The following is a 143,731-nucleotide window of genomic DNA, read 5'->3' on the forward strand; positions in this document are numbered from 1 at the left end:
TCTGAGGCAAGCAAATCCGCCTATAAGCGAAGGACCCACCAAGGCAGAGGAGGAACTTTGTCACAATTTAAAAGGATACATTTTACAGAACAATGGCTATACTCTTTCACGGTGAACAATACTATTCACATTAAAGGTCACATTTTGCATCTTATATTGAGTGTCTGTGGCTTTGGTGTTAGAGATCACACACGCAGTGCCGGGCAACAGAATTCAGCTTGCAGGTGGCCATGGTAAGCCATAGTCTTTTGGCTTCTGCAACCTTCATAACAGCAGCGCTCTCCTCTCCCATACCAAGCAAAGCCTGTTGAGTTGGCCATTTAGTGCTGCGGTTTTCCTGTTAACGTGCAGCAGCAGAAACCAAACTAACCCACCAGCATCCAGTTCTCTGGGATGATTGCTTTACCCCTCCCCCCACCGTGTGGTTGGTGTCAGGGAAGATCCCTGCTAGCCAAACGCGAACAGCTCAGCGCCAATGCCCCTCATCTCCCACCGCGTGGCTAACTGCAGGGAGGATTTCTTTTCAGCCACAGGCAAACAGCCCAGTAGAAACGGCCACCTCTGAATGTCTCCTTAATTAAATTCCCCTATTTCAAGCAGGTTACCATGAATGATATCACTCTCCTGAGGATAACACAGAGAGATAAAGAACGGATGTTGCTTGAATGCCAGCAAACACTGGGACCATATGCTGCCAGGCTTTGTCATGCAATGATACCAGATTACTTGCTACTAGTATGGCATGGTAAAGTGTCCTACCCTGGAGGACGGAATAAGGCTGCTCTCCCCAGAAACCTTCTGCAAAGGCTTTTAGAGTACCTCCAGGGGAGCTTCATGGAAATGTCCCTGGAGAATTTCCGCTCCATCCCCAGACATGTTAACAGACTTTTCCAGTAGCTGTACTGGCCATGAATGCATCCCAAGTCCTCAGGGCTGATTAATTATTAAAAAACGCTTGCTTTTATAAAATGTATTATATTTTAAAAGGTACACTCACCAGTGGTCCCTTCTCTGGCTTCGTTGGATTGGGAGGGTATTTCAGTCAGGGTGATAAAAAGATCCTGGCTGTCGGGGAGAATGGTGTGCTGTGTGCTCTCCTCAAGCTCGTCCTCCTCATCTTCCCCGTCCACAAAATCCTCAGGCATGGCAGAGAGTAACCCACCTTCGGAGTCCATGGACAGGGGTGGGGTAGTGGTTGCAGCTCCCCCAGAATTGCATGCAGCTCAGCATAGAAGCGGCATGTCTGGGGCTCTGTCCCGGAGCATCCGTTTGATTCTTTGGTTTTCTGATACACTTGTCTGAGCTCCTTAAGTTTCACGTGGCACTGTGTTGTGTCCCTGCTGCAGCCTCTATCCCTCATGGCCTCTGAGATTTTTTGAAATGTTTTGGCATTTAGTCTTGTGGAACGTAGTTCTGATAGCATGGATTCCTCTCCCCATACAGCGATCAGATCCAGTACCTCCCGTTCAGTCCATGCTGGAGCTCTTTTTTTGATTCTGGGACTGCATGGTTACCTGTGCTGATGAGCTTGCCTGGCCAAACAGGAAATGAGATTCAAAAGTTCCCGGGGCTTTCCCTGTACACCTGGCCAGTCCATCCGAGTTCAGAGTGCTGTCCAGAGCGGTCACAATGGTGCACTGTGGGATAGCTCCCAGAGGCCAATACCTTCGAATTGCGTCCACATTAACCCTAATTCGAAAGGGCAATGTCAATGTCAGCGCTAATCCCCTTGTTGGAAAGGAGTACAGAAATCGGTTTTAAGAGCCCTTTATATTGAAAAAAGTGGCTTCGTTGTGTGGATGGGTGCAGGGTTAATTCGATTTAACGCTGCTAAATCAGACATAAACTCGTACTGTAGATCAGCCCTGAGGAGCATGAAGTAACACAACAGAGTATGCAAGAAGCAGAGATTTGGGAATCCATGCCCGGGGGTGCAAAGGGAGGCCAGTGTTTTGGGAACTTGCCTATTCCCTTGTATTAAAAAAGCCAGACATTTCAATATTACCTTTCCTTTTGGGATTTCTAAGGAGGCATTACAGCATAACTGGCACTGACAAAATACGAATTGTTAATACCAACATCATGTCTGTCCTCCTTTATGGAGCAGAGTCACAGAAATCTACCACAGAAATTAATAAGATCAATTCATTCCAAAGTAAATGAAAGAGCCTAAGAGTCCATTGGAAAGAGGTTTTGCAACATCAGAAATTCTAAGTAGAGCAAACCAATCTAAACCATCAAATATAATAAGACAACAACAATGAACATTGTTAGGACGTAAGGATACCACCAATGCAACTGACACAGAAAGTGATAATATGGACAAGCCTTGGAGATAGGAGGAGAGCAACCTAAAGAAACATTACACAGAACAGTAGAGAAAGGAGCTAAATCCATCAACATGACACTCAGAAGCCTGAACACACAAGACCAGAATAAATTATGGAAACTGGTGGACGCCCTACACACCTGAGGGGGTGGGAAGATAAAGATAATGACGATTCCAGCCCTGCTGTGCTAGACATCCACTTTTATTATACAGCACCCAATCGCACCCTCCGCCCTTCATCATTCATTCTAATAGCAGCTGCTGAGTTCCCCTGCCCATTAAAACACCCACACAAGAGTTAATCTGTATGTGCAGTCATCACAAGGCATTGCTCTCAGGTGGCTGCCCAGGGTCATGGAGGCTGCCACCATTAATAACAGGGGGAGTGATCTACAGGCATTCTGCTTCCCCGCGGAGGTGTGTCAGAGACAAGCTCACCTCTGTTCTTTTGTCTGTGCATCTCCACTCTATGGGACAATAGGGAGGGGGAGATGCTCAGTAACTCGCTGAAATGCTCATGAAAACCCCTTCAAAGGTTGCCTGAAAGGTGATCTGCAAAGAAAAATGAGTTGAGCTGATTTTTGATTACTTCTTTATGGCTGATCTAAGAAGAGGCTGAAAGAGGCGTATTAAAAAATAATCATCCTTGAGCACTAGAAATTCACATCCTATTTAAGTGGAGAATTAGCAAAAGGGTGATATCAGAAGAGGCAAGAGAGAGGAAGCTGAGCAATTCAAAGGGGAAGGGATTTCTATCTGGACTGTTTGTTTTCACTAATATCCATCTAACTTCAATGCCTACGTAAGCTTTTTGAATGAAGAAAGCCTTTGTTAAAGACTTGACGCCCACATACACAAGTGCACAAGCCCCATTTAAAAAACTCCATTGCAGGTCACCTTTAATATTGGAACAGGAGAAAAGAATGTATCCCACAACTGTACTATGGGGAGCAGCATGGACCAAGAGCTCAGCCAGAGAGGACACAGGAATTGCCAGAGCAGACCCAAAGGCCATCGAGCCCAGTATCTGCTCTCTGACTGTAGCCACCACCAGAGCTATTGGAGGAAGAGGCACAAAATCCCAGAGTGGGCACTTCTGGAATAATTTCCCTGTAACAACATGTTGCCTCATCCAGCATCAGATCCTGCCTCAGCCTCTGTTTCTCTCCTTGCCCAGGAAACCAAACCTCCATAACTGGCACTATTGTAGCCTTTTATTCTATTTAATGTTAATCGTATCTAAGTGGGTTCGGCTCTGGCGGCTACAGTCCCAAGTTCAACAGAGTTACCTCTGTTTGTTCTAAATTTAGAGTTCATAGGACACAGGAAACCATAGGCAAATAACACATACAATTACAAGAGCATCTGGGATCTTTTAGTAATTTTATTAAAGTTACCAACAAAGCTATAAGTGTCACAGCATATACAATTCCTATAGATACATACGGTGAACTAGTTATACCTACAGACATACTCACATCCTCCTAGATGGTGTTAGAGTCCGTTGGCCCTCTCATGGATTGACCATCAATATGGGAGTGGTTGCTGCTGGAGTTTCCCATAGGAAGCCCAATTTCCCTGCTCTGGGCACCCCTTTTTATACTGTGAGTCTTTCTATACCTACATTCTGCACATGTACATGAAAGTGTCAACCCTTGCTTTCTTATTGGTTTTGTCCCCTGGAAACACAAGGGACCCCAAATTCTATAGGCTGGGTAGGTTCTTGTCAACATTGATGTACCACCTTTGTCTTAGGTTAGGGCACATGTTAGAGACAATATTGTTGTTACAGGATTTTATGATTGAATTTTAATCTTTCCTGCTATACTTTTGCAATATTACTGGTTAGTACCTCTTTCCCACCATCTTTTCGGTTATTTCTCAGTCATTGTCTTGAGACGTCATTTCTTGTCTCTAAGGCCTAAAATACCTCCAGCTAGAGTCCTGCAGGCCTTGGCCTACAGGCTTTTGCATTTCAGCTTGTCTTAGTCATGTCTACTACATAGTTCCTCTAAACACTGATTAATCTTATACTTCTATAATCCTACAAATAAACTCTAATTAACATACAGCGAATATATGTAACATAACATTGATTAATCATAACATCACATGATAAATGGATACTAAACTAAAATCATTGGCTACACTATTGAAGTGCTCTCTCCTTCCGAGATGTGGTTTATTAGCCCAAAGTTAGCATCGCCTCGCCTTCTCTGGCTCAGCAGTCCTGCTTAAGGGTTTTGCCCCCTGCAGGTAGCTCCAGGCAGGCCTTTCCCTCAGGCTGCTAGTGATAACTTCTTCCCTGTTCCTCCCTGACCCCAGAGCTCCTGCAGATGCCTCCCTGAAGATTTCTCTCTCCTCTTTATCCTCATATCAGGACATTAGGCCTCAGCACATGCTCTCCACACTTCTCTGATCTCACTGCCAGACCCACTCTGGGGCTCCCCATGCTTGTCTTAGTCTCTGGTGTCTCGCTCCACTCTCTGGGGGACCAGGTTCCCAGGAAGCCCCAGTTCAAGGCTCCCATCACATGAAGTCTGGCTGCCTGACCTAATCCCATCACCTAGATGGCAGAAAACTAGATACAAGTGGGACTGACTCCAAATCCTCCTAAAGTACAGCCCACACTGTGACACTGCCCGGTGGGGAAGTTTCTTCTCAACCCCCATCAGGCAGTGGTTGGTTTTAAAGCCTGAAGTATCAAGGTTATTTTTATTATTTTAAAATGTATGTAAGTGTTAAATCCTATTATAACTCTGGATGTTCTCATCACCCTCGTACATCTCCAGCCCTTTTCTTGACTCCTGCTAATCTCTTGGCCTCAACAATATCTTGTGGCAATGAGTTCCACAGGCTAATTGTGGGTTCTGTGACCATAACATTTCCTTCCATCAGTTTTAAATGTGCTGCTTAGAGTATTAAGTGGGCATCTCTTGGACTTTTATAAATAAAAGGGAATAAAAAATATAATTTCATCTTCATTGTGTGGTTTTTCTGTACAGTGAGATCAAATGGAATATGGAGGGAACGTAGGCGTGGTTTGGCAGCTGTAGTATCTGAACAAATCAAGTGACAAAGGCAATGAGTAAAGTGCATATCAGAAGTTTATTCCTCTGCACAAACAAGTGTAAAGTGACTGTAAGTCAAAAACACAAAAGAAAACTATTTCCATACATATAGAAGCCAAACCTGGTTCTCCTTCCAGGGTCACCACCCCTCAGTTCTTTCCCCTCTCTGAACACTGACAAATTTCTTCCCAGGAGCACAGGGGAACTGCTAGACCCTTCAGGAGGAGGGGAGCAAAATCTAGCTAGGGAACAATCCTTGGTTGTACCGGACTAGTGTGCGATAAACAAATGGGAAAACAAAAGGGGGCATTCCTACAGGTGTCCCTAGTGCGGTGGTGCCTAGGCCAGGGGTGTGTGGAAGTGACAGGGAGATGACACTGCTTACCTTCAGGGCACAGCTAAAAACATCTCAGTTGTTATCCATCAAGAGCAGCTACAAACCCCATTGCCACCCCCTCCCCAAACCCCTCTTCAGGGGGCTATGTCCTCCAGTTATCTAGTCCCAAATACTCCTGCTATGGAGAGAGAGGGGGCGCTGAATCCCACGGGAGAACAGACCTGCTCTGCTGCAGGCGATGGGTTATCTGTAAGGCCCTACCAAATTCACAGCCATAAAAAACGCGTCACAGACCATGAAATCTGGTCTCCCCCCGTGAAATCTGGTCTTTTGTGTGCTTTTACCCAATACTATACAGATTTCACAGGGGAGACCAGTGTTTCTCAAATTGGGGGTCCTGCCCAAAAGGGAGTTGCATGGGGGGTCATAAGGTTATTTTATGGGGGTTGCAGTATTGCCACCCTTACTTCTGTGCTGCCTTCAGAGCTAGGCAGCCGGAGAGCAGCAGCTGTTGGCTGGGCATCCAGCTCTGAAAGCAGCCCCCACCCAGCAGCAGCGCAGAAGTAAGGGTGGCGATACCACACCAGGCCATCCTTATTTCTGCGCTGCTGCTGCTGGCGGCTCTGCCTTCACAGAGCTGGGCTCCTGGCCAGCAGCCGCCACTTTCCAGCTGCCCAGCTCTGAAGGCAGCGCCGCCAGCAGCAACGCAGAAGTAAGGGTAGCAGCACCACAACCCCCCGACAACTCCTTTTTGGGTCAGGACCCCTAAAATTACAACACCATGACGTTTCAAATTTAAATAATGGAAATAATGAAATTTATGATTTTTAAAATCCTATGACCATGAAATTGACCAAAATGGACCATGAATTTGGTAGGGCCCTAGTTATCTGTAGGCAGGAACCCCTGCATCCTTGTTTGGAAGCCTGTCCTCGGCCTATCCTCACTTTCCCACTGGCACACACAGCTGTTCCCTAGTCTTGTTCCTGCTCTCCTATCATCAAGACTCAGGGGAGGGGAATGGGGAGCAGCTGCGATGGCCAAAGGCAGTTGCTTCTTCTTACCAGACTCATATGCGACATCTCCACTTCAGCCAGCCCATTAGCTCACAGCTTCTGGTCAGAGCCACCAGCTCTAGGCATAAACAGACTAAGCAATTGCTCAGGGCCCAAAGCAGCTCAAGGGGGCTCCCTATTCCCTTTTTATTATGTGTTGGGGGGCACAAATATTCCTGCTTAGGGCCCCCAATGGGCTAGTACTATCTCTGCTGGTGGATGCTACAGTGGGCTCTCCTATCCTGAGTACAGGAAGACCTAAATAGCTTTCCCATCTTGCAATCCCTGTAATTTTGTAACCTACAAACATGCTAGAGAGAGAAGGGGAAACCATGGGCATCTATAAAATGGACCCCTCACTTCGTATCCAAATGCTCAGTGAGGGTTGGGCCTGTCTCTTTAGCATGGTGGCAAGATGGAACTTTACACAAACTTTCTGCCTAAATACCCAGCGTCTCTAACAACTGGTGAATTTTACAATGAAGCTAGGCTCCAGGCAGAAGTCACAGGGACTGGCCCTCTGAGGGGTCAGGCACCAGCCTCCTACAACAAACTCCACTGAGGAGAATAAGCTAACTCAGATCCACCTAGGGCTGGTTAATGAGATGATTAGCTGGGTGTCATTAATTTTTGAAGGGGGCACTCCTAACCCTTGCAGGCCTCGGTGTCTGGGTAGTAATTAACTACCACACAGCTACTCATCTCATAACCATCCCCAGGCAGATCGGGGTTGGCTTATTCTCCTTAGCAGAGCTTGTCACAGGAAGGCTGGTGCCTGGCCCTTCAGAGAGCCCCCCCCGTGACAGCAAGCTTCCCTGCTTTCGGCAAGTGGTCATGAGAGGGGTAACTGGCTTCCCCAGAGTGGTTATGGGATGGAGCCATGAACCACTCCACCCCACTTCCTGTTCTAGTTGCAGGAATTTTTTTTCCCTGCTCTGGTGTGAGGTAGTGAAATAACAGCAGTAAGTTCCCAGCTGCAGTCCCGGGAGGAGACTCACTTTAGTTGCACTGAATCCCACCTCGTGCTAAAAATGCACCTCTTGTATTCTGTCCTGCGACACACCTAGGTCTCTCCTGCATAGATGCTGGCAGTAGAGCAATGGTGCAGGCGGGCACTGTGTAGACTTCTTCCTGGCCCCAGGTACAGCTCAGCTGATGCATGTACCTCAGTCCTGATTCACACCTCCTGTCTATTACAGCCCTCAGTCTTGGCGGCAGATTTCCTTGCTGCTCCACTCCTGGTCCTTGCCTTAGTACAGGTGGACAATGGTGGGGTCATGGTGTGACGTGCACTGATGTCAGCAAAACGCTAGGCTGAGAGCCATCTGAGACTCCTCTAACTTGGTTCTGAATACAGATTTGACTCCAGGTTGCTAGGAGTGAAAGTCCTAATCCAATGCACAACCCCCACCCTCCCTGTTCTCATCTCTTACTCTCACATTAGTACATTGCTCCATATTAGGTCTCCAGCTAGGTCAGATCAAGTCACCATTAATCCCAGTTTCAGATACTCCCTCTTCCTGAGACCCTCGCGTGCCAAACTGGAGCTCCCAACACAGTCACTCCCTGAGAACATGCCCACTCTCCTCTGGGTAATTCTCTGACAGCCAGTGGTATTAGAGCAACCCCTTGCTTTTCTAAGGGTCTGTCTTCATGAGGGAGTTAACTCTAGCTTTTCACAGCTGTTGCCCCAACCTCATTCCTGTCCACACACAAAACACTGGCTGTTATCTGAGTTTAATGGTGCTTCCCACCGGGGCTAATTAACTCATTGTGGGTCTATAAACTAAAGCCCAGGTCAGGCTTTCACTTTGCAGTGTGGACCAAACCATTTGATTATTAATAGTCCTCCAGCACCTTCCCCTAGTTCCTCCTGTGTGCCCAGAAGGAGAGAAAAGTTCTCCCCAAATGTTCTGGGAAAGCATCACACAGCAGCTCAGGTTACTGCCACACAGAAAGCCATGAGCTCTGGCCCTTGAAGTCCTAACAACACACATGGGAGAGTGCAGTACCACTGAGGACACTAACTCAGGTAAGGCCTCACAGCATGGCTGCTCACACCCAGCCTAGGCTAATATTGGGGGCTCTGACCCTGGTGCAAATCACCTGAGCTGCACCAGGGCTCATTAACGAAGGGCCCTTTGGGAAGTTCCCCTCAGCCCTGCTGGTGGCTGCTGGGCTGGTGAGTGAAGTCTGGTTGCCACTGCCTCCAGTCCTGTTGCTTCTGCCTCAGAGCCCCAGTGGAATGTGCACTACAAGCTCTGGGCCTGGGACACAGTGGCCCAGCTGGATTGGGGTGAATGTGAATGGAGCTGGCATGAGGATACATTTATTTTGTTTTGATTTTGTTCCATCTATTCCAATGATGGAGCTGCCTCTCATTGTGTTAGGTTCCCCCACTCTCTCTGTCCCAGCAGACCATTGGGATGAGGTACCAGAAAGCTCTAGAACCACATACCAATGGGACATGCAGGAGCTCTAGTCTCTCATTGCAAAGGGGTCTACATCATCGTGCCTGGCCACACTGGGCTTGAGACCATGTGTAGAAAGCGAGTTTGGGTTTGGTTTTGGTTTTGGTTTAAGTGCTGTTCCAGCCAAACTGTTTTCAGACCCAGTTTGGTTGGCTGGTCGAAACAGGGCTGTTCTGTGCTCTGCTATGAGCTCACTTCTCTGCCTGAACCTAACCCAGTTTTGCTGATCCCAAACTTTAGATCAGTCTCCCTTAATCTCGGATCAGAATTCAAAGGAAGGAGCATGTCTGCTGACTTGGAGACAGCTCACAGCCTGGGCTAGGTGTTCATAGCTTAGGCCAGGTCTACACTTAACACATATAAAAAGAAAAGGAGTACCTGTGGCACCTTAGAGACTAACCAATTTATTTGAGCATAAGCTTTCGTGAGCTACAGCATCCGATGAAGTGAGCTATAGCTCACAAAAGCTTATGCTCAAATAAATTGGTTAGTCTCTGAGGTGCCACAAGTACTCCTTTTCTTTTTTGCGAATACAGACTAACACGGCTGTTACTCTGAAACTTAACACATATGTTAACATAGCTGAGCCACTCAGCGGTGTGAAAAATCCAGACCCCCTGAGCACCATAGTTATGCCGGCCTAACTTCTGGTAAAGATGGAAGAATGCTTCTGTCAACCTAGCTACTGTTGCCTGGGGAGGTTCCTACAGCAATAGAAAACCCTCTTCTGCTGCAGTAGTCTGCGGCACGGCTACAGCGCTGTAGCCAGGCCGCTGTAGTGCAGTCATGGCCCTAGTCCTTGGAGGTCACTGGGGGCGTGTGGAGGGGGGTGGGTTTGTGAATTCAATGGTGGTGACCCCACTCCCACCCCCTTAGCTTCAGCAGTATGCAGTGGGCGTGCTGGGGGAGTGGAGTGCTTCCTTGTCACTAGGGTGACCAGATGCCCCGATTTTATAGGGACAGTCCCGATATTTGGGACTTTTTCTTATATAGGTACCGATTATCCCCCACCCCCGTCCCGATTTTTCACATTTGCCATCTGGTTACCCTACTTGTCACATGCCCTTGGTGTAGGGAAGAGTCCATGCACTGCTCAGGTGGCTGAGGCCATCCTACCCTAAACCAAGCCATGAAAGGGATGGCTAACCATGTGGCCCCAGTGCCAGCAGGGGAGAGCTGTGCAGGTGAGTGACTGATGCTTCCCAGGGGATTTTAGGCTATTCTGTAACTATCAAACCCTCTGGAGAAGCTCTAACTGGGTTAATGTGACTCCTCATGCACTACTTCTCTTCTCCCCATTGCCTCCAGCTGGGCTGGGTCAGCCCACATGAGGGGCCGACCTTCCCAGCTGAGCAAAGAGTCCTCAGGGGAACTTCACATTGCTCATCGACTCCACTCCAGCAGCCACAACTCCTGCCAGAGCGGAGACTGACCCAAAAAGCTGGTGTGTGAATCTAAAGTCAGCCCTGGCTCCACTACGAGCCAGCTCTGCACTCTCCCTCAGAACCATCTCTCCCACATACAGTGTCTGAACTAAACAGTCAGTAGCTGGGCCTTGCTTTGCTCTTCTGGCTTCCCAGGAAACCTCTCCTTCCCTCTCACATTCCTCCAGACTTACCACAGGCCCACATCGACCTTTCAGCCCCTCAAACTGCCCCCTGCTGCTTGGAGCCAGCTGGGATCATCTACCTGCGTGAAGGGCTCCAGGAAGCTGAAAATCGCAGCGGGGAACCCTGCTGGCTTCTCAAACACAGCCCTGGCTGCTGGAAGAGCATGTGCACTCCATGGCTGTCCTGAGCAGGGCGAGCAGAGGGCTGTGAGTTTGAGCAGATGCCCACATCCCCTTCCCGTCCCAGTGTCCCCTAAAGCACCTGCTGCTCCCCTGCAGAGGCAGGCCTGGGGAACGTTGTCTCATTTCTCAATTCACTGGGGTAGGGGGCAACCCTGGGTTTCAGTCATGTCTCTGCCACTCACTTCCCATGTGAGCCTGGGTGGGACCCTTCTGCGCGCAGTGCCTTGTTGTCTGCAGTGATGGGATGGCACCTGCCTTAGTGGGGCACTGAAAGGGTTAACAGGGTCTTGTTTCTAAAGCCCACTGGAGTGCTACCCACCCCTTACCATGACAGTCTGCCCCTCCCATTCCCCTGGCCCCAGAAACTGGGTTTCATTGCCGTGCAGCTGTGGGCAGAAGCAGGCTGGAGACTATTGCCCTATCTCTTCTTTCCTCCTGAGTCCTCTGGCTCTAGCCACAGCTGGGAAAGCTCATAGTGATGCTGCCAGGCTGAAAACAAAGGGGGATGGGGGGCCAGGAACGGAGTTCCCCCCCAACCCCCTCCCCCTTTCTGCCTTTTGCTTCACATGCCCCAATTTATTGAGCTCACTTTAAAGAAACTATCTCGGTTGGACACCCAGTCGCACCCGTGGGGGAAGGGATGCGGGGGGGGGGGGGGGCGGGGAGGGGGACAGGTCCTGGTTCACTGGTGCCCAGAGCCTGGCCTCCACACATGCGCCTGCATCCCAGTTTTGGCTGCTGAGAACCTGGGTCTAGCTACCTGGAACCCGGAGGAGGAGGCTGGGCGTGGGGGAGTCCCTTGGCCCATCTGCCTGAGCTCTGGGGAGCTTTCATACAGCTTTGGGGTCTGGCTGGGACTGGCCTGGAAAGGGGCAGGGGTGGACGGTGCGGAGGAGGTCATGTCCGTCCTCCACACTGGCTCGTCCAGCGTGGTGGCAGAGCGGGGTGTGAGGACTGTGGGTGCCAGGCTGCTCAAAGTGGGCATGGGAGCAGGTGTGGAAAACCGCCGGATCTCATAGGTCCTGGCTGTTTTCACAGGCGCCTGCTTGGCTGGGGTGAAAGACAAGCTGGATTGCTGGGCTGGCTGGGGCAGAGGGTTTTGTGTGTCAGCACTCGGGGGCTCCCCAAAACAGAACATGGCTGACTTTAGCTGGTAGGGTTGGTGGCGCATGAAATCAATGGCCTTGATCCCCGATTTCTGGCTGGGTGCCTTTTTCACTTTGCTCTCTGCTTTGCTAGCCTGAGACTTGCTTGCTGCCAGGGGGTAGAAGGGGGAATGCAAGGGGTTGTAAGCTATTGGGGGTGGGGCACGGATGTTGGAAGAATACTTCCAGGATGATGGTAGAGAAGGGGTGGGTGAGGGTGCCCTGGGCTTGGAGCCTGGCCTCGGTGCTGCCTCCACCACAAACTTGTCCATGCGGCTCTGTCGCTTGGCAAAAAGCTCTGCCCCTTTGCCCTTCAGCTGTGGCATGTCATGGGCACCGTTTACTAGTCCAACAGAGGCACCTTGCTGCTGAGGCTTAGGAGCCACTGGAGGAGGGGCCTTGAACTTGCGGCCTGAGGACTGCATGAAGTTGCAGGCCTCAGCTCCTAGGCTGAGGAAGTCCTCCTCAGGCCCAGACTCAAAGCCCGCCGCTGGGTGGTCGCCTTTGGGTTTCTCATCCAGGTTCTGCACCAGAGACAGAAGCTCAGGGTTGGGTGAATTCTTCTTCTTCTCTTCTATGGTATTGAACATGGGCTTTTTGCTGCCCCGCCGGCGAGCTTCCTGCAAGATGCCAGTTCGGGGGGCTGGCACTGCAATCCGCTGCTCCCTGGATGTTAAGGGCTCAGAAGCAGGTTGTGGAGTAGCCGGGGAGACAATAGGATACGGCTGGCTTGGTAGCAGAGAGCCGCTCACCACGCTGGGTTGCTGTGGTGCTGGGCTGATATACAAGGAGGAAGAAGCTGTCCCTCGTGGTTGAGGTGTTGCTGCAGCCCCCGCTGGCTTAGAGGGAGTGGTTAGAACAATGGAAGCCGTGGAGGTCATGGCTGGGTTTGTGGGTGTCTTAGTCTCAGGAGCACTTCCGCCTGCGGCTGGCTGTGGTACCCCTGGTGGTGTTGGCCTGCCTGGCGCTGGAATATACAGAGACGTTGAGGAGCTTGCTGGACCATTGTGAGCCATCACTGGTGCAGTGGGAGGTGGCACAGGAGTTACTGGTGAGAAAGGTGGAGCAGTGGTGCTCTGCTCCCCCAGACTGCCACCACTTTTCTTGGGAGCCAAAGGCCTGAAGATGACGGAGGAAGTCACAGGACGCTGCCCCGAAAAGCCAGGAGTGAAGGGCCGTGCGGATCTGTTGAAGAGGCCCTCTGTGCCTGGAGACGACTGGGCACCTCCTCCAATGCTGCCCGGTGGAGACTGGACCTGAGCAGAGGTAGATGACGGCAGCTTGCTGGATAACTGCACTGCTTCCACATGGATACTCAGTGGGGCCGTGTTGGCCTTCTGTGGAGTAGGCACTTCCCCGTTCACCATGCTCTGCTTTGGCACGACACCTGGTGGTGGCTGATGGCTCTCTGGCTTCTCAGCTGGAGCTTTCTCCACCGTATACTGACCAGCCCTCTCCCTCTGCTGCTCAAATAACCGTGCTCCTCTGCCGGAGGCTTCACTCAGACCCTGCTGCGTCTGCCCCAGCTGCTGCTCAGATTCCAGCTTAGGCTTTTCAATGTCCAGGTAAGTGTTGTCCCAGTCCGAGTGGTTGGTTAAGCTTCGGGCATCTGAGAAGCCTTCCTCATCAAACTCTGACTCGCTGGTTGGGAAGACACCATCCTCCTCCTCGTAACAGCGGTCCTCGTCAACACTCCCAAAGCTGACCAGGGTGTACTTCTTAGCCCTCTGCCTGCGCTTCTTGAACATCAGCACGCCCTTGGAGTGGGGGTTTGGCGCATCTGTCAGCAGGGACGCAATCGTCCTGCATTTGGTTTTGGCTTCTTTTACATTCTTCTCCTGTGTGCTCTCACTGCGGTGCAGCTCTGCAAAGGACAAAAGGAGGCAAGTTCAGGGCTCCGTAGAGGACTGGGCTTACAAAGCTTTGGCAACAACTGGACTGAGTGTTTCTGGTGTCCATACAATGAGAGTCACTCCCACCTCACCCTGACGAGAAAGTTAGGAAAAAATGACTTGAACATAATGAAAATGGCAGCCCTCTCTTTTTCCATGCACACACTGTGGGACGGGCTTCCCCACCTACTGCCAGGGACCCTCATCTTTCGGACAGCCAGCCTGTGGCAGGGGTCAGAGATGGCTCAGTCCCTGCTACCTGCTCAGACCCAGAGCTTTCTCTCAGCAGAGATGGCCAACGGTCTGACTGAATTTCCTGGGGGGTTGTGTTGTGGATATGTGTCTGCAGAAAATTGTTCCTGGTACTCATCAGGACATTTCACACTGAGTCTAAATCCCCCACTTTGAAATTTGCACTGGGGTGGAACAGCCTGTGATCACCCCTGGGAAGCCCTGCTGGGAGGGCTGGTCAGAGACATGTCCCTCCCTTTTCAGAGCCCTTCTTCCTGGGGGAAGCGGGAATAAGCAGTCCCAGTGCTCCCCAGAATGCAGCAACCACTAGGGTGAGCAGGCCCCGCCCAGCTGTGCAGGGGCAGGAAAGCATCTTGCTCCCACCTCCCTAGCCCCTCGTGGGATGCTTGTGAACTGGGCTGGATAGTGTCAGTGCTGAGTGCTGTGGGCACATTCACTGCCCCCTGGAAGGTGTGATAAGGACAGCACAAAACCTGCAGCCGTGAGAGCAATGTTTCATGCTCTTTCATAACCTCTTGCCTGTGCCCAGCCAGGACAGAGTCACTGTGCACAAGAGCAGGAATCCAGGCTGCCTGCCCTTCAGAACTGATCAGCCAGGCCAGAAAGAATCCTTTTGCACAGGCTCTCCCATGGCCTTCGCTGCTGGAAAAGCCAACACCTGTTGCGGCCTTGGCTGAAAAACACAGGCTAATCATTTTCCACCGCCTCTGCCAGCCTGCTGACCAGCAAACCCCATGGGATGGGACAGTGTGTTCTCTGGCCCAGTGTGCAAGGTGAGGGGGGAGGTTTGAAAGAGTCAAGGGTGAACCCAAGGGCAGCTGTGAGAAGAGAGTTCACAGGCACGACTAGAGATTCGGACTCTGAAACCAACAGAAACCTGAAAGAAAAAATAATTCCCAAGTGATTTCTCATTCCTTTTTCTTGTTCCTGACCCTTTTCACTGGGGGAAAAGACCTTTCCCTGCTTCTTGTCTGCCCTGCATCCCTTTAACAGCAGCCTCTGCACTTTGAGCAGCACAGGAGACATGACAAAGATGCTCTCAGTAAGCTTCCACTCGCTCGTCAATAAACGGCATAGCGCTTTCCCCGTCCTTCGAGCCCCAGCATTCCTGCGGCAGAGACACAACACGCAGCCCTGCTAAGGCGACCCCCACTTGATCTAGTGGGGGGGTGGGAATAGGAGAAAGCACCAATGTACTGCTGAGGAATGCTGCTAGTTCTCCCCAGGACCTGAGCTGTGCAGCCTCACAGATCTCACCTTGGGCCACTTTACCGCAGGGCATTGTTGCAACAGGGAAGAACAGTTGTGGCCAAGTTAGCCCACAATGGGGTGGGCAGCAGCAGCCACAGAGCTTACCTAACCATGATACCAATGAATCCTCTTGGGCCCTCTGAATCTCCCCTGGGGCCGTAGTTTCCCTCTCCCACTTCAAGCAGCCCATCTGCAAAGGTCACAAAGCTGTAGCATGTGTCATTTGGTCCCTGCGGCTCCAGGTCACCCCATTCAGGAATATCATCCACTCCCACCCCAGGCTTTTAAAACAGGCTCTAGAATGTCAGAGGGGTTGTGATGCTAGGAAGCTTTCAATAAATCCAATGAAAGACCCTTCACCAGGTTTCCCTGGAGCCATTTCATAACAAACATCATGGCTCCAGGTTAGCTAAAGCAAGGCAGCTCCGGACAGAGATCCAACAAGGAAAAGGTCAGCTACTTCTCACTCCGTACACAAGAGCCAGCCCTCTCCCCTTGCACCTAGAGGGCTGGAAATAATGAACAAAAATGCCAGTATGCTAATGGGAAAAGAACGGGTGGCCCTTTTGCACTGGCATGTGCTGAGCTAGGAACCCCTCCCCACACTCTTACAGAGTGGGTCAGTTCAGCATCATTGAACCAAGACTCATAGTTCACATCCTTTCACTGCAACTTGGTGCTCCCCTGGCGTTGCCCTTCTGGATTCAGCTGTGGGGGAGCAGGGTCACAGGGCTACAGCCATAACTCAGTTTTTTCTCAGGAAATGAGTCCATCTCAAGCGCACATTAGGGGAGAGCAGTGAGATTTCCCTCACAGAGCAGACCCCACTGACTAGTCTCACTCACGCACCCCTCAGAGGAACCCTGCCTGGCTCAAGTTCTGGTTCCAAACTTGTTGGGGTGAAAAGCAGTGCCCTAGAGATGAATCCAGCCTCATTGTCCAGAAACATTTGCCTTGGGGGCTGTGAGGGGGGAGATTTCTGGCATTGGCAAGCCGTGGCTAAGGAGCAGTGCCTTCACATGCTAAGGTCTGTGCAGGCACAGGTGGCAGCAGAGCATCGGGAAGGATCTTAGCTCTGGAGTTTGGGACTTGCAGACCCCTACTAGAGGAGGCTTAAAGGCAGCCGGAGTGCTATTCCACCAGCACTGGGCCCTGGCCTCAGTAACAATACCCAGATGCAGCTCCCTACCAGTCACAAGTTTGCCCCCAGCATCTCGCATCGTTCCAAAATTCCAGCCTCCTCAGTGTTCATTCGAACTAGACTCCCTGTGCTTTGAGGTTCCCTGGCCCTTTACAGACAATTGCTAAGTCTCTTCCTGACACTCTGGCTTCCTGCCCATCCCCCAGTTCCTACTCCCCAGCTCACGAATAGAAAGCACTTTATTCCTTGCACTTTAATTCCCCCCCCCCCCCCCCCCCCCCCGCCCCGGCACAATGTTCAAAGTATTCAAGTCACAAAGGCCAACAGCAATCTGAGACAAATGAGAGAGGGAAATGCTCCTCTGGTGACGCGTTAAAGTTTGGCTAGGAGAGCAGAGGAAGGAAGGAAGTCTGTACCTGCATAGGGCTGATCCAAGCTCTTGAAAGCAGCGTCCAGGCCTGGAGACTTGGGCATGTCACAAAGTCCATTTAACTCACAGCTCTCCATAGAGAGAGAGAGGCAGAGTGGCTCCCGGCTGGAGCAGAACCAAAACTCTCAAGCGCCAAGCCCTTTGCTATCAGCTCCACAAGCCTTTTAAAGCCTCTCTTTTGTCTCTTAGGCATCTCTACCAAAAGCCGTGAGGTCATGTTCTCTATTTTTATCCTCTGTGCTTCATCACTGGGCAGTGTGATGGACATTGTCACCTGTCACTTAAACACTTTCCCCCTCCTCTCTCCTCCCGCTGTAGCCTGGGTTTAAAAATAAGAAAATATGCTGGCTACCAGCAATCTTTGTGCAGTGCAAGCGTCAGACAACAAACAGTTTTTCCAGCCCCTCGTTGTAAAGCGTTTAGAGCAAAAGTACTTGTTTCTTTCCATACCCTTGTGTTGCTGATGTCTCCTGTCCCACTGTGGGGAGCAGGAGAAATGCACACAAAAGGAGGGGGTCCATTCAGCACAAACACTTAGGGACCACGCAGTTCTCAGATCAAGACAAGGAGGAAGAGATATGTGGAGGAGAGATTCTCTCTTCCTGTGTGTGTCACTTTTATTCTATGTTCTAGGAGACCCAATCCAGGACAGGGACTCAGGGCTGCATTGACAGAGGTGTGTTAGGGTTACTGAGTGCCGGTACATTCATGGTTGAGTTGAGTATGGGAGACCCACAACTGGACTGCAGAGGATGTTACCTACAGGGCTAAGGTTTGTTGGCACATCCATATGAAGGGCTGAGGAATGGTATTAGAAGATGGGCACTGGATGCAAAGACTGGGGTGTATTGACAGAGCTGTGTGGATGCCCAGCACCAGAGAGAGGAGGGAGGAGGCAAGACAGAATTGTGTTTGAATGATGTGAGGACCTGGGGATGAGTAGTGGTGGTGGGCAGGGAGTGATTTGCAAGGCAGAGCTGGAGTTTGTTTTCAAACCTATGTGGTGGAGGCTTGCACAGCATCTCTCTACACTGTGTCTAGCTGGGTTTGTACCAACAGCTCCTCTTGTCTGTGAGCAATAAAGTCACTCTCAGTTAAACCCCACAACTTTTTAAAAGTGGCCTTGTCAGGTGATCCTCCCTTCATAGTAGCCAGAGATTTAGAAACACAGAGCCCCGGAATCAGGCAACTCCTCTCCAAGGTTAGCATATTTAGAGTAGAGGCTGGCCAGTGAAAGTCTGACATTGCCCGTGAAATCGAATAGTCACTGCCTTACTACAGTGAATGGGAGCTCGGCAGGTAATATCCCAGAAGAACAGATCTGCTCTTGCACACATGGGCTCTCAGAGCGTGATAAAACAAAAGAGTTTAGTCATCTTTCATTATGAATATTTATACATTCAAGAATAAAATACCTGAGGGAAAAGTCCTATAGAATCTAGTAGAACATGAAAAAAGAAAAGGAGTACTTGTGGCACCTTAGAGACTAACAAATTTATTTGAGCATAAGCTTTCGTGAGCTACAAGCATACAAGCGAAAGCTTATGCTCAAATAAATTTGTTAGTCTCTAAGGTGCCACAAGTACTCCTTTTCTTTTTGCGAATACAGACTAACACGGCTGCTACTCTGAAACCTAGTAGAACATGGTAAAATTATTTTAAACCAACCTATGGCTGTCTATAGCAGGGATATCACTCTATCACATTCAGCACAAACACTTAGGGACCACGCAGTTCTCAGATCAAGACAAGGAGGAAGAGATATGTGGAGGAGAGATTCTCTCTTCCTGTGTGTGTCACTTTTATTCTATGTTCTAGGAGACCCAATCCAGGACAGGGACTCAGGGCTGCATTGACAGAGATGTGTTAGGGTTACTGGGTTAGGGTTACTTAGGGTTAGGGTTTAAAAATTCTACAGGAAGGATATAATTCCATTAAATTCTATAGGTTTTGAGGGTAATTTCTATAGAAACCTTTTAGTTAATTTCTATAGAATGCTGATTTGTCCCTATTACATTCTGTAGAAATAATCCATAAGGGGTAACTTATGCAATTAGGCACTGATCCTAGAAAAACTCATGCACAGGCTTATCTTTACTAACATGAAATGAGTGGAACTACTTAACTGTAGTAAAGTTAAGCATATGCAGAAATTATTGCAGGATCGGGACTTAAGACAAGAACAAAAACAAGTGGACACACAAAATAGCTGAGCCACTCACATATCTAATACTGCGGGCTCATTTGTTTGCTACAGACCAATTAGACTTAGTGGGAGCTTTTATTAATAAAGACCCAAGTCCTAAAAAGCTCTATGAAGCAATCTCCATAAAAGAAGGCATGTAACTGCTAAGATCAGAAATGAGAATCTATGCCTATGTGATTAAATAATTGTGGAATGTTGCTCTTTCATATGGTGTCACCTGGAATTCTATTTTTCCAGCTATTTCTGTTCCAGAAGGTCATTTTTCCATAGCTGATGTTGCAGATAACTCACTTGGTCAGTCATTAGAGATTATGGAAACTTCATGTTCTTTAGATTTGAGGTCCTTTCAAAATAAGATCTTGAATAGGTTCCACTGGACTCCAAGGCATTTCCCTATTCAAAGCCAGCTTATCAACACACACAACTAGTGTTGGAGTTGCAAACAATAAGTTTATAAATAATGAATATTTTATTTTCTTTTAATTAATGGCATAACTCTTGGGACAAAAAAAGCTCTTTCCTCAATCCTAGGCATTGGAATACAACCATCACTCTGAAAGGTGGTTTACTGATGTAAGCTCCCATTCAGCAAAGAATTTAAACACATGCTTAACTTTATGCTTGTGCTTAGGTCCATCCCTATTCAGGAAAGTACTTACTCCTACTGAAGTCATCCTTAAGCATATATTTAAAATTCAGTCTATACTTAAGTATTTTGCTGAATCAGGTCCTTAATATTGTCAGTGGCCAAGATTTTCAAAAGTGACTAGAGATTCTGGGAGCCCAACTTGAGACACCACCTTAAAGGGCCTTGATTTTCAGGGACAAGGTGCTCAGCCCTTTCAGCAAATCAGGCTTCTTTCAAGTATAGCCCAAGTTATTACTTACTCTGGAAACTCTTGGCTATGAAGACTTAAGACATGGCTGACCTTCTACTGCGCCAATAGTTAAGAGTTCTTCCAAGGAGAGAGGGAGCGGAGGCATCTCCACTTTTTGCAAAGTCATGTGAGCCTTACTGTTTCCTCCTGGAGCCCTGAACAATCTGAGGGAGAGGCTGTTCCCTCAGGCAAGTTCCCTTCCATCAGAAAGTGCTCATCTGGATGGGTTGGATGGCAAAATGTTCCCCAGGCAGATGGACTCGGGAAAACTGCATGTGTAGTCAGTGTTGCCTTCCCAACACCTCATGCTAAGTGTCCCCTACGTAGCCTTCTGGGACAAGGCTACAACTGGGGAAACTTTCTTCTTGCAAGGTTCATAACTGCTTTGGCTCACTGGAGCAGCACAAAGCAGCCAGGGCATACCAGTGAGTCTGGCTTTTGCATTTTTTGTGATAGCACTCCATCACTGACTTATATTCTCATTGTTTGTGGTGTTGTTAGAGCCATGCTGGCCCCAGGATATTAGAGAGATAATGTGGGTGAGGGTAGTGATCAATGGCTCGATGTCTAGTTGGGAGCCGGTATCAAGCGGAGTGCCCCAGGGGTCGGTCCTGGGGCCGGTTTTGTTCAACATCTTCATTGATGATCTGGACGATGGGATGGATTGCATCCTCAGCAAGTTTGCAGATGACACTTTGCTGGGGGGAGAGGTAGATACTCTGGAAGGTAGGGATAAGGTCCAGAGTGACCTAGACAAATTGGAGGATTGGGCCAAAAGAAATCTGATGAGGTTCAACAAGGACAAGTGCAGAGTCCTGCACTTAGGAAGGAAGAATTCCATGCACGGCTAGAGACTAGGGACCGAGTGACTAAGCAGCAGTTCTGCAGAAAAGGACCTGGGGATTACAGTGGATAGAAGCTGGATATGAATCAACAGTGTGCCCTTGTTGCCAAGAAGGCTAATGGCATATTGGGCTGCATTAGTAGGAACATTACCAGCAGATCGAGGGAAGTGATTATTCCCCTCTATTTGGCACTGGTGAGGCCACATCTGGAGTATTGTGTCAAGTTTTGGGCCCCGCACTACAGAAAGGATGTGGACAAATTGGAGAGAGTCCAGCAGAGGGCAACGAAAATGATTAGGGGGCTGGGGCACATGACTTACGAGGAGAGGCTGAGGGAACTGGGTTTATTTAGTCTGCAGAAGAGAAGAGTGAGGGGGGATTTGATAGCAGCCTACAACTACCTGAAGGGGGGTTCCAAAGAGGATGGAGCTTGGCTGTTCTCAGTGGTGGCAGATGACAGAACAGGGAGCAATGGTCTCAAGTTGCAGTGGGGGAGGTCTAGGTTGGATATTAGGAAACACTATTTCACTAGGAGGGTGGTGAAGCACTGGAATGGGTTACCTAGGGAGGTGGTGGAATCTCCATCCTTAGAGGTTTTTAAGGCCCGGCTTGACAAAGCCGTGGCTGGGATGATTTAGTTGGGGTTGGTCCTGCTTTGAGCAGGGGGTTGGACTAGATCAGGGGTGGCCAACCTGTGGCTCTGGAGCCACATGCGGCTCTTCAGAAGTTAATGTGCGGTTCCTTGTATGGGCACCGACTCCGGGGCTGGAGCTACCGGCGCCAACTTTCCAATGTGCCAGGGGGTGCTCACTGCTCAACCCCTGGCTCTGCCACATGTCCTGCCCCCACTCCACCCCTTCCTGCCACCTCCCCTGAGCCTGCCATGCCCTTGCTCCCACCCCACCCTACCCCAGAACCTCCTGCACCCCATGAAACTGCTGATTGGGAGGTGTGGGGAGGGAGGAGGAGGCACTGATTGGCAGGACTGCCAGTGGGTGGGTGGGAAGCGCTGGGAATGCGGGTGGGCGGAGCTGATCAAGGGCTGCTGATATATTACTGTGGCTCTTTGGCAATGTACATTGGTAAATTTTGGCTCCTTCTCAGGCTCAGGTTGGCCACCCCTGGACTAGATGACCTCCTGAGGCCTCTTCTAACCCTAATCTTATATGATTCTATGAATAGCTCTCATTGGGCCAACTTCTGTTGGTGAAAGAGACAAGCTTTCAAGACACAAAGCTGAAGGTCTGAAGAAGAGCTCCATGTAGCTCAAAAGCTTGTCTCTTTCACCAACAGAAATTGGTCCAGTAAAAGATATTACCTCACCCACCTTGTCTCTCTCATATTCTGGGTGTCATTCACTGTAACCCTCAGTACTTACTCTGTGGTACTATAGCCAGCTATACTCACTGTCTGTATCTGTGCATTTGATTAGTCCTGAATCTCTTTGCATTTGTCTTTGTCATTTGATTGACTTCAGCCCATTTCTCCCATCTATCAAGCTCCTACTACATTTAAATAGCCCATCCTCTGGAGAACCAACTGTGCAACTTCTTCCCTTCTATATATCAGCTGCATATTGCTAAATGCACCATAATCTCCACTCTATCCTCCAAGCCATTCATTAAAATGAGTGTTAGTGTTATTGACTGTCCTTATTTGTTAACCACAATGAGCTCAGGACTGCAAAAGAAACAAATAAAACTAGCCCCTGCCCTGAGGAGATTGAAATGTCCACACTAGAGTTGGAGGTGTAATTTCCAGCATGGGTAGACATACCTGCGCTGGCTCTGATCGAGCTACTGTGCTAAAAATAGCAGCATAGCTGCCATTGCGCAGGCAGCATGAGGAGCCAGCCTCCCCAAGTATGATCCCTTCTGAAACCCTAGGTGCTTACTCAGGGTGGCTTGCCTGTCATGCTGCCTGCGTAGACATGGCTAACCTGCTACTTTTAGCTCGCTAGCTAGATCAGAGCTAGCATGGGTATGTCTATGTGAGTTGTAAATTACACCTCCAGCTCCACCATAGACAGACCCACATAGGGCAAGACATGCTGGGAGAAGAGGGGAAGTGCTGACTTTAAGTTCTGTTTGTTTGTTTCAAATCCTCCTCTCTTCTGCAGTCACATAACATGGAGGTGGAGAGGGCATGCGATTGACATAGATTAGTGTTTGCTGGCCACAAGGGAGACAAGGCAGAAGTAGCACTATTGGACCCAGAATGGACACTGGCAGAACTCCAGTCAAAATCTCCTCCCAGTGAGACATCATGAACCATTAATAACTATTCTCTCTATTCTATTCTTAGTCAATTGTGTAGCATTCTACAGTGGTTCCACCTAATACACATGGCTTTCGTTGCCTTATGGGAATGTCATGGGGAACCATATCAAGTATCTTCCTGAAGTCAGTGTGTACTGTGTGCACTGTATTTCCTTCAGTGACTAAGCCTGTTATCTTGTCACATGGCTGTCTGACCTCTTTGGTTGTGATTAATCTATGTTGTTTATTATTTATCACCTAATTTTCTGCTGGTGATTTCAAACTGACTGCCTCAGTGACTTTGTTAGAGCTAAACATACTGCTCTGTAGTTCTCTGTGTCTCCGTGCCTCTTTCTTAGATATCGGCGCTATGTTTGCTCTCTTCCTAAGAGACCTCTCCTGTCCTCCAGGAGCACTCAGAAATAATGTCTGACACATCTTCCCCTAGTTCCTCAGGTTAAACCTTGAGGGTGAATGTGACCAAGCCCTGCTCTTTTCAATATACTCAGTGTAACAAGTTATCTGTAATCTGCTCGCTCCGATCCTGTCTTGTGAATGCTCCCATTCCTTGCTCATTAAGGGCCAGATCCTGAGCTGATGTAAGTCAGCGTAACTCCATCGACTTCCATGGAGCTATGCCGATTACACTAGGGGAGGACCGGGCCTTTCTTGTTCTCCTGTTACTATTATCAGTTTTAATGGAGACTAAAGCGAAGTAGCTGTCAGCATATCAGCTTTCTCTTTGCCATCTGTTAGCTGCTCCCCTTCCCTGTTGAGCAGCAGCCCTCCCCTCCCCCATCATCCTCATACTTCCAGTGGATTTATATAAACCTTCTGCTGGTTCCTGTTTATGGCCTTTCTTAACAGCACCTCAGTTTGGACCCTCTCTTTGACTTTGTTCCTATGCCTCCTTATTATCTCCCTATAAGTTTCCCTTTCAGCCCTGATGAGACAACATGAGTCACTGATTGCGATTCCTATTTTCCATTTGTAGTGGGATTGCTTTCAACTGGGCCTTGGAGACCCTGGAGCCAAGAAACTATTCACTGCGAGGAGAAGGACTCAGAGGTGTATGTATGTGTTTATTTTAAGGTAATTATTGTTCCTGTCAACTTAAGACTTGAGCACATTACATACCTAAAAATAGACCATGGAATGTTGCCAGTAACTGGCAACAAGTCAATTTAATCACACTCATCTCCACCCTTCAACCATCAGCTAACCACATCGCCCCTTTGATACGTGTCCCAGTCAGGGACTCGCTAAATTAATTACATTCACTTGGCAATAATGCCCTGGAAACCACCACAGCTGCGTGCTGCAAGGACCATGGGGTTGATCCTGAAGCAGTGAAATCAGTGAAAGTTCTCCCACTGACTTCAGTAAGTATAAGATCAGGCAGTATATGAGTAACTGAGTTCCAGAGACAGAGTCCCTCCACTGACTGGGTCCTACCTCCACACCAGGATTTCAACCCAGGGGACTAGGCAGCAGGAACCCCTTGCCCAATCATAAATAGCACAATGGAGCATAGGAAGAAAAATGGTTCTGAAGGGGTTGGATCTCCAATAGCTTGAGTTGCACATGGAAGAGAATGGGAAGCTATTGCAAAGCACAGAGCTCTGCTATGATGAGATTACCTCAGTGGTCACTGTGGAGCAGGTGGCGGTATCCTGCACTGGGTGAAGTTTCTGAGTAATCTTTAAGGGTGATCCTAATAAGAGTGCATTATAGTACACCAGCCTGGAGGTGACAAAGGCATGGAGAACTCTAGCAATGCCTACACCAAGTGATGATGAAAAAAGGCACTTCAGGCCATCATTAAAACCTGGGAGTTTGGGAGTAGTGGTGAATCCAATAAGATCATAGAATCATAGAATATCAGTGTTGGAAGGGACCTCAGGAGGTCATCTAGTCCAACCCCCTGCCTAGAGTCTGAACCACTAAGATGAAGGGTGAGCAGATCCTCTCAGTAAAGTGATCAAACACATCCCCCAACAACTCAAGAGGCTCACAGTACTTTCACCTCCATAAGAGCATCACCTTAAGTCAGCTCACTCACATCCAGATCCCTATCTTAGGTGATGATGGAAAACATGTGGGATATGTGTCAGATGCAGAGCACAATATCATCAACATACTGACAGTGTGGCAGGCCAAATCACCTTGTACCGCCTCATAAGAGCTGCACATACATGTTGAAAAAAAAAGAATGCCAAGAAGGAAACGTAGGATCTCATAGGTCAGAGCCCCAGAGCCAGATAAGCAATTGCCCGGAACAACTTCTGAGATTGCTCAGAAAAGAATGAACAGAGCTAGTGTAGTGACCCCTTCCACTCCTGCCAGGTCTTCCAGGATTCAGAGAGTCAACAAAGCCTCATGAGCAAAGTCTGCAAAGCAGCTAATGAAATCAGCCTGGACACATAACCTCTGCCCAGGGTCAGAAAGAGATCATCAGCCACAGACATACATGCACTCTCTATGCCGTCCTCAAGCCTAGACTCTGACTGATAGAAATCCACACATAGCTGTAGTCATCTCACTAACATCTTCCCAATAGCCTCCTTCCAAAACATGGAGAGCCAAGACAAGGTGAAAACTGATGGCTAGGATTAAATTATGGTTTCTTACCCACAGCTTGCTTACAAGTGGTAAGTAGGGATTATGACTTGCCAAAGGGAACAGGAACAATCCCCCTGGGAGCCTGGGCCCTAGTGAGGTTGAGCACCTCCACCATGATTAAATCTCTTAGTAGTGGCCATCTGCACACTGACCAACATGGGCCAAAGGTCACTGCTCATCACTGACCCACATGGCAGGGAACAGACCTCAGCTGAGATCCACAGGACAGGGATTGGAACCACAGCTGGTTAATGCCTTCCACCCCCAAACTGCGCCCATTGGTCTTTCAGAACCCCAGTGAGTAGCAGCACTTCTCAGTCTTATTAGTGACCATATAAATATGGTCATCTAAGAGTCACAGCTGCCAAAGCTGGGGGTCAAGTAGCAAAGCACAGACCGTGGTGCAAAAGATTCAGAGTTCAAAGTGCTGGTCAGATGGTCAATATTCATCATGACCCCCACTGCCTACACTCCAGCGGCAGTCAGATAGCACCTTTACTAGGCTCACCCTCACTGCAGAGAGGTGAGGCAGAAATTACCATCCAGACGGAATTTTACACACTCTCCACTGTATAAGGTATTTATTTGTAAGCATCGCCTTACCCTGACTGGTGTGGCCTATATATCTGAACGATGGCTTAAAATAAAAGGTTTCAGAGTAGCAGCCGTGTTAGTCTGTATCCACAAAAAGAAAAGGAGTACTTGTGGCACCTTAGAGACTAACAAATTTATTTGAGCATAATAAGGTGCCGCAAGTACTCCTTTTCTTTTTAAAATAAAAGGGTTTCCTTTTCCAGTGCAGGATGCTGTAATTCTGGTGCATCCACTTAGGCAGCTGGGTCCATGTCAAGCAGAGGAGGAAATTCTCCCCACCCCCACCCCCTGCCTTCCTCTGCACCATATATAGAAAGACTCGAGTTCCAGGGGCTAAAAACAGTCCAGCAGATACTTTAAATTGAGATATTTTGAAGCACTTCTGCACTGACTTAAATTCCTACCACAAGATAACAAGCTGGGACCAGAGCTCTGAACTGGTTTATCTGTCTTCTGCCTGGGGTTGGCACCTCTGTGAGGAAGGGTGCGAAAGTTTGAACCTGTTCCACATCTGAGTCCATCTATACTGTTGCTGAAAATAAAACAAACTGTTCTGATGAGATGACTGAGAGGAAACAAACCTGGTAAAAGATGGATTTCAGAACAGAATAGAATGGTGCAGAGGTTACCTACGGTCTGGGGACACCATATGTACCTACCATTAGAGCTGGGTGAATAACAATTTTTTCAGTTTGCTAGCAATTCTGAAAAAATAGAAAAAATATTAATTTCAGCTTAAATTGAAAACGGTTTTCAAATTTTTCAGCGCATCAGAAAGTTGATTGTTTTCCATTTTCAGCATTTTTAATGATTTAACTAAATTTTTTTAAAGGGAAATTTCAAAACAAAAAGTCATTTTCAATCAAAAAATTGTCAGAAACATTTATTTAGAAAATATCCATGTTTTGGGGTTTTTTTTCCAGATTCTTTTTCTCTACAGTGAACAATTTGGCAAAATGACACATACTTGAAACATTTTGGTGTCACTGAATCTGCATTTTTTGTCAAAATATCTTTAGTTGAAAAATTTCACCCAGTTCTGCCTATCAGACAGCTTTGGAGAGCCATGTAACCTTCTAGATTGCTAGTGCCAGCAGCTGAAATCCTGTTCTCCTTCTCTGCTCCTTATAGACCTCCCTTGCTTCTTAGTTCCACTTGATCCGCTGACTCTGCTACCACTGCAATGCATTCATTGCCCAACCTTCCTCTCCCTATTGACTTCTCACCACATAACAGGCCTGTGTGACATTGCACTCCATATGTTTTATGGAAATATGTTTGTAAGTGTGAATATAATGTAACTGGAATATGCTTCATGCAAAAGTCTCTTGTAAGGTATCATTACAAAGCTTACAATCTACTAAGTGTGTTCATCCCATTTGTTTGCATGTATTATTTCTATGTCTGGGGTTAGGAGAATAAGCTATACACTTGTATTACTGATGTAAACATATTAAGTGGAAGCCATTAAGGGTGCTGCAGAATCAATGAACTGTGAATGGGTCTGTTTACCTGCAAGCCTTCCTGTGTACCTGTCTTCCAGCTACTAGGTAATGAAGAATCGCACCTGGAGCTGCAGCTAGCAAGAGATGTCAAGAGTAACAAGAAGGGTTTCTTCAGGTATGTTGGCAACAAGAAGAAAGCCAAGGAAAGTGTGGGCCCCTTACTGAATGAGGGAGGCAACCTAGTGACAGAGGATGTGGAAAAAGCTAATGTACTCAATGCTTTTTTTGCCTCTGTTTTCACTAACAAGGTCAGCTCCCAGACTGCTGCGCTGGGCATCACAAAATGGGGAAGAGATGGCCAGCCCTCTGTAGAGATAGAGGTGGTTAGGGACTATTTAGAAAAGCTGGACGTGCACAAGTCCATGGGGCCGGACGAATTGCATCCGAGAGTGCTGAAGGAATTGGCGGCTGTGATTGCAGAGCCCTTGGCCATTATCTTTGAAAACTCGTGGCGAACGGGGGAAGTCCCGGATGACTGGAAAAAGGCTAATGTAGTGCCCATCTTTAAAAAAGGGAAGAAGGAGGATCCTGGGAACTACAGGCCAGTCAGCCTCACCTCAGTCCCTGGAAAAATCATGGAGCAGGTCCTCAAAGAATCAATCCTGAAGCACTTAGAGGAGAGGAAAGTGATCAGGAACAGTCAGCATGGATTCACCAAGGAAAGGTCATGCCTGACTAATCTAATCGCCTTTTATGATGAGATTACTGGTTCTGTGGATGAAGGGAAAGCAGTGGATGTATTGTTTCTTGACTTTAGCAAAGCTTTTGACACGGTCTCCCACAGCATTCTTGTCAGCAAGTTAAGGAAGTATGGGCTGGATGAATGCACTATAAGGTGGGTAGAAAGCTGGCTAGATTGTCGGGCTCAACGGGTAGTGATCAATGGCTCCATGTCTAGTTGGCAGCCGGTGTCAAGTGGAGTGCCCCAGGGGTCGGTCCTGGGGCCGGTTTTGTTCAATATCTTCATAAATGATCTGGAGGATGGTGTGGATTGCACTCTCAGCAAATTTGCGGATGATACTAAACTGGGAGGAGTGGTAGATACGCTGGAAGGGAGGGATAGGATACAGAAGGACCTAGACAAATTGGAGGATTGGGCCAAAAGAAATCTGATGAGGTTCAATAAGGATAAGTGCAGGGTCCTGCACTTAGGACGGAAGAACCCAATGCACCGCTACAGACTAGGGACCGAATGGCTAGGCAGCAGTTCTGCGGAAAAGGACCTAGGGGTGACAGTGGACGAGAAGCTGGATATGAGTCAGCAGTGTGCCCTTGTTGCCAAGAAGGCCAATGGCATTTTGGGATGTATAAGTAGGGGCATAGCGAGCAGATCGAGGGACGTGATCGTTCCCCTCTATTCGACACTGGTGAGGCCTCATCTGGAGTACTGTGTCCAGTTTTGGGCCCCACACTACAAGAAGGATGTGGATAAATTGGAAAGAGTCCAGCGAAGGGCAACAAAAATGATTAGGGGTCTAGAGCACATGACTTATGAAGAGAGGCTGAGGGAGCTGGGATTGTTTAGTCTGCAGAAGAGAAGAATGAGGGGGGATTTGATAGCTGCTTTCAACTACCTGAAAGGGGGTTCCAAAGAGGATGGCTCTAGACTGTTCTCAATGGTAGCAGATGACAGAACGAGGAGTAATGGTCTCAAGTTGCAATGGGGGAGGTTTAGATTGGATATTAGGAAAAACTTTTTCACTAAGAGGGTGGTGAAACACTGGAATGCGTTACCTAGGGAGGTGGTAGAATCTCCTTCCTTACAGGTTTTTAAGGTCAGGCTTGACAAAGCCCTGGCTGGGATGATTTAACTGGGACTTGGTCCTGCTTTGAGCAGGGGGTTGGACTAGATGACCTTCTGGGGTCCCTTCCAACCCTGATATTCTATGATTCTATTCTATGATTCTATGAATGAGGTTTTACAGTGACATGTGACCATGTCACATTGTAGTGGGGTGGCTGCCCCACTGCTGGAGAACAGGGGTTAAAAGCAGCCAAGCTAGGGTGATTGGGGAAGCAGCCACAGCTCTGGCCAGCTCAATCAGGGCCCATCTGGCCCTTTTACGAGGGCTGGGGGCAGGAGCTGGAGGAGTCCCACCCTAGCCCTGGAGTGGGAAGGGCTAGCTGCCTGGGAGCAAGGTACCTGAAGCGAAGCAGTGCTGGGGAAGGGCAAAGGGAGCTGGGGAGCTCCAGCCTGGTAAACCCCCAGGCTGCAGGCCTTGTTTGAGGCCCAAAAAGGTACTGGGGCTACAGAGGGGCAACCCAGGGAGAGGCAAAGGCAGTCTGCCCCAGTGAGTGGGGGCTAGATGATGACTGGCAGTAGCCACTGAGGCAAGGTGGGCTTAGAGGATTGGGGGTTCCCCTGGAGGGGAGACCTAGAGAGTGGGGGTACTGCTGGGGCAGAATCCCAAGGTAAAGGGGCACAGGGGTCTGGGAGGAACACGGGGCCAGCGGCAGGCAAGACACTGGCCTGCAGCGGTGCTCCATATGCTGGAAAAGAGCTAATTCCCAGATGACTAGCAGGAGGTGCCATGCCAGTGAGTCTCGATCTTGCTTTGCTACACACCTGATACTGGAATCCATCTTAAACCTGGTGCTTTTCCATTTAGAAGGAGGGGTGGGGACCCAGAGAGACAAAAGATTCCTGCCTTGGGCCAAAGCTCTAAAAGGGGGTAGAACAGAACAAAGGGGGCTGCAGTCATGAGAGAGCCCCTAGTTACCACCTGAGCTGGAACTAACAAGGACTGTACCAGGGAAAAGGATTTGGCCCAGACTAAGAAGGAGTCTAGTCTGTGAAAGAAGCTTATTGGAACATCTGAGGGTGAGATTTACCTGTATTCAGTTTCTTAAATGTATTAGGCTTAGACTTGCATGTTTTGTTTTATTTTGCTTGGTAACTTACTTTGTTCTGTCTGTTATTACTTGAAACCACTTAAATCCTACTTTTGTTTATTAATTAACCCAAAGTAAGTGATTAATACCTGGGGGAGCAAACAGCTGTGCAGATCTCTCTCAGTGTTATAGAGGGAAGACAATTTATGAGTTTACCCTCTATAAGCTTTATACAGAGTAAAATGGATTTCTTTGGGGTTTGGATCCCATTGGGAGCTGGGTGTCTGGCTGCTGGAGACAGGAGTACTTGCTGAGCTTTTTTCAGTTAAGGCTGCAGCTTTGGGGGCGTGGTTCAGACCCTGGGTCTGTGTTGCAGAAGGCTAGTGTGTCTGGCTCAACAAGGCAGGGTTCTGGAATCCCAAGCTGACAAAGTAAATGGGCTCAGAGGTAGTTTCAGCACATCAGGTGACAGTCCCAAGGGGGTCTCTGTGACCAAACCGTCACAGCTTGATTCTCCACTGCCCTACAGCTAGATGTCAAGTCCTCCACCGATGTTAATGGGTGAAACTCCATTTGCTCCTTCTGCTGTGGTTTACACCTGTGCTGAGTGAGTGTAGAACAATACCACCTCTGAAAATGGTTGTACATTTTTACATCCACTTTGCACAGGTGTAAAAGTAACCACAAGGTGCACGGCAACAGTGAATCAGACCAATGAACGTATACGTTGGATAAATATCAACTAGATGGAAATTACAAGAGTCTGGATTAGAAACTGGATGACAAGCAGAGAGCAAAGATTACTCATTTAAGACCTCCAAGTGGGGCATCACATGGGTGAGCATTGGATCTCTATTTAATAGTGCCCTCAATGGTCTAGAGGAAGGTTTTAAATTCAACAGTTATCAAATTTGCTAACCCTACCAAAATTGGAGGGGTAGTAAACATGGGGGTTGGAGTGGTGAATTGACCTGTAAAGTGACCTGGAGTGGTTTGCATGCAATGAGATGAGTGGAGTGGCCAAGGCTGTAAAGGGTTATGCATGCTCCGGGGAAAGGAAATAAACAGCACATCTACAAATCTGAATCTGTGAAAGCCCAGGACAGACAGGAGATAGCAACCTTAATATAAGCCCTTCACAGTACAACACTCTTACAGAAAATGCCAGTGTTATTCTTCCACTTGTGGATAAGGATTCTTCTAGTCCCCTGTTCTTGGACAGGGGTTTCACCTGTTCATCTAGGAAATCCATGGTATGCCCACATCTTGAATACCGTGTGTAGATGTGGTCACCCCATCTCAAAAAAGATATATTGGAAAAGAGCAACAAAAAGGATTAGGGGTATGGAATGGCTTCCGTGTGAGGAGAGATTAATAAGATTGGGACTTCTCAGCTTGGAAAAAAGACAGCTAAGGGGAGATATGATTCCGGTCTATAAAATCATAACTGGTGTAGAGAAAGTAGATAAGGAAATATTGTTTACTATTTCTCATAACACAAGAACTAGGGGTCACCAAATGAAACTAATAGGCAGCAGGTTTAAAACAAATAAAGGGAAGTATTTCTTTACACAATGCATAGTCAACCTGTGGAACTCCTTGCCAGAGGATGTTGTGAAGGCCAAGACCATAACAGGGTTCAAAAGAGAACTAGATAAATTCATGGAGGATAGATCCATCAATGGCATTAGCCAGGATGGGCAGGAATGGTGTCCCTAACCTCTGTTTCCTAGAAGCTGGGAATGAGCAACAGGGGATGGATCACTTGATGATTACCCATTCTGTTCATTCCCTCTGGGGCACCTGGCATTGGCCACTGTCGGTAGACAGGATACTTTGGTCTGACCCAGTAGGGCCATTCTTATGTTCTTATGAACGTAACGGGGTCACTCTAAATAGCCCTGTTGCAACTATATCTGGAATTCTGTGCATCATTGGGTGTATCTGCAGTTTAAGAATGAGATGGAAAAATTAGGGAGAATACAAAGAAGGGCAACAAAACTGCTACAGCTTCAAAGGAGAGACAAGAGCTGGAGAAGTAGACTCGAAAAGAGAAGATTCAGAAGGACCTTCATCTCAGTGGAAAAAGGGGATTGGTTATTCACACACTGAAGGTGGCAGGGAAGGGATCCGTGGCCTGAGGCTAACAATGGAAGCACTTTGGGAAGGTAGGTAGAGCTCTTCCCTGTAAGAGCAAGTGAGCAGTGGAGCAGACTCCCCCGGAGGTGGCAGCGGCTCATGACCGCCAAGATTCAAGGGCAGGTTAGATGTAGTGTTAGTGGGAATGAGGCAGGGTGATATTCTGCAAAAATCAGGGATTTGATTGGATGATCTAAATGGTCTTTAATGGTCTCATGGCCTATAAATCCAGCACTGTGCTCCCATTACTGACCCACTGAGTCATCCATTCCCCGCGCAGAATCAAGTCCACTTTTTAAAAGCAGCTGGTTTTGAACCACAATCTTGATTCACCCTTCTGGCTCATGAAACTCTAGAGGGCACCCTCACCATCTCTGTGGGCATGGATCAGGGAGATCCTTCATCAGGAAAGGGCAGGTGGTGTTTGCTCAAGAGGAACTACAGGGCTTCTCAATGGGATGGCAGCTTTAAATTGTGCATAGGCTCCACCAGAGCCAGCAGAGGCTGTGCTGAATCCAGGCCCAAGCACTATAGTAACACCCCTTTCCAAACCAGCACCACATCCCTAGTGCCCCTCCAGCTGGGCTCCCATGGCAGCCAACATATCCCAGACTTCAGTCAAAGCCATGAAGTGCAGAATGGGTGTATTTAGGTGCAGGTGTTTCTCTAGCTCTCTTCGCCATAGCATGGGAATGTCTTTGCTCCTCTTACCACTCCCTCCCACCCCCCCCACCCCCCCCGTTTCTTTTCTGTTGTTCCTTGGTTTGTCACTGACCAGACCATTGTGCTATGGCCTGACCAGGGCAGAAAGGTTTGTCTCCACCCTCGCACGCAGCAGAGAGTTGCAGCCTAGTAAAAGGCCATGTGAACCGCCATGGAGTGCCATCAGCCTGCGAATCGCTACTGGGGACTCTTCCACCAGGGCTCTTGCTGAGAGAAGTCTCGCCCAAAAGGGAGTATACCAGGAAAGGAAAGTACTAGCTCAGCCCACAATGATGCTAGGAACCCCCCGTCTAGCTAGCAACATCCGTATGTCACCTCCGGCCATGGGAGATTATTCTGCCATCAGAAATGCTTTGACTGAAATATGTGGCTTTCCTGGGAGCCTTCTGTGCTGACTCGGTCCTTGGAAATAAGCCCTGATGTAAAGCAATTGCTCATCCAGTTCTAGGACTATCAGGTGGCAGAGAGCAGCTGGACATGCCTTTCTCAGCATTCACCTCATACTTGTACATTATTCAAAGGGGAAAAAATAGCTTCAGCCTGGGGGAGATGGAAATTGCTCTTTTTGCTGCTGTCCTAAGCGGGGGTGAATTCTAAACAGGCTGTGGGACAAACAGAACCAGCCAAGGCCTGGCCTTGCATCATCAGTACTGCCAAGCTGGGTCTGATTTAAGATAGCACCTGTGGGACTGAGTCTGCCTTGCGACATGGGGCAGAGCAATAGCTCAGTGCCCTGCCATGAGGAAGGAGCTTAGCTTTGGAAGCAGTCTCCAAAGCTCCTTTGGGCAAGGAGAGAGAGTGGTATCCTCTCCGAGAAAGGGAGGAAAACGGCTGTAGCAGTGGCCTTACAACACTGACTCACAGATTCATAGGTCAGAAAGGATCATCGTGAATATCTAATCTGACCTCCTGCATGTCACAGGCCACAGAACCTCACCCACCCACTCCTGTAACAAACCCCATACCTGTGGCTGAGTTACTGAAATCCTCCAATCACAATTTAAAGACATCCAGTTAGAGAATCCACCATTCACTCTAGTTCAGGGGTGGGCACACAATGGCCTGCAGGCCACATCCGGTCAGCCAGCCGATTTAATCTGGGGCTTGCCCCGTTCCTGCTCTCCAGCCGAGGAGCGGGCTTGTGGGCTGCTCCGCACACGCGTGCCGTGGCTCCACGTGGCTCCCAGAAGCAACAGCAGCATGTCCCTTCTCCGGCTCCTATGTGTAGGGGCAGCCAGGGGGCTCCGCGTCGGAGCCAGAGGGGGGACCTGCTGCTGCTGCTTCCGGGAGCTGCTTAAGGGAAGTGCTGCCTGGAGCCTGCACCTCTGAGCCCCTCCCACGTCCCAGCCCTGATCCCCTCCTGCAATCCAAACTCCTCAATCCCAGCCCAGAGCACCCTCCTGCACCCCAAACCCCTCAGCCCCAGCCCCACCCCAGAGCCTGCACCCCCAGCTAGAGCTCTCACCCCCCTCCTGCACTCCAGCCCCAATTTCGTGAGCATTCATGGCCCGCCATACAATTTCCGTACCCAGATGTGGCCCTCAGGCCAAAAAGTTTGCCCACCCCTGCTCTAGTTCAAACCAGCAAGTGAACCAGGCCCCACGCTGCAGAGGAAGGCAAAAAACTCTAGGGTATCTGCTAGGAGAAAATTCCTTCCCAACCTTAAATATGGCGATCACTTAGACCCTGAGCATGTGGGCAAGACCACCAGCCAGGCACCTGGGAAAGAATTTCTGTGTAGTAACTCAGAGCCTTCCCCTTCTCGTGTCCTATCTCCAGCCATTGGAAATATTTGCTAATAGCAGGAGGCAAGTCTAGTGGTTAGAGCAGGGGACTGGGAGTTGGGACTCCTGGGTTTTATTCCCAATTTGCTGTGTGACCACAGGCAAGTCTTTTAACTTCTCTGTGCATCAGTCCCCCCATTTGTAATATGGCACACTGCCATAGTGTGCCCACCCTTGAACTAGAGACAGTGGTGGATTCTCCAACTTGACATCTTTAAATTGTGATTGGAGGATTTCAGATAATATGAATGACCTACCTCACAGTGGGGCTGTAATCTGAATTGATTGTTTGTACAGCTGTTTATGGTCCTTGGATGACAGATACTATTGTACAAAATATTGATAGAGCTGCATAGGTCACAACTCTAAAGAAAGGATGGCTCTTGTCCTGTCATCATGTAAGGCATTAAAATACTGCCTGGGTAGCAGGAGGCAGGTAAGATGCCCAAGACTAAGGGAGGTGGGACCCAGCTTTCTCCTTCCCCATAACATCTTGCTACAAGTTCTTGAGGGGAAATGATAGGCAGGGAAAGCTGGCTAAGAATTTAATACAAGGAGTAATGGTCTTAAGCTAACCATGAATAAAGGCAGGTTTATATTCGATATAAGGAAAAATACCCTCGTGGTAAGAGCAATTAGCAGAGCAGCAATCAAAGGAGATCACAGAGGTGTTACCTATGGAAATGTTCAAAAACATTAAAGGAGGATGGAATAGCTGGCTCAAGAGGATTACATTTGGTTACTTCCAAGATCTCTTCCAGCCCTGATTTCCATGAACCCTAACAACTGCTCAGTTAAATCTACAAAGCAGGTGGAGGCTGAGTGGAAAGACACAGAATTATAGAACCACAGAAGTAAGAGATTCAATGGTCCCTGTTAGGTCACTTCGGGTATATCTACACTGCATTGTAAACTCAGCTCTGTGGGACTCAGGCTTGGGGACGTCAAAGCCTGTGTTTGAGCATCCACACTGCATTGTAAACCTGGGATTACAATTGCTGGACCTGGGTTTCCACAGCCGTGCTAATGTGTCCACACTGCACTGCACAGACCTTCTGGCTAGGGTCTGCAGCTTGAGCTGTGTCCACACCGTAAACCAACAGGGCTTGGGTCCAAGTCACAGTAGAACTCCGGCTCTGACCCAGCAGGGTCCTCGATCCCGGTTCCTGAGTGCTAGGTGACTTGATTCACACTGATTTGTGTGTGGACAGAAGGGGACTTGGGCTCAAATATGAGTCAGAGTCAGGCTTTAGTGTGCCGTGTAGACATACTCCTCTAGTCCATCACCCAGAGGCCAGTGTAGGATTGTTCCCTAGAGCGTATTCTCTGGTGTTTTGTCCCAGTTTAAATATCTTAAGTGAGGGGGCTCCCACCACAGGGCATTGTCAGAGTTGACTGAGATTTTTTCCCCCCTCGCTTCGCCTCACTGGCATGCCCATGCATGAAAAGCAATCTCCTCTACTGGAGCTAGCCAGCTAGCGCCACATGCAGACACACCCATGCCTGCTGATGCAAACAAGGCTGCAGCAAAATCACCTTCCAAAGGGGGAGGAAAGTGGACAGGCCCCCTTGATTTTGACAGGGTGGGAGGACCAGCCCTAAGGAGATGTAAGCCATTGGTAACAATATTTTGGGATGGCTCTGAGTGGAGACTGTCTCCATTTTCTGTTCTCAGACTGTCTCACAGCAATTCTCCTTCACTATGAGGGCTGGGTGTGACCCCTTTGGAGTCCATCCATATTGCTCCTTTGCTTGGACACAGCGGTGGCTATAGAGTGAATGGGGTTGCTTTGTCCCCAGGTGCTGTCCCCAGCCTAGACAGTGAGAGACCAGGCTTAGGACTCTCACCCGAGTCACTTTTCTGGAGCGCAGGTGTTACCAGCACACTCTCGAACCCAGACAGTTCCAGTACCTGCCATCTCCCTCCTGTTCTCAACAGAAATCAGGGTGGGGATGAGTGGAGTCCTGCCACTTTTTGTGCTTGAATTCTAGACTCCCAACATATTCCCTGAGCGCCTGCCAGAAGAGACCCTGAATGATCTAAGCCACCAGCTCAGATCCCTGCAGGGCTGGCCTGGCCCTGCCTCCATCCACGCAAGAGAAGCTGGGTGAAGGCCCTTTCAGCCTGGGAAGGGGAGCTAGCACAGGCAGGTTGCAGCGGGGGTGTAGATAGGTGTGTCTGGGGGCACTTACTGGCTTGTTTGGCTTTCTCTGCGTAGGTGGTGGTTAAATCTTCATCGACTGGGTGTTCTACTGGCCCCACCATGGGGATGAGGTGGCGCTCAGCTCGGATGGTCTTGGTGGCATGGGGCAGGAGCATGGCCTCTGGGGAGAGCTCCCTGCTGTCTGCTGGGGGTGGCTGCAGCAGCACCTCACTCTCCGAGAAAGAGGTGTCCGTGCGGCTGCCAGGCTGCTGCACGATGTCTTTCTTGGCCACGCCACTCATGTTCTCTCCGGCCTGTGCTGCTGCCTCCGGGGTGCTGTCATAGCCACTCAGCTCGGACAGGGACACCTCATCCTGTGGCTCGCCTGGCTTGTTGTTGGAGCCCCCAGGTGGAGAACGAGGGCTCTTCTTGCGGGCCCGCCGGTGCTTCTCCTGGGCAATGTTGTCGGCGTCGCTGTCCGTCTCACCGTAGTACGCCTCGCTGTCGGGGGGCGAGGTCAGACTCTCCAGCTGCTGCTGCCGCCTGCGCTGCGGCTCTGGTGGGGTGGTAGCCGGGGGACCAGCTGGCTCTGGGCTGACTGGGGAGGGTGGGGAGAGCACTCGCAGCTGCCCAGGGGAAAGTGAGTGCAGGGGCCGTGTGCCAGATCGGTCTCTGCCGGCCGCCCTGTGAAGAAAACGAGGAGTGACTCAGTGAATTTCAGTCTGTGGAGGAATTCCTAGGATGCAGGGTGTTTGGCCCTCAGCATAGGGGAGGGACAGGGTCCGTAAGTGTCTCGCCTATCCGGATGATACAGGCCAAATTCAAACCCACCATTTGCAGGTGCGACTCGGATGGCTACATCAGGGCCAATTCATCACTGACATTTCTCTGCTTCCTAGCTTGGCTGTGCTGGAAAGGGTGTTGGCTATACCTGCGACACAGGAATAGCAAGTTGCACCCCGTCTTCCCCTCCCCCAGACCTTGGGAGCTGCTATGCTTCTCAAAAGGCATATTGTCTCTGTTAGGATATAGATATTCAGGCCTGTCTGCAAAGGCCTGTACTTTAAGAATTTAGGTGTATTCTTATCACTTGGCTAGTTCTAGAGGTATAAAAGAAAGAATCAAAATCACTGTCTGCCGGTGTAAGGTCCTTCTCTTACTGTGACAGTCTGAGGCCCTGTGCTTAGGCTAAGGCCTTTGGCTAAGCAGCAGAGGCAGCCATAAGCTGGGAAGCGACAGGTCAGATCCTCACATTCCAAACTAGTCACATTGAAATCAGGTGCTATTGGGCTGTTAGGCATTATCAGGACAGGATTGTATTCCTATCTCCCCCAGAGAAAGGGAAGTGCCTAGAAGATGTTAAAGGAAACTTAGTTTGATAGCATCCTGTCTGGCAAGAACTCACTTATCAATACTGGGATGTGAAATCCTCACTTCTGTATTGTTTTGTCATTATAGTTCCCACTTTGCTATTGTTTGTCTGTATAATCTCTGTCTGGTTCTGTGATTGTTCCTGTCTGCTGTATAATTAATTTTGCTGGGTGTAAATTAATTAAGGTGGTGGGATATAATTGGTTACATAATCGTGTTACAATATGTTAGGATTGGTTAGTTAAATTTCAGGAAAATGATTGGTTAAGGTATAGCAAAGCAGAACTCAAGTTTTACTATATAGCCTGCAGTCAATCAGGAAGGGTGTGGGTGGGGGAGATGGGAACAGGGAATGGGGGTGAGGAAATTGGAATCATGTTTTGCTAAGGGCAGGAATGGGAACAAGGACACAGGTGTAAGGCTCTGTGGTGTCAGAGCTGGGAAGGAGGACACTAAGGAAGGAAACTGGAATCCTGCTTGCTGGAAGTTCACCCCAATAAACATCAGATTGTTTGCACCTTTGGACTTCGGGTATTGTTGCTCTCTGTTCATGCGAGAAGGACCAGGGAAGGAAGCGGGTGAAGGAATAAGCCCCCTAACAGTCTCCAGGCCCCACAGCTGGGGAAAGGCACCTTCTCCTCCTGTGACCATCCCAGTTTGGCTGGTGAGAGCTGTAACTGAGCCCTGTACTCTGGTGTCTAACTGTATATCCCATGGGCTCAGTCCTGAGGGTTCTGGCCATGCAAAAATCAGTGGTACTTTTACTTGCGAAAGACTGAGTCAGGACTCCATGATTTGGCCCCTTGGGTTCTCACTGGGGCCGAATTCTGCCGTTCTTATTACCCAGAACCTGCTGTGCCAGAACTCCCACTAGGCTGTGTCTACACTTACAGCGGCACGCACAGTACAGGCACTACACATGTAGCTACACCCTGCAGCAGAAGCCAGGCTGTATCCACACTTGCTGCTATGGTGCATAGCTACATGGCGCAGTGCAAGGCTCTGGCAGCAGGGAGGTAGCAGGATGCTACACTGCTAAAAATAGCAGCGATGTGGGAGGCCCAGCTTGGGCAAGTGGAGAGCCACGTAGGGTACATCTCCAGGGTTCAGGCGTGTAGGGCATTCTACTCACATAAACCGTGCCTCACTGTCTCCGCTGCTGTGTATACCTGTGCTAGCTCGGTGTGCAGTGTCCGTACACTACACGCCACTGTACGTGCAGCTGCGCCTTCAGTCAGGTACGCCCTGAGTCAGGACTTGGCACTTTGGCACGTGGTCTGGGAAAAGGTGGTTCAGAAGCAGTTATGCTTCATCTTTCAAACCAATAAACGCTTGAGAAAGAAAAGCTCATATGGCGGCAAGGGAAACTTTCACTGTGAGCCCTAAGAGAGGCGGGGGCTGGGTGTATGCTTGTACTGCAAGTGGTCAGAGCAGGCAGGTCTCTTTTAAATGTAAGGGTTCATGAAGGATAATTTGTTGCTTGGCTGTATAGTAAAAAAAAAAAAAAAATTGGAATGACAGGCACCTACATCCTTGTTTTCAAAAGGGTTTGGAGTACTTAGGAGCCAAAATCCCATTGAAAGTCAATTGGATTTAGGCTCCTAAGTGCCTAAATCCCTTTGAAGATGAGTCTTAGGCTTCTCAGTCAATTAACTGTTGCAATGCTGAGCGCAGCAACACCTACATACCATTAAAAATCTGGGTCTTAGGTGCTTTTGAGAATTGTGCCACTTGGCTTCCTCTCAATGACCGCGAAGGGGATAAAATGTGAGAGCAGTGGGCAAGGGGGCTGTGACAGTGTTCCATTTGGGCTATTGGGAAGGGAAGAAGTGGTAGCACCAAGTATCATTGTTATACAGTCTAATTAGATCAGAGCAGTAGCACCATAGAGCTAACCAGCCTGGTTTACTCCAGGAACTCTGGCGCTCTCAGGGCCTGCAGCACCCCCATGATGCACTCTAGTGCCATCTGGCTAACTCACAAGGTAATTCCCATTGCCACAACTGCTTACCTTTGGGGGTTACCATGCGTGCAAATCACGCAAGAGAGAGCTCTGAATGAAAATGTGAACTGCTGAGGGTGCAGGGCAGTCTTGGAATTTGGTTCTGTTGGAAATGGTCTAGTTCGAGGCTTCTCAAACATTGCAACGGTGTGGGCCACATGCACATCTTGACTAAGGGATGTCTCATTCACACACTCCTTCCCACTGCTGGTTATTAGGATGACCTCCGCTCTCACTCATAGCTGTGCGGGCCACCATCCCCTCCCTCACATGGCCTCCCAGACCAACTCTTTCAGCATCCCTGAATCCCTAAAATAAAAAGATGTCTGTCTCACTCCCTTCCTTCCCCCTGCTGCTTTTTTTGAAAATAACCGAGCATTACTCCTTGCTGTGGGAATCCGAGCTAGGAACAGTACCCTGGAGTCCTGGCTGTTAGGCCCCATCTCTCACTCGCACTCACTGGAATCAGCACGCTGACTCTCCCATTGGGAAGGAAACGAAGGCTGTGCTGCATGGGAACATGCATCTCTGCTCCTTGAGCCATATTTAACAGGCAGCAGCATTTGGCAAGCCCCATTGAAGAGTAAGGCCAGCTAGTTATGTTATCCCAAAGCCATCTAATGCTGCCCTCTGGACAGCTGATTCACACCCCCAGCGGGGAGACTGCCTGTGTCACTTTGCTAATTCAAAGTGTGTTGATTTTTGTCCCAGTGGAATTTGTCCCAGCACCTGCTGCCTGCAGGCGGTCACCAGTGTGGTGACATAAGGCCAGTGCTATTCTAGACACCTTCCGCAGGCCTCTCTTGTCACACTTAAGCACTGATAAGAGCCCAGAACCACAGGTGACCACAGCAGAATGTCTCAGTGCCCTGGCTCGCTCCCGCTAGACCAGGAGTAGGCAAACTTTTTGGCCTGAGGGCCACATCTGGGTGGGAAAATTGTATGCAGGGCCATGAATGTAGGGCGGGGGCAGGAGGTTGGGGTGCGGGAAGGGGGTGTGGTGTGCAGGAAGGGGCTCAGGGCAAAGGGTTGGGGTGCAGGAGGGGGCTCAGGGCAGGGTATTGGAGGGCAGGAGATGTGCAGCAGGAGGTTAGGGGGCTCAGGGCAGGGGTTTGGGGTACAGGAGGGGTTTGGGTTGGGTGCTCTGGCCCAGCGCTGCTTACCTCGAGCAGCTCCGGGGTGGCAGTGGGGCTAAGGCAGGCTCCCTCCCTGCCCTGGCCCCACACTGCTCCCAGAAGTTGCCAGCATGTCTGGCAGTTGGTCCTGGGGGAGGGGTGGGGCAGGTGGCTCTGCTGCACACTGCCCTCACCTGTGGGTACCACCCCCAAAGTTCCCATTGGCCATGGTTCCCCACTCCCGGCCAATGGGAGCTGTGGGGGGGCGGTGCCTGCAGGCGAGGGCAGCACACAGAGCCCTCCCCTAGGGGTTGTAGGGATGTGGTGCTGGCCACTTGCAGGAGGGGCACGGGGCCAGGGCAGGCAGGGAGCCTGCCTTAGCCCCGCTGCGTCATGGGGCTGGCAATCCCCCGGGCTGGATTGAAAGCCCTGACAGGCTAGATCCGGCCCGTGAACCATAGTTTGCCCTCCCCTGCACTAGATGGAGACCTGGTACTGATTCCTTGTGGGTGGGGTCATCCTGCCCTTTTCTTCCCTGCGTGAGCACAGCCACCCTCAGGCCCCACTCTGCAGAGACCATCAGCCAGTGTGTTTCTTTATCGCTGTGGAAGGGACATTCACTAGTGCTTTGTCCAGTCTTGGGTACAATAGGGGTGAATTCTGCACTCTCATGGAGAGGGAGGAGATGGGACTTCCCAGGGCTTTTCTATCTCTAACCTACAGGATTTACTCCTGACCTGGACTGGACCCTAATCCAGCAAACCCTAAAGCACTTGTTTAACTTCTCAGGAATAGTCCCACTGAAGCCTACTCATGTGCTTGAAGTTAGTCCCCTGCTTCAGTGCTTTGCTGGATCAGGACATTAGCCAGCTGGACCTCTTGCAGGCCAGAGGGGGGAACATGTCTGGATGTATGCTTCTGACTTATTTATGCCCCTGTTTCCATCCCATTATTGGCCTTACTATGGAATGCTGTCATTAATGCACCATGCCATGTTTCCTTTAATGTAATTGGCCCCTGTGTAATCAAACCCAGTTGTACAGAATACTCGTTTATCCAAAGTAAAGCAATGTCACTAATGTTACTTATGACTGTGATGAACTGTCTGGTGTGAAACACTGCCTGCTGCAGAATGGAATCTTAATTGCTCATCTATGAGTCATATTCCCTACATTGCTAACATTGATTCCCTTAGCTAAAGCAATAGGAGCAGGAGGACCTGAGTTCTGTTCCCCACTATTGCCATGCAGTCTAATGGGCCGTGGAGTACGGCACAGAGACAACCAGGAAGCCCTAAGAGGCCATACACTTGTTGAATGCAAAGTCCTCCAGAGGTCTGTTTTTTTGACTTGTTTCCATGCCCCAGTGTACTAGGACAAGGCTGCCCTGCCTTGTGTTAGCTAAAGTGATACCCGCATCCAGCTGCATGACAGCTGCTGTGCAGAATGAAGCTGCGCTGCAGGGGGTCTGTATCCCTGCAGTTCGCTCCCTGCCTGGAGCCCGCACTTGGCTGTTACCGTTTCACACAGATGTGGAGCGTGTCGCTGGAGGAGTCGATGATGTGCATGGCGCTGGCGTGGGAAAGGCCGGTGCATGGCTTCCCGTTGATGGACACCAGTTCGTCGTTTTCCCACAGGCCCCCCCGGCAGGCTTTGCTTCTCTTGCGGATCTGGAAGAGGGAAAGCAGAGGGAGGCGGGGAGGGAGGGAAGGAAGTAGACTGTCTAACTCAATTGACTTTCAGCAACTGACTTATTCATTGCTCTGCAAACTGTCCCCAGATAAGCCACATGAGGGCAGGGGGTGCTGCTCACTCAGAGCAAAGCACCAGGGGCGACTAGGAGGGCCATGGAGTCCAATCCTGGCTGACCCGTAAGACCTCAGTCAATCCTCATGAATCTCAGTGCCCGTGAAGGGGTCCTTCCGATCTGCTAGGCGCAGAGCTGAGCTCTTCAGTAGCCAGATTCCAGTCTCTTAGTGTGAATTAACACCTGGACGCTCCTCTCCCTGCCTCTCATTCCCCACCCCTCCCCCTGGTTTCAAAGGGTGTCTGTGCTTGCAGGGAGGGAGCAGGGGCACTTTCACAATTAACCGTTAATCCGGCTGTGTCTCAGCTTCCCTGGCTGGGGTGGCTGAAGCCATCTCTCTGGTGGTCTTGCAAATAGAATGTGCACTGTGCATAAGTGGCTTTTCCCTTTCTCACCTCTAGACCCTTGGGATAGGGCCAGAATAAATGATACCTGCGTTGTAGGGAAGTGTTTTTCAAATGTGGCTGCATGCGGCCACCAGAGGCCTTTCTTGCTGCCACAGCCTCCTGGGTAGTGATGGTGGGGGAGAAAGCAGTGGCCCTCCCACAGAGCTGCCAGCAGGGGCTGGGCCCTGCCCTCCTTTGCAGACACAAATGCCAGAGGAGCAGGCCGCTGGTGTGAGTTCCCGACCTTCCCAGGGGTGGTGGGGCTCGGGCTTCCAGGTTCAGCCCTGGGGTGGCAGGTGCCAGGCTCCAGATGCAGGGCTTCAGGCACCATCCACCAGCCAGGGGGTTTTGGGCTCCAGCCCCAGGCTCGCCCCCCCATTCTCCTGGCCCCCACTGCTTCCCTACCCACCTCTCCATCCATGGCTTTCCGAGGATGCGTAAGTCTGCTGTGAAAAGCGATATTTGTATGTGTGTTAATATCACTTTTCACTGTCTCCCAGCTAGCTAGTAAGTCTGCTGTGAAAAGTGATATATACATAATCAGTTTTCACAGCAGCAGCCATACTAGCTAGCAAATCTTTAAAAAAAAAAAAAAAAAAGCAGCCAAAAAAGCAAAAGAAACAACAAAATAGACACGAATGTGCAAAGCACCTTATTTTGTTTCTATTTTGTTTAGGTCCAGTAAAGAATAGAGACAACTGTATGTTATTTTTATTACTGAGTCTGCAGAAAAACCCTACATAAATAAATTACAATGATTTGGACATGTATATGTGCATATTTATTTGTTTTTCCTAAAGTTAATTAAGTATTTAAGGGAAAAATTGTCAGAGCGGCCACCAGCAAGAGTTGGTGGCCTCACTCTGACGCCACCAAAAAATTTCTTGTGAGAACCCCTGCGAGGGGCACTTGTAATGCAGACTGGACAGGCACGGAGCAACGAATAGTAATTAGCATGGATTGGATGGTGGGTCACAACATCTTCAGAGAGCTCCATTCCTAGCCAGGGATGCCTGTGTCATGATGCTTGGGTGGCGAAGGAGAGTCTCCCAGAAGTGTCCCTGAAATCTCTGCACCATAAGAAACCCTGTTCTCTGCCCATTATGCCCCTGTGCCAAATGCCCCAAGGGAAATGTCCATGTGGTAGGACCAAACATAGTGGTGGTACCGTGGTGGGGTAAGTTACACATTACTTCTTGTCAACTGTTGAGAATAGCCCACTTCCACCTTAACTGAATTGGCTCATTAGCACTGACCCCACACTTGGTAAGGCAACTCCCATCTTTTCATATGCTGTGTATTTATACCTCCCTACTGTATGTTCCACTCCATGCATCTGATGAAGTGGGTTTTAGCCCACGAAAGCTTATGCCTAAATAAATTTGTTAGTCTCTATGGTGACACAAGGACTCCTAATTGTTTTTATTGGGGGCCTGGTTTTCACTTCCTTTTCACTAGCATGACTCAGGAGTAACTCCCCTGCAGCCAAATGCTGAGAGAAGAGAACCAGGCCCTAGGAGCCAGCTGTTTAGCAAGCAGGTGTTGCTAGCAGGTGTCACCTGCATTGAGGTGGCATTCAGTGGTTATGCAAAATAAGTGAAGCTCTCATCGACCTAGGATCCTGTGGGACCAAATACAGCCCCTGGGGCAAGGGGACATAGCTCGCATTGAAATCAGTGGGAGCTGCTCCTGCTTCTGCCAGGTTTGAATTGCCCCCAGCAGTGTTAGGGCTGGTACAGGCATGAATTAAAGTAGAAAGGGGAATGGCCTTCTGTGCTTCTGCTGGAGGCATTTCCTGCTCCACGCCCCAGCTTCTGCCTCCTCAGCATGTAATTTACACCCGTTGTGCCAGTCACGGAGGGCCCCACGTGCTTCCAGGAGAAGGCTCCAACGCCACCTAGCGTTGGGCTCTGAGGGCCACGTCTGGGCTAGTTACGTTACTTTATCACTTACATCCACTGAGACCTGCCTTGGGCCAAATGCTGCCTTGTTATGCTAATGCAAATCTGGAGTAACCCCTTAGCGGGCACTGGAGCTACTCTGGATCTCCACTGATGTAACTGAGGCTGGTGTCTGGTTCCAAGGTTGCAGCAGAATGACAGCAGGGATGAATCTGGCTGCCTAAGGCTCTCTTACACCCAGTGGATAGTTTACCATCTTTTACATCACTTCTGAATTTGACCCAGAGGCTTCCCTCCCTTGGGAGCTGCTGTGTCACAGAGTGAAAGGTTTCTCCTGTGGCTTTGGTGGCGTTCCTTCCTGTGTCGCTCCTACCTCTAGCAAGCCTTCTCCAACGCTGTAACTATTACTAGGTAGCATGTTGCTTGTGGATTAGTGGGCAGCGTCAGTTACAAAGTCACAGGGGCCTGTGGCTATGTGTCATGGCCCCTCAGCCCAGAGGATGAGTGAGAGGCTGTAAGTCGCTCTACACGCCATCTGGCAAGTGGGGCTGGGCAGACAAGCGCTACACCTTACTCCAGATGCTGAGTACAAGCCTTGGACAGGGCCAGCTCTGGGGAGTGGAAGTCCGAGTCCTGATCATCGAGCACGTGCTTTCCCTGTGCCACTGGATGTTGCATTATTTAGATTATCACCTCTTCATTTAACACTATGAAGCTTCACTTGCATTGTAGACTGAAAAAGTGGCTCATTCTTTAAAGGCAGGGATGTAAGGTTAAATGGAAACTGCCGGGTAGTTCGGCCCGAAGTTAAAAACATAAAGGGACTGATTCTCATTTACAGTAGGGCCCAATTACACTACAGTGGCAGTGGAAAGCGGCCCTACAGTTGTAGTAAATTACAATAATACCCATTTTAAAAAGAAAAGGAGTACTTGTGGCACCTTAGAGACTAACCAATTTATCTGAGCATAAGCTTTCGTGAGCTACAGCTCACTTCATCGGATGCAGTAGCTGTAGCTCATGAAAGCTTATGCTCAGATAAATTGGTTAGTCTCTAAGGTGCCACAAGTACTCCTTTTCTTTTTGCGAATACAGACTAATACGGCTGTTACTCTGAAACCCATTTTAAAGCTACTTTATGCTGCCAGAGTGGTGTAAAGGGGCCTTAGTGTAAATGAGAATCAGGCCCTGAAAGCTTTTACAAAACCTATCTCTCATAGGCATTTTTCCATAAAATCAAAACAAAAAACCCAAATGAAAACAGCTTTATTTGTGTCTGAATTGGTCCATTCCCCCAAGCAAACAAAACACATACACAGCTGTTCCAAGAGGGTCCAAACCACTATTACCAGTAGGCTTAAGAGGAGCATTCTGGTCTGGTAGCACTGGAGACCCACATTGCACGCACTTAGCACAGGTGTGAATGATAAAACAAGATGCAGGGCAGTGGGGACTCAGGCCAGTGATTTTTAACCTAATAGCCAACAGCTGAATTTTCAAATATTTCCCATGAATTTCTCTGGGTCCTGCAGTGGCGGGAAGCAAGAAATGAAGTCCATGCAGAGCATTTTATACCAGATCTAGTGCACCTTTGTGGTGTGGGGAACCCCACAGTGAGCCACAGGCCTGAGACATTTAATGTCACCCCCATCTCCACTGAAAAGATGCATTCTCCCACCTCTCCCAGTGTGTCGTTGCTCATCAGCCAGACTCCCTAAGATTGGCGGTAGCCACACTCCTTAGGAAATGTGATGGGGTTGCACAAGGTGCTCAGTTCCCATTTTGGGGGAGGCAGTTGTAGGGGCCCAGAGAAGGGGCTTCCACTGGAGGGCCTGGGGACTGGCTGATATGCAGACTCAGACCATCTGCAGGTCTAGTGGGTGCATTCCAAGGACTCCTGTCTGCCAGTCAGAGTTGGAGTGGGCCTGTGGTCGAGGGGGCACCAACCACCCACAGCAGCACCCCTGCAGCTGTCCCATCAGCAAAGCAGAGGGGTAGGAGGGGCAGCAGCTTTAGCGTGGGTTCCTGGCTTTAGCTGCACCACGGAAATCATGAACCAAGAGCACCAGACCTGAGCAGCCAGGTCACAATGCCCAGAACGGGGAGCTGGGCCCAGCCCCACAGGATGGGAGCCACTGTGGTGTGGTGAGTGCTGAGCAGCTCTCCAACCCCACCAGAGCCTCCCCTCCACACTGGGCAGGGATATTGGCTGGGGTGGAGGTGCTGCTGTGGGTGGTCTGTGCCCCCCTCACCACAGGGACCCATTCAGTCGGGAGGCTGCGTCCACCCCAGGCTGGGAATGAGAAAATGATTTGTGCTGTGAGTTGTTTGTCTTTATTTTGCCACAGCCTCTTCGTCTCAGCCCTGTGCTTTGCCTGCAGGCTTAAACTAGGGGCTGGATCATCCAAGCTGTCACATCCATCAGTCCAGCCTCCAATCTCTCCTCACCTTGGCTCTTCACCTCCTCATCCACCGCAGCCATGAAGAGATGAGGGGATGAGAACGTGAGGGCCCAAAATAAACCCTGTCTGGAGAGAGAACAAGTCCTCTGCTCTTATCAGAGGCCCGCCCCATGCCCCCTCCTGCTTCCAGGGGCACCTGTTAGCCAGCCAGATGAAGAGACAATAAAAAAACTCCACACCTCCCAGCTGAGACACAAGATACATCAGAGACCAGACACAGATGCAAGAAAGTCCCATGGACATTTAAGAACATAAGAATAGCCATACTGGGTCAGACCAAAGGTCCATCCAGTCCAGTATCCTGTCTACCGACAGTGGCCAATGCCAGGTGCCCCAGAAGGAGTGAACCTGTTGGTAATGATCAAGTGATCTCTCTCCTGCCATCCATCTTCACCCTCTGACAAACGGAGGCTAGGGACACCATTCTTTACCCATCCTGGCTAATAGCCATTAATGGACTTAACCTCCATGAATTTATCCCGTTCTCCTTTAAACCCTGTTATAGTCCTAGCCTTCACAACCTCCTCAGGCAAGGAGTTCCACAGGCTGACTCTGTGCTGAGTGAAGAAGAACTTCCTTTTATTTGTTTTAAACCTCCTACCCATTAATTTCATTTGGTGGCCCCTAGTTCTTATATTATGGGAACAAGTAAATAACTTTTCCTTATTTACTTTCTCCATACTACTCATGATTTTATAGACCTCTATCATATCCCCCCTTAGTCTCCTCTTTTCCAAGCTGAAAAGTCCTAGCCTCTTTAATCTCTCCTCATATGGGACCTGTTCCAAACCCCTAATCATTTTAGTTGCCCTTTTCTGAACCTTTTCTAATGCCAGCATATCTTTTTTGAGAGGAGGGGACCACATCTGTACACAGTATTCAAGATGTGGGCGTACCATGGATTTATATAAAGGCAATAAGATATTCTCCGTCTTATTCTCTATCCCTTTTTTGACTGCTGCTGCACACTGCATGGATGTCTTCAGAGAACTATCCAGGATGACTCCAAGATCTTTCTCCTGATTAGTTGTAGCTAAATTAGCCCCCATCATATTGTATGTATAGTTGGGGTTATTTTTTCCAATGTGCATTACTTTACATTTATCCACATTAAATTTCATTTGCCATTTTGTTGCCCAAACACTTAGTTTTGTGAGATCTTTTTGACGTTCTTCACAGTCTGCTTTGGTCTTAACTATCTTGAGCAGTTTAGTATCATCTGCAAACTTTGCCACCTCACTGTTTACCCCTTTCTCCAGATCATTTATGAATATGTTGAATAGGATTGGTCCTAGGACTGACCCTTGGGGAACACCATTAGTTACCACTCTCCATACTGAAAATTTACCATTTATTCCTACCCTTTGTCCCCTGTCTTTTAAACAGTTCTCAATCCATGAACGGATCTTCCCTCTTATTGCATGACAACTTAATTTACATAAGAGCCTTTGGTGAGGGATCTTGTCAAAGGTTTTCTGGAAATCTAAGTACATTATGTCCACTGGATCCCCCTTGTCCACATGTTTTGTTGAGCCCCTCAAAGAACTCTAATAGATTAGTAAGACATGATCTCCCTTTACAGAAACCATGTTGACTTTTGTGCAACAATTTATGTTCTTCTATGTGTCTGACAATTTTATTCTTTCCTATTGTTTAAACTAATTTGCCCGGTACTGACATTAGACTTACCGGTCTGTAACTGCCAGGATCACCTCTAGAGCCCTTCTTAAATATTGGCGTTACATTAGCTATCTTCCAGTCATTGGGTACAGTAGCTGATTTAAAGGACAGGTTACAAACCATAGTTTATAGTTCCTCAATTTCACATTTGAGTTCTTTCAGAACTCTTGGGTGAATGCCATCTGGTCCCGGTGACTTGTTACTGTTCAGTTTCTCAATTAATTCCAAAACCTCCTCTAGTGACACTTCAATCTGTGACAATTCCTAAGATTTGTCACCTACAAAAGACGGCGCAGGTTTGGGAATCTCCCTAACATCCTCAGCAGTGAAGGCTGAAGCAAAGAATTCATTTAGTTTCTCTGCGATGACTTTATCGTCTTTAAGTGCTCCTTTTGTATCTTGATCGTCCAGGGGCCCCATTGTTTAGCAGGCTTCCTGCTTCTGATGTACTTAAAAACATTTTGTTATTACCTTTTGAGTTTTTGGCTAGCTATTCTCAAACTCCTTTTTGGCTTTTCTTATTACATTTTTACATTTAATTTGGCAGTGTTTATGCTCCTTTCTATTTACCTCACTAGGATTTGACTTCCAATTTTTAAAAGATGCCTTCTTATCTCTCACTGCTTCTTTTACATGGTTGTTTAAGCCATGGTGGCTCTTCTTTAGTTCTTTTACTGTGTTTTTTAATTTGGGGTATACATTTAAGTTAAGCCTCTATTATGGTGTCTTTGAAAAGCGTCCATGCAGCTTGCAGGGATTTCACTCTAGTCACTGTACCTTTTAATTTCTGTTTAACTAACCTCCTCATTTTTGCATAGTTCCCCTTTCTGAAATTAAATGCCACAGTGTTGGGCTTTTGAGGTGTTCTTCCCACCACAGGAATGTTAAATGTTGTTATATTATGGTCACTATTTCCAAGCGGTCCTGTTATAGTTACCTCTTGGACCAGATCCTGCGTTCCACTCAGGACTAGATCGAGAGTTGCCTCTCCCTTTGTGGGTTCCTGTACCAGCTGCTCCAAGAAGCAGTCATGTAAAGTATCGAGAAATTTTGTCTCTGCATTTCGTCCTGAGGTGACATGTACCCAGTCAATATGGGGATAATTGAAATCCCCCACTATTATTGAGTTCTTTATTTTGATAGCCTCTCTAATCTCCCTTAGCATTTCATTGTCACTATCACTGTCCTGGTCAGGTGGTCAATAATAGATCCCTACTGTTATATTCTTATTAGAGCATGGAATTACATAGAGATTCTATGGAAAATGTGGATTCATTTAAGATTTTTATTTCATTTGATTCTACATTTTCTTTCACATATAGTGCCACTCACCTCCCCTTCCCCACACGACCTGTTCTGTCCTTCCGATATATTTTGTACCCCGGAATGATTGTGTCCCATTGATTGTCCTCACTCCACCATGTTTCTGTGATGCCTATTATATCAATATCCTCCTTTAACACGAGGCACTCTAGTTCACCCATCTTATTATTTAGACTTCTAGCATGTATACAAGCACTTTAAAAACTTGTCACTGTTTATTTGTCTGTCCTTTTCTGATGTGTCAGATTCTTTATGTGCATGTTTCTCGTCTGATCTGGCCCATACTTTATCCTCTTCCATCCTCTCCTCCTGACTAAAACCTAGAGAATCTCTATCTCTCTCTATCACTCTCATTAGAGAAATGCCACCCATTGCTCGGCACCAGGTGGGGGATAGCCCTCAGATTGAGTTGTTTCCGATGTTGGAGAGAGAGCATAGAGGTAAGCTTTGACAGCAGCATCAAAGAGGTCACTCTTCCCATCCCATTGTGCTCCTACAGGCCCGTTTGTGCCAGTTGGATGCAGAGATGGGGTGGAGACAGGCAGAACCAGTGAATTGATCTGTTGGCCTATTTAGGGTCCTACAAGGCCCTCACTCACTGTGCTGGCCAGGGTGGGTGAGCATGGATTCGGGTGCATTTCATGCTCTCAGTTTAGTCAGGTTTGGACTTGGGGGAGGCAGGACGGACAGCGAGATCTGCAACGAGCAGGCTGAGGGCCATGATTCAATAACAGGCTTCAGCTGTGCTTGGGAGGGACTTTCCACTCAGCCACCAGCACAGGATCCTGGAGACTATGGCCTGGGCTGCACACAGGCATGCACCAGAAAAACAGAAGAGACAGGTATTTCAGTGCTAGCCCGTGAAGGCCAGAAAGGGGGCTCCAGCGCCTTCCCATCCTCCCTCTTCCCTGGAAAAAGGAGCCAACTCCCAGCACAGGTGGAGAAATACAGAGCCAAAAAATAGGATGAAAGGCTTCCCAGCTGTCAGCACTCCTGGGTCCCAATCACCTCTCAGAGCAGAGCTAGGAACAGTGTATTCACAGAGCAGCTGGATTCTTCTGGGAGTTCTGTGAGAGTGCAGCCCAGGGCTGAAGACAGCAGAGGCTATTATGTGGAGAGGAGGAAATATGCACATGCTGCAGAAAGGATGGGGCTATTTGGCAGCCATGCCAGTGTGGTGCACTATGCCATTGACATCCATCTCTGGACAGGGAATGGCACAAACATGCTGACCACAGACTGGCCAAGTGACAGCCTGCGCGTCTCGCTCAGTGGGAGGTCAGTAGACGTCACAGGCCAGGCATGCGGGACAGGCTGCCATGCAGGCTGCAGGACGTACTCATCTTGTCAAAATAACACCCCCTGCTGGCCAGCCAGGAACCGCAACACCAGTAACTGGGAAGGAGTGTTTGCCTATGGTCCTGACTAGGAGAGAAAGGTGTTGGACAGCAGCTGGAAATGGGAAATGATGGGAAAAGTGGAATTTTAAAGGAACCTGAGGGAAATCCTCTCTGAACCCTCCACTGGCATTGTGGTGTGGGAGCCCCTTGCAACCTCTTTCTTGTCAATTTCAGAAGCCACTTTGGTGAGCTCTGAGGAGGGGGCCCAGGGATCATGGCCTCAATGCTGAGGACCCCTTTGTGTGCGGGCTTCTTTGGGGTGCCACTATGCTTGGCACCATGGTTCCTCCTTTTGGAGAAAAACAAACCCCGAACAATCTTCCCCTCCCACCAGTTCTCTGAGCATCATGTATCTTCCTGGCCTGCTGTTCTGCCCGCCCTGTTCACCTCACATTTTCGTTAGAACTGGGATCACCATCCAAAGGGCTAATTCAGCCCCCTCTGGCACCAGCAGCTAGCACTGTGACGACCAAAACCAGACGACACCTGGAGGTCCCCAGAGGGGAGCAGTTTTTCATTCCTCTCAGAGTCTCCATTTGGAGAACTCATTCGCTTCTGTGGGATGACACACATGCTTACATTGAGGCATGTTTATGGCCCTTCCTAAATCAGGGCCTTGTTCATTTATGCAAATGAAAATATAAGAAATTCAAACATGACTAAAACAGGGATGTGTTTGATTCCCCTCCTCCCCCTCATATGACTGTATTCCTCATAGATTGCAAACTCTTTGGGGAGCAAACTTGTGTGTTTGTGCAGCACCTAGCACAAAGAGAGGGGGCTGACACAGATTGGAACTTCTGGGTGCCCCTGTGATATAAATGTTTATTTTTATCACTATCTCCATTAGGTGCCTGTGAAACTAGGAAGTGGAGATTTAAATTTGATCTTTGAACCCACTGACTCAAATGGAAGTTGGTTACATTTCTGAGTGGTTTTTATAGCTCATGGTTTTCCTGCTGTTTACACTGATTGTTTTTCTGTTTTATTTTCAATAGCGTGGATTAATGCTGATATGAGGGTGAAATTCCCATTTAAATCAATGTCACTGGCAGAATTTGGACTGATATTTCTAATCTAAATCAATGCTAATTAATGATAATGCCTTCTCTTGAAAAAAATCTTATACACAGTACTCACACCCTAACTGTATCCCCACCACTCTCTGTCTTAAGTACTTAGAGACCTTCATCACCACAGGATCTGAGTGACTCATCGTCTGTGATACAGTTATCCTCACAATACCACGGTGAGGCAGGGCAGTGCCATTCTCCCCATATTGCAGTGGGGGAACTGAGGCACAGAGGGACTAAATGACTTGGCCATGGTCACACAGAAAGTCTGTGGCAGAGCACGTCTCTAGAGCCTTAGACTAGCACTCTAACCACTGGACCATTCTCCTTCCACTATCTCCCCAGCTTCCATTTTTCCAGTCTACACATACATGTTCCTTTCCTACTTGCTCATCAGTAGGGCTATGATTTTGTCCCAGAGGTCAAGGAAATAATGAATTTCAATAAAGTCTGTGAACTCTTGGAAATGGCTGTAAAAACACACTTGATTAGGCCCCCAAACTGAGTAGCATTGTTACCTAGCGCAAGGGTATAGTGAAAACCACATTGTTTAGTGACCTTTTTTTGGTGACTTATCTTTTTTTCCTCTCACACCTCTGCCATGAAAGATATGAAAAATTTCCAAGCCAAAAATCACAATCTTACTCATGGGCCATCCCTCCAAATCTTTTGCTCTCTGAGGGCTCATTTGTCCATGGAGTTAAGGTAAATTAACTAAAGCTGTGAAGTTAATGCACATAAACTAAAGTGTGTTAAACCCAGTGTGGACACTCTCACACAGAAGCTCAAGTATTAGTTCCTGTACCTTGATCGTAGAACGGCACGAACTAAGGCCACTTCTGAATGAGTGCATCCATCCAGGGGTTTACTGTGCTTTAGCATATGTGCATTAATCTCACAGCTTTAGTTAATTTGTCTTCACTTTCCTAAATATCCCCATGTAGATAAGCCCTTAGTTGCTGCTCTCTGTGCTCCCTCTAGTTGTGATCATTAGCATGAAAGGTAAAAGTGACCTCCCTTCTACCACAGCCCTAGGAATAAAAGAAAAGGAAGACTTGTGGCACCTTAGAGACTAACAAATTTATTTGAGCATAAGCTTTCATGAGCCACAGCTCACTTCATCGGATGCATGCAGTAGAAAATACAGTGGGGAGATTTTATATACACAGAGAACATGAAACAAGGGGTGTTACCATATACACTGTAACGAGAGTGATCAGGTAAGGTGAGCTATGGGGGGGGGGGGGACCTTTTGTAGTGATAATCAAGGTGGGCCATTTGTAGCAGTTGACAAGAATGTGTGAGGAACAGTGGGGGGGGGGAATAAACATGGGGAAATAGTTTTACTTTGTGTAATGCCACATTCACTCCCAGTCTTTATTCAAGCCTAAGTTAATTGTGTCCAGTTTACAAATTAATTGCAATTCAGCAGTCTCTCCTTGGAGTCTATTTCTGAAGTTTTTTTGTTGAAGAATTGCAACTTTTAAGTCTGTAATTGAGTGACCAGAGAGATTGAAATGTTCTCCGACTGGTTTATGAATGTTATAATTCTTGACCTTTGATTTGTGTCCATTTATTCTTTTACGTAGAGACTGTCCAGTTTGGCCAATGTATATGGCAGAGGGGCATTGCTGGCACATGATGGCATATATCACATTGGTAGATGTGCAGGTGAACGAGCCTCTGAGAGTGTGGCTGATGTGATTAGGCCCTATGATGGTGTCCCCTGAAGAGATGTGGACACAATTGGCAACGGGCTTTGTTGCAAGGATAGGTTCCTGGGTTAGTGGTTCTGTTGTGTGGGTGGCTGGTGAGTATTTGCTTCAGGTTGGGGGGCTGTGTGCTAGCAATGACTGGCCTGTCTCCCAAGATCTGTGAGAGTGATGGGTCATCCTTCAGGATAGGCTGTAGATCCTTGATGATGCGTTGGAGAGGTTTTAGTTGGGGGCTGAAGGTGATGGCTAGTGGCGTTCTGTTATTTTCTTTCTTGGGCCTGTCCTGTAGTGGGTGACTTTTGGGTACTCTTCTGGCTCTGTCAATCTGTTTCTTCACTTCAGCAGGTGGGTATTGTAGTTGTAAGAACGCTTGATAGAGATCTTATAGGTGTTTGTCTCTGCCTGAGGGGTTGGAGCAAATGCAGTTGTATCTTAGACTTGGCTGTAGACGATGGATCGTGTGGTGTGGTCTGGATGAAAGCTGGAGGCATGTAAGTAAGCATAGCGGTCAGTAGGTTTCCAGTATAGGGTGGTGTTTATGTGACCATCGCTTATTAGCATCATAGTGTCCAGGAAGTGGATCTCTTGCGTGGACTGGTCCAGGCTGAGGTTAATGGTGGGATGGAAATTGTTGAAATCATGGTGGAATTCCTTGAGGGCTTCTTTTCCATGGGTCCAGATGATGAAGATGTCATCAATGTAGCGCAAGTAGAGTAGGGGCATTAGGGGACCAGAGCTAAGGAAGCGTTGTTCTAAGTCAGCCATAAAAATGTTGGCATACTGTGCGGCCATGCAGGTACCCATAGCAGTGCCACTGATTTGAAGGTATATATTGTCCCCAAATGTGAAATAGTTATGGGTGAGGACAAAGTCACAAAGTTCAGCCACCAGGTTTGCCGTGACATTATCGGGGATACTGTTCCTGACGGCTTGTAGTCCATCTTTGTGTGGAATGTTGGTGTAGAGGGCTTCTACATCCATAGTGGATAGGATGGTTTTTTCAGGAAGATCACCGATGCATTGTAGTTTCCTCAGGAAGTCAGTGGTGTCTCAAAGACAGCTGGGAGTGCTGGTAGTTTAGGGCCTGAGGAGGGAGTCTACATAGCCAGACAATCCTGCTGTCAGGGTGCCAATGCCTGAGATGATGGGGCGTCTAGGATTTCCGGGTTTATGGATTTTGGGTAGCAGATAGAATACCCCTGGTTGGGATTCTAGGGATGTGTCTGTGCGGATTTGTTCTTGTGCTTTTTCAGGGAGTTTCTTGAGCAGATGATGTAGTTTCTTTTGGTAACCTTCAGTGGGATCAGAGGGTAATGGCTTGTAGAATGTGGTGTTGGAGAGCTGCTGAGCAGCCTCTTGTTCATATTCCGACCTATTCAAGATGACAACAGCACCTCCTTTGTCGGCCTTTTTGATTATGATGTCAGAGTTGTTTGATTACGATGTCAGAGTTGTTTCTTGAATAAAGACTGGGAGTGGATGTGTCATTACACAAAGTAAAACTATTTCCCCATGTTTATTCCCCCCTCCCTACCCCCCACTGTTCCTCAGACGTTCTTGTCAACTGCTGGAAATGGCCCACCTTGATTATCACAACAAAAGATGTTCCCCCGACCCCCTGCTGGTAATAGCTCACCTCACCCGATCACTCTCGTTACAGTGTGTATGGTAACATCCATTGTTTCATGTTCTCTGTGTATATAAAATCTCCCCACTTTATTTTCTACTGCATGCATCCGATGAAGTGAGCTGTAGCTCACGAAAGCTTATGCTCAAATAAATTTGTTAGTCTCTAAGGTGCCACAAGTCCTCCTTTTCTTTTTGCGGATACAGACTAATACGGCTGCTACTCTGAAAACAGCCCTAGGAATATACCCCATCTTTTCTTTCTTTCATTACGCTGCCCGTTCCTCTAATTTATCACATTTCATCAGCAGGAGGGTGGGAAAGGAAAGCAGTTAAGAAGAAAGAGAAAGTAAGGGATGAAAGAAAAATTGGTGAAGGCAGCAAGTGAGGAAGACAGGAGGGGAGAAGTGATTGAGCAGAGAAGGAGAGCATGGAGGTAGGGCAGGGAGGAGAATCAGGAGAATTTTCCTTTTACAGGCCCATGGAGATGAAAGGACCAAGTGACTGCTGGATGTGTCACTGTGGATTTCGGCAGGGCTTTGGGAACAGAATGCAAGTGGGGGGTAGGAGGGAGTCAGATGTGGATTGGCAGCATCTGTCCTTCAGTGTGAACTATATTTAGATAGCGGTATGTGTGGGGTGACACAAGCTGGAGCACTAATAATGGAGATGTCCTGATTAAAACGCAGCAGTTTCGTGTCTAAACTGATCACGGCCAAGGGCCCTTCTCGAAGCCTTTCACCCAAGCTCCCTGCAACACTGCACCTCCAATCCAACACTGCACAGCCCTGGTTAAAAAGAGCTTGTGCCTAAGCCGTGGGTGGAGGAGAGCTGGAAAGCTAATTAAGCCATTAGGCAGAGCCTACAAAGAGGTACAGGAAGTTAGTAAGAGGGAGAGAGTAGGGTTGTTAACTTTGTAATATTTAAAAACCAGACACTCCAGCATAGGGTGACCATATTTCCCAAAGGGAAAAGAGGACACTGCGTGGGGCTAGCCTGAGCCTCCCTGCCACCCTCTCCCCGTGCAGGGCTGGCCTGAACCACTCGCCCGAGCCCTTTTCCTGGCCCAAGCCACACGTCTGAGCCTTCCCCCCCCACCTCCTCGCGTAGGGCTGGCATTGCTGCTTGCTCGAGCCCTGCCTGCCCCCCGCACGAGGCTGGCATCACTGGTCCTCATCCTCCTGCACATTCCTCCACACCCCACTTTTTTGACAAAAGTGGCCATTTGTCCCAATTGCTCTTATCAACTGACCAAGTTAGCAAAAACAAATAAGACAAATGCCCACTTTTGCCCCCCCCCTCAAAAAAAATCAGGACAGGGCTTAAAAAAGGGACTGTCCCAGCCAAAACTGGATGTACGGTCACCCTACTCCATCAGGAGTGTTGGAATCTACCTGGCCCTGCCCCTGCCTCCCAAAGCCCTGCCCTGCCTCTTCCTCCAAGGCTCCACCCTGCCTCACCTCTTCCCCAAAGCCCCGCCCCCATTTGCTTCTCTTCACCCCGGCCCCCATTGCTTGCCACTTTCCCCCTCTACTCCCACCCATGCCTGGGTTGGAAGGGACTCACCTGTGGAGCTGGGCTGGGAGCTGGGGGCTAGCGTGGTTCATAACCTGGCGCCTCCCCCTACCCCGTGTTGACTGGACGTTGGGTGTCTGGCATAGGCACTGACTCCATGGGTGCTCCAGGGTTGGAGCACCCACGGAAAAAAATTAGCGGGTGCTTAGCACCCACAGGTAGCCAGTTCTCTCTCTCCCGCCCAGCACCTCCTGCCCGCCAGTAGCCCCACCGATCAATTCCTCCCACTCCCTCCCAGCGCCTCCTGCCTGCCGTGATCAGCTGTTTTGCAGTGTGCAGGAGGCACTGGGGTGGGGGGAGGAGGAGGAGCGGGGATGAGGCATGCCGGAAGGGGCAGAGCAAAGGCGGGGAGAGATGGGGTGGGGCTTCGGGGAAGGAGTGGAGTGGGGGTGGGACCTGGGGCTGAGCGGGGGTTGAGCACTCCCAGGAAAAAGAGGAAGCCAGTGGTTGTGGTGTCTGGTCAGTAGATCTGGACACTTTCCAGTTGAAAACTGGGCATCTGGCAACCTCAGGACCTAAGACTGTAAGAATACGGCTGTATATTGTACAAGGGTGATGTGAACCGACATTATAAATAAACTGCACTGGATGTTTTACCAGCACAAGGGTCTCTAAGCAGTTTGTGGACTTGAGCAGAGGCAGGAGCGAGTGGGTCCTGCCACAAGGTGGTTGTGTTAAATTTCAGTGAACATACGTTGGTTTAAATTGAAGTATTCCCCTACAGCACTGGAAACACAAAAAGCCTTGTGTTAGAGCAGGCGAACCAGGGAGTGAAACTGACCAGCCTGCTTTCAGTAGCCAAGATGAGGGATAGCAAAAAATAAAACAAGGCGCATCAATGGTGAAAAGTGAACTACATTTGTAAAGTTATTTCCAAGTTAGTAATGGAAGGTCTTATTAGCGACATGAGCAAGGGAATTTTTGTGATATACAGGGCCTGACTCTGATCTCACATACACCCCTGATTTCTACTGGTTGGCAGCACGGTAGGAGAATCAGTCCCATTGTTTTTATTTAGTCTGACAGTCCATTCAAACAGAAAGCAGCAGGCATAGGCCACTCTGAGAAGACAGTATGGATGGCTGATATTACCAGAATCTCTGGTCTTCTAAGCCAAAAGCTCAGCTCAAGCCTGGAAGCTGAAAACAGATCTGTACACGGAGCTAACCTCAGAGGATCGAAAGAAAGCTCTGAAGATAAAGGTTTTCGATTACTTCACTGGGGAGAGAAGATGAGAACTGAGTGAGATACAGCAACGTTGCCAAGCAAGAATGCCATTTACACTAGAATAGCTACTGAAGGCATTAGATAAGTACTTGACCCGAAACAGAACGAAGCAGCAAGATATCAGGTTTTTATATGAAGGCTGGAGTCAAATGCATATGTCAGCAAGCTGAGAGCCCCAGCTTTTGCAATACAAACGATTCATTGAGCAGAAACCAGATCATGTGTGGCATTCCCAAGATCCACTTGCAGGCCAGATTCTGCTCCCATTGACATCAGTGGAGGCGGGATCAAACCCTCAGAGGACTATTGCTCAGAGAAGCAGATCTAGCCCCAGATAAATGCCTCTTCATAGGGAGCAGGACTTTGCTGCTGTGGAAAGAGAAGGTGAGGGAAACTTGAACCTGAGATGGACAGAGCACAGTGAGAACAGGAATATGAGAGATCTAGAATGCCATGAGAAGGGGTGGGGAAAATGCCCAATCGATGGGCAAGCAGTGTGGGACACAGAACCACTCTGAGTCAGTGCCACATTTACAGCAAGAAGACGAAGGCTGGAGGAACTCAATGGCTCGAGGGACTGGTAGCAGTTTCATATAACAGACTTTCACCTGTCAGTTGCTGGTTGGAATGCAGCTCTGGGGTCTGATTGCGCCTTGTGTTACTACAGTTTTTATGCCAGTGTAACTGCACTGAACACATTGGAGTTACCGTGGTGTAAAAGTGGAGTAATAAGGCCCATGACAAGAGGGGCCAAAAGTTGTTGGCCTTTGATTGGTGACCTACATGGAAAGTGTCTGGTGGTTTCAGCCCAGGGCCTGAGGACTGCAGAAACAGGCACCAGAATTGTCATTTATGATTCTTCTTTCTGGCAGCAGAGGGGCCAAAGCCGGAATGGTCGTTAAGCTTAAATTACTCTCTGGGTGATTCCTCCGGGGGCAGAGTGATAAAGCATTGTGAGACACATCACATTGCCACATGCCACACGTATTCTGGGGATAAACTGGTAACCTCAGTCTCCAGAGCTGTCAATATGTAATGTTTTGCCAGCACTAAATTAACACAACATGTTATAAATAGCACAGGCTGGTGCAGTGCAGGGAAAGGCAGAAGAGCACAGGGTGGATTACACCAAACACAATAAAATCATGCCTGTGTGCCCAAAGCCAGCCCAGGGACCCAGACAATACCTGCACTTCCCAAGAATGCCATGAGAATGCTTCGCTGTTCAACTACTAGCTTGGTGCCCCAGTTTTTAATATAACACCAGGAACGACAAGGAGAGGAAAAACTAGTCTGCAGAAATGGCACCAAGTGCTGGTGCCACATAGTAAAAGCATTCTGCAGCAAATAGGTAAATGCAAGCTTAAAATCACAATCCTTGCAAACAAAATTGCTTTCAGCTGGCATCCACCAGCAACACAGGCAGCGGCACGGATCACAGTTTACCACCACAATACTTTTAGTCTGAGAGACAATGAGGGCCGAGAACAAAACATCTCTACCAATCATACTCGTAGAATATGAAGATGTGATCCCAGGAGATGAACACAGGTGTGGTAAAATCACCTTGCAAATTGAGGAACCCATCAAAAACTCTTTCCCAGATGTGGGCGATAAGGCAAAGGCAACATCCATCTCTAGTACTCAGGATGGCTCCTGGTACACAGAGCTGGCAGGAACCTTCAGGTGCCTCATGACCTTTTGGCTGGCAGCATTAGGTATGGATTCATGGAGGAAATCAAATCAGCCTTTGGGGGCTTCAACTACAATTGCTGACAGCTATCCACTAAAGGGACTTCTGGGCCTCCTAGGGGATAGTAGCATCTACCTGGCTGTGAGTGGACAGGCTATAAGGGATGGAGCCATTGGAGACTGCTTCAGCACAAAGCTGGGATAGTTCTTAGACAGTGGGCAAAAAACTAAGAAGTAACAGTCAGCATGGATTCTACAGGGAGGGGAATGGGATTCAAAACGGAAGAGTTTGAGAAAGAGACCTGGAAGTGGAATTATCCCTGAGGGCAAATTGTGAGGAGCTAACTAGGTGAATTAGTGGGAGTTACTGAGCAGCTGTATCATGACACTGAATACATATTTATATGATTTAAGAACTGGTCCTGATTTCACAGCAAAACTAACACAAAGAGCATGGAACAGTCTCTCTCCGATTTTGCATATCCTTGTCCAGCCATCCCTCTAATCTTTTTATTCCATTTTGAGATGGTGTGTCCATGTGTGTGCTCTTTCCTTGCCATTAATCCTGAGCACTGGTGATGCCCAGGGAATCGAGAGCTGGACCATCAGTTGAGGTAAATTGGTTATGCAGATTTGCACCAGCTGTGGATCTGGTTCTCCGTGTACAGTTCACCTTCTGCCCTGAGCCTGACAATCCTAACTCTTCACCTCATCTGGGAGGAACGGAGCTATTCCAGGAGTCTCCTGCAAAGCCATTCTGTTCCTAAAGCTCAGCAGCAGGGCTGATCCTACCCGGTGTTACCCTCATGCTGGGTGCCTAGCTTGTGGTGCTCTCAAGCTCAAGATGCCTGTGTGACCACACACCCTGCGTGGCTGTCTGAGCTTTCTGTAGATACACCATGAACTGAGTTCCACAAGCCTGCTTCCTAAATACCTTCTGAGTGGTGGCCACAGCACCTGCCTAACTGCTGAAAAGCCATAAAACAAGTTCAGGAGCACTCTGAAAGCTGGTAAGGGCAACTGGGCCCTTTCCACTGTGCAGCCTGGATGTATTGGGCACGTCGAGGCCAGAGCTTCTGGCCTCTATCTATTATACTGCCAGCAACATTGTTTCTGTGCCACAGTGTGTTAGGGCAGCTCCCACTGGCCGCGGTTCGCCACTCCAGGCCAATGGGAGCTGCGGGAAGGGCAGCCAGCATGTCCTTTGGCCCCCGCCGCCTCCCGCAGCCCCCATTGGCCTGGAGCGGCAAACTGCGGCCAGTGGGAGCCGCGATCTGCCGAACCTGCGGACGCGGCAGGTAAACAAACCAGTCCGGCCCGACAGAGGCTTTCCCTGAACAAGCGGCGGACCGGCTTTGAGAACCACTGTGTTAGGGCATCCATCTGTTTAGCTCATTAATAAAATCGGTTGCCTCTTTAGCTTGACTTTTGGTGCAGCTTTCCCAGCTGTATGTTAAAACATTTACCCTTTTCTACTGTGGGTTTCCCAGGCATTATTGAATTCCAACATGTTTCCTTTAACTCGCTCTTCATTCCTGCCACGTTTGAGAGTTGTGATGCTGCCCTTCCTCCACGTCAGGGCCATACCTTACGTATGGCTTTACCATACAGGCATTGCAGCTGATTGCCTATGTGGAGCAAAATAGTCACTAAGTGTCTCTGTGCTTGGCTGTGAGCTGCTAGGCGCAGATATCTGCCAGTTAACCTATGGTACGAGTCAACCCTAAAGCTGGCCCTGTCACAATTTAATATTGGTGCTTCAGACCGGCTGATAGTACTAGGGTCACTGGATCCTGGGCACAGTTGAGTAGAGGGAGCCATGTGCATCTCCCTGATCCTGAGACCAGCCTGGTTGCCCCTTGGTATAGTTTAGAGCAGTTTCAGGGCTGCTTTAAATTACATCAGACTGCCTATGGTCCCCAGGGACTGATTGCCAGAGTGCAGCTCACTCTGAACATGTCCCTTAAACCAGCTGTGGAAGATGGGGTGGCATAGAAGCCAGCTATGCCAGTTCTGCATCAGCTAGGCCCAGCATGGGGAGCCAGCTGCTCTCTCCCCCTTTGTGCTGCCTGGAGTGGGGCTCACAACTGAGCCCTTCATGTAGCCACGAGGTTTAAAACACCTACTCAAGCTATGTATTCTCCTTGTAAGATGACTTGGTCTCTGTATGGAGAAGCAGCTTCAAATCCCACTTGTAACCTGTTTCTTTATTCAGTTGAGGCAAACTCAGTGACTGCATGTTGGAAAGAACAGTTTACAACATGTGTACCCACTGATGAGTTCTAAATTAGTTGCAGCTTTAAAGAAAGTTCTTGGCATCACCGAGAACAGCTCAACAAAAATATTGGCTCAAGGTACAGCAATGGTAGAACAAACAAACAAACAATAAAAAAAAAAAAAAGATTGTATGATGTATTAGGAAAGGGACAGAGAATAATAAGAAAAGTATTCTAATGCCATTAATACATGTCTGATACAGCCTGCGTTCAGTTTTCTACATCTTGTCTCAAGTCACAGTAGATATGAAAAAAGTCCAGGGAACAGCAATAAAAATGATTAAACATATCAAGGGCTTCCACATGCAGAGGACATTAAAAAAAACTAGGATGTTTACTTGACAAAGCAGAAGATTAAGAGGAACTATGAGAATGGTGCTTCTATGATATAAAATAATGAGTAGTGCAGTGCAAGTCAGCCAGGCACACCAATTTACCTTGCCTTATAAAGCAAGAGCAAAGGGCTACTCAAGTTAAACAGGAACTGGCGACAAGGAAATACTACTGTGACAGGTTGAGGTCACAGAGACCCCCTTGGAACTGCCACCTGAGGTGCTGACACTACCTCTGAACGCATTTTCCTGGCCAGCTTGGGACTTCAGTACCCTGTCTTGTTGAGCCAGACATGCTAGCCTGCTGCAACACAGACCCAGGTCTGAACCACGTCCCGCAAAAGCTGCAGATTAACTGAAAACAGAATAAGAAGTGCTCCTGTCTCTAGCACCCAGACACCCAGCTCCCCTTGGGATCCAAACCCCCAATAAATCCATTTTACTCTGTTTAAAGCTTATACAAGGTAAACTCATAAATTGTCTTCCCTCTATAACATGGATAGAGATATGCACAGCTGTTTGCTCCTCCAGGTATTACTTACTCTGGGTTAATTAATAAACAAAAGTGATTATATTAAATATAAAAAGAAGGATTTAAGTGGCTCCAAGTAATAACAGGCGGAACAAAGTAAGTTACCAAGCAAAAGAAAACAACCACACACAAGTCTATACAGTAGGAAACTAAATGCATTGTAATCTCACCCTCAGTGATGTTCCAATAAGCTTCTTTCACAGACTAGACTCCTTTCTAGGCCCAATCCTTTCCCCTGGTACAGTCCTTGTTCCAGCTCAGGTGGTAGCAAGGGGATTTCTCATGACCACAGCCCCCTTTGTTCTGTTCCACCCCCTTTTATAGCTTTGGCACAAGGTGGGAATCTTTTGTCTTTCTGGGTCTCCACTCCTCCTTCTAAATGGAAAAACACCAGGTTTAAGATGGATTCCAGTATCAGGTGACATGGTCACATGTCCTGTGAGACCCCCAAGCCTTCATTTTTTCTGGCCTGACTCACAGGAAGGTTTGCAAGTAAACAGAGCCATCTACAATCAATTGTCCTGGTTAATGGGAACCATCAAGATTCGAAACCACCATTAATGGCCCACACTTTGCATAATTAGAATAGGACCTCAGAGTTATATTTCATATTTCTAGTTTCAGATACAAGAATGGTACATTCATACAAATAGGATGAACGCACTCAGCAGATTATAAGCGACATAATGATACCTTACAAGAGACCTTTTCCATGAAGCATATTCCAGTTACATTATATTCACACTTATTAGCGTATTTTTATAAAATCATATGGAGTGCAACGTCACACCGTCCTCCTGAACTTACTGCCAGAGATGTGGACACTCTCCAGGGTGGAGGCAGTATACCTAAATTCCTCTTTGGGCTCCCCTCTGGGGCAGACACTCCTGTGTCCCCCAAAAGGGAAGGTGACTCTGATCCAACTGTGGGCTCACAGCTACTAGCTTTGACAGACCCTTTAATGGCCAGCAAAATCCCGCCCCCACTTTCACTCAGGTTGGGCATACTTCCAGCTACAGAGTCCTTGCGGTCTGTTCCTACTGCAGCTGTTCCCAGGACCCCAACTTCCACCTCCAGGATACAGATCTCTGTGCACCTCCATGACAGCCTGTTCATGCGTCTGGGTCTCAATTTGTGCTTTTCTCTGGGCCTCAGTTGCTTTGTCTTTTAAGTCCTGGGTTTGCTGGTGGGCAGCCTTTTCTTTTTCCAGGGCAGCGTTTTCCCGGGCAAATTGCGCATCAATTTCCATTTGTCTTCCCTTGAGACTGTCACTTGATGGGCTGGGACCCCCTCAGAACCCCCTCCTGCCAGAACAGGCACCCCTCCACTCCTGTCTTGCTGAGTTAGACACTCCAGTCAGCTTCAGCACAGACCCAGAGGTTGGGCTACACCCCACTGTAGTTCACTGAAACTGAGATCCATTTAGCTTAGGGGCTTCTTAGTTAACAGAGACTTTCCCAGTGGCCCGTGTTCAGCCTTTCTGGGCAATCTGCAACCTGTGCAGTTCTAGCACCTTCTGATCTTCACTCTTACTTATTTTGCTTACTTTTTTGTCCCTATTTCCCTTACTCAAAATAAGCAAACTGAAAATAACAAACCGGTAACCTGTCTCCAGCCAGCACACTTAAAACTCACTTAAAATCACTACCAGCATTTCAAAGCAATCAGCTGTGCACAGACCCTGCTCGCTGTGCCACTGTGACAGGTTGGGTCACAGAGACCCAGTGCTAAGACTACCTCTGAGCCCATTTTCCTGGCCAGTTTGGGACTTCAGTACCCTGTCTTGTTGAGCCAGACACACTAGCCTGCTGCAAACACAGACCCAGATCTGAACCATGTCCCCCAAAAGCTGCAGACTTAACTGAAAACAGTGTAAGAAGTGCTCCTGTCTCTAGCACCCAGACACCCAGCTCCCAATGGGATCCAAACCCCCAATAAATCCGTTTTACTCTGTATAAAGCTTATACAGGGTAAACTCATAAATTATCCGCCCTCTATAACACTGATAGAGAGATATGCACAGCTGTTTGCTCCCCCATGTATTAATTACTTACTCTGGGTTAATTAATAAACAAAAGTGATTTTATTAAGTATAACAAGTAGGATTTAAGTGGTTCCAAGTAATAACGGACAGAACACTGCTATGGGTACCCCCGTGGCCCCACAGTATGCCAACATTTTTATGGCTGACTTAGAACAACGCTTCCTCAGCTCTTGTCCCCTAATGCCCCTACTTTACTTGCGCTACATTGATGACATCTTCATCATCTGGACCCATGGGAAAGAGGCCCTTGAGGAATTCCACCATTTCAACAATTTCCATCCCAACATCAACCTCAGCCTGGACCAGTCCACATGTGAGATCCACTTCCTGGACACTACAGTGCAAATAAGCGATGGTCACATAAACACCACCCTATACCGGAAACCTACTGACCGCTATACTTATCTACATGCTTCCAGCTTTCATCCAGACAATATCACACGATCCATTATCTACAGCCAAGCTCTAAGATACAACTGCATTTGCTCCAATCCCTCAGACAGAGAGAAACAGGATCTCTATCAAGTGTTCTTAAAACTACAATACCCACCTGGTGCAGTGAAGAAACAGATTGACAGAGTCAGAAGGGTACCCAGAAGTCACCTACTACAGGACAGACCCAACAAAGAAAGTAATGGAACGCCACTAGCCGTCACCTTCAGTCCCCAACTAAAACCTCTCCAGCGCATCATCAAGAATCTACAACCTATCCTGAAGGACGATCCCTCACTCTCATAGATCTTGGGACACAGGCCAGTCCTTGCGACACAGGCCAGTCCTTGCTTACAGACAGCCCCCCAACCTGAAGCAAATACTCACCAGCAACTACACACCACAACAAAAACACTAACCCAGGAACCTATCCCTACAACAAACCCCATTGCCAACTCTGTCCACATATCTATTCAGGGGACACCATCATAGGACCTAACCACATCAGCCACACCATCAGGGGCTCATGCACCTGCACATCTACCAATGTGATATATGCCATCGTGTGCCAGCAATGCCCCTCTGCCATGTACACAAAAGAATAAATGGACACAAATCAGAGGTCAAGAATTATAACATTCAAAAACCAGAAGGAGGACATTTCAGTCTCCCTAGACACTCAATAACAGATTTAAAAGTGGCAATTCTTCAACAAAAACCTTCAAAAACAGACTCCAACGAGAAACTTTAGAACTGGAATTAATTTGCAAACTGGATACCATCAAATTAGGCCTGAATAAAGACTGGGAGTGGATGGGTCACTACAAAAACTAAAAATTAATTTCCCCATGCTGATTTCCCCCTACTGTTACTCATACCTTCTTGTCAACTGTTTGAAATGGGCCACCCTGATTACCACTACAAAAGTGATTTTTCCTCCTGTTGATAATAGTGTAAGCAGAGTCAGGATGACGCTGACATCTGGTGGTGAGTTGTGGCGGGTTGTGGAAAAGAACTTCAGGGGCTGATCTCATTTGCATAGGCACACCCACCCAGCCTAGATGGTCACTTTGGCTGCTGTGGGATCCCCAGTTTCTCTGTTATTGGGGCAGGAAGAATAAAGTGTTATTATCCTAATTATGTGAATCAATATGTATTATTATCCTAATTATGTGAATCAATTATGTGGACAGTGGAACTGTACTTGGCTTTTAGTTATGATGGAGGGACTCACCATCAACTAAGTAGCATTCGCTAGGCAAGGGACATGGGTTCCAAAACTCAGTGACTAGAGAGAGGTTGGGGATAAGCCTTTATACTTTGTGGTATGGGTCCCTTCTGAGGGCCCTAAATGCTAACTGCATCGCCTTTCTCCACTGTGTAATAGTAGAGCTAATTTTGATTCTACTAGGAGTCTGGTTATAGATTGCAGAGCTGAATTCACTTTGGGCTAATGGTACACCAGCACTGGGGCTTCTCTACTATGAGCTGAAATCACTGAGCACTGTGTTAAGTAGTAGGGGGCCTGAAGATATATTGGTGAGCAGCTTGCTTGATGGCTACTGGGGAGGAGCAGCTGGTGGAGAGGAGCGGCTGGTGGTGAAAGCTGTAGTAGAAACTCATGGAGAGGTGGGGCAGTCAGCTGTCAGAGCATGTAAGGCGCCCCTTTACTCCTCCCCCCCATTTCCACATAGACTGGTGGGGGCGGGGGGTTTAAAACTCTGCAGATGAACTTTTGAACTCTGGACTCACCAAGGACAGAGACTGAGACTTTTGGGTTGCTGGACTTTGGGGTTGTTGGACTTTTGGGACTTTGGGTGACTTTTGGGTTGCTGGACTCAAGAACCAAAGGGAAAGGACACGACTCACTTTGCTTAGGGTGGGTTTTTGTTCATGGGTTGTGTTATGAATCCTGTTGGTGGTGTTTCCCCAACATAAGGCCACATTGTTTCTCTCTGTTATTAAAAGGCTTTTGCTACACTCAGACTCTGTGCTTGAGAGGGGAAGTATTGCCTGTTAGAGGCGCCCGGGGGGGGAGTGGGTGATATATATTTGTCCCAGGTCACTGGATGGGGGCTCGAGCCGGTTTTGCATTGTGTTATTGGAACGGAACTGCTAGATACTGAACCTGGCCCTTGTTGCTGCCAACTCTGACGGGCAGAAGGGTTACAATAGCCTACTTCCACTTGAATTGAATTGTCTCGTTAGAACTGACCCCCCACTTGGAAAGGCATCTTTTCATGTACTGTGTATATATATTCTGCCTACTGTATTTTCCACTCCATGCATCTGATGAAGTGAGTTTTAGCCCACGAAGACTTATGCCCAAATAAATTTGTTAGTCTCTAAGGTGCCAAAAGTACTCCTTGTTGTTTTTTTTTAAACAGAAAAAAGAAAGTTATCAAGCAAAATAACATAAAACACCCAAGTCTAAGCCTAATACAGTAGGAAACTGAATACAGACAAAATCTCACCCTCAGAGATGTTTCAGTAAGCTTCTTTCACAGATTAGACTCCTTTCTAGTCTGGGCCCAATCCTTTCCCCTGGTACAGTCCTTTTTCCAGCTCAGGTGGTAGCTAGGGGATTTATCATGACTGCCACCTCCTTTGTTTTGTTCCACCCCCTTATATACCTTTGGCATAAGGTGGGAATCTTTTGTCTTTCTGGGTCCCCACCCCTCCTTCTAAATGGAAAAGCAGCAGGTTTAAGATGGATTCCAGTACCAGGTGATATGGTCACATGTCCTGTGAGACCCCCCCCAAGCCTTCATTTTTTCTGGCCTGACTCACAGGAAGGCTTCCAAGAAAACAGCGCCATCTACAGTCAATTGTCCTGGTTAATGGGAGCCATCAAGATTCCAAACCACTGTTAATCGCCCACACTTTGCATAATTACAGTAGGACCTCAGAATATTTGATATTTCTAGTTTCAGATACAAGAATGATACATTTGTACAAATAGGATGAATACGCTCAGTAGATTATAAGCTTTGTAATAAGAAAAGTAGTACTTGTGGCATCTTAGAGACTAACACATTTATTTTAGCATAAGCTTTCGTGAGCTACAGCTGTTAGTCTCTAAGGTGCCACAAGTACTCCTTTTCTTTTTGCGGATACAGACTAACACGGCTGCTACTCTGAAACTTTGTAATGATACCTTACAAGAGACTTTTTGCATGAAGCATATTCCAGTTACATTATATTCACACTTATTAGCATATTTTCATAAAATCATATGGAGTGCAACATCACAACTACTTATGCAATGTTTAATTAATGTGTGGAACCTCTTGCTGCATGATATTAATGGGACAAATACTATAACTAAATAAGGTTTTAGTCAGACAAGTAAAGAATTAGATGTTCATAATAATCAGTTGTTTATAGTTAGGGTATAGTTAAAAGGACTATCAATTCTCATACCTCAGGGCATAAGCTGATCACCAACTGAGATGAGAGAGTTTTTCTCCATAGTACGCTATTAGATAATTAGATGCACTATGGCCATTTTAAACCTTCCTATAAAGCATCCAACATTGGCCACTGCAAGAAACTGGATATAAGATTGAACTGACAATCAGCCTGACCCGGTATGGCAATTCCTATGTGCCTGTGTAACCTCCATTCATTTATCATGCTTGGCTCATTTCCACTTATTAGGCCCAGATTTGTCTCTGACCTAGTTGCCACTTCATTACAAAGTGTGTTGGTATATAGAAGCAATCTGATACTATCTCCATGGGTATGAATCCTGCTGTAGGGTTCCTACAATGGTTTTCCTAATCAGTATCTGATCACTGAAATCCCCTATGATCTGGACTTTTTTGTAGGCCTCCCCCTTTATCTGCACAAACATTTCCTAGTATCTACAGCACAGTCATATCCATAACATCTATAGCACCATCTCAAAGTTCTTGTTTTATTCCTGCTTTATCCTTCCTTTCCCCATCCAAACAGTCTCTGCTGTGTGAGCCACAACGCTAATCATATTTTTTGTATGCTAATACAATGTTTTTCTGCTTTCATCTTGGCACCCCACTTTCTCAGAGACCTCCTTTCTTTGTCAGCTCTGAGTTCACTGACAATTCCTTCCTATCTATCTGTGTTTCTGTGCCACACTCATCACTGCACTATCTGAATGCCATACCATCCAACCTGGGGAGGCCTGACTTCAATGACAGCTCTCTTCCTGACTGCATGTGACAGGCCCAGCTGCATTGATAGTCCCTTCCCAAGTGCCATGCAATTTGGCAACAGAAATAACCCCAGACTCTGCATAGTTTATGGGGATGCCAAAAATCCTATTCTCACAGAACCTCTGGATAGCTAGGCCTACGGGTGTTGGCTTTGTTTCTCCACAGCACACTGAGTTTGTGAGGAAGTTCTCTCTTTGGTGATCATCATCTTTCCCTATTTTAGAGACCTGTGCCTGGGGACCAAGCTAAGCTATTCTATGCCATTTGGCTGAACTTATACAGAACGTGCCCTTCTTCAATGCTCTTCCACAGGGACAGGCTTCCTAAGAAACCAGAAGCTGCTGGTTATAGCACCTTCCTGCCCTTGCTGCTGGTGACACCGCCATGGCATCCTCAAATATCCTTGGGTCAAGGCTAAGGCAGCAGTTGTGAATTAATAAAGCAGAGGGATTTTTTTTTCTAGCTGTCATTCTTCAACACTGCTCAATGATAACTCTGAACAGAGAAAAGAGAACTGCAGATCAGAAAAAATGCAATTCAAGGTTTGTCTTGATTCCTGTTTTATCCTCCCCCCTCCTACCCTCAGTTTCTTGGAACCTGAACCAATAGCTGCTGCTCACATTCAGCTTAGAAAGCAACTATACAGCTTTTGCCAATACAGGAGACCCCCAGTAATTTGCACTGATGGCTGTGAGACCCATTGTGATGGTAGAATTCTGCAGTTCAGTGGACAAATATAGCTAAAGAAAAAGCGTGAACACTGCATCACAAAATGGCTTTTGTTCCTTTCATTTGATCATTGTCAAATAGTTGTAATGATTTTCACACTTCATAATGTGCTGCTGGATGTATTATACAAGTCATGAAGCCTCAGTAATATGAGCTCTCACTCCTGCACTGTTGCTCCTGTTATATCTTTGCTTACAAGTGAGGAGAATTGTGCAGATTATAAAGTGTCCGGATTATCAAGGTTCTGCTGTAGAGAGCAGTGATGGGCATCAGTGGAAGAAAGGAGATCCTTGCCTGCCAGTTGCCTGTCTATTTCCAGCTCAGTAACACCCTCACCCTTCCCTGGGCACTGCCAGACCATCCCACCCAAGATCTCCTTTCAGATCCACAATGTTAATAGAGCATTCCTTAATGACAGTGGGAGATGCCTGACTCTCCTAGCATATCTGGGATCAACTGCATAGCCTTGCTCTGGACAATTAACATCCTCCAGTCCTACCTTTGACACCTGAAGGGGTCTTTTCTGCTCAGAGCCCCCCTGCAGCCTGAAGCCCCAGGGGGCCCCTCCAGATAGCGTGACCAGCACCTCCTCTTCAGCTCCCATGACTTCAGCACTTTTGGTTTCTTTCCTTCTCTGATAACCTCTTCCACTCTTCAAAGCAAAACCTCAGCTCTTACGGGGTGGTGGCTCCCCCTTCCATCTCCACAAATGGAATCCACCGCCTCTGGAGTCCCCCGAAAAGCCCTCTCCTCACTTTCTCCCTCAAGCTCAGACACACGAGAGGAAAGTTCAGACCGATAAGCTCAGCCCTCCCTGCTCTTCTGCACTCTCAGCTGCTGTGCTGCCTATGATTAGGTATTTGATTCTGCTTTTGGTAAGGGGCCAGAGTTGTCCCTCACATGTGTCACGTCAATCTCACCCTCTCTGCCCCTCCACATGTACCATGGATCTCTCACCGTTGTGTGGCTGAAAATAGCTCACCTCCTGTCTGTCTCTAGAGCTTTGTCTCACGCCCTTAAAGCTGGAAGGATTTCATTTAAGCATTTCAGTTAAAATGAATATATCTACCTCTCACTCCCACAAGAACTCCTGGGTTCACACAGCACTCAGGAGTCATTAAAATGACAGCTGGAGGAAGAGATATGACACTAGATCAATTTCCTCACAGCAGGCTCAGTTGTAGCGCCTGGCTCAGGGAATTTGAATAAGATCACTTTTGGAGAAACACTTTCTCCTTATATCTGTGAACCCTGGCAGGATCTCCTCTTACTGTACATTCCCCAACAGCCAGAGCGTTCTCCCCACAGCCAGCCACGCCTACTACTCCTGCTCTTAAATGGTATGACTACACTACATATAATTGTCCGCATATATGGGGTTCTAATTCTCCTCTCTGTGGCTTCTGGGGAATACCCTAGAGGTGGGGGGGGGGGGGGGTGGGTTCCTGATTGGCATGGAGCTGACAGAATGGCTCTGTGACACCTTTCCTTGCAGCCTCCATTGTGGGGATATGACACCCATGGCTGGCCCATGAGAGCTGACTTGGGCTGTTGAATTGCAGTGCAGGTGTTAGGGCTTGGCCTCCCCCCTTGCAAGGTCCTAGAGTCCAGGCTGCAGAGCCCAAACAGTTACACTGCAACTAAACAGCCCTTTAGCCTGAGCCCTGTGAGCCCGTCAGCTGGCATGGGCCAGCTGTGAGTTTTTAATTGCAGTGTAGATCTATGCCCAGAGTCCCAATCATAAATAAGAACAACGCTGAGGCTACTCTGACTTCCACCGGGGACCAAATGGGTTCCCAGACAGCTCCGGAATAAGCCTACAAGGGAGGCTAGGGGCTTCTGAAAACACAGGAAATGCAGAGTCTGTATGGCGTTTTTTTCAGAATACAGAGGTTTCTGAGCACACAACAGTTAGCAGCCCAATGGGGATGTTTTCTCTAAAGGGATTACTGAACCATTGATGTGGCTACAAGCACTTATGGAGTCTGATTTGGCAAGGTGTGAGCACCCTCAACTCCTAATTGGGATTTTTCTCCCATTCTTATAAAAGCTACCTCTTAATCTCATATCTACTTGCCAGAGCCTTCTGTTGCCGTTTTCCAGTCTCTCCCTTTCCTATACTTTACAGCTACACATAGCTATGAGAATGCAGGGGACCTGTGGCCACTCTGAAAGGGACATCACTAGGATATTAAAAAGTGTGTGTGGAGGACAGCATGTTGCCTCCGTTTCTCCTTCCCCTCCCCACAAGTGTTTGCACCCATAAATCAGAATAAGGAGCCAAGTGCAGATGGGATCTTTGTTTTAACACGTGCTGAAATCCTCCCTCTGGCCATAGGTTTCAGGTGGAGTGAAGAGTGCTGATATTTGGATTGACCGATGGAGTCGAGTAGGCTGAAAATGTGCATGTGTGTAGCTTTCCCAAACTGCCAGCAGTATTAGAGAGATATGAAGAATGGGGAAGGAATGAAACGAAGGACATGCCTGAGAGTGCCTGGGAAAACAAACAAGGAGAAATACAATCTATGTCTCTCTCTAGTACCATGTGAATCTCCCCCAGTCCTCCAGCAGGAACTTCTTAATTCTGCAAGATCCTTGGGGCAGAGACCTTGTCTCATCTGTATTCTGGACAGTACTGAGCACATTGTTAGCTCTCAATATATAATAAATAGTAACTGTTTTACAGTTCTGTATGATGGCATTTTGACATGATAGCTTCATATTGCATCACAGCGTGATGAGATTTTGCTAAAACTATCACTTTGTGTCACCTTTTGCTGTGATTTTGCCGTACTGTGTTGCTGTGTGCTGCAACAATGCCAAACTGTGCTGCCATGTAATGACTCTTGTTTGCAATGCAATTACATTTTGATGTGAAATTGGCACAGTGTGTTTTTGTATGATATTTTAACGTGCCACCCACACATTATACTGCCAAAAAATCAGCACACCCTTTTGTTGTTTTGGTGCAATGCCATGTTGTGTTGTGATCATATAATGGGATACACAACAGTTCTTTGGTAAGGTGTATCAGTGCAACAAAAACTTTCATATAATTGAGGCCATAAAAATGAATGCCATGACCATTTTCATGATCATCACAGCCACCTGAGATCATGGCTGCTGTCACTTCATTGGGTGAGCGGCTCCCAGCTGCCCCTGGCCCCATTCAGCTAGCAGCTTATGGCCACCATGACCCCACTGGGACTTGTGTGGCCCATAGGATAAGAGGCTGGTAACTCCGTTGGGCTTGTTGTCCATTGTATGACTGACTGGTGGTGACGCACTGGGCTGTGGCCTATTAACCAGCTGGTGACCCCACCGAGTTAGTTCATGGCCAATTCAGTGAGAGGGTGGTGACCCCACCAGGCTTCTGACCCACTGGGCGAATGAGGCCATTGGCTCTGGGGCTGGTGAACTCATTGAGCTTGTGGTGCAATGGATGAGTAGCTTGCAACTGGATGTGTGACTAATGACATGGTTCTTGTGGCAAATTGATTGAGTGACTGGTGACCCCAGTCAGCTTATGTGGCCCATTTGGTGAGTGACCCCATTGGCCATGTGGCTGGTGACCACAATGGGTGAATGACTACCACTGGGCAAGTGACCCCATTGGCTGTGTGGCTGGTGACCCCATAGGTGCGGTCCAATGAGTGAGCAGCTTGTAGCACCCATGGGTCCCGCCCCAGGAATGGCTGTGTTTGGCTCCATTTCCCTATGACGTTATTGACATGGGCGTTCCCCCAGGAGGCAGTAGACGCAGAGGCGTGTAAACCGTGTGACGTCAATGTCAGGGAGAGGGATCCGGAAGCCGCCCGGCCTCTCCCGGCCTCATGGCGCCTGCGCAACATCCGGGTCCTGCGAGGTTGGGCGTCGCGGCCGCCGTGGGTTGGCCGCGAGTGAGGACGTGGCAGAGAGCAGGTCGGGGAGGGGGCACTTCCGGTGGGAGCGGCAGGCCCGGGAACCGGAAGCGGGGCCTGGCGGCGGAGCGCAGCCGGGGCAGCAGCGCCGGGAGGGACGAGCGAGGAGCACCCGTGTGAGTGGGGCGGGCTCGGGGCAGAGCTCGGCACGGGGTGGGGGGGCCATGCCCGTGGGGCCAGCTGGGGGCAACTGGCCCTTCACCCTATGGGGAGCGGGCTGTCTGGGGGGGGGGGCGCTGGGGCCTCGCTCCCTGCGCCTGGGCGGCCCCCATGAGCGCCTGGCGGGGCTGTGCCGACGGCTGACAGGCGCCGCGCCCCGGCAGTGGCTCACGTCGGGCCCCGCTTGCCAAGCCGCTTCCGTCGCTCCTCGTCCTTCCTTGAGCTCGCACCGGCTGGTCGGCCCCGGGCCGCTCGGCCCCAGGCCCCGCTGGTGCTACATAAAGGGGCGCCGCCCGCTCCCCGATCGGATGCGGGGGCCGGTCCCGGTCCCATCAGTTCGGGCTGCTGCCTTGTTGTTACATGCTCACTGTCAAATGTCTCACCGGCCGCAAAGGCAAGAGCTCAGGCGGAAACACTTAATCGCCTGTAATCCTCACGTCTCTTGCTGCAGCACTTTGCATTTGCACCGTTCAGCTGCCGGGCCTTTTAGGGTTGTGAGGGGCAATTGACCCACGCAGGGACCTGACAATTCTTAAGTGTCTGATACCCAGTAGACTCCACTGTACTGTATAGTAGACACCACTAGCTGTCCGGATCTGGGAATAGGATTTATTTGTTGTTTGTTTTTTAGGCTCATTTTGGGAAAGCAGGGAGAAAAGGGCTAATACAAGTGTGAACGAAAACTAACATGGTCTCTAAGGAGGAGATTCTGTCGAATGAAGAGAATCATCTTCTTAAATGGGGCTTGGAATCTGGTTGCATTGTGTTGCTAAGATGCACTTGTCTTTCACTTCCTTGAAACTGGTTTCTGGGTCAGGGAAGTGGTTGCTGTGACTTGGTTTTGTCATGGGATGTTTCAGCATTAAGGATGCTTTGTAAATATTTTTCAGCATCGGCACAGAAAAATTCTTACAAGTTTTCGCAAGTGTGGACAACTCCAGAAATCTTGTCTCCACTAGGAAAATTTTGCAAAAACATATCCCATTCTTGCTAACACCAGTCAGGAGTCCAGTTTCCCTGGTGATAACCACATTGGAAGCCCTAATGTAGATGGGCTTCTTGTTGCTGCTGCTGTTTTAAACTTGCTCAGAGTATAAGCAATTGACATAGTGCTTGAAATATTGGTGGTTCATCTACACCTGAGCTTTCAAAGTCACAAGACAAAAAGTATTTTTACCTGGAAAGGAGATTCTGTCCAGATCTACTGTTTTTGTTGTCGTCCAGGAGAGGATCTATTAGTTGAGCTCTAGTTTATGGGCACCCTAAAAAATGATGTGAGCTCTCCCAAGGATGTTCTGGTAGGTCTTCACTGCTCAGTAATACAAAATTGTCCCATGTAGATCAGTCGTTCTCAAACTTTTGTACTTGTGACCCCTTTCACATAGCAAGCCTCTGAGTGTGCCCCCCCCCCTTATAACTTAAAAACACTTTCTTGTATATTTAACACCATTATAAATGCTGGAGGCAAAGCAGGGCTTGGGGAGGAAGCTGACAGCTCATGACCCCCCCATGTAAAAACCTTGTGACCCACAGTTTGAGAACCCCTGATGTAGATAGTCAAATCCCAAGCTCCCAGAGTCTGTTTTCTTCAGGGGGAAGCGGTAGGTATTTTGGTTGAAGGATTGAGAGAGACCTCATACTAGGTAGGAACTCTGAATCACTGCTTTGGGAGGGGACTTTCCTTCATTCGTCCATACACATTGGTGGCATAAGGGAAAACATGTCCTTTCTTACTAACTGTTCTGAAAATGCAAATGCACACATTCCTATCTGTACATCTTATTTTGTTTTGGGATGGAAAGGAAGGAGCAGATTTATGTATTGACATGTCTGTTTAGAATTCATTGTAGCTGCAAGGACCTGTTTGTTGCTATGGCCAGAGTACTAGGATGGAATTGACTTGGAAGGGCGGTTGCCATTGGGTGGTGGAGCTGGAATGGACCGCCGATTGCTTTTCACCATGTATGCGTTGTGTTCTGGGCACTAGTGGTAAGAAGGTGTCTGAAGGATTATTTTATTTCTTTCATGACCTCTGTGACATTAGTACTACTTTGTTATTTCCTGACTGAAGGACTGTTTTCTTTCTGTAGCATTCTTGTTGTTGGAAGGAAAGTCAGTAATCCTAGAGTTGGTTGATGGTAACTGAGAAAGGGTGGGGTTCAAAGAATGACCAAAGTTGTCAACCTCAAAACCTCCACAGAAAAGACAAGGAAAGAACTCAGTGTCTAGCTCCTTTAGAAATGAGTTTATATGTTGAGAATTTATTTTTAAGGCTGATATCCTTATTGCTGAGCAAGACTCAGAATAGTGACAGTCCCTGTTCTGAAGAACTCACTGTCTAAAAGGCCACATGGAGAAGATGTGAATCACTGGGAAGCCTAGAAGAATGATTAATTTGAAGTTTCCCATCTTGCAAAAGGTGATCATTTATTGTGTGTTTTATGGTAGTACTCAAAAAAAATGGTTGGTGTTGTGCCAAAATATAGGAAGGCATAGTCTGGGCGGGGGGGCCGGGGGAGATACAACATACAAGCAGAATATTTAGAGGTATGGCTAGTATAATTTTAGTAAGTTGCGTATTTTGATTTTACATTTCTGTATCCATAACTACCCTTCAACATGTCCTCTCTTCCTGATCCTACCCTCATCTACAAATCTTAAACCGTATTACAACTTTTTATCAACTGCACTAAAGTGTGCAAAGTTCAGGGAACCAAGTCCAGATAATTTCCTGGGCTGTAAGATGTGAGAATGACCTGTGAAGTAGTTACATATATAGTCAAGTCGCTGTGGAACCTTTTTGAGAAATAGTTGGGGTTCCATGCATGTCTCTTGAGCCCTGCATTCCATAAATTAAGGGTGTAAGTAGACCCCATTAGCTGTCCTTTAGTTCTCCTCCCTCCTCTGTCTTGATCAATCACAGAGCCATCCTCTTCCTTTTTCTGTTGCATTAAACAAAAATCTAATTGTAAATAGCAAAAATAGCTGTGTGGTTAAAGTTAGGTTTAGGCTGAGAAGTTAGTTTTATTTGAATGTTTCAACAATTTTTGTCACATTACTGCAATTTGTAGGTGGTCTTGGGTCTTGCCCAAGTTGATGGATCAATTGACCAAACCAGGGTTGGAGATGGCTTCACTTGCCATGTGATGATCCCTGCTTTAGAAGGGCATGAATATGCCTTTTATGCCTCAGGGAAGAGCTCTTGGCTAAAGTCTATAATGTCTGCAAGGCCTTCTCAAAAACTGCATAAAAAGATGGCAAAACTCTGCTCCAGAACCTAATGCATCAAGAATCTGGGGTACCTTGTCCCCCGCAAAAGTGTCAACATGAGTAGGGTACTTTCTACACCTTCCTTGGATCTGCAGTGTAAAGTCCCAGGTTGAAAGGGGTTGTGTCCTCTTATAAAGATGCCTCTAAAGGAACAGGTAACAAGTTCCATTGATTTAGGGTCAGAATCTTTGGATGGAGAAAACACCATCTATGATTCCAGCAATTCCAATAAGCTGCCCAATAAGAAAAAGAGATACTGCCACAAAGATGCAGCTGGTTGCTTGGATGGATCTGGGCTGGTCAAATCTGTCTGACCAGACATATACAGGAGCCGACCCCCTCTCAAGGCTCTAGTGGAGGGCATTGTCAACTGACCTGGAACCTTCCTGGCTGTTAAGCCTAGAATTTCAGGATCTGTCGGATCTCTTCTTTCAAGATTTTCTCCAGAAAAGTTTTCTTTTCTGCAGATGAGCAATTGGCACCATGGAAACATCAGTTCTGAAGCAAACTTATGCTGTTATCAAATCTGTGAATTTCACTGTTTCTGTGGGATAAAGATTGGTGCCATGGATTTCTGTGATCTGAGGAGAATCAGTTCCTTAACTCTGTCACCTCTGTTCCTCAAGTGTGGTTTAGTGCAGGCATGCATGAGCATTTTTGGATCCTCTGGTGCCACCTTAGACTTTAAATCATACCCAGATGGAGAACATTCTAGTCATGGTCTGCCTTGGGATATTTGGACCTTATTGTCCTACACCTGCTTTAGCAATTTTTACAGCTAGAGGTGAATATAAGACACACACATCGTTTCCTCCAAAGAAAGTGAAGGCTCTTACATGGACCGCTTGATGTTTTCCTGGATCAGTAGTTATATGATGTGCAGTCAGATACTTACTGAGGAGCTAGTAGGATAGTCCTAGGAAGTGCCCATTCTACCTCATCCCTTGAAGAAGCTCTCAGCCGCTTCATTTTCTCCTCTAATTGACGCCAAGATTTTCCAGAACATAGCTCTGGAAGCATACAGACTGTAGCTCTGGCAATTACACTAATGGCTTTGACCAGGAAGTCCCATATTTATTTGACAACTTGGCGCTGAAGGAGAAAGTAGTTCTGTCTGTCAGAGGACTTGCTTAAACTGGCCAGAGAAGTCTGAAATCCTTCTGCCATTGCTGCTTCAGTTTCTAGGAAGCTTGATTCTATATATTGGGTCCTGAGAGAGGTATCTAAATAGTTTTTTCTAGATTTCTAGCCCAAGCCTGCCTGATATCTTGATCGCAAGTGTTATATCTAATGCCTGAGTAAGTGTCAACCCAGCCCTGAAAACAAGGGGTCAAATTTGATATGGTTGACCAGAAGGCATAATCCTCTGTAGTCCTGATTCCTATGCAGTCCGAGAATCCTTTCTGACCTTTTTGAAGGAGGCAAACATTTCACAGTGTGTTTTTTTTTTTTCAGCGACAAGTACTGCGGCACCAAAGCAGCATGCCTGAGAATGTTCAAGAGACCCTCTGAATCAATCTCTGAAGATCCAGATCCTCACTCTTCTTCCTTTTGGAGAACACTGTGGTCCCCGTTTTTCAGACATTGGAAGCAATTTCTTTGGACCGCTGGGTCTTGAAGATTGAGTGGGAATACTCCCTTCAGTTCAAGGCCAGGCCAAAATGCAGTCTTGGCTTCCCTTTCCCTTTTCAGGGATCCCTCTCACAAGAAACTGCTGGAAGTAGAGGTCTTGTCCCTGTTGAAAATGGGAGCTATAGAAGTGGTGCCAGAGCCTTACTGAAGGAAGGGCTTTTATTCCTGCTATTTCCTTTCCCTTCATCCCTTTCAGAAAGGTGATCAAGACTGGTGAGACCAAGTCTGTTTTCAGTTCTGAAAGGGAACTGACAATAGTATTGTCTCCTCTGGACCAATACATAAACTTTTCAATAACCAGTTTAAGGGACTCGTTGATGAAAACCGTTTCATACAGTTTACTATGTAGATTTTTCTTAGACGAGAACTTAAACTGAATTTCAGTCTGCTCTGTACAGATGTTAAAGAATCCATGATCAATTGTAACAGAGAGGGATTTGACCACCAAGTCACTCTACATTTCTCCTTCATCTGCTGTTACACAGCAACATGATTGTATATTGTGCACTCTGGTTGTCTTCTGCCCCTGAATCCTATAGCCTTTACCAGTTCAATGCTGTATAAACTATAGGTTTGGGATGGAAGAAACTAATGTGCACAAACTTATTATAGTGGACTCTGCTTAATTGGGGCATTTATTGGGATGTCTTACAAGTAACTGAAGTAGCCTAGTGACTGTCAGTAATGACCACTGTTTAGATGTGACAGTGTTAGCACGTTAGCATCAAAGCTACGTAATGGAATTCTGTGTAGCTAGTAGCGAGTAGTAAAGTGATGTTTAGCCATGTTTAAGTGTTTTTGATACAGAAGTTGCTAGTGCAGATTTCCAATGTACAAAAAACAAGTGCAGTTTTTTCCCTAAAAAAACCTTATAGGCTGCCTTCAAACACGAAAAATAATAAAAAAGCACATGCTAATTTTTTGCCTTTGTGGATTATCTTTTTAGGGGGAGGTAAAGATTTATATAATGTTAAAGTGAGAACTGAGTTTCTTCGATGGAAGGTGCATGAGAATAGTACTATTTATACTTCATATACAAACCAAATGCTTTCCAACTCCTATGCCAACTTCCTATTTAAATTGCTACCTAGTGTTTTCATCATATCAGGCATTAAAATGGGGATGTTCATTCTCAGTGGTGGACTCCCAGCAGCCACAAATACATAAAATCTAGTACAGCATTGTGATCAGGCTAACTATACTGTGCACATGGCTTGACTGCAGATGTAATGTCCAGTTCTCCTTTGGATATGGTCTGTATGGATCTTTAAGAATTTGTATCTATACAGATGCTCTACTCAAAGAACTACAGTTACTTCTCAGGAAATATTTTTGCATGTGGCATCTAAGCTCTCCCCAGTCACTTGGCTTCCTGGTTGAGTTTAGGGACCCTGGATTTAACATGTCAGCAAGCTGTGATAGCTTTCAGGCCTTGTCTTCACTAGGATAATAGGTATTTAAACACATTACCCTACGATTTTGATATATGTTAGCTAATCAAAACAGTTGCAGTTACAACATGTTAGCTGATTGAGGTAATCCCTACGTTCCCCGTTAGAGTTTACCTCAACCAGCTAACATGTTAAAATTACATCTGCCTCATCTGTCTAGATTTTTAACATGTTAGCTAAAACGTGTTTAAAATATCTCTTTTCTTAGTGTAGCCGTGACCACAGATATAGTACTCCCTCACACAGATAGGGCATGGGATGGCAAGGATATGAGGGACAGAGCTAAAGCTCTTTGGTATACCTAAATCTGCTTTCCACGGTTTTTATGTAAGTGTGATCTTATCTTTGAATTTTCTGGCTTTCAGGCACTTGTATTTTTTTCACAACAGCACACTGCTAAGTCATGGTAACCTTAACTGTAAGGCTGTAAACAAGGTCCTGTAGCAAATATGGTATATCTAAGCAGGTAACACAACCAGTATATTAATGTAAAATAACAGTGGGGATGCTCTGCTGTCTGTTTGTGAACCAAGCACGAAATTGGGGATTAGGTCCTTCTTTGAGCAGGGGGTTGGACTAGATGACCTCCTGAGGTCCCTTCCAACCCTGATATTCTGTGGTCCACCAGCTCTCTCTGGAGCAAGCTCTCACCAGCATGTCTGGCTCTGATTTGTGTGTTGTGTCTGTCACCAGAGTATTGAAGTGCTGCCTACTTTGTATTTGTATTAAGAGAAAGTTAGTGGATTTTTAATGCACATGAAAGCGAGGAATGAAGGGTCCCTCCATTCTGCAAGCTTCCTCTCACAATTCCATCATAGCATCATGCTCTTATTCCGGTCATTCTCTGCCCTTCCTGTTCTGGCCTTCATGTAACTTTGTTCATGCACCTCTACTAACTTGAGATTGGTTCAGCTTCAGTCTCAGGTCTCCTTTGAGCATTTGTCATTTTAAATGTTATTTTCTTATTTAATTATGGAGATAATTAGGATTTAAATTACTGTCCAGTTTATTTTAAAATGTCATCTTGACCCTATTCTGGATTCTGAATCCTTTGTACTCTGAGGTAATTAGTGTACATCCGTTTGTGTCAAGGAAGCAAGACCTAACCGACTGAGCACAGGGCTAGGAGCCAGGAACTCTTGAGTACTGATTCCATTTCTGCTATTGATTAGTTAATCCTGGGATGACACCTGTATTCCTTTAGTTTCTCTATCTGAAATGGGATACCTGTCTCTTCTTGTCGGTGATGTGAGGCTTAATAATTCTACAGTGCTACAGAAGTGCTAAGTATTGTTTTGAGGCATTTTGAAGCAGGTTGTGGGTTGATGGTGCTTATGTCCATTTTGAAGCATTTTCTTTATGTAGATAATAATTCTCTTCTCCCAGTAATTCCAAAGGCAATTTCTGGAAGGCAAGCTGGGTGGATTTGATTTAAATCAAATTGATTTAAATCATGATTTAAATCACTAGTCAGGAAGACTCAATTTAATCATGGATTTCTACATAAAAGTGCATTCTTATTGGTTGTTATAACCTTAAGACATATTCTTCACAACTCCGAGATGTAGGTTTCATTTTTAGAAGTGATTTTTGAGTGATTTATTTTGAAAACTTTTCAGATTAGTTTTACAGCTGTATCAGAAAATGAATGATTGTTTATTTTATTTACCAAAGGTAATTGAAGCAGATAGTTTACCTGCCAATGACTTCATAAATATCTCCAATTCAACAGGATATTAACATTTGGAGGATTTTCTTGCCATGCTGTATTAGGAGAACATCACCAGAGAGACATTTAAATTGTTTTATTTAACTAAAACGACGACGTTATGTATTCTGGATTTTTTTTCTTCAACAGAAAACATAATATTTTAACAAAACAAGCATATGAATTTTTGAATTTAAACATTCAAGTTTTTTAAAACCAGGTTTGTTTTTGTTAAAATTGTTTTTAACTAAAATAGTTAAATGAAATATATTTAAAAAAAAACTTAAAAAAAAAAACTAGCCATTTTTGCTGTTAACAAGCATATTTTCTCTGGAGGCACAAATCCACAGTTTGAGAACTTCAAAACTAAGCCTCTCTGATGGTATCTTCTAGACTGAGCACTGAGTCCCATTGGGTAGATAGAAAGATTAATCTAAATCTGTACAGAAGCCCCTGCAAACCCATAAGACTGGGTCCCTAATCTATGAACTATTGGAACTCATTTACAAAACTTTTCTTAAACGTTACATGAATATATTATCTCATACTATCGCATTAAAATTTATAATCCCTATTCCACAATGAGATACATTATAGCTCAAAGATATCTTAATTAAAACTATCTTTAGGTTTTTTCATTAAAACATTTTATCTATCAAAAAAATCCAGTTTAAATTAAAAAAAGCATTGATTTTTATCAACCCTGAAGGCAAGTGAGACACTTTTACTTTTGCATTTCCTTCTCTAGCATCTCACAGTTACTAGCAGGCCAGCTCCCGCGCAGCTGCTTTCATAGCAAGGGATGCTATTTGGACTATTGTTTTCTAATTGTGTTCTTTTTTCCCCTCCTTGCAGGTGAGACTAGTTTGGGGATGTGAACACAATGAGTGTAAACCAGCAAGCTCACACAGGGCTTCCTTATGGGCAGCCTCAGCCTGGATATCAGGGATACCAACAATCCGGTTATGGAGGGCAGCAAATGCCTGGAGTTCATCATTCTCAGTATGGAGCTTACAATGGTCCGCTGCCAGGATATCAGCAGCCAGCCCCTTCACAAGGTACTCTTAATCAAAACTTCGCAACTTAATAGCCTGTGAGTTTGAATGCATTGGGAATGCTTTTCCAGAGCTGATGGCCTACTGTTAGCTAAATGAATATTTTATGGTATAACTTCTCTTTAATATGAACGATACTCTATGCAAACTCTTCAGAAGTCAAGGTAAAAAGTGGGTTTTGTTGTGGTGCAGCCTCAGTGTTGCTTATCATTTGGTTGCATAGAAGCCATTTGACCAGCTCACTAGGACTTAATTTGTGGGCTACTAAAAAAGTTTAAGTGTTGAGAAGGCCCAATGGCAGCTTGTTCCCTATAGTTCCCCACTCATGTAGTCCAGGAGCAAGAATGCACAGGACAGTTTCCATGCTAAGCTTGGATTGAGGGCAGTAATAGGCTGATAACAGGCCATGTGATTGAGGCAGCTCCATATTCATCTGCAGAAAAGACCTGTGGCTCACTCTCACTCCTGAAAGATGAGGGCATGCAATCTGTGGTAGTGTTGGTGAAATGACTGGTACTACTGTGGCCACGTGTCTAATAAATAGATGTTACCAATTTAAATGGATACTGTCAGTGATCGTCAAAATTAGATCTGCTTTTATTTTGCATCTATTTGCAAGGCAGATCTAATGTTTTTCTCCATCTTCAAAACAAATGCTGTTGTAACAAAATAATTCAGTGTCAGCAGGTAGGCAACTAAAGAGCAACTCTGCTATATGGTATGGTAGAGCGGAAGAAACTGAATAAGAAAAGAGGCTTAATTTTAATGTTTTTAATTTGCTTTTCATAAAACAATTTAAAAACATTACCTTTTAATGCCTGTAAAGAGTTGGACTCTTAGGGCTAAAATTCTGTCACTCTGGGCATAGGCACCTCATATGATATCAACCACTGACCTCCTTCAGTCCTTCACCTTTTAATAGTGTAACACATGGTGTGCATGATTGAATCACTTCTACTAAGGTAACAGTAGTTCAGATTTTCATTAGGGACCACTATGGAAAGTTTAATGTTTGTCTTTTTACTGTAATCGGTGTCTGGAAGTTAGTTCTCGGGTTGGGGGGAAGATAACATATTCTCTGGTCACTCCTTTTGTTGTCTATGAAATGAAACTGCCAAGTGGCTTCCTGTTTGATACTATAAAAAGAAAAGGAGGATTTGTGGCACCTTAGAGACTAACAAATTTATTTGAGCATAAGCTTTCGTGAGCTACAGCTCACTTCGCTGTAGCTCATGAAAGCTTATGCTCAAATAAATTTGTTAGTCTCTAAGGTGTCACAAACACTCCTTTTCTTTTTGTGAATACAGACTAACATGGCTGCTACTCTGAAACCTTTGATACTGCAGTGATTGTAAGGCTTGAAAATACTTCTCTTTTCACGACCAGTGGCTGTTTTTATTTTTACCCCTTTCCTCTGGGTTCTGTTTTGGTTGCACTAGCAATAAAACACTGCTCAATTACAGATGTAGCTGAAATATTATTCACAAAAATCTAAGATACTGAATGCCTCAGTAAATTGGTGGCAATGGGATATGAACCTTTCTGCCTCTAGATCACCAGAACAAAACCAGCTCAGGTCAATAGTGACTGAAAGGTGTCAATATCTGGTGGTGGTTCGTTGGTCTAAGTGCAATGAGTTTGGTCTGACCTGTTCCCAGTGGACAGAGGCCCACATCGCAAAATACCATTTTACGATAAAGATAAAACCAGTAATTAAATGGGGCATGAGGCCTACTTTCCATGTCATGCTTAGAGGTGGTTCACTCGGGTTATAGTGGAAGCATATTAGTGGGATGGTGTGGAGGATGCTTGAATTACCTGATTGTGTGTACTGTTCCACTTGTGCAGATAGATTAAAGGCTTTGGTCTCTGGAACTATCAGTCCACCACTTCTCACCAGAATGAAATTGACTAGCTCTTTTAAAAAGCTTGTATATGACTGGGGAAGAGGAGAAAAGAAATGTAGGATGCTCTGAATATTAACATAACCGCCAGAAGTGGACATTTGTTCTTATGACTGCCAGATATGGGAGGGAAATGGAGGGAGACAAGCAACACAGCATCAGGGGAGGACGGATGAAGTTATAGTGAATTTAAATTAGATGAACGGAGCCTTAGTCTGAGGGACATGAGACTACTGACATATATTCCTAAAATTTCAGCTAAGGGTTAAGTACTTCATCAATTATTTTTTCTTGGTATTGTCTGATAAACGTGCAGGGACTTGATAAATGTGCAGCAATATATATTACTTTAAATGCAGGCAACTTTAAAAGGATTCAGGAGGTGGGGTGGAGCAACTTCTCCCTTGCTCTGCTGCTTGCATCACCTTCTGGAGCTGGCCAACTTCCTTCTTTTGTTCTTCCTTTTTTTGGCCAGCTGTCTGGCCATCTCTTCTCCTCCCTACCACATACAAAGGTGTATCTCACATAATGGTGGTAGGATTCATTTGCTCTGTATGATGTAAAGGCCATAGTTCAGACCAGAATCGTAAGGGGCTGGCAGAAATTTAGCACCATGTAACTTTAGAATTGCAGTTGGGACGACATTTAAAAAACAGTGGAGAGGGATCTAAAAAAGGTGGCTGCTATGCCATGCTTTTAGAGGAGAAATCCCATTTTCTGATCTGACTTTTATGGTAGAGATAGTCCCAGTTGGTAGCAGAGTAGAAGAGGTGCCATGCCACTAGTTTTCACTGTAAGTGGGATAAAGACATGACCTCACACTATTGACTGAGCAATAGCTAGTTCTTGTTAGTGAAATGTGGAATAAACCTGCCATAGGCTGAGCTTGTATGAATGTTTCATAGGAGATAGTTGCTTTTCTGACAAGGTTTTTCCTGGGAAAAGCAGTCCTACAGAGTTCTCTGAATGCCATGTTGCTGCTGGAATACTTGATGTTGACCAGGCTCAATACTTGTTAAGCCTGCACTATCTACAGGGGTTAGGTGTTCTCTAGACAATGGCATAGTAATATGGAGTAGCAAGCAGAGTATAGGGAATATTTCGGGATTTGTGGGGTATAACAAATGTAGCATGGCTCTGTCTCCATGGATTTCTCTGCACTAAAGCAAACTGACTTCAGCTGGCGTCGACTTTACCTCTGAGTACTGTCTCTCAGGCTTTACTTGCTGCTATGTTTTGTCTTTCCAGGTTACTTTTCTTCCTTGGGGTTCCCTTCGAAGGGCTCTCCTGTTTCTATCAACTCTGATACTCCTACTCTTGCACCTAACTTCATAGGTAAATAGTTTTCTGTGTGGGAGTGTTTGTGATGTTGGTGTCCTGCTGTCCATTCAGCAAAAAATAGTTTCTCTGCTAAGTGTCTTTGTGAAATCTGTTACATCCACATTTGATCTGATCCTTTTGTTTTGAGGAAGTGGTGAACATGCACTTTGCTACAGTTGCAGGTTGATGGTATTGTCCCTGTTCTTCTCCCTGGCAGCCCTCCAGAAACACATACAGGGTATAAAGAAAGAATCTTAGTAGAAATTCCTGATGATTGCCTGATTTTAAACCTAACTACAGCTATGTTCGATTGTCTATCCTGTTAGTTTAGGGCACTATGAGGTCAAAATTGGGGTGAACCCACTAAAACAATTTCACTATGAAGAGAGATTGAGATTTTTGTCACAGTATCTTTCGTCTCAGGACAGTGCAGCTGCTAAATGAAATGCCCCAATGGGGTCTATGTTGCAAAAGGGAAATGTCTTCAGCTGAGGATAAAGGTGAACAGAGGGGCTTTAGCAGTGACACTAATATTTCCTGATAATATTGACCAACAACAATTTTAAAATAAATATTCCCAGTGATTTCTTGGAGCAATTGCAAGGAAACAAAGAAATGCATTCATAACTAGCATTGATGTATTTGCAAGAGTCTGAGTTCTGTCAACAAAGTTAAATCACCTTTGAAAATTTCATTTCACGTGTTTATGCATTTTAAACTATGCTAACATTAGAGCAGTCCCACTATCCCTTCTAGGAATCAGTCTAGATATGCTTTTCAGATTCATGGGATAGACCCACGGTAAGGTTGTATCCCACAATTCCTAACCGTTTTGCAAGGAGACTGTTTCGTTATGGGAAGGAGACCCCAAAAATGCCTTAAAGTTTCTTAAATGAAATTAAGTGCAATAGTCACCCATCTCAGAAAAAGATATAGCAGAAATAGAAGGGGCTCAAATGAGCAACTCAGACGATTAGAGGCCTGGAGGGACTTCTGTACAGGAAGAAAAGATAAAAAGTGTTTAGTTTAAAGAGGAGACAAATGAGATATGACTTACTGGAGGTATATTAAAAAACGAATGGTATAGAAAGATGTAAATGTCCCTTTGTTCTTGGTACTGAGGCAAGGCAAATAGGGCATTCAGTGAGATTTTGGCAACTCCTTTAAAACTTATAAAGGGAAAAACTTATTCGCATAAGGCATAATTAGCTCATAGAACTTATTCCATGCTATCTCTGAGGCCAGGTGCATAGTAAATTAAAATAAGACTATGTTTATATAGGCAGAATAAAATGTATGAATATAAGCCCCTCTCGATTGTGTGCAAAAACCAACTTCCTGGGATTGAGAAATAGCTTCCCCTATGGCAGTTTATTTCATAACTCCATTATGGGGATACTAGCAGCATACTATGAAATATCTGTTACTGGCCACTGTCAGGATACCACCAGTGGTCCGACCTGATCTAGTAATTTCAGTGTTTTAAGTCATCTGCATCTAGTCATATGTATAATACAAATACATACACATTTTTTGTGGATAGTTGTCTTGATTGTGCTACTGAGTATCCATAAGTATGTTTGTCAGTGTGATCATACTAAACCTATGTTTGTGTGTTCTGTTTTGGAAGTAGACACTGCAAGCACGTCTTTGGCATTGCCCTGTGTGTTGGGGGACTGATAGGAAAGACAGACTTAAACTCACATTTGTTAGATCAAACTGCTTCAGTTGCAGTGTGGACATAATTCTGCAATGAAACTAAGTCTATTAACTACTAACATTCAGTTTGGACATGTTGTTCCCAGTTATATTACAGAAAATATAGTGCCAGGAAACAATTTTATAAATGGTTTCAGCAAACGCTTTTCATCTGCCAGTGTGTACAGGGAAAGTGACCCAATGTTGACATAAGGTCCCACCTGACCACTTCCCTTCCTTGGGTTTGAAAATAATTTGTCCACTAGCATAAAGGTGGTCACACCACTGTTACTGAAAGGATGATGGACATTTGGGCCTTGTCTTTAGTTGACTCTTTGGGCAATGCTACCACTGGTGAACTTCCGCCGCTGAGACTTAACCAAATATCATCTAAACCTCTTCTGAGTTGGGGTAGACAACACTGTGGCGAAAAGTGCTGGCATCCTGTTCGTGCTAGGTCTTTCACTGTTGCTATGAATGGAGCTGCACTGATGCTTCAGCAATGGTGAAAGGTCAGTGTAGATGCCACCTTTTGTTCACAAATCGTTAATCTCCTCTTGTTTCCCTTAGTTTTGTGGGTACCTGGTCAGTGCTGGTAGATTTCTGTGAGGTAATCTATGCAATTAATATTTCTCTGTGTATCCCTAGGTACATTAAGAGCGCCTCCACCAACCTCTGGAGCACCTGTTCCTGCTGGCCAGCCAGTGTATAGTCAGTTTGGGCAAGGAGATGTGCAGAATGGGATTGCAACTTCAGCAGTCCAGATGCAAAGGTACTTATGAGAAGAGGAGGTCATAGGAAAGGCTTCAGACACCTTAAATCTATCAAGCTACTAGAGCACCGTACTACTTTCCTACCCTCCCCCACACCTTTCCATCACCCCCCACCCTCCAAAGAAGGGCAAAAATGCTTACAGTCTCTTAACTTGTGCTTTAGGTAGCAAAGAGGTTTTGAAGTGGCTTCAGATTTTTTTGTCTTACTGCCACTTGTGAAACAATGTAAAGGGAAAGGAATACAACCAAAACATCAGTGAAACTCAATGAGCAGACTTCTCAGAGGTTGTGAGCATTCCCAGTTTCTTTGGCATCAGTGTGGCCGGGGAGTTCTCAGCCACTTTGAAAATCAGGCTAGAAACCTTTTTTAAAAAAAAGTTGTTTTTTTTTTTATTCCTATAGAATATCTCATGAGCTTGCAACTGTAATGTTACTTCCTGAAACATTCTGTTCTTGTTACCTATGTCAGGGTTGCTCATGAGTGCAGGGTTGTTGTCTTTGGGTTTTTTAGGTGAGAACATTGACACCTGGGTGCAGACCATATTTACAGAATTTCATATGCTTAAAATACAGGTGAGTAGGAAGGAGTCCAAACTTTGAACAAACCAAATTTGAGTCACTGAGCTTAGGGAGTAACTCCTCTTCTCTTCCCCCCCCGCCCCCCTCCCCCCCTTATTTTATTAAGACAGTAGTCTCCAACCTTTTTATGCCCAAGATCACTTTTTGAATTTAAGGGCAACCCAGGATCTACGCCGCCCCTTCCCTGAAGCCCTGCTCACTCCATTTCCCACCCCCTCCTGCTTGCTCTACTCCACCCATCCTCCCTCACTTTCACCGGGCTGGGGCAGAGGGAGGAGTGCAGGCTCTGGGCTGGGGCAGAGGGGTTTGCAGTGTGGGAGGGGGCTGCTGGCTCTGGGAGGGGCTCAGGGCTGGGGCTTGGGGCACAGCAGGGGGTTTGGGTGCTGGCTCCAGGAGGATGCTGGGGGTTGGGGTGTGGCCTCCTGCTGGGCGGCACTTACAGTGGGTGACTCCTGGTCCGTGGCGTAGCAAGGCTAAGGCAGGCTCCTTGCTTGCCCTGGCCCCATGCCACTCCTGGAAAGAGACAATGTGCCCCTGTGGCCCCGGGGGGGGGGGGGGGGGCACGGTGCTCTATGCGATGCCCTTCTGGCTTCGTGTCCCTTTGGAACTCTGAGAATTCTCCATCCAAGGGCCCCCGTGTCATGCCAGTAGGTTTTAGAGGATGGCTGGGCATAGATCATTTTTGGAGTCATAGAATCATAGAATCATAGAATATCAGGGTTGGAAGGGACCTCAGGAGGTCATCTAGTCCAGCCCCCTGCTCAAAGCAGGACCAATCCCCAATCAAATCATCCCAGCCAGGGCTTTGTCAAGCCTGACCTTAAAAACTTCCAAGGAAGGAGATTCTACCACCTCCCTAGGTAACGCATTCCAGTGTTTCACCACCCTCCTAGTGAAAAAGTTTTTCCTAATATCCAACCTAAACCTCCCCCACTGCAACTTGAGACCATTACTCCTTGTCCTGTCCTCTTCTACCACTGAGAATAGTCTAGAACCATCCTCTCTGGAACCACCTCTCAGGTAGTTGAAAGCAGCTATCAAATCCCCCCTCATTCTTCTCTTCCGCAGACTAAACAACCCCAGTTCCCTCAGCCTCTCCTCATAAGTCATGTGTTCCAGACCCCTAATCATTTTTGTTGCCCTTCGCTGGACTCTCTCCAATTTTTCCACATCCTTCTTGTAGTGTGGGGCCCAAAATTGGACACAGTACTCCAGATGAGGCCTCACCAATGTCGAATAGAGGGGAACGATCACATCCCTCGATCTGCTCGCTATGCCCCTACTTATACATCCCAAAATGCCATTGGCCTTCTTGGCAACAAGGGCACACTGCTGACTCATATCCAGCTTCTCGTCCACTGTAACCCCTAGGTCCTTTTCCGCAGAACTGCTGCCTAGCCATTCGGTCCCTAGTCTGTAGCTGTGCATTGGGTTCTTCCGTCCTAAGTGCAGGACCCTGCACTTATCCTTATTGAACCGCATCAGGTTTCTTTTGGCCCAATCCTCCAATTTGTCTAGGTCCCTCTGTATCCTATCCCTGCCCTCCAGCGTATCTACCACTCCTCCCAGTTTAGTATCATCCGCAAATTTGCTGAGAGTGCAATCCACACCATCCTCCAGATCATTTATGAAGATATTGAACAAAACCGGCCCCAGGACCGACCCCTGGGGCACTCCACTTGACACCGGCTGCCAACTAGACATGGAGCCATTGATCACTACCCGTTGAGCCCGACAATCTAGCCAGCTTTCTACCCACCTTATAGTGCATTCATCCAGCCCATACTTCCTTAACTTGCTGACAAGAATACTGTGGGAGACCGTGTCAAAAGCTTTGCTAAAGTCAAGAAACAATACATCCACTGCTTTCCCTTCATCCACAGAACCCGTAATCTCATCATAAAAGGCGATTAGATTAGTCAGGCATGACCTTCCCTTGGTGAATCCATGCTGACTGTTCCTGATCACTTTCCTCTCATGTAAGTGCTTCAGGATTGATTCTTTGAGGACCTGCTCCATGATTTTTCCAGGGACTGAGGTGAGGCTGACTGGCCTGTAGTTCCCAGGATCCTCCTTCTTCCCTTTTTTAAAGATTGGCACTACATTAGCCTTTTTCCAGTCATCCGGGACTTCCCCCGTTCGCCACGAGTTTTCAATGATAATGGCCAAGGGCTCTGCAATCACAGCCGCCAATTCCTTCAGCACTCTCGGATGCAACTCGTCCGGCCCCATGGACTTGTGCACGTCCAGCTTTTCTAAATAGTCCCTAACCACCTCTATCTCCACAGAGGGCTGGCCATCTCTTCCCCATTTTGTGATGCCCAGCGCAGCAGTCTGGGAGCTGACCTTGTTAGTGAAAACAGAGGCAAAAAAAGCATTGAGTACATTAGCTTTTTCCACATCCTCTGTCACTAGGTTGCCTCCCTCATTCAGTAAGGGGCCCACACCTTCCTTGGCTTTCTTCTTGTTGCCAACATACCTGAAGAAACCCTTCTTGTTACTCTTGACATCTCTTGCTAGCTGCAGCTCCAGGTGTGATTTGGCCCTCCTGATATCTTTCCTACATGCCCGAGCAATATTTTTATACTCTTCCCTGGTCATACGTCCAACCTTCCACTTCTTGTAAGCTTCTTTTTTATGTTTTAGATCCGCTAGGATTTCACCATTAAGCCAAGCTGGTCGCCTGCCATATTTACTATTCTTTCGACTCATCGGGATGGTTTGTCCCTGTAACCTCAACAGGGATTCCTTGAAATACAGCCAGCTCTCCTGGACTCCCTTCCCCTTCATGTTAGTCCCCCAGGGGATCCTGGCCATCTGTTCCCTGAGGGAGTCGAAGTCTGCTTTCCTGAAGTCCAGGGTCCGTATCCTGCTGCTTACCTTTCTTCCCTGCGTCAGGATCCTGAACTCAACCAACTCATGGTCACTGCCTCCCAGATTCCCATCCACTTTTGCTTCCCCCACTAATTCTACCCGGTTTGTGAGCAGCAGGTCAAGAAAAGCGCCCCCCCTAGTTGGCTCCCCTAGCACTTGCACCAGGAAATTGTCCCCTACGCTTTCCAAAAACTTCCTGGATTGTCTATGCACCGCTGTATTGCTCTCCCAGCAAATATCAGGAAAATTAAAGTCACCCATGAGAATCAGGGCATGCGATCTAGTAGCTTCCGTGAGTTGCCGGAAGAAAGCCTCATCCACCTCATCCCCCTGGTCCGGTGGTCTATAGCAGACTCCCACCACTACATCACTCTTGTTGCACACACTTCTAAACTTAATCCAGAGACACTCAGGTTTTTCCACAGTTTCGTACCGGAGCTCTGAGCAGTCATACTGCTCCCTTACATACAGTGCTACTCCCCCACCTTTTCTGCCCTGCCTGTCCTTCCTGAACAGTTTATAACCATCCATGACTGTACTCCAGTCATGTGAGTTATCCCACCAAGTCTCTGTTATTCCGATCACGTCATAGTTCCTTGACATCACCAGGACCTCCAGTTCTCCCTGCTTGTTTCCAAGGCTTTGTGCATTTGTATATAAGCACTTGAGATAACCTGTTGATCGCCCCTCATTCCCAGTATGAGGCAGGAGCCCTCCCCTCACAGACATTCCTGCCTGTGCTTCCTCCAGGTATCCCGCTTTCCCACTTACCTCAGGGCTTTGGTCTCCTTCCCCCGGTGAACCTAGTTTAAAGTCCTCCTCACTAGGTTAGCCAGCCTGCTGGCAAAGATGCTCTTCCCTTTCTTCGTAAGATGGAGCCCGTCTCTGCCCAGCACTCCTCCTTCTTGGAACACCATCCCATGGTCAAAGAATCCAAAGCCTTCTCTCCGACACCACCTGCGTAGCCATTCGTTGACTTCCACGATTCGACAGTCCCTACCCAGGCCTTTTCCTTCCACGGGGAGGATGGACGAGAACACCACTTGCGCCTCCAACTCCTTTATCCTTCTTCCCAGAGCCACGTAGTCCGCAGTGATCCGCTCAAGGTCATTCTTGGCAGTATCATTGTTGCCCACGTGGAGAAGCAGGAAGGGGTAGCGATCCAAGGGCTTGATGAGTCTCGGCAGTCTCTCCGTCACATCGCGAATCTTAGCCCCTGGCAAGCAGCAGACTTCTCGGTTTTCCCGGTCAGGGCGGCAGATGGATGACTCAGTCCCCCGGAGGAGAGAGTCCCCGACCACCACCACCCGCCTCCTCCTCTTGGGAGTGGTGGTCGTGGAACTCCCAACCTCAGGACATCGCATCTCATGCCTTCCAACCAGCGGAGTCTCCTTCTGCTTTCTCCCCCCAGACATATCATCTGGTCCACTCTCCGCAATGGTACCTGTGGAGAGAACATGAAAGCGGTTCAGACAGCATTTCCTTTAATTGGCTGTAATAGTCTCCATTGATTGACACTTAAGCACTTCCTTTTCCCACTCGCCCTCCAAAATGGCTGACCCACCCTGTCTTGACAGCTCTTCCAGCCTCAAACTAACTGTGGGGTGAGACTGAGAAGTACAAGGTAGGTCTCCCACTTGGCAATGGAAAGCACTGCTACTATGCCAGTAGATTGCAGCAGTACTTCTAGGACAGTGCTGTGCCTAACATGGGAAAAAACAAAAGCACAGTGGTTGGGGAGGTGAATCTATAAGAGTATTTATATTGTAAGAAACACAGGATTTCTGATAGCAGAAGTGTTAAAGAATATTGAAAGATGTGCAGAAACTGTAATTGTGTTTCAGACTTCATGTACTGCTTAATTCTCGGGTTTTGTGAGAACTTGAAACCAAGAGGGTGTGTTGGAACACTCAAGTGGTTTGTAAAGCATGGAAAACTGTAATTCCTCACATAACAGGGCACTCTTAATAACATTGGGGTGGGAGGAGATATTGTTTCATGGTCTCTGTGTATATAATGTCTTCTGCAGTTTCCACAGTATGCATCCGATGAAGTGAGCTTTAGCTCACGAAAGCTCATGCTCAAATAAATTGGTTAGTCTCTAAGGTGCCATAAGTACTCCTTTTCTTTTTGCGAATACAGACTAACACGGCTGTTACTCTGAAACCTTAATAACATTTGTATTCTTTCCTTCTCTCCCCTCACAGGCCCTCTGCATCTCAGCCATTCATACCAGGCACTGCACCCACACCTGTTAGCCAACCAGCTACTTTCCAGCAATATGGCTCTCCCTCAATCAGTGCGCAACAACTGACCAATCACATGGCAGGAATGCAGATAGGCAGTTCAACCTCGGCTCCTCCCCCAGCTGGACTGGGCTATGGTGAGTTATGGCACACAGGGTTGTGTATGTATAATTGCTTTCTTTCTGTCGTATTTTGGTAGTGGAGCCATTTTCATATGGCAGTGACCCTCTTCCAGTAAGAGATAGTGTTTTCTGGACATAGAGTGTCATGGTAGTATACAGGTAGATCTTATAGTCATAGGAAGTTACTTGAGAAAGCTTAGCACTGAGCCTGTTACATATGGTGATCCTGGGAACGGGTTGCAGGAACCGAGGAAGAAAAGTGTAACTGGTTCTACTGTTCAGCTGCACTAGCTGGATGTGAACTGCAGAAATAGACCATTTTGTCAGCCAGCTGTTGCAGATTCTACATACTTTGATGCTGGGCAGGAGCCTGGTCTAAAAAAGGAGGGGGGAAAAAGCCTGTTGGAGCTACCAAAGGGACAAAGTGCTGAACTTGTGTGAACAATAAGTGGATGAAAGACTGTATTGTCCTGCACTGAAGGGTTTCATGGAGCTTTGTAAACTAAATTGACATCAGAAGACTTCTACAGCAGAAAACGTTGAAGCCAGGCACCCTTTTTTCTGTTGTCATTCCTGTAGTTGGCAAGACATTGCCTTTATACAGAAGGTTGGAGATTGCAGTAAAACTAGGTCTTCTCTGCGTGTAAACATTTTTATTGCACTTGAATTTTTAGTTAACACACTTAATTTTGCTAAGCCTATTCTGTAATATAGCGTAATCACACTTCGTATTGTTAGGAGAAAAACAAGTGGGATTTAAGTATACAAATTCTACTGTACAAACTTAAGGAAATATCTTTCTCAAATTTCCCACTATAAATAGTATGGTGTAATTACCTTTAGATAGTAACGTATTTTGGTACACAGAAAAAAGACAGGAAATTTGCATTAAGGATATTGTCTGTCTTGCATTGTTAGGCTTCATATTCACTAGCACTTTTGTCGGTCACGCTCTGAAAAAAACACCCCGCGACCGACATAAGTTTCACCAACAAAAGTGCTGGTGTGGATAGCACTGTGTCAGCAGGAGAGGCTCTCCTGCTGACATAGCTAACACCACTTGTTAGGAGTGGTTTAATTATGCTGGTAGGAGAGCTTTCTCCTGCTGGCAAAGAACGGCTGCATGGGAGACTTTACAGCTGTAAGGCCCGTTATGTAGACATAGCCTTACAAGGAGAAGGATCAATGGTAGGAGATAAAGTTCACTGTAGCTTTTCAATCTGGCCTTGGCCACTGCATAATGGCCTTCACGTTAATGAAAAGACTCACAATGTTAAACAGCATGAAATGAATTACAAATGTTCCTGGAATCAAAGATCCTTTTCAGGGAGGGGGAGTGATCATGATTCAGGACCTCTTTAGGAACTTCATCTTCCTCAGCCTCTCCGACTCCAGTTTCAGAAGGGCTTTCACTACGGGGTTTTGTCTGGATTTAGGAGCAGAGTATAGTTTAAGGTAGAGATCAAGGTAGGTTAGAGGGCATGGATTTTGTTTGTGCTCTCTTAACTCAGGTGGTTTTTGTTTGTAAGAAAGCAAATAATGGCAATAACTTTTCTGCTCGTCAGGTCCCCCAACATCAGTTCCTCCAGCCTCAGGAAGCTTTACTGCGACAGGATCTGGTCTCTACACATCTTACTCTCCAAGCCAAGGACCCCCTCCTGTTACCATGACCCATGTATTGCCCCCTACCAGCCTGTCTCAGGGTCTTTCCCTGGCACAACCTGCTTTTTCTGGTCCGCCACTGTCAGCCCAGCGCCTCCCTCAAGCCCCTGGTTTTGTCCCACCTCCCTGCTCCACAGGGATTGGACCTTCCAGTTACCCTCCTACCACTGGGGCCCCAAGACCTTCAACAATACAAGGCTCACAGTTGCCTGGACATGCTCTAACTGGATTACCACCATCCCAGCCTAATCATGTGTCCTCACCACCACCTCATCCAGCCATGTCTGGGCCTGCAATGACTGGCCTCCAGGGACCACCTCCTCTCACACATCCTTCCCAGTCAGGATACCAAGTGCAGCAGAATGGTAAGTCATCCCGTTGCTCCTTCTGTACTTGCGATAAGGTAATGTGCAGTCTGAGTGAACCAGTGGTATTGGTTACTGAGTCGCAGTCATCCAGGACTGTGGCAGTAATTGAAGATTCCAGTATTTCCCTCTCCTATTGAAGGAAGGGAATGTCTTTCTTCCAAATGCATTAGGTATGCACAAGGCAGGATCTTTGGTGAGCTTAAACGCAAAAAGGAAGCTTACAAGAAGTGGAAACTTGGACAGATGACTAGGGAGGAGTATAAAAATATTGCTTGAGCATGCAGGGGTATAATCAGGCAGGCCAAAGCAGAATTGGAGTTGCAGCTAGCAAGGGATGTGAAGGGTAACAAGAAGGGTTTCTACAGGTATGTTAGCAACAAGATGATCAGGGAAAGTGTGGAACCCTTACTGTATGGGGGAGGCAACCTAGTGACAGATGATGTGGAAAAAGCTGAAGTACTCAATGCTTTTTTTGCCTCAGTCTTCACAGACAAGGTCAGCTCTCAGACTGCTCCGCTGAGCAGCACAGTATGGGGAGAAAGTGAGAAGCTCTCAGTGGTGAAAGAACAGGTTAAGTACTATTTAGAAAAGCTAGACATGCACAAGTCCATGGGTCCAGATTAATGAATCCGAGGGTGCTGAGGGAGTTGGCTGATGTGATTGCAGAGCCATTGGCCATTATATTTGAAAACTCATGGTGACGGGGAGATCCCGCACAATTGGAAAAGGCAAACATTGTGCCTATCTTTAAAAAAGAGAAGGAGAATCTGGGGAACTATAGACCAGTTAGTCTCACCTCAGTCCCTGGAAAGTGGTAGTATAGACATGGCCTAAGTGTTTAAGACACTGCTGGGTAGAACTATCCATTTTGTAAGAGAACAGTGGCAGGTACTTAGCTATCTACCTATATACTGCCTTCTGTGTCTTTTGCAGCCGAAACAACCGTGTACCACCCCAGGAATTTCCATTAATAAAGTGTAAAGCAAAATGAAATAAATATATGCAATTTAAAAACTAAACAAATTAAAATAGCAGAGTTTTAATCTGTGCTAATCTCGGGCAACACAAAAGCTGTCTGACACACTTCTATCAGTATTTCTTTATTTTGTTGGTGCAGTATGGGGTACTGGACTGCTTTGGTCATAGTTTATATTAGCCAGATCTGCGGCATAGCCTGTTTTTTCATAGAGGCTTTAATGCAGATCTAACCCATTGCCTACTGTCTTAAAGGACCAGTTCTTCCCATTTCTGAAACAGGTTCCAAAAATGGATTACTTAAATCACTATTAAATCTGGACTACTCTGATAGAGAGACAGGTTACAATTGAAGAATTTTGGTAAATCTCTTCAATTCTAATTACTTGAAGGGCCGGTAGCTGTCCATTTTTGGATTAAGATGACTAGAAAAACTGGTTAAGAAAGGAAGTGTTTAGTATTATTGGTATTAAAGTAGCTCCAGGGAGCCCTAGTAACAGACCCAGGACCCTGTTGTGCAAGGCGCTGTACAAATACAGAACAACTAGATATGCTTTCATTCTGTTGTCTCATTTTCAGGCTCCTTTGGACAGGTTAGGGGCCCACAACCAAACTATGGCGGTGCTTATCCAGGAACATCAAATTACGGGAGTCAACCTGCACCACCTCCCCCGCCAAAACGCTTGGATCCGGACTCCATTCCTAGCCCTGTAAGTTAATTCAGTTCTCACCAACATGAACTTCCACATAAAACATCTTCTTATAAATCAAACTGACGGGTGCCAAAAACTGGTCCCAATGCTCTGTCTGTTGGCTTTGTTCTTCATACTTCTGCCCATGAATGGAGGTTCTGGGAATATAACCTCTGATTTACCAGGAACAGTATTGTCTAGCGATTAGAGCACGGAACTGGGTGTAGGCCATCTGAGTTCTATTCCCAACTCTGTCATTGATTCCGTGTGTGGTCTTGAACACATTACTGAGCCTCTCTCTCCCTTTGTTTCTCTGTCTGTAAAAATGGGATACTTACCTGCCTCAGACCCAAAAGCAGAAGTATGGGGGTATTTCAAGTGCACATTGATCTATCAAAGTAGTGCATATTGTCACTCCCCCTGAACAGAATTTGATCATTTGTGCTGATGTTTCTGTTAGTGGCTCTTCGAAAGGGCCTACATTACCTGCCTTAAAAATGATCAAATGTCCTGTGGGGATTGTCACCTGAATTTTGAAAACCTCCCACTTCACTGATAGAACAAAATAAGTTCTCTGTCTGAAACAGTTGACTGACTGACACAGGTCCCAAAACTGCATTAATTTTATCTGACATTGAGATTATCCAGCTTCTAAGAGGGATATAAACAATTGAGTTAGAAACCAATGAAGGCTCAATTTGAGGAGGCCTGAAGAGCTAGTTTATAGTATGGTGGGCCATTCATTATAGGTGTACTGTTCTCAATCATGACAGGAACTGATTGAATATAGAACACCATAGCAGTTAATCCAGCTCTGCTGATATTTTGTTTATTTAATGTATGGGCCATAAATGTGTCGTCTTTCCTGTCCCGCTAGATGTAACTTCAAAGCAGCTAGTTAACTCTGTTGCCAAGAACGTTCTATGCAGAATCATGAGAGACATTGGTAGTTGAAGGATGAGCTATTTCTCAAATTTTAATCCTCTGCAGAAGGGAGGTTCCAAAAAGCAGGCAGGGGAGTGCAGACAAGCAACAGTGTGAAATGACAGTCCCTCGTAATTCCTACCACTAGCCTCTTAGGCTCGTTCTCCACTCTTCCTGATTCTGCTGAGTTGGGTGTTTCCAAAGACCACAATTGCTTCTGATGCTGACAAACTTTTTCAGGGCAGTGATTTTAGTCACTTCTTAAATTTTATACCTGGCTTTAATCCGGCTTTATGTTACCACCTGATCTAGCTAACGGTATTGAAGTCCTAGGCTTTTCTGGTTTTTGATTCGATGTTTGTGTGTGTTTTAGGACTTGCTTTTTGGAAGGAATGGGGGCATTTTAATACCTTTGCTTGCTTCTCTCCTCTTTCACTAAATTAAATCTCAAGAAACTTGCATCAAGTGCCTCCATTGCAGCATGTTCTTAAAGCGTAAATCCCCAAATTCTAACAAAACAAGCATGTGAGCCATTGTCTCTGCCAACATAATGCTCAGAACCCAAGAACAGTTCAATGGCAAGACAGATTCTGGGATTAATGTGTAGTATGGAAGCAGATGTGTTCTTTTCCTCTTGTTGCATGATTGTACAAATGTATATATCTAACTCCAGTGCTATAAATTTGGGCAGAGAGAAGTAACACTGTTACTTTTTGTTTTATTACTCTTTCTTTGTTTTTCTTTTTGTGGCACTCTGTTACTTTAAAAAAAAAAAAAAAAAAAAAAGCAACTCAGTGAGCTGCCCCCCCAGCAGAAACCCAGGCACAGAATAGACCCAGATGCAATTCCTAGCCCAGTAAGTGCGGTGTCTGTCTTCTATCATCTGTGTGTTGGTGACCACCTGTGCATGCTTGCGGCATAAGCTTCACCTTACTAACCCTTCAGTGTTAATCTTTTATCCTTCTTTCCCATCCCTTTCTGCTTACCTCATCAAAATGAATAAAATAAACACCACATGGGGAATGGTCATGAAATCACTTCCTATGTCATGAAATAAGGGGCAATAGAAAGTGGACAGCACTTTGGAAGCAGATTATGAAGAATGTCTCCCCTCCACATTGTCTGCCTGACCTTTAAAAGCAAAATACCTATCTACATCAGATTCCAGTTGGAACATCTATAACACAAAAAATGCAGTATGAGTAGTTACACATACTCTCTCTGCATACCATATGCATTACAAGTACACACAGTTTGTTCCTTAGTGGAAGTCTTTTCCATCTGTGTAAATTGAATTTGATTACTGTTTATTCTTGAGGTGCCAATACTGGGCTAGTGTTTGATGCATTGTCTCACTTTTGAAGTAACCATTTTGTTTTGACATTAATTCCTTGTCTGAATCCCTTAGCAGACTTCCTCTGAGGCATGGGGAGCTATAAACATTCTTTCATTATCTGTGATCCTACACCACTGTTAAAAATTAAAATGTTACATTTGTAAATTAGAAATGTGCCTTGAGAATCTTTTTAAAATGAAAAGTATTTACCTTTGGATTGGAGGAAAATGGTGGATTAGATTTTCTATTACCCCAATATCATTTCTGTTTTACTGGTGATTGGCTAAAGTTGGTCACATGACTCGTATCTAATCAGTGATGACACCAACTTCAGTTAATCTGTAGAGTTTTGAGAAGAGATTTTTCCTGGAATGGTCACAGTCTGATTCTGTGGTTGAGCATTCCACTCACACAATTTAGAACATGTACTGTGTAAGGGTAACAAGAACTCTGCTGTATAACACTCTGCATGTTAAAATAGGTTGCAAATTGGGGGATATAATTTGGGGGCAATGGATTGTTCAGTATGATCAGTGCTAGATTAATGCTTAAAATGGATTTGGCATTGGTACTGAAAAGGTCGTTAAAAGGGCTCAATTCTCTTTCTATAGTCTCCCATTCTGTGGCAGAATTCATTGGATACTTTTAATCCAAAAGTGCTGTTGAACTTCATAATGCATAATCTCTAATTAGACGTATTCTTTTAAACAAGTTTGTCCCGGTAACTAGTGGATTTAACACTGTTACCATCCTGTCGAGCTCAGCTTGAATGATCTGTAACAGTCTGAGTTGCAGACTGGCCTCGGTCCCAAAAGCTCAAAGTATGAACTAGTGTGAGCACTGTGTGGAAGTGATCAAATTCCTTCTGAGTTTTCATATTACTTTAGGTCAGAGTCTAATCAGATATACAGTGGAATAGCTTCACTTTGTGAAGATACTGGGAACTTAACAGCTCAGAAAGAAGAGGCAGGCAAAAAAGGAAGTGCAAGCTGAAAGATATTTGGAAATTATAACAAAGCTGCCGGAGAGATCTGTCTGTGACTGTAGTTGCCACAGAGCATACTGGGGAGCAGTAAAGAGCAGAATACTGTTAGAAATTATTTTCTTGGGCCAAATTTTGCTTTAAGTGAGTCCAGATCAGATCTTAAAATGTAAAACATGTCAATCTTCAAAATAATCAAAACAATAGAAAACTCGGAAGGGGGCTAAAATGTGGTGGGTTTTTTTTGTTGTTGTTGTTGAAATAAACCCATCTCTTGTCTTATTCCCAGTTCGGAAACCATAAGAGTTGACTGCTTGGTAAAGCTTAAACTAGGTCTAGGCTTCTCAATTCTTAGAGCTAGTAATGTTTGTCCCAATCCCTGTCTGATTGCTCTGTAACTCCAGATTCTGTGTTCCCCCTCCATGAAATGGAGCCTGCTGTGGCTAACATGCTGCTTTCCATTCTAGATCCAAGTAATTGAAGATGACAGAAATAACCGCGGATCAGAGCCATTCATCACTGGAGTTAGAGGGCAGGTCCCACCCCTCGTTACTACCAATTTTCTGGTGAAAGATCAAGGTAAAATACTGTTCGCTCCCTCCATAAGTCCTCCTCTTACCTCCCCCCCTGCCAAAAAAAAAAAAAAAAAAAGCACATTACCAAAGATCCAATTACATTATTGTCAGACATTCTTAATGGAGAAGTCTGAGGAACGTTCCCTTTATGGTGCAGGGGCACTATCTTTTTACCAGTGGAGGCGTAAGTTCAAATTCTGTTTCAGGTCACAAGTGAAATGAGTAGAGCCCCAACTTGTACTCCAGTGGATGTTTTGGCCACCTAGAACTAATCAACAAGTAAAGACAATTGACACTTCCTTGGGGAAGGCATAAGAACCAACATAGCAAAGTGTGTTAAAAAGCCAGGAAAAAACAAGTTTTTCTTCAAGTGTTCGCTCATGTCAGTTCCATTCTAGGTGTGCATGCACTCACGTGCGCGGCCGTTTGAGATTTTTTGCCTTAGCAGTATCCGTAGGGTCAGCTGCAGTGCCCTCTTGAGTGCTGCGCTCATGCATCAGTATATTAGGCGCCGCCAGCCCTACGCCCTCCCTATTCCTTCTCACCTCCCATGGTGGTCAGTTAAAGAGCCTTTCCCTTGCATAGCAAGGATTAGTGGTTCTTCTACTCCAGTCTTCGAGCCTTAGGGCCTTGTAAATAGTTTGTAATTAGTAAGTAGTTGTTAAATAGTCTAGTTATAGAGAGTCCCAGTGGGGACTTTGCCCCAAGCAGGGCATGCCTCAGTCTCAAGGTTTTAAGCCCTGCTCTGACTGTTAGTGACCCCCAAGCAGCTGCCTCAAAGGCTTGAGGGAATCACACATGTGAAGCATCTGTAAGTGTTGCATCTGTCAGAACTTTTTGTCCCAGAACTGAGTAGGAGCAAGACATCTGTTTGAGGACCCTCCTCATCTAGGCTGCTCCCCACCCGGCATTCGAGCCTTCTTGGCTAGACTCTGCCCTGAGCACCTCAGCCTTGGTGCACAGCGCACCCCAGCACTGGGCTCCATCCGACACCACTGGTGTCTGAGAGGAGCTCGAAGAAGGGTGATGCCCCGGCACTGAGCAAGAAGGGCAAAGGACCAAATTTGGGCCGACAGCTTACACCGGAGCCACACAGGGACCTCCCTCCTCTCCCCCCACCAATGGGGCCCCCTCGCTCCCCGAGGCATCCGCCACTGACTCCAGAAAGTGCTAGGAGACCCAGATTGGTGACAGGGACTATGCCTTCACAGGCTTTCCCGGCGCCTAGAGAGCAGAGGCCTCTACCTGTGCTGCCAGCCCCACGTGTCGTAGGTCATGGCAAAGGCTTACAGTGAAGGCAAGCAAGTGGTAAAGACCCCTCTGAGGGTAGGCAAATGATGCTGGTCTCCAGAATAGAGACAGCGTTTTCCATCTCCACGCCCCAGGTCTCCATCTTCTACAGGATGTCCTAGATCACTGGCACCGCAGTCGCAGTCTCTGCCCTCTCAACGTGGGTCACCTAGAGGAAGGCACCGGTCATTGTACCACCGGCACTGATCATCCTTCCACTGGCTGTCTGCTCGGCACAGATCTCAGTTTCGTAGACCATGGGAGCTGTCTGTGTCATGGTACTGAGCCCCCTGTCCCTAATCCATCTACTCGAGGCACCGGTCTCCCGTGGCAATGGTTAGTCATCAGATGCAAGCTTCTATGTCCTCTCTGTGGTCACCGGAAGGTGATTTCTCCAGTACGGAAAGGGAATTCAGCCCTTCACTGTGACAGCATTGGCGCAATTGGGCACCTGAGGCTGCGTCGACCTCCGTGATGCCATCATGGCAGCGAGGCTAGTGGCTGGCGCAGTAGCCCTACGGAGGCACGTGGGGCATGCCTGTGATGCCGATGCCTCCAATCCACTCCTCTGCCACCGCCTCAGAGCAGCAACAGGCGGCACCGAGTACAGTGTGCGAGGTGCACTCGGAGGCTAGGGTAGAGGAGTAAGCGCCCACCCCAAAACCCTCTTCCCCCATGAGGAATGATTTCTTGGGGCCTCCCCTGGTAACTCAGTAGTCCGCCTCCTCCCCGGATCAGGCAGTGGTCTTGTATACGCACGCCATGTCTCATCAAGGGCAGATCTCAGGAACTAGTGCAGTGGAGCCTCGATCTGGTACATTCCACCTGCCATGACCTGGGCCTGTTGGTAAACTAAAAGAATTTGACCTTATGGCTGGTGCAATGAATAGAGTTAATTGGGGCGGCTCTCGACTTCGCTCAAGCCACAGCCTTCCTTCTGGAGATGCATTTTCAGGAACCATCACGTAAATGTCAGGGAACTTGAAGCGGTTCGCCTCGCCTGAGAGATGTTCCTTCCCCACCTGAAGGGCATGGTGGTACAGGTCCTGACAGACAATACCACCGCAATGTATTATATCAACAGGCAGGACCGAGCCAGGTTGTTGGCCTTTTACCAAGAAGTTTTCAGCCTTTGGGACTTGTGTGCAGCATGCCATCCACCTGGTAGCCACACATCTGCCTGGGGCGAGGAATGTGTTAGCAGATCACCTCAGCAGAATCTTCTCATCTTGCCACTAGTGGTCGCTCCATCCAGAGGCTGTCAGAGTAATCTTCCAGTGGTGGGGGACTCCCCAGGTGGACTTGTTCGCGTTCCGTCAGAACAGGAAATGCCATGCATTCTGTTCAATCCGGGGAATGGGTAGAGGCTCCCTGTCAGACGCCTTTTTGCTCCCTGGTAGGGTACTCTGATGTATGCCTTCCCTTCAAGGGTCCAAAACTGTTTGCTGGCAAGACTGACCAGTCACTCCACTCATTGGAAGATTCAAGGGCCACTCTCAGATCTTAATATTTATATACCTGCAACAAAACGAACAACAAGGCAGGTATTATACATTACAGCGTCCCAGACAGGCCCCATACACAGAGCAACTGAGACAATACGATAACCAGAGAAATCATCAAAATCAGCTATGCCGTCCCTCTTCAGGGACTCCTCGCGAACCCCTCCTGAGACAGGAAGTAGAACATCATCTACACCTGGAGGTGCTAAAGCCAGTTTCGGTACCTCAGAGGGAAGGGCTTCTATTCCCCCCCCCTTTTTTTTTAACCCAGAAGATGTCTGGAGGATGGTGTCACCCATCCTTGATCTCAGGAAGCTAAACAAATTCGTCAGAACACACAATTCAGGATGGTTACCTACAATCATTCCAGCACTGGAACAAGGGGATTGATTTGCAGCCCTTGACCTTCAGGACACACATTTTCACATTGCTATACGTCCAACGCACAGGAAATTTCTTCAATTCATACAGGGACAGAATCATTTCCAATATACGGTACTACCCTTTGGCCTTTCCACAGCCTCCTGGGTATTTTCCAATGTCCTTGCTGTGGCAGCAACCCTCCTTTGCAAGCATGGGGTCACAATATACCCCCACTTAAACAATTGTCTGATCAAGACTCTCACTCAGGAAGAAGCCATCACAGTCGTGCAACAGACAATGTCACTCTTCACAAGTCTCAGTCTACTAATAAACTTCCAACAGTCCACACTAATGCCAGTCAGAAACTGGACTTAATCGGCGCCCATCTAAATTCTCTAGAAGCAACAGCATCATTACCTCCTCAGAGATTCGCCACTCTAATGAACCTCATCAATACCTTAGTGCACAGCCCACAGATATCCACCAGAGCCTGCCTTCAACTGCAAGGTCACATGTTGTCGACCACGTACGTGGTGAAACACACCAGGGTGCACATGCGCTGCTTGCAGGGTTGGCTCAAGACAGTGAACACCCCACAGAAATGCAGTTTGAACAAACTTCTAAGCATGCCAGTAAAGGTCAAGGCCTCACTACAATGGTGGAATCACCTGTGCAACATCTCCGTAGGCGTCCCTTTCCTACAGCTTCCTCCCGAAATGGTAACCACAACACAGATGCCTCTACTGGGATGGGGTGCCCACTTAGGCAACATTACAGTACAGGTAAGATGGTCTCCTTCCAAATCAACACTCCACATCAGTGTACTTGAACTGCTCGCAGTTTGCAATGTCTGTCCACATTTCATGCCTCTGATCAAAAACAGAAACATACAGATTGTGACGGACAGTGTGGCCTGAATGTTCCACATAAGCAAACAGGGAGTGTGACCTCGGTTCCTCACTATATAGGGAGGCCATAAAGCTCTGGACATGATGCATCCAACACAGCATCACCATATCAGCCATCTACCTGCTGAGGTCTCAGAAGGCCACAGCTGACGTATTAAGTCCAAGGTTCTCTAACGATCACTAGTGGGAAATCAACACCTGTGTGATCCAGAGCATTTTTCAACTGTGGGGGTTTCTCATGCTAGACTTATTCACCACAAAACAGAACAGCAAATGCCCAAATTTTTGCTCCGGAGTGGGTCTGGAGCCAAGATCCAGAGGTGCGCATTTTTCATCCTATAGGATACACCCTTCCTGTATGCCATCACCCCCACCCCATTGCTGTCCAGCGTCTTGCATAAGATCAGGATCGATCAAGCCAAAGTCATTCTGACAGTACCCGCCTGGCCCAGGCAAACCTGGTACCCATACCTGCAACAGATGTCCTTATGCCTCCATGTCTTCTCCCACTTCTTCCAAATCTCCTTTCTCAGGAAGCAGGTCAGACTCTGCATCCAAACTTGGAGTCGCTCCATCTCAGAGCCTGGCTCCTCAGTGGTTCCAAGGCAAGGAGGTAACTTGTTCGGAGGACGTTGAAGACATCTTGCTAAACGGCAGGCGGCCCACTACACGAGTTATGTACTTCCGCAAAGGAAAGAGATTCCACATGAGGTGCCTAAACAAACAAATTGAGGCCATCACATCAACCATACCATTGGTCCTGGACTACATGCTTTACCTTAAGAAATCTGGCCTTTTAATGAGTTCAGTATGAGCACATCTGGCTGCCATTACAATATTCCGTGACAAAGTGGACGGTGTTTCAGTCTTTGCTTACCCAATTACCAAAAGATTTCTCCAGGGAGTGCGCAACCTCTACCCAGATCCAGAACCCCAACGCCCCTGTGGGACCTCACTTTAGTGCTTTGATTCCTCACAACTGCCCTATTCAAACCTTTGGCTATGTGTTCTCTACTACACCTTTCCATGAAAGTGGCCTTTCTAGTTGCCATCAAGATGAGTAACCCTCTCTTCTAGGTAAATGGAGTGTGATGCAGAACTTCCACAGTCAGATTGCCTTCTGACGTAGGGGGGAAGAACGTGCTCCACCCTGACAGTTGATGTAGTACATGGCAGTTGTATTGTCCGTGAGAACCGAAACAGCCTAATCTGTAATGTGGGGCAGGAACATTTGGTGGGCTAGGTAGACTACCCCGAGTTTCCCTGATATTGATGGAAAGAGAGAGCTCTTTTTGGGACCATAGACCTTGAGTCCTGAGGCACCCTAGGTGGGCTCTCCAACCCAGCGCTGAGGCATCGGAGACCAGGGACACCGACGGTTGGGGCCTTGAAAGGTACTCCTGCACAGACAGTGCATTGGTTCCACCACCAAGTCAACAAATCAAGGCCCTAGTGGGGGACAGTGAGTACCATGTCCAGATGATGTCACAAAGGTGAATATACAGTGGCCAGCCAGGCCTGGAAAGGTCTGAGACATAGCCTCACGTGTTGCACCACATATGTGCATGATGCCATGTGGCCTAGGAGGCTCAAGCACATCTGGACTGTGGTGACCGGATGTGTCTGACGGGAACACGATCCTCCAGAAGTAAGGCCTTTCCCATATGGAGTTGAGAACTCCCCTATGAACTCTATCCTTTGTACAGGTATAAAGATGGATTTCAGATAGTTCATTAGTAGACCTAAGGCCAAGTTTGAGGCCACCTGCTTTAAGAAGTCCTGGTGAGCCGTTTGGTCATCTTGAGGTAGGGAAACACGATAGCCACCACTGCCTCTTCTGGGGAAGAGAAGGAAGAGGCTAAGGCTTGTTGAAGGGACTCTGCCTTTCCGAGACCTGTGGGACCTCCTCTTCAGGTTTGGCCCTGAGCTCAGCACTGGAGTCTGGGGTCTCGCAGTGTGGTACTGGAGATGCCCTACTTTCCGAGGTCACAGAATATGAACACCTCAAAATGGTGCCCTGGCCAGGGGGGACCCCCCATGGGTTCCACAAAAGATCATTGCATGAGTGCCAGTCCCCATGGTCCTGGAGGCCAAGTGTTTGGGGGCACCCTAGCAACTGAGGTCACAGCAGAATAGGAATAGTGCAGGGAGTAGTGCGGGTGATCCTGACAGTGGGGAGAGTAGGGCCCCAATTTAGAGTCTGATGGGGAAGACAGGCTGTGGTGGGGAGACCAAGGGAGTGCTGACCCTCTCAGTGCTGGCAAACAGTGTCGCGGAGAAGTCTGAGTCAAGGTTCCCCTAATGGTGCCACATGAAAGCTGGAGGATGGCTCTCTGCCGCTCATCGGTACCAGCGGTGCAGTCCTGAATCTCCAGGGACTCTGGGACTGGGAGAGTGAGCAGGTCTCTAGCAGCCGCAAATGCCTCTAGGGTTGACGGTACCACAGACGGACCGGTACAGTGTCTGCTGGAGGATGACACTTTCCGCGCTGGAATTAGTGGAGCTTGTGGGGGTACTGAGGCTGGCGGAGGTGGGTGCTGCGGTGCTGGAGAGGAAGAACAACTCGACACAGGTCTCGCTCTGTCGAGATCCCCTGACCTGCTTCCTTTCAGCACTGGGGAACAATTCTTCTCTGGGTGCTTACAGTGCTGCTCTGAGGTGCCAGGGAGGAGAATTGGTGCCAGGACTCTCAACTGGTGAGAAGAGCTCTCCGCACCAAAACTGAGGTGCTTGGTGCCAAGTCTGAGTGCGACTCCAATGCTGGTCTTAAGGCTGTGTCCATGAGGAGGACCCTCAGCCTTGCCTCTTGGTCTTTCTTGGTGCAGGGTCTAATGTCCCTGCAGATCTGGCAGCAGTCTTTCTGATCTTCCCCTAAGCACTTGAGACAGCTCCAGTACGGGTCACTTAAGGATATAGACTTGCCGCAGGAAGCGCAGGGCTTGAGGCCTGGTGGCTGAGGCATACCCTGGTACCGGTGCACGGACAAGTCTCTCCAGCCAAATGTGGAGGTGTCCAAAACTCATTAAGTAAACTACAATAACTATATGCACTAGAAGAAGAAAAAAACACTGGGAGAAATTACCTGAGCAATATGGGAAGTTCCAGCAACCGTCATAGGCGGTAAGAAGGAACTGAAGGGGCATGTGGTCGGCGGGACCTTTTATACCAGCACTATGAGCACATGGCACCAGAGAGCGCTGAAGCTGACCCAATGGGAATTACAAAGGGAAAAAATTCTGGCAACTGTACTTGGGGCACGCACAAGCTATGTTGGAACGGACATGTGGGAGCACTTGAACTATGTTTCATGGGTACAGCTGAGAGGTGCACCCATACTGGAGTAGCAGGGGTGTTACACATCAGGAGTGAGGTGCATTGGGAACACAGAGGTCTAGGAATAGAAATACATTATGGTTAAGGCTACGTTTATGTCACAGAGGTCATGGAAGTCACAGAATCCGTGACTTCCAGAGACCTTCATGACATTCCCTGCTTCAGCCTCAGGGGCTGCAGGACTCTGGAGTTGACAGCCAGTGGGGCCCAGTGGGTTCCAGCAACAAGCGACAGGGCCCCCTGCATAGTTCCAGTGACAGGTGACAGACTCCTGAGGGGACCCTCCTCGGGGTTCCAGCGATGGGAGGGGGATGCCTCGGGCGAGCAGCTGGGCTGTCCCATTTTCTCTTTGGGAAGTATGGTCACCCTGCAGCTCCCAGCTGCTAGGGGCAGAGGGGGAACCATGGAGCTGTAGCAGCAAAAGTCACAGATAGGTCACTACTTCCATTAATTTTTGTTTATTGCCCGTGACCTGTCCCTGACTTTTACTAAAAATAACCATGACAAAATCTTAGCCTTAATTATGGTGTTTAATCTCATGAAAGAGAGGCATTGCTTGATCTGGGGGTTAGGTGAGGAGGGGAAATATTTCCCTATATCTGCCTGCGTTATGTCTGACTACAGGGACAGCTATCACTCCCACATTTTCAAAAGTGTATAAATTCTCTTGTAAGCTATAGAATCCAATTCTGCAGTTGTCACTTTTTCTATACTGCCGGACATAGAGGCTGTTTGCATTAAAAATGGAATTTCTACAAACCTTAGAGCCGGAAAGCCTGCATTATGACTTCACATGTTGCCCATGATACTTAAGTTAATATAGAAATATAACCTTTATTAAAGATCTGTATCTCTGTTCTCCCCTCCAGGTAACACAAGCCCCCGCTACATAAGATGCACATCTTACAATATTCCTTGCACCTCAGATATGGCCAAACAATCCCAGGTTCCCCTAGCTGCTGTCATAAAACCACTGGCTACGCTACCCACAGATGAGGTGAGAGCAACATCCTGGATCTGCAGTTAAGAGACTCTGAACTCCTGGCAGCATGTTTCTTCAGTATATGTCTGTCTATGGGAGCCAGATAATCTAAATTTTTGTGAAAGGAGAGTTTAGAGGGTGAAGACTAAGCAAGCATCAGTTCTCAACAAATGTACAGTGTCAAGTAATTGTTAGGCATGAGTGGGCTATGCTATGTTCTATGAAAGAACTGAAGAATTTAACCACTGCAATAATATTTACTCCTGGGCGAATTCTGCATCACTGTGCATGCACAGAATTTATGTCCCCTGAGGATTTCTTTGCTTCCCTGCAGAAAAATGACTTTCTGATGGGGAAGGAAAGGGAAGCCACAAGACCGGTCATATGACCCTCCCCAGCAGCATGTTTCGGGTGCCCAGGGCAGCTGGCAGAGAGGTAAATCACTGTGGTGCAGGGGCCGGGGTCTTTCCCAATCCTGCCTGGTGCCTCCTACTCTGTGCTGGGCGCAGCTGCTAGTCCTGGCTGGGCTGGGGAGGGTACGACTTCCTATTCCCCTCCACAGCATCCAGGGCTGTCAGCCCCACCCCCAGATTTCTCCCCTGGCTGTAGGAAGCTCTGCAAACTGCGCTCCCTGTGCATGCTTCCTCCACACATTGCTCCTCAACTGCAGGGGGAAGGGATCACTGTACAGGGAGCTGCTCTCTCATCCTCCCAACCCCCGTGCATCCGGACCCCCTCGTACCCTGAGCCTCACCCCGCCCACACCCAGAACCCCCCATGACAAGCTCCACTCCCCCTGCACTACCCCAACGAGCCACCTCCACCTGGATCCTCACCCTACCGAGCCCCAACCAGCTGCATCTGGACCCCCCCCACTGAGCTCCCCACATCCAGATCCCCCGTGCTGAGCTCTATCCCTCCCACCCCCACTGAGCTCCCCGCACCCAAACCCCCCTGCCAAGCTCTATCAGCCCCACCCCCAGTTCCCCCTCCCCCACCCCCGCTGAGCCCCAACCACCTTCACCTGGACCCCCTGCAGAGTCCCATTACCGTTGCAACCAAAACCCCCGAACAAGCCCCTGTGCATCCAGACCTTCTCCCCTCCCCCCCAACCCCCACCCCCGGATACCTCACTGAGCTGCCCACACTCAGATTGCCCCACACATAACCCTCTCAACCCACACCTGGTGTGCCCCCCCCCCCCCCCCACTAAGCCCCTCTGCACTTGGATCATGCCTTGGTGAGCCTGCCTGTCCCACATCTGGTGCAGCTGGCATGGAGAGGCAGGGCCCTGCAGTGTTTCTGGGGCAGGCCCGTCCTTGCGCTGTGACAGGGTTGGGTGCAGCCTCACTGCTGAGTCCATGTCCCAGGGAGGAGCTGCACAGTGATCTCCCACCTCTGTGCAGCCAGGAAATAACTATTGCACTCTGCATCCTCGAGGAATGAGTCATGTGTGGTGTGCAATAGTGTATGTTGTGTGTGTTTTACAGCACTCAGAGTACTCCTTAGCCCTGTGGGGTGTGCTTTTTTTCTGGTAGTACGCAGTCTGAGAAAAATCCAATCACCCAGAAGCCTGAGACAGGTCAAAGTGTTGTGTGCCCAAAGAAAACGCTGGATTTCTTGGCTGCTGGACAAGGCCACCAGAGAAAGCAGTGGGGGGGCTGAGCGATATCGGGACACAAGCAGTGTTGAACTTTCAGAAGAGAGGGTGGTTGGAGGGGCTGAATGGAAGTATAGCCTAGAGAACTATGTGGATAGGGGGAGGAGAATGGACTGAGTAAAGCAGTAGAACTGAGCTGTTCGAGGGGATGAAGAGGGACGGGAAAGGGCAGAGTTCAACCTCCAGTCCAAGAGGGTATGCTGTCGGTTAAGGCTGTGATCCGTGATTGGAGAGAGGAGGTCTGACTTTTTCAGCTATAGTTGCATAATTTAAAGGCCAGAAAGTCAAGCAGTGGATACTCCTAGTTGTGAGATGCACTTTGAACTATGAATGCAGCCTGTAGCTTGCAAGTGTTCTCTTAATGAAATCAGACTGTCCCACTGTGGCTAAATTTGCTAATCTCTGAAAGTTGCTACACTGCCTACTCTGGCTTGGCTTTAAAAAAGATAGGATGCTTATCAATGTGTGTAATTCAAGAATGTTTTCTTTGCATATGAGCATCGAAAGCAGTGATTAAAAATTATCAGACTACAGCTTGAATTAAGAACATTCATAGAGAGATGCAGATTTATGGGTGCATTATGAAATAGAATTGCCCACAAATACACTGTGACTGGAGTCCCTAACTTTTCTAGGATGGAATCTTACTGTTTGAGGTTTTGAAAAGCTGAAAAGCACTATGCAGGAACTCAAAGCAGTGAAAGACAATCCTGGCCCTTGTGTCAGAAAACATATCCTTTGGAATAAGGTGGCACATTGTAAGGGGTAAAAAATGTCTGTCTGTTTAAAGCCTCAGCTACAGAAAAATCACATCTGTGCTTGAAGTTGCTGTTGAGCATATGGATGTCAGATTCACGAGGCAACAGCAACCACTTATCGCATGGCGTCAGTGTTTTGAGTTTACACAGTGGTGTGATACAATTTGCCTGTTATTACAATGTACAAACTGGCACTGTCTCTAGACCACTTTACACAGATAATGAATGAGGAGGAAAAGCAGAGAGCCATACATCAGGTGGCTGTTTTTAGTATTACACTTAAATACTACTAAATCCATAAACAATGATGATGCACATACATGTTTAAGAAGGCTTGTCTACACTACGGGTGCTGCAGCTGTACAACTCCAGTGCTGTGCTATGCTGCTATAGTGCCATAGTGTAGATGCATCCTACAGGGATGAATGGCATTTTTCTGTTACTAGGTATCCCACCTCCCTGAACAGGGGTTCACCATTCTTCTGTCAACCTAGCCATGTCTACAGTGGGGATTAGGTCAGCATAGCCCTGGCACTCAGGGGCATAGGTGCTGACTTTTATTGTTGCCTGGGGGTGCTGAACCCCTGCTGTGCCCCAAGGCCCTGCTCTCACTCCACCCCCTTCCCCACAGCCACCCGCTCTCTGCTTTCCGCCCTCCCTCAAACCCCTCGCAGTGCTGCCAGACAGCTATGGCTGGTGGGTGCTGAGCACCCACTATTTTTCCATGGGTGCTCCAGCCCTAAAACTCCCACGGAGTTGGTGCCTATGCTCAGGAGTTTGCATTTTTTACACTGCTGAGCAATGTAGCTGTGTCAATCTAAATTTAAAGTATAGACCAAGCCATAGACTTTTAACCACTAGACTACATGCCTTTTGGGATACGTTGAGCTTAATCAAAGTAAGCCCATGCACCCATCTGCAGCGAGGCACGCTCCAGGATTTGATGCAGATATGAGTGAATGGCCCAAATGTAGATGTTTCCAGCCCCATCAAGAAATTCTCTACTGGCTTGAAGAGAAACCAGGAACAAAAGATTTGGGGGCATAGCCACAGTGAGCATGCAGCAGTAGGGGAGGCCTTAACTAGTGCTATTCAGCATGATGGGACCTAGGTTTCAAACCAGATGGACGTCATCCGCGACATATACTGATTTAACTGTTTACTTGAAATGATCTCTGTTCGGACTCTCAGATTGGTGGTGGCAGTGGTATTTTAATTTTATATTAAAGGTGGGACAAAGCTGAGTATGTAATAGTCTCACGAAAAATTAGTGCATTTGGCCCAGTAGTCCAAAGCAGAATGCAGCGAAATATGTTAGACAATCACAGCAGCAACAATAGTTTAGTTTAATTTAGTTGAGATAATGAGACTGCAGCCTGAAAATTAAGGCATCCATATTTTCTTGTCCTTGAGCAGCTAAATTCAAATTTGGTTGCTTGATGCACAATCAGAATTTTCCCCCAGTCTCTCTCAAAGAATTCAAGGGGTTAAGTGTGCTTCATAAAGTGAGGTGGCTGATATTTACACCTTTGGGAGTGGAATTAATTCTAGCAGTTGTAAGCCTTTCTGTCTCTGGCAGTGGGTTTCCCTAGAGTTACTTTCTATGAGAAAATGGGAATAAGGCATTTGAGAGACTCTCACATAATTGATCTTACTGTTACTGGGCTGGTGTAGAAAGAAGCTTGTCATGTTACTGCTGTGGGCATTGGGGTAAAGTGCAGAGGGCAGGCTGTTAGATATCAGCACATGAGCTTGGGGGTGAGGAAAGAAGTTATCTTTGAATAGCACTGACCAAAGTCCAAACACTTACAAGCCAACTAATCTGGGTATACAAAATTAATTCCCACAATTGCACAAAAGCATCTAAGGAAATGTTTCCCGCACTTAAACGTTCTCCACTTCTGCTATTCGCTGCATTCTTCTGACTATTAACAGCTGCAACCCACTGAAGAGCTCCTGCACTAGGAGCTTGAGACAATAAGGCATTTATGAAATGTATTCCAAACTCTTGGACTCCACAACTGTTAAAATGCTAAGGCCTGCATAGTCTACCAGGAGGACATTTCAAGCTCTGTGATGGCTATATACACTTCCCCTCCCACCACTATGTGACCTGTCTTTTTTTTATCCTCAGGCCCCTCCCTATTTGGTAGACCATGGAGAACCTGGTCCTATCCGGTGCAATCGGTGCAAGGCCTACATGTGTCCTTTTATGCAGTTCATTGAGGGTGGAAGGAGATTCCAGTGTTGCTTCTGCAGCTGTGTCACTGAGGGTAAGCCTTCTTTCTAGAATCTGAAAGATGTTTCAAGGAGGTGCAAAGAAATAATTTCATTAGAGGTGTCTTCATGGCACAGAAAACCGTAGAGCAGAGTAGAGTTTGTTGGCTTCTGCGCTGCAATTCTTTACTCTTCAAAATATTCCATAAAAAGTACATTGAGGCACACAGTTAAGTGGTCAAGTCTGAAATGCTAAAGTTAAGATTGCACAAGTAAATTGAACCATACCCTTTGTGTGTTTGCCTTTACAATACTGATCGCCTACTATTTCTCAAACTAAAATATACATTTCTCATCATTGAACACGCACATAGTATCTTATATTTGTTAGTTTGTTTACTTACTCTGTTTCCATTGTCCAGAATGCTTTTGACAACCTGTGGAACTCTTTGCCAGAGGACGTTGTAAAGGCCAAGACTATAACAGGTTTCAAAAAAGAATTGGATAAATTCAAGGAGGATAGGTCCATCAGTGGCTCTTAGCCAGGATTGACAGGGATGGTGTCCCTAGCCTCTGTTTGCCAGAAGCTGGGAATTGGTGACAGGATGGATCACTTGATGATTACCTGTTCTGTTCATTCCCTCTGGGGCACCTGGCATTGGCCGCTATTGGAAGACAGGCTACATGGACCTTTGGTCTGACCAAGTATGGCCGTTCTTACATTCTTATGACTTACATTTAAATAGATTAATGTTCTTCTCTCAACAATTTAGTCAACAGCATGTAGTGTAGCTTCTTTTCAACCAACACTGCAGCCTACTTAAGTGCCATTCAGTGGCGAGGCAATTAACAGCTGTAAATGGCAATGGCCTATATAAGCTATTTAATCTTCACTGTTACTCTGAATTGATACCATTTAACCTGGAGTATATTGTGTATAATTTACTGTGTACTTCTCATATAAATGACTTCCATGAACTCTAGCATGCACAGAGTAGTGCATAGAACTACAAGATGCTACACATGTATTTAAGGCTGTAAAACAAATTACATGTCTTATTATTTGAGAAATAGTGGTCATGCTTATGCTCAAAGGGGCAGAGTAAGGTTGCTTAGGCAGTCTTTGTAATTTTATTTCTGACAGTAGTGAACTGTCCTACATTTAAAATTCTCAAAATACTCAATATAGTTTTTAAATAAAAATAGAAAAAAGAAATTCCATTATCTGCAGCCATTTGGCTAGTTACCTCTGTCCTGCATGCTGCACACACTGTCCTGGTCACCGTAGGATTAGTGCAGGGGAGTGTCTTACATGTGAATCTTAAGAAAAGAGAGCTTTCCACAATTCTGCAGCTAATGTCTGTTAGGAGAGACCTCCTCTCTTCTCATATGCCACCTCAAACACACATTAGGTACCTGCTCAGCTGCTTCCAAAGTGCATTTGGGCACAGACATGTGCATCTGAACTTTTTAATTTGCAGCTCAATTAGCCCTGCATGTATGTTGCAGCCTTTGGTGGCACACTGTGAGTAGCAAAGGCTAGGCAGACTGCTTCACAAGCAGTGCTTTGCCCATAATGGTGCCGGCCTATCATAACAGCTGCCCTTCTCATGCTAGCAGCATTGCTGTAGCAGACTCTGCCCTATGAGGCTGTATGTGCGGCATGGTGGGGCTGTCTCCCCTCTTATGGAGATGCACATGGTAAATGAACTCAGCCTGTTGGTGAGCCTTAACTGCTTCAGTGATCACTAAACCTCTAACTTATCTCCAAGTCCTCTTTCAATCACTTGATGTCAGCACCCCTTTTACCTTTAACTCAATCTTTTATTTGGGGGAAATCCTCTGAAGTAACCCAGATTCTGTTACAAGGTGCTGTTTTGTAGTGACATTTCTGACTGAGCACAGCTCTTGAGTCTGTTAATGCTGCTCCTAGACTGCCAGTAAAGATTCCCTAGTCATGGTCACGTGCACACTAGTGCAAAGCACTTAACCAGCTTTCCTTTGGTGTAGTTGAACACCAACTGCAGCTGTCACGATTTTTTCTGTCTCTTGACAGTCAAAGTATTAACTGTTGTAGACAAATTATGTGTCTGTAAAATTTGATGTCTTTGTCCCTAGTGCCTCCTCACTACTTCCAGCATTTGGATCATACCGGCAAGAGAGTGGATTTCTATGATCGACCTGAATTATCTTTGGGCTCCTATGAGTTTTTGGCAACAGTCAGCTACTGTAAGGTACAATAATGTACAGTTAGTGCAGTGCTATGATGTTAAATAAATCCCATCTCTTCTGAGAAACTAAGCGGAGGCTGAATCAGCTGGATTGACTTTCTAGCTGGTAAAGTCCATTGATGGCATTTCCTTATACATCTGAAGCAGGTTAGATTTTACATACTTGCTTTCCACTGTAAAGTAAGTCAGATCGCACATCCCATAATATCAGGAATTGTTACCAGTAACTAAAACCATATGTAGGAAAGTACAAGCAATCTCTCCACAGTGGCAGCTGCATGTTGCCTGCCATCTGCTAGAGAAGACAAGTTTCTGTTGCCTGATAGTCATCGGGAATTGAGCAGGTAGAGATGGGAACTAATGCGATAGAGCAAGCCCCTACAGCAGTTACTGGCAGTAATTGCACTTTGTAAAGAGGGTTTCAAAGACTCAAGTCCAGTAAATCTGATCACATATTTGAAACACTGGAATAGTCTGGAAAACTCACCTGCTTCAGATTCTACACATTTGTCAGTTTAAACAGTATCCTAATTTTTCAGCACTTTTTTGGGGAAAGACACATGTATTAGAGTTTTATATTAAAAATACTCATCTGTTTGCTGAAAAGATAGGAAAATAGTTTTCTAAATGTTGCAGCTTTTTAGTGACCATGACCATATTTTTGATTTTACTGAGAGCTGGCAACACAGCCTTCAAACACATCTCCACATTTCAGACAAAACAGCTGACTGGGATCGTGGAGTAGAAAGCCTTCCCCACACTCTTTCCCAGCTTAATTCTATCCCATCCTCCTTGCATCTCTGTTCTCCATATTCCTCTCTGATTCTTGCCACCTGTTCTGCCACCCTCTTAAAGTCCTTTCTCTCCTTCTCCTTCTTCCCTTCCTCCCTGGAAGGAATCTGTGTCTCCATTCTCTTCTAATAGCTTAAAATTCCATTTATGCCAGTAGTGAGGCATTCACTACCCTGTTGCTTCAGTGGTCCGTCTGTCCTGTGCTTCACTTTCCATTCTGATTGTAGACTGCAAAGAAAGGAAGTGCCTCTTCAAAGCAGAATCAGTGCTCTGAGAAATAAGGACTCCCAGCTCTGTGGGAGGAAGGTCTTCGTTCCCAGTGCAAGACACTAGCTTCCAAAGCCTTCTAGAGCATGAGAGTTCTGGGAAATCCTTCCTGCCTGCTGCCCGCTCCATCAGGCCTGGTCCATGTAAATAGGAGCTTCCTTTATACCAAGCTTGTTCTTTCTGCTCAGTCGCTCAGTGCTGCTACATTCCTTCCAGGGCTTGACATTAAAGCTCTCCCATGCATGATTGTGATGTGTCAGATGCTAGAATTCAGACATACTTTAAATTAATTGGGTGGGAGTGGAGAAGCAAATTAAACACCAGTATCTTAGTTTCTGCTCTTGACTGATTACTAAATAGAGGTCACTGTGGTTTTGAAGATGACAATTTGTCTGAGTAGCAGAGCCTTTGTATGATCTCCTCTTAAGCATGGTGTAATGTTTTTCTTTCCCTCTTCCCACAGAATAACAAGTTTCCCAGCCCACCTGCTTTCATTTTCATGATTGATGTGTCTTACAATGCTGTAAAGAGTGGCTTGGTGAGGCTGATCTGTGAAGAGTTGAAGTCACTCCTGGATTACCTGCCCAGGTAACTAGCTCCTTTGTTCTGTACTGTTGCAGCCAGTAACCTCAGCAAAGCCGCCACCCCTCTATGCCTTTTCAGAGGGGACGCTCCTTTTAGAATGCTTTTACTGCTGGTGAAAAGTGAAAGTTGACAAGCATGCATGAGCCTGGCAAGTAGCATTGCAAGCCTCCGTATCCTGGCCCAGCAGTGTGACTCAGCCCTGTCCTGAAGGGATGGCGTTGAGGGTGGTCGCCTTCAAGGCCATTCAGTCTGTGCCCAACAAAGGAGCCACTTAGTACCGGTTGTGGATACCTGTCCACTAGGAATGATGGTACAGTTATCCATTCTCTGGTCCTGTTTTGTTCTATTTGATTCAGAATATTGCAGCAGTTGTGCTTTCAATGACCCCTGTGATGCAGTAAGTGTCCTTTATTTTACAGGGAAGGCAACATGGAAGAGTCAGCCATTCGGGTGGGCTTTGTCACTTACAACAAAGTGTTGCACTTCTATAATGTGAAGAGCTCATTGGCACAGCCACAAATGATGGTTGTGTCGGACGTAGCTGATATGTTTGTGCCGCTGCTTGATGGCTTCCTGGTGAACGTGAACGAGTCCAGGACAGTTATTGTCAGGTAACAGGGACTGGGGTAGAAATGTGCAGTAAATGGCTTGTCAAATGGACTCATACTATGTTGAAATAGGATCCAACTCTGATAATGCCCAGTTGTACAATGCTTGGGTATAGTATTTCTGAATCATACATTTAATAGTGTTTAGGTATGACTTAATGTTAAGTATGCCCACAATGGAGCTGGCAAGAACAAGGAGGTGCACTGTGATCGGAGGTATCCTTACGTTGCTAGGATGCTGCAACTCTAATAGCCTCTACAAAGTTTTATATGCGCCAGTTTGTTAGAAAATGCTGAAAGACAATAATCAGCACATGATATACTGGCAACTGATGCGCACCTTGGAATACAGCTGCACTTCACTTCATTTTCGGGGTTGTCTGAGCTTGCTCCACTAGAACTGTGACTGAACTAGCAGGAGGCTGCAAAATGGGACCTTAAGAGAAAGGCTTCTTTAGAGAAAAATCTGTTAGACTGTGTCACTGAGAGCAGGCGATCATAACGGAGTTCACAAAGTCAGTTTATCTGAGGTTACTGCTTCATAGCTGAGAGTTGAGGTGACTGTGCTGACTAAATTGATTCTGTGGGGAAAGATGAGTGAGTGGCTTACATAAAACTAATAAGCTTTGAGTACTTGATGGGCGCTGTTTGGCTGGACTGAGTGAGACAGGGACTTACTCTTATTACCCAGAAATTTAGAAAGCAGCACAGTGAAGCAACTGAAGGGGAATCAACAGAAGACCATAGAACCTTTAAGCTAGAAACTAGAGTTTGCTCGCTGTCTTGCCTGTGATGTTCCTGAGGGACAAAGAAGAGGAAGCTCAGATCATAACTTTGAAGGAGAAGAGGAAGTTATTAGAAGAAGCATCAGTTGGGGCCATAGAATGTGCACTGAGGAGACAAATGCAGCCAGAGGAAGTGGATGGAGAGATGACTAAAGATCAGTTTTTTAAAGAAACTCAATAGCATGCAGGTTAGAGAAGGATTAGTAATCACTATTTACAATGCACCTCAGTCCCAAAAGTCACCAGCTGCAGATTTAGAAGGTGAGCTTTGAATCCCTTTTGATGATCTCCTTTTCCCTCTTTCCTGGCAGTTTGCTGGACCAGATCCCGGAAATGTTTGCGGACACAAGAGAAACAGAAACTGTCTTTGCCCCGGTGATTCAGGCAGGAATGGAAGCACTGAAGGTTTGTTGACATGCTGTTGTGGGGACTTGGTTCATTCAGTTAAAAGTTCTGTTTTTATAGGGGAAGCACCTCTGGTTAGAGAATCTCAGAGCTGTTTGTAAACGAGGTTGTTGCTCCCCTCAGGTGTGTATTCAGTCGCTGGGGAATGCTTAACCCACCACTGAAAGGCAAGCACCTGTGTGGTTCAAGTTAGCAGCTCTTTAACCTGCTCAATTAATTGTTTAGGATAGAAAGTGAAGAATACCCTGTGCAACTGAAACTGCGCAGGACTTTAACTGTAGTTTAGAATAATTGCCTGAGATGACATTCAGTCAGGTCCCTGGGGTTGATATGCACATTGTTACAAAAAGTGCCATCAGAACTTGGAAGTGGTTTAGGACCTTGGTTTTCTGTCTCCTCTGAAAGATTGTTCTGGCAGTTGCTTTAGTTCTGATTCAGAGAGGACACCACCACTAACTTGCCAACATCACTTTTGCAAAGCACCTAGACCATTTCTGAAGATTTCCCATCCCAATACCTGACCCAGCTCAAACCTGTATGTGTTGATCCATTGGCTAGTCATGTGAGAATTCCCTAGAAAACACTGCTGATACCTGTTCATGAGAATTGTGATCCATATTCACTTACACTGAGAGGAAAAGCAAAGATAAGCCATTCAATATCCCGCTCATGGGGTATCTAAGGACTGGGGGATTTACCTGCTGGCAGTTTAACCATTAAAAAGATATCTCAGGCATGGGATAGTGATTAAAAAATAATAAGCTGAGGAAGCTGTTTCCAAAATCCACTGCATTCCCTATGACTGTACTTCTGTTTCACCCACAAAACATGGGAGCTATTAATCTCAGACAGGTAGGCTCATGAACTGCTTGGTCACATCAGTGAAGGATTAAGTACCTAACTAGTATAGAGGAACCAGACAGTGATGATATAGGCATTTAATATAGTCCCAGAGATATTCTTCTTGAGAAACCCACTGTCCCTCATCAGCTCTTTCTCACCTAAGCAATTTCGTCCCCTCCCCTGTAGGCGGCAGAGTCTGCTGGCAAGCTCTTCATCTTTCACACCTCACTGCCCATTGCAGAGGCCCCAGGGAAGCTGAAGAACAGAGATGACAGGAAGCTAATCAACACAGATAAGGAAAAGGTAACAATTGATATGTTGCTTAGAAGAGAGTTTGTATTGCTCTGGGGTAACCTAGAAGGAATCAAGAAGAGATGTAAAGTCTCCATAGCAGCTAACTGAAAATCTTTTAATGGCTGCCCTGTTCCCCTTGAGTTGCCATATGGAACGGAGTATGTGTTAACTATAAGGACAGAAAACGCTTCTGTGTTGGAGACACGAGTGGGTAGTATTAGAATCCAGAACCCAAGGGAGGGGAATAATTGTATTACTAAGAAGCTCTGCACCATCATTGTAGAAGGCTTACACCTAGTATCTATTTAATCCTAGGTGGGAAGGTGCCTCACATACCATAATGCCCTGAAGAAATATGTATGTTGTCTGTAGCAGTTACATTGGTCTCTCATTCCTTTTTTTTCCCACTCCCTTTCAATCTCTGTACTCTGTCTGTCCTCCCTAGACTTTGTTTCAGCCTCAGACGAGCTTCTACAACAACTTGGCCAAGGACTGTGTGACCCAGGGCTGCTGTGTAGATCTGTTCCTTTTTCCAAACCAGTATTTGGATGTGGCAACACTGGGAGTGGTTCCTTACCAGACAGGTGGCTCCATTTATAAGTACGCCTATTTCCAGGTAAGTGCTTTCTTGGATCAGGCTAGCACATGTTCTATACAGGTGAACAAAACCCATCACTTAGTTGCCTGTTTTCTTTCATGGGATATGGGCCATTAGTGAGGATCTTAGCTTATACTTGAAACTCAAGATTATAATTTACGTTGTTTTGTTTGCTTTATATTTCTGACTTATTTGTACCAAGGGCAAAAATAAACCTGTGCTATATAGTTTCTTAACTATAAGAAAAGGCCAATAAAAAGTGAAGACCATTATCAGCCCTATAACAGTCATCCCAGTGTATTGCCTACAGGGCAGAACCTCTACAGCAGTGCTGGCTGCATAGAGACACTTACCTGAACTAGCACAAGTTGGAATGCTATCTTCCTTAAATTACCAGATGGAGAAAGCTTTGCTTTTAAGTTAAAACATCAGAATGCTCTGCAGTTGAAGATGAGCGTTGAAGTTTCTGCATTGTAAAAATGTATGTCTAAGGCTTACTTATGAGGCTAAATTAGGCTTCATTCATAATAGATGTTCATTCCAAATGGATGTAATGTTTGTGGGAGAGATGGGGAGAATCTGGAAGGAAAACTGCACAGGAGGAATAGGGAATGAGTTCATATTCTGGCAGCTCTCAAGGAAGAGGGAAACTTCAAAGGGTTTTGTCAAGTTTCCAGATAAACACTTAATGGCTTCTTTTGTCAAGATGAGCTGGATCAAGTGTTGTGCTCTGAAATGAGTGTTGTATACAGTGTCTCAGGCTTCACATCATGAAACTTGTCTGTAGTTGGGCCTAAATCTGTCATGTCTTGAAAATCTCATATTAAATAATATCAGGGATTCAGCACTTCAGAAACTGACTGTAATCCTCTATATGTGGGGTACAGTGGCCAGAGATTTGTTTCCATCACAGTGGATTGCAGGAACTTTTAGCCAGAGTTCTGCTCCTCTTACCTAGTGTATCCCCTGTGGCATTCTGTGGTAAAGGTTTTCTGAATCCCTCTCATTAGCAGTCATTGGTGTGGTGGTCACCAGCAGTTTGTATGGAGTGCGGTTCCCTACACACACTTTGAAATAATATGTATACAGACTAGGATTTTTAAAATCCTAGTCTGATATTTTTTACTCACTAGAAAGCTTTTGAAAGAAGTGGCTCCTAGGGCTTTTAGGGGAATGGGATGTTGAAATCTGTGAGAAGGCTCTTTGGGGGGAAGGGAAAGGGAAGGGAGGATTTGAGATACCTTTGGTCTATGTGCGTTGAAGCCTGTAGAGCAACTCAGATTTTTTTGGTGCGTCAGGCCTGACTTGGTGCTTTGTGTTCTAGCTGGAGACAGACCAAGAGCGGTTCCTGAATGACTTGCGCAAAGATGTCCAGAAGGAAGTGGGATTTGATGCTGTGATGAGGGTGCGCACAAGCACGGGTGGGTATTTGCATTGCCTAGACTTAATAAACTGGCCAGTAAACATGTAGGGAGTGGGAAGAGTCAGACACACACACAAAGCCTGGAACGTACCAAGGTTAGCCTGCGGACTCTGCCCTTGTAAAGCTCTAAAATCCATGGGATTATGGCAAAACTGAATGAAAAGCTGTAGCAAGAGATCTCAAGGTAACTTAGTGTCCCTGATAGACAAGGTCTGCCGCACCTTCCCAAATGCTGCCTGCTAGATTACTCTGCTATAAAATGTGGCTTGTTCACCTTTGAGTGTCCTTTTTTTCTTTTAGGTATTCGAGCAACTGACTTCTTTGGTGCTTTCTACATGAGCAACACGACAGATGTGGAGCTGGCGGGTCTGGACTGTGATAAAACCATCACAGTGGAATTCAGACATGATGACAAACTGAGTGAAGATAGTGGGGCGCTTCTTCAGGTGAGGCAGAAGACAGTCTGCAGGGAAGGGAGTGGGGTGAGAACTTTCAAACTAAAAAATGTGCTGGCATGCGACCAGACCTTCTCCAGATGGAGTTATAGGACCATTGATCTTTGGAATGACAGCATCCCCCTGTGTAACTTGCTATAAGGTTCCCTCTTTTGGAATTAAAATCACTTTCTCAGCTGTTCATACACTGGCCTATAAGGCTGCATTGCTGAGGGGTTCTGCTAGATTCCGTACTTGATGGGTGCGCTCTCCAGTTTGAATGCTGATGGCATATTGAAAGAACAAGTCTTCCATCCTCCCTCATTGGCTTATGGTGAAACTTTCACAAACAGTTCCTTTCCTCTCTGCCCAAGCCACACAACTAGCTGTTTCCCTTGGGTCCTTCTCCCATTCCACCTCCTCTTCAAAGGCCTCCAGGCAATACATTTTTCAAGACTCTCTAAGCCAGTCTTCCCTATAGAGTCATTTTCCCCCATATGTGGAACTATAAAGAAGTTCAGTCTCTTTCTGTTTGTTGCCTCCTATCCCCTGTTCTTTGTCCACATGCTCTTGGCTTTGATCGTAAATCCTTTAAAACTAGAACAGTATCATCTTAATTCTGTCCAGCTATCCAAAAGCTGTGTTTGGAATAGTGGAAGTTCACACATGGGAGGGACTCAATAGGTTAAGTGCCTTCTAGTGCACCACATGAAGGCTTTTATATAGGAAGGAAGAGGCACAGTGTGTTGGTTGAAAAACCACTAGCTTTTCAACAAAAGGATTGATGGACAGTTAGCTCTGGGGTACAGCAGGCCAAACCCTAAATCACCTCCCCTTTCTCAGGCTCAGGTAGCTAAACTGAGGTTACACTCAGATTAAAGGGTTGGATGTTAACAAAATGGGATGTGCTGATTTGCTTACTGTAGTAGGACTGAGTTCTATTTAACTGTTCTGTCATTCTATACATGTCTCTTTTATAGTGTGCTCTGTTGTACACAAGCTGCGCAGGACAGCGACGACTCCGCATTCACAACCTCTCCCTGAACTGTTGCACGCAACTTGCTGACCTCTACCGGAATTGCGAGACAGACACACTCATCAATTACTTGGCTAAGTTTGGTAAGAAACTGTCTTGGAGAGAGAGCTAGTCTTCCTGTTACATTATAGATCTCTTTCACAGCTAGTGACATTTGTTTTTTACCTTCTTGCACCAAAGACTTGGCCAGGTGGTGGTCAGAGTTTTCAAATCCTTGTGCTCCTCCAGTCTTTTCTGTTCCACAGACAGCTGTGATCATAGTACTCTTTGTCTGGACAGGAGGGGGCAGACAGAAGGCACAGCCTTGCTGCCTGTTGAGTCAGATGCCAAGACTGGTCTGTGGACTGGCTGAACAAAAGGAGGCATGCGTACATGTGTCGCTATTGCCACCTGCATACGTCCACTCCTGGTTCCAAAGTGCTTTTCCCGCCTTTAATGTTCCTGAGTTCTTCTGCTCCAGGCACGGAAAAACACAAAGTTGCTCCCACATCCAGACACAGTAGTTAAACCGATGAACATCCTCATAGTGCCAAACCAGTGTGTATTAAAAGTATACGAATTAAATAGGGTTTGAGGAACTGCAGAAGCCATCTGTGCTCTCCTCTCCAAGAGGAAGAGAGGGTCACTTGCATTCCACAGTGACCCCTGCTGGCCCCTTAGGGAATGGCATTGCCAGACTCTACAAGGAGTCTCGCCAGTTGTCCTTGCCCAGAAGTGTGGTTGGCTGTGCTGTAGGGCCTTGAAGGTGTGTGTGGGATGGGGAGATGGAGAGTATGCATTCAAACAAGGTAAATGGGGATTGTTTGAGTTTCCAGTAAGAATGTGTAGACTCTTTCCCACAAAGGAAAAAAATGAAGTATAACTCATTCTATAATGTAAACCATCTGAGGTTGCTCTAGGTTTCTACACATGGCTGCAGTAAAGATTTTAGACCACTTTATAAATTAAATGTCATTAATAATGATTTAACTTCCCTGCTGAGTTTTTTTCATGCCTTCCTGTGCAGCATATCGTGGGGTTCTGAATAATCCAGTCAAGACAGTGCGAGACACGCTGATCAACCAGTGCGCACAGATTCTGGCATGTTACAGAAAAAACTGTGCTAGCCCCTCTTCTGCTGGCCAGGTGACTGCTCGTGCTTCGGTTTGGATGGCAGCTTTGGGAGGTTCAGCTTGAGGAGGGAACTCCTCCTGTCCCATTTTAATCTGGGTGGAGTGCTTTACTTAGCAGCTGGGGGCAGAAATATAACCAGATAGTTTGGAAGAGAAACTCTGTTCAGAGTGACTTCTCAGGTAGACTTCCCTGACATTGAGGCACACCAGTCACCACCTCCTCGGGAGAAACTTAGAATATCATGAGCCCTGTGATTCTTAGCAACCGGTAACTTATGTGATACTTGACCTCTTAAATAGAGGCCTCCATAGCAGGGAATCCCATTCCTTGGGTACTAGGTTTCTTTGAATGGCATAACACTTCAGTATGTTAAAGTTTAATTATGGGTCTTTTAAATGTTTTGGGTGGAGCCTCTTCAGATTTATTCCAGTGTTGGGCAAGCTTCCTTTGTATGGCTCTGCTACTACAGTATTTCTCAAGCACTATTACGATGTAAGAGAACCACAGGGTGGGTGTCTGAATCTCAGCATCAGACACCTTAAAGAAGTAAGGATGCCATAATAATCCAAAGTGTGTTCCTGTCTGAATGAACTACACACATGTCAAAACTAATAGGCCTCCAGAATTCTAAGGAATTGGAACTGTGATCCACTGTGATTTCCTTTCTAAGTTTGCCCCTCTTTTTTATTTGTGGTCATTGAAATTACCTGCTATCTCATTCAGTGAGATGGCTGATTAACTTCTGTCTCTTTATTCACCATCTTGCCATTTGTAGCTGATCCTCCCTGAATGCATGAAGCTGCTTCCTGTGTACTTGAACTGTGTGTTGAAGAGTGATGTCCTGCAGCCTGGGGCAGAAGTCACCACTGATGACCGGGCCTACATCCGCCAGTTAGTCAGCTCCATGGATGTAGCGGAAACAAATGTTTTCTTTTACCCCAGACTTTTGCCTCTGGTAAGTGCTTCTGTTCTGAGTACATTCGGGCCTTATTACACACCAGAAGTAGTCTTTATTCCAGAGACTCCACCTTCTCTCTCCTCTTCTCTCCTCCCCCAATGGGAGAGGAGTTGAGATGTGCCATCCAGCAGGTACCTTTTTAATACCATATATGTTGTGTTTACTACCACAAACTGTGGATTTGACAAGGTTTTTAATCCTTCTACCCTGTGGGAATGGGTGAGTAGGGTCCTATGTGCTCTTTTGCAGTCTGGAAAATCCTCTTGCTGCATTCTTGTAATCCTACATGACAGCCACAATCCTTCCAACCTAGGAGGACTGGATGGGATTTTTCTGACACTGCTCCTTAATTAAATGGGAAGACCCCTGGAGTAACAGTAGCTACAGAATGCACTCCCACCCCAGGGGTCAGTATTGGGATTGCGGAGTATTGCTGCTAGGGGCATGACGCCCATCTGTTCTCGTTAGCAGTAAATCGTCTCTAATCTGTATCACACCATACTCAGCAGGAAGCATGTTATAGCTAATAGTGCAGTTCGTTTCCAGTTGGTGCAGCATTGCAGATTGGTACATGATTTAATGTCCTTTTTTTGAAGAAGGAAATGTATGAGCAGGTACTTTGAGTCAGAGAAACTGAAAATCACTTAAGGCAGGAATTGGTGTGGCTCGCAAGACTTAGGGGCATTCATGTAGTCCTTGCTCTGTAACATTTGTAATTCCCAGCGAAACGCTACTAATTCCGGGCTAAACATTACTAAGTAAGAATGTCTAACGAGGGGCTCGATTCATTTAATATTTGAACAGACCAAAGTAGATGTTGACAGCGACACCTTACCAGCGGCAATCCGGAACTCTGAAGAGCGACTCTCTAAGGGTGACCTGTACCTCCTAGAGAATGGATTGAACATCTTCGTGTGGGTAGGAGTGAATGTGCAGCAGGGCCTGATCCAGAACCTCTTTGGAGTGTCATCCTTCAACCACATCAGCAGCACTCTGGTGAGCTGGATAGTGGGGAGCAGTCTAGGAGGAGGATGTGTGCAGGACTTCCAATAATTGGAGCAATGAGCATCCAGCTCAGAAGGTCATCATCCTAAAATCTCATTGAGCACTTTCATTATAGCCCATAGGAAAGAACATTTTATCCATTTGATTTAGCTGGCATGAACATCAACTTCAGAACTCTACTTATATCCCTGTTCACGAAAGCAGGTCTGGGAAAGCTGGCCAAAGCCCAGCATAGGGCCACATGCATGAGACTGTGAGAGATGTTTATTTAGAAATCTTAAGAGTCTTTTGCAGAGATTCTCCCACCGCATCCCTTGAGGAGTGTGGGAAGGGGCTTACTAACAGCAGGGCCTGTTCTCCCACCCTCTAATCTGGCAGATCCCAGGGCCATCTGTATATAATCTGTACCTGTGCTTTGGCCCTTGTCTCGCTAGCAGTGCAGTTCTTGTGCCTGGGGTTGTATTAGCTTTTCCTGGTAAGTTTGGGCCAGAGGAGGAACAATAAGTAGCTTGCAGTCCAGGGAAGGAGTGGGCACAGAGACCTCTGGAGTCTGGAGCAGACAGTGCCTCTGAGCTGGTTAGAGCTCCCTTTTAGCACAAATAGGTGGAGGTTGATCTGGACTCAGAGGAAGAACACATGCATGCATGGTCACAATATGGCCAATAATATGGTCATATGCTGTGTTCTAGGTGAGACCTCAAGCCCATTTCACTGTCTTTAAACCCAGGACCTTCCTTCTGGCTAGCGTGTTATTCTGTTGTTTTACCTAGCTGGTGACATTAAGGACAGTTAAGAGGCTAGCTATACCTAAACTATTCACTTTCAGAGTTCCTTCAGTTTGATTTCTAGCCACTTGCCTAGCTGGGCAAGTTATTTTTGTAGCTTATCTGACCAAGCCATTCAGTGAGGAGAGCATTGCCAGTATGTGCCAGGCAAATAGGGTAATAGTTCTGTATTTCTATCCTCTGTTGAACAATCTCGTTTTAAAAATTGTCTTTCCAGTGACTTCACCTATTCATGGCTAGCAAGTAGCTAGACTGGCCTGAAAGCCTGGACTTGAACGTGTGTGTGATGAGGAAAGCAGCAAAACTGGTTATTGACACTAGTGTAATTTTGTGTGTGTAATGGGGATCTGGTCTTTTGCATTCCAGAGTACCTTGCCAGTCTTGGAAAACCCCTTCTCTAAGAGAGTGCGATCCATCATTGACATGTTCCAGGCACAAAGATCCCGCTACATGAAGGTAAAGAACTTGGCTCCTAGTTGTGGCTCTTTAATCTCCTTCCACTGCCTTTCCTGAGCAGGTGACACCAGTCCTACTCTCATAATCTGTAATATCAAACCCGTTCTCAGCCTTCTGTTACTTGAAATTAACGTGTCTGTATCATCATGCTGTTGGCAGTGAGGTTCTGTGGCATAACAGCTGTTGTCTTGCTGGAACCTTACCTTGCATTTCTGGCTCACTGCATTTACTATGAACATTAGGCTGGGGCCCTGCTTTCTTCCAGTGTCCCAAGGGGTAGTCATATATGTAAAGCCCTGCGCGGATAGAATCTGTATCTGTATCTGATCCATGATCCGCATAAATTGTCCATGGATATCCATGGATTTGAAAGGCTCTACTAACAGCTCCACAGGTCAGTGCTCAAAAGTGATGCAGGGCTGTGCCAAACCCTCATCTGCCCACCCCCCCGCCCCGAGACTTCCCACCGCCTGCTCCGCCCTGTCATAGTGCCTTCCCTGCTCTGGGCAGGAAGGCTACAATCTTGAGCCCTTGTGTGCAGCACCACCCTCCCAGTGGGGGACTTGGACACCCCTATGCAGCTGCTCTAACATGCTGCACTTGGCTCACTGCTCAGGAGCACAGAGTCATGCTTCCTTCTGGGACTTGTAGCTTACTTCCTCTGTCCGCACAAGCTGGGAACTACAACTCCCAGAATGCCCAGTGGACTGTTGCTGCTGCTGTGTGAATCAGAGAGCCGAGCTGGAGCCTGAGGGCTGAGTGACAGCCGCTCTTTCGGGCGAGTGTGTGCTGTAGAGCCTTGTGCAGATATAAAATTTGTATCTGAATCCAAACTGCAATCACAAAAATAATCTGCGGATATCCACGGATTTTCAGGGCTCTGAATATAGGCACTGGACACCATTAGCCTGGACCGCCTTGGTGGTGATCTAGCGATACATGAACTCTCAGATGAACATGCCTGGGACCTCATCACCAAAACCATTATGCCTCATGGGTCAGATGGAGTAACTTATTGCGATTCCCATGGAAGTCACTAGGCCGTATTTGGTAGTGATGGTATAAGCCACCCATCAGTTACATGGAGGTGAAGCAATGATTTTCCTGTGAAGCCCTGCTGCTGGAGCAGTGATAGCAGTGATATATCAAAGGCAGGACATCACTTCTACTTCCAGCTCAGCTGTGAAACTCAGAGCTCAGGGGCAGCTGGGCTGTTTTCAAAGTCTTAAGGAAAAGAATTAGGAGCTGTCCTAGAAATCCTGACCTATTTTTAAGATGAAAAGTTTATAGATGCCCAGTCCAGGTAAGCTGGGAGGGGAGATGAAAATGGCAAGTTTAAACAGTCTCTCCCCATCAGTGAGACTGCCTCTGCCTTTACCAATGTTTGATTTCCAGTCTTGGGTCTGCTAAAATCTATATTCTGTACTATTGTAAAAACTGGGTGCTCAGTTTAGCTTTTGTAATAGAAAGGAAGACATGGAAGTAGCCATTGGGTCTCACAATGCTGCTGTAAGGGTACCAGAACTCATGAGGAGCGGCAGAAGGGCCTGACTACTCCATGCAAGACATAAGGGGAAAATTAAATAATTCATTTTAAAAGTGGGTTTATAACCTTTCCGTTTCAGTTTCTGCTCTGGCACTAGTGGAGGCAAAACATATTGTATTACTAGAGTTCTGTGCAGATACTAATTTTGTATCCGCGTTGATCTGCAAATATGGTCCATGGATATCCACTGAGTCACAGGGCTCAAGATATAAAATTTGGATCTGCATCCATCCAGGAGCCACAAACATGATCCGCAGATAACCTCATCCATGGATGTGGATGTCCACAGATATAAAGGTTTCAGAGTAGCAGCTGTGTTAGTCTGTATTCGCAAAAAGAAAGAGTACTTGTGGCACCTTAGAGACTAACCAATTTATTTGAGCATAAGCTTTCGTGAGCTACAGCTCACTTCATCGGATGCATTCAGTGGGGAGATTTATTACATAGAGAACGTGAAACAATGGGTGTTACCATACACACTGTAACGAGAGTGATCACTTAAGGAGAGCGATCACTTAAGGAGAGCTAACACCAGCAGGAGAGCTGGGGGAAAAAAAACCTTTTGTAGTGATAATCAAGGTGGGCCATTTCCAGCAGTTGACAAGAAAGTCTGAGGAATAGTGGAGGGTGCGGGGGGGAATAAACATGAGGAAATAGTTTTAGGTCTGTAATCGAGTGACCAAAGAGATTGAAGTGTTCTCCGACTGGTTTTTGAATGTTATAATTCTTGACCTCTGATTTGTGTCCATTTATTCTTTTACGTAGAGACTGTCTAGTTTGACCAATGTACATGGCAGAGGGGCATTGCTGGCACATGATGGTATATATCGCATTGGTAGATGTGCAGGTGAACGAGCCTCTGATAGTGTGGCTGATGTGATTAGGCCCTATGATGGTGTCCCCTGAAGAGATATGTGGACACAGTTGGCAACAGGCTTTGTTGCAAGGATAGGTTCCTGAGTTAGTGGTTCTGTTGTGTGGTGTGTGGTTGCTGGTGAGTATTTGATTCAGGTTGGGGGGCTGTCTGTAAGCGAGGACTGGCCTGTCTCCCAAGATCTGTGAGAGTGATGGGTCGTCCTTCAGGATAGGCTGTAGATCCTTGATGATGCGTTGGAGAGGTTTTAGTTGGGGGCTGAAAGTGATGGCTAGTGGCGTTCTGTTATTTTCTTCGTTGGGCCTGTCCTGTAGTAGGTGACTTCTGGGTACTCTTCTGGCTCTGTCAATCTGTTTCTTCACTTCAGCAGGTGGGTATTGTAGTTGTAAGAATGCTTGATAGAGATCTTGTAGGTGTTTGTCTGTCTGAGGGGTTAGAGCAAATGCGGTTATATCGTAGAGCTTGGCTGTAGACAATGGATCGTGTGGTGTGGTCTGGATGAAAGCTGGAGGCATGTAGGTAGGAATGGCGGTCAGTAGGTTTCCGGTATAGGGTGGTGTTTATGTGACCATCGAAGAACACTTCAATCTCTTTGGTCACTCAATTACAGACCTAAAAGTTGCAATTCTTCAACAAAAAAAACTTCAAAAACAGACTCCGAGAGACTGCTGAATTGGAATTAATTCGCAAACTGGATACAATTAACTTAAGCTTGAATAAAGACTGGGAGTGGGTGGGTCATTACACAAAGTAAAACTATTTCCCCATGTTTATTCCCTCCCGCACCCCACACTGTTCCTCAGATGTTCTTGTCAACTGCTAGAAGTGGCCCACCTTGATTATCACTACAAAAGGTTTTTTTCCCCTCCCACTCTCCTGCTGGTAATAGCTCACCTTAAGTGATCACTCTCGTTACAGTGTGTATGGTAACACCCATGTTCTCTATGTATATAAATCTCCGCACTTTATTTACCACTGAATGCATCCGATGAAGTGAGCTGTAGCTCACGAAAGCTTATGCTCAAATAAATTTGTTAGTCTCTAAGGTGCCACAAGTCCTCCTTTTCTTTTCACAGATATAAAGCGGGTATCCACAGACTTGCAGGGCTCTATGTATTACTGCTCCTCCCCCAGCAAACCTTTAAAAGGCTTTCTGAAACAAGAAATACAAAATTAGGAAGCCAAATGCTAGTAGCACAGCCGGTGTACATTGGGCTAGTGATGTACTTGTCAGGTGGCTGGAGGTGCTCTGCCCTCAGCCTTGCACCACACCTGACCATACGCACATAGTTGGCTAAAGGACCCCTGCGTTGCTTGGTGTTGTGTTAGAAAGCCCTGATGCTCAGCCCATGTGGACAACTGACTGGCTTAACATTCCAAAGACCACAGAAAAGGGGTTTTTAATATTACATTCCTCCTGTATTTTGGATATTTAGTCACTTGGGTATAGCCACACTTAAATTCCTTTTGTATTTTGATTATATAGTCCATTTCATCCACAGATCTCAAAATACTGTATGAAGTGATTAAACATCACTGTCCCCGTGTTCAGATGCGGAAACTGAAGACCAAATGTTAAGTTACTTCTTAAAGTAGCCAACCTGGAAATGGAACTCAGGTCTCCTGGCCTTCCAGTCCTGTGCTCTGTTCACTGGACCACTGCTTAAGAGTAGAATTACTCTGCTTTGCTGGTCACCTAGCTAAAACTGGAATTTCTAGAACCCCTTTAATGTACAGGCAACCCTGTGCACTCTAGTACTTCTAAGCTTGCTTGAGGTTTAATCTTAGAAACAGAAATTAAGATGTTTTGAGTAGGTGGCTTCAGTGATTTCTTGTTCTGGAATTCTTAGTTGTTCAACCTTCTTATCTCACTTCGATGTTTTCTTATGTACTAAGATCACTAGCTGATGCTTACTCACAAATCTTTTTTGTTTGCTTATAGCTAATAATTGTGAAGCAAGAAGATAAATTGGAGATGCTATTCAAACACTTTCTGGTGGAGGACAAGAGCATGAGTGGGGGGGCTTCATATGTGGACTTCCTCTGTCATATGCACAAGGAGATTCGGCAGCTACTGAGCTAGAGGAGGGAGTGGTGCTGGACTTCAGCAGTGACATTTCAGTCTCCGCTAACCACCTGATCCATGGGCCCAGCTCCCTCAAGAAGGACAACATAGAAACCTGTACAATTCCGTAATTTTTAATACACATTGCATAAGCAAAGATCCTTTCAACCTCTCCCAGCCCCATTTGAGAGAGATGCAAAATTTCCTGGCGAGGGCAGAGAAAAGGCCTTCGAACCCAGGTCTTTTACCTGTCTCTAAGTTATTTCCTGTACTTGGCAGGAATCTACCCTCCTATGCTCGCTAATCCTGTTGTAATGAATGTAGTTTCTCAGTTCACTGTACATGATTCAGCATTGGGTGAAAAAGCGATAACTCTTCAAAACTACTAGTCGTTGCTGTGTGTTTGTGTGCGCGCGCGCATGCTCCAAGAGTGAAGAGGAGCCAGGTGGGGGAGGACAGGAGGTAGGCCATCCAGCCAGATGGTGGGAGTTGGAGCACCTAAGCATTTTTTAAATCTCCTTCCTAGTTTAGGGGAAAATACAACATGCAGAGCACAAACTGCAACTTGTGGCCCTCTGGACCCAGGAGTCTTCATTTAGAAAAAAACAAACTACTCATCAACTGAGCTGTGAGCAAGGGGCTAGCAGGACAAATCCTTCCGATATCTCCACATCTTATTGTGGTAAGAGTTGCAGTGCAGAATGGTAGTAGAATAAAATAATTTTAAACAGTGAGTGAGCAACAATCAACAGCTGCTGAATGGGAGAGGGGTAGACTAAGAGCCTTCTGTTGTCATGAATGGCACCCCCGCAACCCCTTCCCTTCCTTGGGAAAAGCAACCTCCCCATCTTATTTTTCTGTGCAGCGTTGTCTTATGCCTTCCATGTTCTATGGCCTCATGTCACTCGCTCCTTTTGTTAGAGCCTACCTACGCTGGTCTATTCGTGGTGATCATACCCACTGCCTCCATGTTTCAGTTGAAATAGGAAATATTTTTAGCAAGGTGACATAGGGCTGTAGGGAACAGGATCTGAGTGGCAAGGTAGCTGTTTTCTGTTCAGACTAGGCTGAATCACAGCAGATAAGCAAGGATCTGAGTCTTAGTGGTGCAAGCTTGAGACTGCTTTGTACCCCAGAGTTCAAGGAAGGGGATGCAAAGGAACAAGAATAGAGTTTAAACTGCACTGCACAAGGTAATACCAAGTACTTGACCTCAGTTGTTGGGAAGGTGCCATAGTGGAAAGAATATTTTCAACACTGTATGTTTATACCCCTCGTTCTACCTACTGATCCATCTGCATAGAAAACTTTTATAAGCCTGTTTGTTAACCTAAGATACCTCAGTCAGATTAGCCCATCCACTTTGTGGCTGGCCAGTCTGCCTCTCCACTCTGTAAGGATGGAAGAGAGGACTCCTGCAAAGGGGAGTGATGAGTTTAAATCAGATTCAGAATTCTAAGGGCTTGTTCATTAATTTTTGAAAGGGGGGTAATTTACTTTAACACTGACAGAGCTCTTACAATACCCAGGATTTAATGAGGGGACAGCAGCACTGAAGATGTGAGGGAAAAATGGGAGAATATGCAGAATAATGGGTGAAGAGATTGGATGCAGTTAGAGGACATGTTTTAGTTGGCCTCGGCTTTTCAAAATAGGGTCCTTTTGCAGAAGACCTGTTTAGTTTTAAAACAAAAAACTTGGCTCCGTGGTTTTAGTCCCATGACCTGTAGTGTGTGTAAATCTGTTTTTCTTCTACTGCCGCTAGTTTGTCTTCCCTCATATCACTACACACAAAGGGGAATATGAGAACGGTAATGAAGAAACTCCTTTAAAATACAGCAGACAGTTCTTCAGCATTTTCTGTATGTATGTGGCTGACATTTTTTACCCCATACACTGCCTCCAACCAAAAATGTAGAGGGTTTTTTAAACCGATGGAGAGAGAGCTTCCCAAGAATACAATGCTTGGCAACCACAGACTTTCACAATACTAATTTCTAGTATTAATATAAGAGGGGAAAATAAGCTCATAAGTGAACCTTTCATTTTCTTCACTCTTGTTTTTTTTCCAATGCATCTTTTAATTTGTAAAGAAATAAAAAAAAAATATTAAGATGTATTTTATGTCATTGTTAGTAAATAAACACTGCTGATTATTTTTCCAAACCCTGTATTTTGGGGGGGGAGGGAGGAAGGGGAAGCCTGGGGTCTAGGTGAGTAATCAATTCAACCTGCTGCCAATCAAGTTCTGTATTTTTAATATTTCCTGTTTGGATGTGTTTAACTTTCCACTCCTTCTGAACCTTGGTTTTGCTAAGAACATTCCCTTTCCTCTGAGATGGCTTGGGTTAAATTACGACTGCTTTTTGGTCTATTTCCATAACCATTTCTAGTTGATATTTTGAGAGAGTACTATTATTAGCTACAATTAGAATCTCAAGGACCCCATTTTTCTTGGAGTACTCCATTAATATGGCAGAATAATTTCTGATTTTCTTGGAATCCAAAAATAAAGTTCAAATTAAACACAGCAGTTGGCAACAGCACTCTTGCAAGTCTAGGCTAAACTTGTAATCTGTGCATTGCACTTTAATTTGAATCTCATTGTCTCCTCTATACACTTGACTGTAGCTTAAAACATAGATATTGTACATTTAACACTGATAAATAATCTTTTCAGCCATCTGTATATGAAAACACAAGCCAATCATTGCTAAATAACCATCATTATTTTCTGGAGAGATTCCAATCTGTTACAGAGGGCATGTTCCTACATTTGTTATATCCAAAATCACTGCTGAACTGATACTTTGAGATGAGTGATGGGCTTTGTGCATTAATTATCTGGAATAAATTGTGCCTGCAGGAATGTTGTGAGATTACCCCTTTCAATGTTAATGGAAGTTACCTAGCTGAACCGACATTTACCACCTTGAATATACTTAGCTGGGATTGTTACATACCAGTGCAATGAGTGGATGGTTCCTGAGAAGGAAATGGCATAAGCACATAAGATTTACTCCACTGGACTTCTGCTTCAAAGGAAGGCAAAAAAGATCCCATGGTGTTTTTAGCCTGTTATTCTCTGCTGTAGGTGTAAAAGACAATTTTTCTTGTCTTATGCAGGTGCATAAGTTTACATACTAGGTAAAGGTGCATTTAGTTTACGTACTAAACTATGACATTGGATTTCTCATCACTACAAGTGTTCTGGTCAGTGTATCTACTCTTTCTTTAAAGTCAAGGTGCTCTTTGGGGCAGGGACAGTCATCTTGTTCTGTCTCTACAGCACTTAGCACAGTGGGGCCATGGTCCATGACTGAGGCTCCTAGGCACAATGGTAATACAAATACTAAATCCTAAAAGGCAGTTTGACATGAGGTCATACACCTCTGCAGTCTAAAGTTTCTTTTTTCAGCCTTCCTTTGAATCTTACCCTCCCTTCCTAACTCAGTTGTGTTGGTTAAAAAGCAGACAAGAGTTGTATCAATCTGACCCTATGACGTCCTATATCATTTCAAGTTGGTATAAGGAAGCTGTATGGAAACGTCAACCATGCAGGTTGGCAAAAAAAAAATTTTTTTTTAATCTTTGTCACCTAAAGCAATAATTGTATGTTTTTTCCCATTTTGTGGATCATGTCAGAAGATAAAGATGATGTAGACACATTCCCCTCTGTCTTTCTCTGCAACACTTAGTGTATGGTCAGAAAATAATATGAGGAGGGTAGCATGGCAAGAGGCTGAAAATGCATTTGCTTTCATGAGTACCGCTGCTCAGTTAGTTCTACCAATTCTGTATCTTTGCTGTTTTGTTTCCTCTTCATAAGCTTCGAACTCGGTTTATAGTACCAAATCTCTCCTTGGCTGTAGCTTCCCAATGCTTTAACAGTTGCAGTTTGGATTTGTCCTCCTGTATGTGTGCGCTACCCTACCACACTTGGTTTTCCATAAATTTCATCACTGTTGAATTGACACTAAAGAAACTTCAGGCACACATGTAGCAGCTGCATAATGGGCAGAAAGTGGGTTTCAGATATAGTGTTTTTCTTTAAAGAATGTGAAAATCCTAGAAGTCTAAGTCAAAGCTCCCTGACGACTGAAATATTTGACCATTATTTAGAAACAGCTCAGCAGATCACTTTGAGAATCACTGCCTTCGCACATCTGAAAGTGGACCTTAGAATGCAGAGCTGTAATTTCTGTTCTGTCTTTGCCTACCTCTTTCAGTTTGTTTGCCCTAATTCTCAATTAAGAGCTTGTCAACCCACACACTGGAACCAAAATAACATCTGTTTTAATTCATACTATTATTTGGGTGCAAGTCTGAGGGTGGACATTTGTTTTGGAATAATTATTTTAATTTAGGTCAGTTTTTTGTACTGACTTAAGCTAAATCAAAATAGGGCAGTCATACTCTGTGTCCACAGATGGGACTGCACCAAAATAACTAATAGTGTGAATTAAACCAGATTTGTTGTTTTGGTTCCAGTTTGCGTGTAGGCAAGTCCTATAATCTCCCTATTCATGAGTTTCTCCTTTCTTTGTTCCCTTCCTTTCTTTTTACTCCTTGTCACTTCTTTGTATCAGGACATGAGTGGCTTAAGAAAACTATATGGTCTTTTCTTCTTCCTAACCTATTATGTATGCAGTGTAGTTGTATCCATGTCGGTCCCAGGTATTAGAGAGACTAGGTGCCTGAGGTAATATCTCTCACCAACAGAAAGTGGTCCAATAAAAGACATTACCTCATCCACCTTGTCTCTCTAATAACCTATTATGTAGTAAGTCTTCCTACCATTGTTAAAAACTCCTTTGCCCTTGGCACTTTCTCTAACTTTTAAATCTACCGTTGGTACCTCCCTTCTTTAAAATTTCCTGGCTACTAATACTCTATCAAACCAATCTCTAACATTAGCAAAGCATTTGAGAAAGTGATGGACCTCTGACCACAGTATATTGTTTGTTTTTCATTGTTACAATGTAACAATTTGTTTTCCTCATTGTGTCAGACCCTCTAGCCCAGTGATACTCAGACCTCAGTGGTTCAGGAGCCAAATTAGCGTTCAACATTACCCAAAAGAATTGTGTGAATTCATTGTTTCATTTATTATAGTACTATATATTCATATTTAAACAGTATGATGGGAAATATTTAGTTTGTATTTTTATATATATAAATTATTCTCACAGCAAAATGACCAAGTATTATTATTTTATCTATGTTAATAACATAGTAAAAGCATCCTGATTGGTTAATAACTTTGATATAAATTATTATCCAATCTGTTTTATGTTATGTGCTGCAAAGAGCTGCAGGAGACACATTAATGAGACTCTTACGGCTCGTGAGCCTCAGTCTGAGTATCACTGCTCTAACCCATTATCTTCTAACAGCAGCCAGTACCAGCTGCTTCAGAAGAAAGTGTAAGAAACAATTATGGAATCCACTGCTAGCAGATTAATTTTCTTATCCTGAGACAGGGGTTGATGTATACCCTGAAAAATGAGCATTACACCCTTTATACAATTTCAAGTGCTCCTATGTAAGTGTGGATGTTAATAAAAATGTCTAATCCTTAGTGAATCCCACTAAGCTTTTGGCCTCAGTGATAAGAGATGGCGTTGTGGGTTTTTTTTTTTAAATTGGTCGTAAATGTGTTGCCTTTAAATTAGAGAGACAAGGTGGGTGAGGTAATATCTTTCATTGGACCAACTTCTGGTGGTGAGAGAAACAAACGTTTGAGCTACATAGTGCTCTTTTTCAGGTCTGGGAAATGTATGTTACAGCTAAATACAAGGTGGAACAGATTGTTTAGCAGATGCAGTTAACACATTTCAAGGGACCATTCAAGGTGAAATGTCCTGTCATAGGAGGAAAGGGGAAGAAAAAAGGGTTTAAGTGGGTTACAGATTGTTGTAATGAACGATTAAATTGTTCTTGTATTATCAGAGATCAAAAAAAGAGGATCTGATTGGCTGTTCTCTGTACCAGTCTTTTTATTTTAACCTTGGACATGTCCCCTCATTTTATTAGTCTCCTTTCTAAACAGCCCATCTATTTTCAGAGACAAAGTAGGTGAGGTAATAAATTCATACACAAAAATAAGACAAAAACATTTTACCTGTAGGCAAACACTTTTCACAAAGTGATCACTTTATATCTGATCTTTCAATACTTGTCCTCAAAGGAACCCTGCACAATGCCTTCAAAAGACAAGACTGGGAACTTAAATTCATAGTGCTGTTAGATACGAAAAACCTTTGGCTATCCCTCGATGCGAGGATGATGTCTGCCAAGGGGGGCTCATTGGTGAGTTTTTAGGTGCCTGAGGAGTGCAGTTTATGCCCTGCAGATTTTCCCACAGAAGTGGCAGGTGTAATCTTGGAGGAGACATAATTGTTGGTTGGAGTGTTGTGCCCTTTCTTTCCTCTTTTGTGGCTTCTCTGTCTCATGAGCACGTCTGCTCTCCTCAAAGTGAGCTTTGGCTTGGTGTATGGTGTGGCGCCACTGTGTTCTGTTCCATGCCAAGTCCTCCCAGTTTGTTGGGTTGATGCCTCCCTTTTTAAGGTGTATTTTCCATATGTTTTTGAAGTGCTTCTGCTGCCCTCCACAAGCCCTTCTTCCCTGACTTAACTGAGAAGATTATTTGCTTCGGAGGCGAGTGTCAGGCACATGTACATAGTGGCCAGCCCAGTGGAGTTGGTGTTTCATGACCTGCACTTCTACACTGCTGATGTTAGGCCATCGGTCTTCACAGCTGATCCTGAGAATCCTCCTGAGGCAGTGCTACTGGAAC

The 143,731-nt window shown here is 46.4% G+C and overlaps 2 protein-coding genes across 9 annotated transcripts; one reads left to right on the plus strand and one right to left on the minus strand.

Annotated features, from left to right (window-relative positions):
- Positions 1–6,499: 6,499 nt before the first annotated feature.
- SYNPO2L (synaptopodin 2 like) lies at positions 6,500–73,417 on the minus strand. The gene is made up of 4 exons (XM_037905634.2): positions 73,091–73,417; positions 43,702–43,853; positions 37,746–38,380; positions 6,500–14,064 (listed from the first exon to the last, which is right to left on the minus strand). Exons 1-4 carry the CDS (start codon positions 73,193–73,195, stop codon positions 11,738–11,740), a joined length of 3,219 nt encoding a protein of 1,072 aa, XP_037761562.1. The 5' UTR covers positions 73,196–73,417; the 3' UTR covers positions 6,500–11,737.
- A 2,926-nt stretch (positions 73,418–76,343) lies between these two features.
- Positions 76,344–139,814, plus strand: SEC24C (SEC24 homolog C, COPII coat complex component). Of its 8 annotated transcripts, XM_037903637.2 has the most exons (26): positions 76,474–76,627; positions 78,943–79,089; positions 85,587–85,789; positions 88,939–89,025; positions 91,357–91,480; positions 97,142–97,317; positions 98,868–99,329; positions 100,887–101,017; positions 102,711–102,779; positions 104,709–104,820; positions 113,082–113,209; positions 117,747–117,885; positions 119,948–120,063; positions 121,583–121,707; positions 122,124–122,315; positions 123,409–123,502; positions 124,532–124,648; positions 125,085–125,255; positions 126,562–126,658; positions 126,961–127,106; positions 128,075–128,213; positions 129,137–129,255; positions 130,019–130,198; positions 131,006–131,197; positions 132,358–132,447; positions 136,810–139,814. In XM_037903637.2, the coding sequence occupies exons 3-26, from the start codon at positions 85,615–85,617 to the stop codon at positions 136,948–136,950; spliced, it is 3,522 nt and encodes a 1,173-aa protein (XP_037759565.1). In that variant the 5' UTR covers positions 76,474–76,627; positions 78,943–79,089; positions 85,587–85,614; the 3' UTR covers positions 136,951–139,814. The 8 variants fall into 8 exon arrangements, with proteins under 8 accessions (XP_043406495.1, XP_037759567.1, XP_037759563.1 ...); XM_037903635.2 differs by lacking the exon at positions 78,943–79,089 and having other exon boundaries at positions 76,459–76,627; XM_037903639.2 differs by lacking the exons at positions 78,943–79,089; positions 88,939–89,025 and having other exon boundaries at positions 76,376–76,627.
- Positions 139,815–143,731: the final 3,917 nt, after the last annotated feature.

Source organism: Chelonia mydas, chromosome 7, assembly GCF_015237465.2.
Source record: "Chelonia mydas isolate rCheMyd1 chromosome 7, rCheMyd1.pri.v2, whole genome shotgun sequence".
Lineage (NCBI taxonomy): Eukaryota > Metazoa > Chordata > Testudines > Cheloniidae > Chelonia > Chelonia mydas.

What these genes read in the sequence shown, in the direction of transcription:
- SYNPO2L (XM_037905634.2), bottom strand. Translation starts at nt 73,195, where the DNA reads ATGGGAGCTGAAGAGGAGGTGCTGGTCACGCTATCTGGAGGGGCCCCC. An exon ending in CTCCACATCTGTGTGAAACG is followed by an intron (nt 38,381 to 43,701) that starts GTAACAGCCAAG and finishes TTTTCTTCACAG; the next exon opens with GGCGGCCGGCAGAGACCGAT. An exon ending in AGAGAAAGCCAAACAAGCCA is followed by an intron (nt 14,065 to 37,745) that starts GTAAGTGCCCCC and finishes TGTCCTTTGCAG; the next exon opens with AGCTGCACCGCAGTGAGAGC.
- SEC24C (XM_037903635.2), top strand. Translation starts at nt 85,615, where the DNA reads ATGAGTGTAAACCAGCAAGCTCACACAGGGCTTCCTTATGGGCAGCCT. An exon ending in CCCAGCTGGACTGGGCTATG is followed by an intron (nt 97,318 to 98,867) that starts GTGAGTTATGGC and finishes TCTGCTCGTCAG; the next exon opens with GTCCCCCAACATCAGTTCCT. An exon ending in ACCCCAGACTTTTGCCTCTG is followed by an intron (nt 130,199 to 131,005) that starts GTAAGTGCTTCT and finishes ATATTTGAACAG; the next exon opens with ACCAAAGTAGATGTTGACAG.